We start from the raw sequence: 139681 nt of genomic DNA, 5'->3' as shown, positions 1-139681 counted from the left end.
ACAAACTCTATATGTTTTGACCAATGAAAAACCTTATATATATAAATGATAGAGTTATTGGGTACCGGTACTCATCTACAATGTTAGAGTATATTTTGATACAATACTATTGATAGTCTGCTGTTATTGATAGTCTAAAAATGTCATTCTACACTTTCTATTTTTTTTTATATATACAAATTTCTTCTAGAAATATCAACACTCTATCAGCTACTGTAAATTAGTAGCGCTAGCTGCGGTACTACTCATTACAAGCGTGGCGGAAAATTTGAGGCTGCATGCATATCTATATACATATAAAACTTACAGTGAGAATCCTCTTCGTTTCATCTTGATTCATCTGAAACCTCACCACCTGGGACGATCTAACTGATTTGTAGTCTTTGAATTTCAAACTTGACAGCCTGACGGTATTCAGAGAGTAACTAATCATGTCACCCCCACGACTCCAAAAGGGTTTCTTAGCAACCCTAGCAGGAACGAGATCCTCAATTCCAAAATTGGCCTCCCCTTTATTCCCAGTTTCCTTCACTATCCCTTTCCCCTCTCCACCATCATCACCATCATCAGCACTCGTCAAGAACCCTAGCAACTCTCTCAGCATAGTCTCAGCTGTAGTGTGGTCGCATGCTGCCACGTGGAACCTCATCACTGCCACCCACTTGGCGTCCGGTAGGGTGTAGATGGTTCCAAAGAACATGTCATGATCATTTGGCGGAGACGACGATGACGACGAAGTAGTTTTAGTCCAAGTGTTTTGGTTGAGCTCATACTCAAGGATCAGATGGAAGGGAGAGACTGAACTGTTGCTAGGGTTTGAGAGGGTTTCAAGGATTTCCAAAGTTGATGAGAGGTCCAATGTTTTGATTTGGACAAAAGGAGTAGGGGATGTGACAAAGGAGAATGTGTTTGCTTTGGTATTGGTATGGAGCCTAGAGTTGAGGATTGGGTGGGCATTCTGGAGTTTGTGAAGAGCAGTTTGGTATTTGACCATATCCGGGGCTTTGGATATGTCAAAACCTAGCACCGTTATGCCCGTGCCGCCGGGGACCGCCCGGCACCAGCTGTTCTCCATGGCACCAACTGCCCGGCCTTTTGGTTGCTCAGCCATTTTCAAAAGCCTAGTTGGTTGTCGTTGTGGCAGTGGTAGTAGTAGTCAAGGTGGTGGGATTTTATACAAGATAGTGCATAAATTATAAAGAGTTGGGATTGTAAGAACTATAACGCAAATTGGTGAATTTTGCATTAATTTTCTATCTGCCCTCTGTTTGGTAGGTGGTTGCTTTGATGTTGCATTAAAGAAATCTTGAAGGCCCAATTAATTTCTTAGCTATCCCAAATTCCCAATTCCACGAGAATGGACTAAATTTGCTATGCATCTCAACCATTCTTATGTGTAGGTTTGGGATTTGAACTTTGGGAGTTTTAGTGTTTAAAATTAAAAATTTTAAGATAGAAATAGAGTGTGAAGTGCGCAAAAAAAATTTAGTTTATTCATTGAGACATTGCGTCGAATAATTGGTGGGCGTGTTGTCAACCAACCGATGTTGCGCACAAGTATACAGATATTAACACATGCCAAAGCAATCTGAGTAGTATCAAGAGAATTTGGCGTGTGTTGTCTACACAACTTGTCGAGATATGCCTAGCAGATATTACATCAAATACTTGCTTTGCACAAAAAGGACTTGTACCAAACATTCGAAGGGTCCTCAGAAGATCTTCACATGAATATTTTCCAAACCCTGGGTGGTCCTGGGACCTTCATCCCATTAATGTACATCCTCCTCTAGTAATGGGGCAGATCGGTCTCATCATCAACCACATTATAACATGTGTATATAATACTACTATGTAAGGGTATTTTAAGTGAACACAAAAATTTTACATTGAGAACGAGTTATATGAAATGAGGATGATAAGGTGACGATATCTCAAAATAATCATGTGAAAATGTTAAAGCACATGAGTGGCGTATGTATGATATATAATTTAAGATACAACTAGAGACATTCCGTTGCAAATTGAGACCTAATACGAAAATGAAATGAGGCCTTTCTAATTTAGTACCTTAATGTGATATTTTTCACAATAATATAAATTGGAGGTGCATCATACTAGATTTCTAAGAATAAGAGATGAATGATGAATTTTTTATATATATAATGAGAACATGAAGAAAGTACGGCCTAATTTAAAGCAAGGCCTAAAACGTATGCCTTATTCACATTGTATCCGGGCTGCCTCTAGACCTTACCATTTTGATGTCTCTTTTTCGTATAAAGCTTGTTTGGAATTACTTTTAAAATGATTGAAAACGTTTTATGTGAAAAATATTTTGGAAACAATTTTTAGTAAAAATACAAATGAATCTTGGAAAAATATTTGAAATGTTTCCTACAATAAGCATATAAATAGTGATTTTTACCAAAAAAAAAAAATAAACATTTTTAATACTTTTGAAACCCAAAAATGTTTTTTTTAAACCAATTTTAATCATTTTAAAAACATTGTCAAACAATTTCTAAGCCTCTCACCCAGTCCACATCAGCCGAAGTTGGAAAACCATCAGCCGAAGTTCTTTAGCATTAAAAACTCCTATCTTTATGCAACTTAAAGGAAAGTGCCAGCCTCCTGTCTCTCTTTTACTCACATTAACTACTTCTCCTGTTTTATTCTCCTACAAAAACAGAGATTTCCTCTCGTCAACAAATGATGTTGACAATTCGTCTCGTCCTCATGTCTCTTTTCCTTTATTACTACTTTTTTTTTAATAAACAATAATATCTACATTAAAGTTTGGATTTACCTTTACAATTGGTTAACAATAATATAGTTTAAATTTACCTTTGGTGAGAATCGAACTTAAAACTTCTCACTTACAAGTAAAGATAAATTTTACAAAACCATAGTATTAAGTAACCCTTTATTACTACTATTTTAATTTCACATAGGAAAATTGTTTGAGGTCTCCACCCTTGCTATTGAACGGACAGGCACTTCTGCTTCACACATGAGAGACTAGTTTGGTGTCAAGAATTGAGAAAAAAAAAATGGTGATAACTCTCGAAAAATCGATTAAAAACACGAAGAGGGATCTGCAGAGGAATTATTGATATGCAAAATGAAGAGAAACATGGCACTCATTTTCTTAGATTTGTAAATGGCTTCTTTATTGTTTTCCATTTTGGTGTGAAACAAGAACGAGCTTTCATAAGTTCATTTTCTTAGGTACAACAATAGCTTATCGGGCTTATCGGCCATCCACCAAAATAAATTTAGGTAAGGAGCTCCACCACTGGCATGTTAAATATCAATGAGTTCAGTTACGTTGTATTGAAAGCCCTAAATTTTTTAGGTGATTCGAAGTACTCGATAGTCTGGATGTTTTAGCTATTGCATTGCAGATTTACCTAAAATATTGGGTGCTCCGGAGCATCCCAAAAAAGAGCTAAATACGGCACCGGGCGTACTCAGTAAACTTTGATTTCTTTAGAGAGGAATTTATTATTGATTTCATGTTAAAAGGAGGGAGGGGAAATGTTAAGATCGATACTTTGACTCCGATCCTCAATGAACAGAGTTGCTAAAAAACTAGCGATTTAATGCACATGGAATCGCTATCTCACTAGCAATTTTATTGGACCAAAGTCGCTCTCATCTTACCGATCCCTCTCTGTTCAAAATTTTCCTTTTCATTTATTTTATTTCTCTTACCATAACTACAAACTGTCATATTCATGTTCTTCAAAATATATTTTCCATGCTAAATCTATTATAATTAATATTTAAACACATGAAATTAATGATTTAAAACCTAAATTTAAAGATACTCTCAAATTTTCAACTTAAAAAATCAATAAAAAAAATAGTTTCAGGAGCTAATAAACGGTATTACGTCCAAAGGTCTTCCAAAGGTCTAAATAAAGTAACGCACTAGCAAAAGAAATTCAATGGAAAAAGAAAAAGAAAAAGGAGGGGGAAAAATGTTACGATCGGTACTTGCCTCCGATCCTCCCTGAAGCGAGTTGGTAAAACAATAGCGATTACGTTCAGTAAGAATCGCTAGTTTCCTAGCAATTGTACACAACCAAAGTTGCTTTCTTCTTACCGATCCCCCTCTTTTTAAATTTTTTCTTTTTATTTATTTTATTTGTCTTACGATAACTACAAACTATCATATTCATGTTCTTCAAAATATATTTTTCATGCTAAATCTATTATAATTAATATTTAAACACTTGAAATTAATGATTTAAAACCTAAATTTAAAGATACTATCAAATTTTCAACTTAAAAAATCAATAAAAAAAATAGTTTCAGGAGCTAATAAACGGTATTACGTCCAAAGGTCTTCCAATATTTTCCTTAACTCCGACGCAAATATTTCCTAAAGCTAAAAATCTCAAATTTTCACAAAAATTGTGATTTATAACCCATACTTCTCTAATCGATGTTGTGAACTTTTACAATATTTGTTATAAACTTATAAGCCAAAGTTATAGTCATTTTAATCGCACAACATGTTTCCTAAAATTAAGTTAGCACATTTCCAAGATTTTGGACACCTACAAATCTCTTTTGGGAGACCCCACTGTTAGTTTTCATTTTTTTTCTTTCTATTTTTCAACTTCAAAAAATTAACGAGAAATAGTTTCGCGGCTTAATAAAGGATAAAATCACATCAAGTGAACATTTTCGTTAATTCCCGCGTAAAATGTTTTCTAGAGCTAAAGGTTATGGTTTAGTAATTAGTAATTATGATTCACTAATTAATTTTATGTAGTTAATAAGTGTCAGGTTTAGTGATTTTTCAATATTTATTGGAATCTAAATATTTTTAGATTAAAACAGCTATAAAATTAACACGCCCCTAAACACTTGAACTCAAGGTGTTACTATTCACGTGCCCATAAACACTAAACCTCATGGGCCTCCACTACTTCTACGGTGTCTTGAACTTTGTAGTGGGCATAAGTTTGGGCTTAGGCGTGAGTTTAGATTGCATCTAAACCATTAATTTTATTTATTCAAAGTTTTTTGTTTTTTTGTTAAATTTGCTTCTTGCCCATACCACAACACGAAACTATCATCTTGATGTTCTACAAAATGTATTTTTGGTGAAAATTTTCTTATAATCCATGTCAAAAAATTTGAACATAAGGATTTAAATATAAAAGGTATTTGAATCTGAATAAAGTAACGCACTAGCAAAAGAAATTCAATGGAAAAAGAAAAAGAAAAAGGAGGGGGAAAAATGTTACAATCAGTACTTTCCTCCGATCCTCCCTGAATAGAGTTGGTAAAACGATAGCGACTGCGTTCAACAAGAATCGCTAGTTACCTAGCAATTATTCACAATCAAAGTCGCTTTATTCTTACCGATCCCCCTCTTTTTAAATTTTTTCTTTTTATTTATTTTATTTGTCTTACAATAACTACAAACTATCATATTCATGTTCTTCAAAATATATTTTTCATGCTAAATCTATTATAATTAAAATTTAAACACTTGAAATTAATGATTTAAAACCTAAATTTAAAGATACTCTCAAATTTTCAACTTAAAAAATCAATAAAAAAAATAGTTTTGAGGAGCTAATAAACGGTATTACGTCCAAAGGTCTTCCAATATTTTCCTTAACTCCGACGCAAATATTTCCTAAAGCTAAAAATCTCAAATTTTCACAAAAATTGTGATTTATAACCCATACTTCTCTAATCGATGTTGTGAACTTTTACAATATTTGTTATAAACTTATAAGCCAAAGTTATAGTCATTTTAATCGCACAACATGTTTCCTAAAATTAAGTTAGCACATTTCCAAGATTTTGGACACCTACAAATCTCTTTTGCGAGCCCCCACTGTTAGTTTGCATTTTTTTTCTTTCTATTTTTCAACTTCAAAAAATTAACGAGAAATAGTTTCGCGGCTTAATAAAGGATAAAATCACATCAAGTGAACATTTTCGTTAATTCCCGCGTAAAATGTTTTCTAGAGCTAAAGGTTATGGTTTAGTAATTAGTAATTATGATTCACTAATTAATTTTATGTAGTTAATAAGTGTCAGGTTTAGTGATTTTTCAATATTTATTGGAATCTAAATATTTTTAGATTAAAACAGCTATAAAATTAACACGCCCCTAAACACTTGAACTCAAGGTGTTACTATTCACGTGCCCATAAACACTAAACCTCATGGGCCTCCACTGCTTCTACGGTGTCTTGAACTTTGTAGTGGGCATAAGTTTGGGCTTAGGCGTGAGTTTAGATTGCGTCTAAACCAATAATTTTATTTATTCAAAGTTTTTTGTTTTTTTGTTAAATTTGCTTCTTGCCCATACCACAACACGAAACTATCATCTTGATGTTCTACAAAATGTATTTTTGGTGAAAATTTTCTTATAATCCATGTCAAAAAATTTGAACATAAGGATATAAATATAAAAGGTATTTGAATCTGAATAAAGTAACGCACTAGCAAAAGAAATTCAATGGAAAAAGAAAAAGAAAAAGGAGGGGGGAAAAATGTTACGATCGGTACTTTCCTCCGATCCTCCCTGAAGAGAGTTGGGAAAATGATAGCGATTGTGTGCGAAAAGAATCGCTAGTTTCCTAGCAATTATACACAATCAAAGTCGCTTTCTTCTTACCGATCCCCCTCTTTTTAAATTTTTTCTTTTTATTTATTTTATTTGTCTTACGATAACTACAAACTATCATATTCATGTTCTTCAAAATATATTTTTCATGCTAAATCTATTATAATTAATATTTAAACACTTGAAATTAATGATTTAAAACCTAAATTTAAAGATACTCTAAAATTTTCAACTTAAAAAATCAATAAAAAAAATAGTTTCAGGAGCTAATAAACGGTATTACGTCCAAAGGTCTTCCAATATTTTCCTTAACTCCGACACAAATATTTCCTAAAGCTAAAAATCTCAAATTTTCACAAAAATTGTGATTTATAACCCATACTTCTCTAATCGATGTTGTGAACTTTTACAATATTTGTTATAAACTTATAAGCCAAAGTTATAGTCATTTTAATCGCACAACATGTTTCCTAAAATTAAGTTAGCACATTTCCAAGATTTTGGACACCTACAAATCTCTTTTGGGAGCCCCCACTGTTAGTTTTCATTTTTTTTCTTTCTATTTTTCAACTTCAAAAAATTAACGAGAAATAGTTTCGCGGCTTAATAAAGGATAAAATCACATCAAGTGAACATTTTCGTTAATTCCCGCGTAAAATGTTTTCTAGAGCTAAAGGTTATGGTTTAGTAATTAGTAATTATGATTCACTAATTAATTTTATGTAGTTAATAAGTGTCAGGTTTAGTGATTTTTCAATATTTATTGGAATCTAAATATTTTTAGATTAAAACAGCTATAAAATTAACACGCCCCTAAACACTTGAACTCAAGGTGTTACTATTCACGTGCCCATAAACACTAAACCTCATGGGCCTCCACTGCTTCTACGGTGTCTTGAACTTTGTAGTGGGCATAAGTTTGGGCTTAGGCGTGAGTTTAGATTGCGTCTAAACCAATAATTTTATTTATTTAAAGTTTTTTTTTTTTGTTAAATTTGCTTCTTGCCCATACCACAACACGAAACTATCATATCGATGTTCTACAAAATGTATTTTTGGTGAAAATTTTCTTATAATCCATGTCAAAAAATTTGAAAATAAGGATGTAAATATAAAAGGTATTTGAATCTGAATAAAGTAACGCACTAGCAAAAGAAATTCAATGGAAAAAGAAGAAGAAAAAGGAGGGGGAAAAATGTTACGATCGGTACTTTCCTCTGATCCCCCCTGAAGGGAGTTGCGAACAAGATAGTGATTGAGTTCAGGAATAATCGCTAGTCCGCTAGCAATTCTACCCACCAATGTTGCTTTCTTCTTACCGATCCCCCTCTTTTTAAATGTTTTGCTTTTTATTTATTTTATTTCTCTTACGATAACTACAAAGTATCATATTTATTTTCTTCAAAATATATTTTTCATGCTAAATCTATTATAATTAATATTTAAGCACTTGGAATTAATGATTTAAAACCTAAATTTAAAGATACTCTCAAATTTTCAACTTAAAAAATCAATAAAAAAAATAGTTTCAGGAGCTAATAAACGGTATTACGTCCAAAGTTCTTCCAATATTTTCCTTAACTCCGACTGTCACATCCCGGCCTGGGGCGGATCACTTCCCGGGCCCGCTCCACCACCGTAGCACGATATTGTCCGCTTTGTGCTTACCATTCCCTCACGGTTTTGTTTTTGGGAACTCACGAGCAACTTCCCGTGGGTCACCCATCATGGGATTGCTCTAGCCCTCTTCTCGCTTAACTTCGGAGTTCCTACGGAACCCGAAGCCAGTAAGCTCCCAAAAGGCCTTGTGCTAGGTAAGGATGAGAATATACATATAAAGATCACCCCCTGGGCGATGTGGGATGTCACACCGACGCAAATATTTCCTAAAGCTAAAAATCTCAAATTTTCACAAAAATTGTGATTTATAACCCATACTTCACTAATCGATGTTGTGAACTTTTACAATATTTGTTATAAACTTATAAGCCAAAGTTATAGTCATTTTAATCGCACCACATGTTTCCTAAAATTAAGTTAGCACATTTCCAAGATTTTGGACACCTACAAATCTCTTTTGGGAGACCCCACTGTTAGTTTTCATTTTTGTTCTTTCTATTTTTCAACTTCAAAAAATTAACGAGAAATAGTTTCGAGGCTTAATAAAGGATAAAATCACATCAAGTGAACATTTTCGTTAATTCCCGCGTAAAATGTTTTCTAGAGCTAAAGGTTATGGTTTAGTAATTAGTAATTATGATTCACTAATTAATTTTATGTAGTTAATAAGTGTCAAGTTTAGTGATTTTTCAATATTTATTGGAATCTAAATATTTTTAGATTAAAACAGCTATAAAATTAACACGCCCCTAAACACTTGAACTCAAGGTGTTACTATTCACGTGCCCCTAAACACTAAACCTCATGGGCCTCCACTACTTCTACGGTGTCTTGAACTTTGTAGTGGGCATAAGTTTGGGCTTAGGCGTGAGTTTAGATTGCGTCTAAACCATTAATTTTATTTATTTAAAGTTTTTTTTTTTGTTAAATTTGCTTCTTGCTCATACCACAACACGAAACTATCATCTTGATGTTCTACAAAATGTATTTTTGGTGAAAATTTTCTTATAATCGATGTCAAAAAATTTGAAAATAAGGATATAAATATAAAAGGTATTTGAATCTGAATAAAGTAATGCACTAGCAAAAGAAATTCAATGGAAAAAGAAAAAGAAAAAGGAGGGGGAAAAATGTTAAGATCGGTACTTTCCTCCGATTCTCCCTGAAGGGAGTTGCTAAAACGGTAGCGATGGATTTCAAGAAGAATCGCTAGTCCGTTAGCAATTGTACACCGTTAAAGTCACTTTCTTTTTACCGATCCCCCTCTTTTTAAATTTTTTCTTTTTATTTATTTTATTTCTCTTACCATAACTACAAACTATCATATTCATGTTCTTCAAAATATATTTTTCATGCTAAATCTATTATAATTAATATTTAAGCACTTGAAATTAATGATTTAAAACCTAAATTTAAAGATACTCTCAATTTTTCAACTTAAAAAATCAATAAAAAAAAATAGTTTCAGGAGCTAATAAACGGTATTACGTCCAAAGGTCTTCCAATATTTTCCTTAACTCCGACGCAAATATTTCCTAAAGCTAAAAATCTCAAATTTTCACAAAAATTGTGATTTATAACCCATACTTCACTAATCGATGTTGTGAACTTTTACAATATTTGTTATAAACTTATAAGCCAAAGTTATAGTCATTTTAATCGCACCACATGTTTCCTAAAATTAAGTTAGCACATTTCCAAGATTTTGGACACCTACAAATCTCTTTTGGGAGACCCCACTGTTAGTTTTCATTTTTTTCTTTCTATTTTTCAACTTCAAAAAATTAACGAGAAATAGTTTCGCGGCTTAATAAAGGATAAAATCACATCAAGTGAACATTTTCGTTAATTCCCGCGTAAAATGTTTTCTAGAGCTAAAGATTATGGTTTAGTAATTAGTAATTATGATTCACTAATTAATTTTATGTAGTTAATAAGTGTTAGGTTTAGTGATTTTTCAATATTTATTGGAATTTAAATATTTTTTGATTAAAACAGCTATAAAATTAACACGCCCCTAAACACTTGAACTCAAGGTGTTACTATTCATGCCCCTAAACACTAAACCTCATGGGCCTCCACTGATTTTACGGCGTCTTGAACTTTCTAGTGGCCATAAGTTTGGGCTTAGACGTAAGTTGGGACTGCGTCTAAACCATTAATTTTATTTATTTAAAGTTTTATTTATTTTTATTTTTGTTAAATTTTCGTCTTGCCGATACCACAACACGAAATTATCATCTTGATGTTCTACAAAATGTATTTTTGGTGAAAATTTTCTTATAATCCATGTCAAAAAATTCGAAAATAAGGATACAAATATAAAAGGTATTTGAACCTGAATAAAGTAACGCACTAGCAAAAGAAATTCAATGGAAAAAGAAAAAGAAAAAAGAGGGGGAAAAATGTTACGATCGGTACTTTCTTCCGATCCTCCCTGGGTAGAGTTGCTAGAGCGATTGAGTTCATGAAGAATCGCTGGTCCACTAGCAATTGTAACGTGTCAAGCTCGCTATTTGTCTACCGATCCCCCTCTTTTCAAAATTTTCCTTTTTATTTATTTTATTTCTCTTACCATAACTACAAACTATCATATTTATGTTCTTCAAAATATATTTTCCATGCTAAATCTATTATAATTAATATTTAAACACTTGAAATTAATGATTTAAAACCTAAATTTAAAGATACTCTCAAATTTTCAACTTAAAAAATCAATAAAAAAAAATAGTTTCAGGAGCTAATAAACGGTATTACGTCCAAAGGTCTTCCAATATTTTCCTTAACTCCGACGCAAATATTTCTTAAAGCTAAAAATTTCAAATTTTCACAAAATTTGTGATTTATAACCCATACTTCTCTAATCGATGTTGAGAACTTTTACAATATTCGTTATAAACTTATAAGCCAAAGTTATAGTCATTTTACTCGCAAAAGAAATTCAATTTCTCATACAATGCTCAAATGGGGTGCATGAATACACCAACGTGATCTACTCAACCTCAGGAACATCCCCATATTTTTAAAATAATTTTTCACCGTCGCACGTGCCCCCACGCGCCGGCCACGCGCAGGCACGTGCCTGGCACGCTGACAGCATCAACTAACGCCGTCAGGAATATTCCGTTATCTATAACGGTTTCCGTCAACGGCGTCAGGAATATTCCGTCGTCTTCTCCGGCGAGCCTCCGGCGCCGGAAAATCGGGAAAATTTCAAACCTTTGTAACTTCTTCGTTTTTCACCCAAATTTCACAAAATTGGTACCAAAATGAAGCTTACAACGAGAGGAACACAATCATACCACTTTCAAGTGCTAAAATCCACAAAATCTCACCTGAAAAATCACCCCAACTCCGGCCAACCTTGAAACTCGTGATCCCGACGTCCAAAACCTTCAAACGAACCACCCCGAGCCTCCTAGGGACCTCACCAAGCTCCCTACAAGCTTGAAATTCCCAAAAACATGAGAAATTATGTGTGCATGAACAGTACCAAAATCGGGCAACCCGAGTTCAACGTGAGAACGAAGGTATTTGATGCGAACTAAATAAGCACACAAATTAAAACCCTCTTGTGACAATTGTAGTATATGTATAAGTAGGGATCGTTCTTAACCGGGGATTAGGAGAGATTGCAAAATCACTTGGAAACTGACACAAAAACGTAAAATAAATTTTAAAACACTAAACTAGACTCAAAGAATGCAAAACTAAACACTTAAAACACTAAAACAAACCAAAAGACTCAAAACAGCACCAAAACACTCAAAACTGCCTTAAAAACACAATCTGGGCAGTTTTGAGCACTTTGACTACTTTGGACGAATTTGGGTAATAACTTGAATCAAAACACTTAGAAACACAAACTAAGACACTTTCTAACTAAATTGGACACTAAAGTAAAGGGGGGATTGAGGTTTTGACGAAATTAAACTAAATGCACAGATTGTAATTAAAGGCAGATTGTGAATACGAATTTGATGAAAATATGGATGAAATGCTAGCTAGAAGGTTCTTCTCCACACATGTCACACTTGCATACAAGATGATTTTCAGTTGGTCTTTTGATGAATTATGAAACTCAACACCCGGGTTAATTAGGTCCGCTTAAATTAACCTTCAAGTTTTCCTTAAGTTAATGAATTGGATGGGACAGCGCATACGCAATTCAAAACATTCTCCAAAAGTCCTTTACGTGAAAAGCACAATAAAGATACAATCAAAGATCATTAAGCATCATGAAAACTATAAGTGTTGACGAGGCATTCGTTACTATGATAAGCATGAAACTAGTGCCAAGAATTCATTTAACGCGATTGTTTATAAGCAATCTCCACTACTTGTGAATATAAGTTCATAACTATTAGGTGAAACTTACTTATATTCTAGCGTCATATTCATGCGTGAAAATTAAGCGTGCACTCTCAATAAACATCCACAAATAAGTTATCAATCAAGCAGTTAAACAAATTGAATCCACAATTCATGAAATTCCAACAAAAGGTAATCAAATCATATTGCAAGCATAAACTTGGTTTCGAATCACCCCCTAGCTAACTAGGGATTTAGCCTCTCATGTTCACAGAAAGAGAAATAAAATTGAATTTAAGCATAAAGAACAAAGGATTGATTACACCTAAAACGCCCAACGAATCCACTTGAATTTCTGCGCGTCTAAGCTCCTCTTTCTTCTTCTCCTTGCTGCGGTAGAGATGGTTTATGGATGATTTGGATGTTTTTCCGGTTTAGGGATGGGTTTAGGGAGGTTTGATGGTGCGGCAAGGTGGTGGGATGGTGTATGGAAGTGTGGATGGTGGCTAGAAGGGTGGAGATGGTTGCGGCAATGGTGTGAAGTTGCTGGAATGTGTGGTGAATGTTGCGGCAAAGGGAAGAAATAAATGGGATGGTGGCTGCGGATTGAAGCTTAGGGTTTATGAGTCAATGGCTGAATAGAATCTAGGGTGAAAGAAATAGGTGCGGCTGAGATGGGGTGATGAATGAATGGAAGGCTACGGATTCAAGGTGGAATATGGAAGGGTGCGGCTAAGTGTGTACACCTAGGGTTTGAAATATGTATGATTCCAGAAATTAACCCTAGCTTATTTTTATTAACTAAAATAAATTCAAAGGCTTCTAGAATTTAGGAAATAAAATCAGAAATTAAAGAGGGAATGATTAAAGGGTGTGGCTAGGGTTAGGTTAGGAGAAGGAAATAGGTTTTAAGTGCACAACATTGGACAAAAGTGCCCCCCCTTGCACGGCAAGGGAAGGGAACTAGGGTTAAGGCACGACAAGGGCTTTAAAATGGGCTAGGGCCTTTGTTTTGTGTCCTAAAGTGCATACAAGGCCTTCAAAGTGGCTAGAAAATACGGACGTTTAAGATTAGGAAAGGTTACCAAAACGGGAAACCTAGGGTTAACTTTCCTACTTCAAGTAGGAATCCTTGTTTGAGTAGGATTCCTCGTTTTGGTAGGAATTCATCGTTGGAGTAGGAATTCGTCGTTTCTTCAAGTCTTCAACTCATTCATTCCTCTTTTGCTCCAAAAGGCTCCAATTTGCATCTTCTTGCACACTTTGGCCTTATAATCTGAAAATACACAAAAGTGGCCTTAAACACTAAAATAACTAAGTAAACACAACATAAATGTACGAGAACAAGCTAATTAAGTCGCATGAATATGCTCCTATCAATATTCTTACCTGAAATGGGTATGGTTGGACTCCTACAAGCCTCATGAGCATGGATATGTACTTTATACCTTCGATCTGTGAAGGTTTGATAGGTTTGTGTGTGTGTCCGTACGATGGAGGAGGAAATGGGAAGGGAACTGGGTACGGGATAGGGTGCAGGGCAGGGGAGAAGGGTGTGGGTGTAGGTTAGTGTGTGTGTGGCCCAAAAACATGCCAACAAGGAACCCAAAACAACCAATAAACGTAAAGAAATCGCACTAGGGGTAAAATCGTTTTTTCACGCGTACGTTTTTAAAATTTCCGGGACGGGCTGTCACACTAAAAATTTCAAATTTTCACAAAAATTGTGATTTATAACCCATACTTCTCTAATCGATGTTGAGAACTTTTACAATATTCGTTATAAACTTATAAGCCAAAGTTATAGTCATTTTACTCGGACCACATGTTTCTAAAATTAAGTTAGCACGTTTCCAAGATTTTGGACACCTACAAATCTCTTTTCGGAGACTCCATTGTTAGTTTTCATTTTTTTCTTTCTATTTTTCAACTTCAAAAAATTAACGAGAAATAGTTTCGGGGCTTCATAAAGGATAAAATCACATCAAGTGAACATTTTTGTCACATCCCAGCCCTCCCTCGCAGTGATATTGTCCGCTTTAGCATTCCCCCTCTGGACTAGGTCACAACAGAGGGCTACCGCACGGTTTTGTCCTTGCAAGCCGCAGCTCCAAAAGGCCTCACTGAAAGGTACATGCTGGCAATGGATATATAAGGCCCAAAGACCACGCCCTCACGGGCGATGTGGGATACTACAATCCACCCCCCTTAGGGAGCCCGACGTCCTCGTCGGCACACCACGACCGTGAGTCTGGCTTTGATACCAAATTGTCACATCCCAACCCTCCCTCGCAGTGATATTGTCCGCTTTGGCATTCCCCCTCTGAACTAGGTCACAGCAGAGGGCTACCGCACGATTTTGTCCTTGCAAGCTGCAGCTCCAAAAGGCCTCACTGAAAGGTACATGCTGGCAATGGATATATAAGGCCCAAAGACCACGCCCTCACGGGCGATGTGGGATACTACAATTTTCGTTAATTCCCACTTAAAATGTTTTCTAGAGCTAAAGGTTATGGTTTAGTAATTAGTAATTATGATTCAATAATTAATTTTATGTAGTTAATAAGTGTCAGGTTTAGTGATTTTTCAATATTTATTGGAATCTAAATATTTTTAGATTAAAACGGCGATAAAATTAATACGCCCCTAAACACTTGAACTCAAGGTGTTACTATTCACGTGCCCTTAAACACTAAACCTCATGGGCCTCCACTGCTTCTACGGCGTCTTGAACTTTCTAGTGGGCATAAGTTTAGGCTTAGGCGTGAGTTTAGACTGCGTCTAAACCATTAATTTTATTTATTTAAAGTTTTTTTTTTTTGTTAAATTTTCTTCTTGCCCATACCACAACACGAAACTATCATCTTGATCTTCTACAAAATGTATTTTTGGTGAAAATTTTCTTATAATCCATGTCAAAAAATTCGAAAATAAGGATATAAATATAAAAGGTATTTGAATCTGAATAAAGTAACGCACTAGCAAAAGAAATTCAATGGAAAAAGAAAAAGGAAAAGGAGGGGGAAAAATGTTATGATCGGTACTTTCCTCTGATCGTCCCTGAAGTGAGTTGCTAGAAAAATAGCAATTGTATTCACTTGTAATCGCTAGTCCACTAGTGTCAAAGTCGCTAGTTTTCTACCGATCCCCCTCTTTTCAAAATTTTCCTTTTCATTTATTTTATTTCTCTTACCATAACTACAAACTATCATATTCATGTTCTTCAAAATATATTTTCCATGCTAAATCTATTATAATTAATATTTAAACACTTGAAATTAATGATTTAAAACCTAAATTTAAAGATACTCTCAAATTTTCAACTTAAAAAATCAATTAAAAAAAAAATAGTTTCAGGAGCTAATAAACGGTATGACGTCCAAAGGTCTTCCAATATTTTCCTTAACTCCGATGCAAATATTTCCTAAAGCTAAAAATTTCAAATTTTCACAAAAATTGTGATTTATAACCAATACTTCTCTAATCGATGTTGAGAACTTTTACAATATTCATTATAAACTTATAAGCCAAAGTTATAGTCATTTTACTCGCACCACATGTTTCCTAAAATTAAGTTAGCACATTTCAAAGATTTTGGACACCTACAAATCTCGTTTGGGAGACCCCACTGTTAGTTTTCATTTTTTCTTTCTATTTTTCAACTTCAAAAAATTAACGAGAAATAGTTTTGGGGCTTAATAAAGGATAAAATCACATCAAGTGAACATTTTCGTTAATTCCCGCGTAAAATGTTTTCTAGAGCTAAAGGTTATGGTTTAGTAATTAGTAATTATGACTCACTAATTAATTTTATGTAGTTAATAAGTGTCAGGTTTAGTGATTTTTCAATAGTTATTGGAATCTAAATATTTTTAGATTAAAACGGCTATAAAATTAACACGCCCCTAAACACTTGAACTCAAGGTGTTACTATTCACGTGCCCCTAAACACTAAACCTCATGGGCCTCCACTGCTTCTACGGTGTCTTGAACTTTGTAGTGGGCATAAGTTTGGGTTTAGGCGTGAGTTTGGACTACGTCTAAACCATTAATTTTATTTATTTAAAGTTATTTTTTATTTTTTATTTTTGTTAAATTTTTGTCTTGCCCATACCACAACACGAAACTATCATCTTGATCATTTCCAAGATTTTGGACACCTACAAATCTCTTTTGGAAGACCCCACTGTTAGTTTTCATTTTTTCTTTCTATTTTTCAACTTCAAAAAATTAACCAAAAATAGTTTGGGGGCTTAATAAAGGATAAAATCAGTGTAATTATACCTCCGCGGCGGCACCGTTCTCTTTTTTTTTTTAATGTCAACAACACTCTTTTTTTTTATTTTTATGGAAGCTCTTTTTTTACGTCTGACAAGTTTGCATCAAATGGGTTGCTTGACTCCAAGCCCAGCAGTGATGCCTGCTCCCTCGTCTGTAAGCGCTAGCTCGCCCTCGAGCGCCTCAGCAGCACCGCGCTCTGCATCGGCACCACCGGCAGCCCGGACCTCATCGTCGGCCTCCTCACCACCAATTCCGCAACGTCCGCACTGTTCACATTGACGAGCGCCTTAACCCTTCGTCGGTGAGGCTGCATTCTGCCAATGGCTCCGACGACAACGTGCTTGATTTGAACAGCTTATCGGACGCCGGTATGACTGCTATCAGCGACAGATTACCCAGGTTCGAAAAGCTGAGCTTAATCTGGTGCTCCAATGCCTTCAGTATCGGTCTAATTTTGCTGATAAGTGTAAATTGTTGAAATCATTGGATTTGCAGGCAAGTATTTGCTTAATTGGCTTCTAATCTCTTCTGTTATTGCTTTGTTAGAGTTGAATTTTTAATGCTTGAAGTCTGCAATTCTTCGTTTGAATACTTAACTGGAAATTATCGATACATTCCTAAATGGGTTTCTTTTGGGATAATGTGTTGCAGTCTTGCTTTCGAATAATGTTATTCCTACACTTTTAAGATTACGGAGACAGAGAGAAAATGGCTAACAGAGAATAAATGTGTGAGAGCCTGGAGAGTGAGCCGAGAGGAGGTACAATAACACAGACAGAAAGAGGGAAGAGAGAAGAAGGCTAAAAAGAAAGAGTGGTTGGACACTTTTATCCCTACATTTAACTGAGGTTCAACAGAAATCTCACATTTGGGTGAAATTTGCTAATAACCTTCACCACAAGGGTTTAAATCTTATTTTTTTTACCACAGGGCAATTTTCTGAATACTTTATCACCACGGGACCATAAATCCAATTTACAATACTACGACATCTTACTAGGAGAAATTGTAGACTTTTCTAGCATAATTAATCCTCCTTGTCTCTTGCTTTGCTTTTCTTGTTGCGGAAGAACCGGCAACCAGGCAAGATATTGCTACAGGATCTTATTTCGTTGATCAGACTAACTAAAACAAAGAATTTGGCATCAGCTTCTCCATAGTATCACTATCATTATTTCCTAATTTTTGTAGAATAACTACACTCTGAGTTGTGCGTACCTCATGCTTATTTATAATGTTTCAATCAAATAAAGTAAAAAAATCGAAAATCAACGGACAAAAACATAAAGGATGTGCAACTAGAGAAAATGATTGTGTAGAAAATTTCTTAGGATTTTATTTTAACGGGGATGATGAACCCCTGTTGTATTTATTATAATATAATTGTGATTTAATTCCCTCGGAATCAATCTTGTATTTCGTGTTTTTGATACACGTAAGATTGATTGAGTTCTTGACAATTATGTAATTATGATACCTAACTGATAGGCTAAGAAAGTGGGATTTGAGATTCTTTTATGGACGAAACCATAATGCCTTAGCCAGTATAAATTGCAAACCCTAGATACACAACAAACCGAACCTGACAGACACATTTTATCCTTTTGGGAGGTTTCCCATAAAGTAGTTGTATCCGGCTAGGTGCTTGTAGAATATCTCGATATTGCAAAAGCTTTTCTTCATGTTCAAACTGATTCCATGGATGCTGGAGCCACATCAGGTTAGTCATCTTTCTTTTATTATTGTGTTTTAATCGTATATTCACACAAAAATATGTGAAGATGGAAGTTCATAACGAATTAATTAGTACCTTGTTGTGCTGCCGTTGCTGCTAGTAGTACTTCCATTACTGCAACCTGTGCCACTTTTTTATTTAGGAAAAACGTACGCATCTTACACCAGTATCTTTGTGGTTCTTAGGTTCCCCAGCTGACGGCCTTGGTGAGACTTTCGAGCGATTCTCAGGTGCTTTTTCTTTCTTCTTTGAACCTAGAAAAGTTGGAAAGAACACCTTAATTCAGAAATTTCACTTCCATGCTTCAAATCCTTGATATCTGGCGTGTCGTATTATTGCTTTTCTTCTTTTTAATCTTTTGCTTCCTGATTTGGGGTTCAATGTGAAAATTAAAACTCGTCTCTTGGGCATCATTTTCTTCTTTAAACCCCTTCATACTTTGTTGTTCATCCATGAGGTTCATCCTACTTTGAAGAATCCCTTGTCTTCGCGATGTTGGAAAAGGAATGTTATAATGATGGTTGTGTGGGAGCAAAGGAGAAGACTCGCCTTTCAAGTTTGATCTCAACTTGTTTGTTTCCCATGGTACCGGTGAGTAACCACCAAAGTCGTCATCGGTATGTGCTTGTTTATGAGCACTCCCAAAATCAAAATCCTTTTCTTCTCTGCACTTTCATGATTGGCGATGCAATGGGCATGGCGGGTTGGATAGAGCCTAGGGGTGAATCTGATTTCTACGGACGTTTTGACACTGATCAAGATGAAACATATTGTGAAGAGGGAAAAGTAGTCGGTACTGAAAGGTGAAGCAAGTTGTGAGTCTAAGTGTGAGAGCTAGAACTAGAAGTGGGTGTAAAAGTATATCATGTCATGGGAAGATTTGGTCATTGTCATTTTATTCGCAGAGTTTAATAGGAAGCACTTAGTCGTTGCCATCTAAGATGGGGTAGTTAAGTAATTAAATAGCCCTTTTGTTTATTTTATTATAAGCTTTATTATCGTAAGCTACACTTAAAAAAAGGAGAGTTTAAACCTGAATCCAAAAGAAGAAGACATCGTATGTCCACCAGAGCAATTCACTGCTTGTTGCATTGAAGTGTTAGAAATATATATAGTGAATATTTAAGCTTATAAGGAAAAAAATGAATATTAGAAGTTGTTGCAGGCATACATCACGGTGATCGAGGGTGATCATTATAATGCCAAAAGAAGTTTCCTTGAAGGTAAAAATTGAGTATGGACTTCGACTTGTTAGTGGCCAAAGCCAAAGTTCCATGGTTTCAACATTTTGATAGGATTCAGTTAGGTTAGAAGGGACACCGTATGTCCTGTAGTCACGATTTCTATACGAAACTACACGGATTAACGAGTGACCATTTAGGTGTCGTCAACTTTCAGGAGGGCACCAAATCAATTTCACTAAAAGTCTAAAATAGTGGGGTACATAAAGAGAGCAACGTATATGCAACATGGTCATTGTAATCCTGGTGTCCCAATGTATTGTCATGTAGAAAAAGACATGTACATGATATTACCAAGTATTATTGAATCGATACGCTGTTTGGCTATAAACATGTTCCATGCAAGTTATTTATGTACATGAGGAAAGAAGTTGCTTAAGCAATAGTGAATGAAGAAATGAAGTTCCACAATTTCTGAGATACAATTTGAACTTGTATTGGTATATAATTAAGTTGTAGTTGTGTTGAAACCAATTGAGCTTCACTTGTGTAACTTAACTTTAAAGATGTGTGAGTTTAGTAAATTCACCTCATTATTGAAAATATAAATTCTGAAACCCCCTTAGACCATAAACCTAAACGCTTTCAATCACTTGAGCTCTGCAAACCTTAGCATGTAGCAAGCTCGTTATTGAAAATATAAATTCTAAACCCCCTTAGTGATCGTACATAAACAAGTAATTAAAATCTCACACGCTCTATACATTGCTATCACAATCCACAAGAATCTTCTTCATGTTATCAACAAGCTCTTGCATTTGCTCTCTTGAGTGCAATGGTGCTGGATACACACAAATACAATCCAACCGTCCTTCTCTTATTGTGTCGAAAATTGCAATGGAAGGGCCAACGCCATGAACTGAAGCACAACCCATGTAATCCTCCATTCCCGCCTCTCTTTGCACGTCGCTAGAATCATCAATCACGGGGTCCTCGAACATCGACATGAAGCTCGTCCTCAAGGAAGATGAAGAAGTCAATGTCGGGTTTTCGACGGCCTTGCACATCAGGAAGTTGAGGTCGGCCATGTCTGAGAAGTGCTTGTTGCTGTTCTTTGAGCTTGCAAAGGCCTTGTAGGTTTTGTTGGCCAGCTCCCACAGAGTTTCTCCTCCTTTGGTGGTGCGTGTGTTGAGGATGGCAGAGTGGTAAGATCCAGGAAATCAATGAGGGTGTTATAGTCATTTCAACTTGAAAAAGAAAATGGAAAATTAGTAGGGCTCACATGTAAGGATTTAATGAGCGTGATAGAAATGCATTATCTCACGTGTAACGATTAAGTAGGGCTCAATATTTGGAAGTGTGTAGTGCTACGGAGAATATTAAAATTGTAAACCGAATGATATAGTGGTTGATTCTAAAAAAAGCTGGGAGCTATTTTTGTATTTGGTAAACATTCAGCTTCAGTTTTTTTTCATAGTTTTGGATGAAAAAAAGCCAAAAACAAGAAGCTGCAAAACCCAGCTTTGAAAAACCGGCCTTTTTTCACATCTGTTTTACTTAAAAGTTTACCAAACACTATAATATTGCTTTTTTTTTTTTTTTTCAAAAGCACTTTTACAAAAATTTTTACCAAACACTCTGCTGCTTTATTTCACAACTGTTTATTCTCATAACATAGCAGAAACAACTTTTTTTCAAAGTACAGCAATACCAAACCAGCTCTATTACTCAACTGTTGATTAACTTGCTTAATTTATATTTTTTTTTGTCACACGATAGATTTTGTTAGATTAGCAACCAACAGAGTTCAAATTCACGTTGTCATGCAAGAGCTCAACTCTTTTCTAGCACTGTAGTAAAAGGCCACTTTGCTTAATTTATGTTCGTGATACATTATTTAATTTGCAAATTTAGTTTAAAATTTTAGTCTTCTTAACATTATTCTTCGAAAGTGCTCTCATAGTAGCAGAAGCGCTTGACACTGCTTCTCTAGCAAACAATTCTGCTTGATACATAGACTCATTAGGGGTTTTGAATTGAAGGAAAATTTGTGAAAAACATGTTCATTTAAGCAACATCAATAGCATGCAATTAACAATTAAAGGCGGAATCATGCTTGTATGCACTTAAAACAAAACATTTACCCATGAAATTCAAAGCCTAGTAGATAGGTGAATCAAGACTCAACTCAAAACAAAGTGAGTTGAGAAATCAATACCTTTGTAGATTCCTCTTTGCATAAGCAAAGGCTAATCACCCAAAGAGAGGGCCTTCATTCCTTGCATCTTGGATCCATGGATTTGGATGGATGAAAAGGTTTCTCCAAGTTCCCAAAATTGAGAACCTCTAAGTCTCCACACCAAGGTATATTGAAGAAGAAATGAGTGATCTAGAGGAAGTAAGATTGCTAGATTTTCCCCTCTAGATTAGCCGAATTCTTTGAGAGCAAAGGGAGGTTTGTGTTCTCATCTTTACTCCCTAGAAAACCCTTTTTTGATGAAATGGCTATAAAGATGTCTTTATACCACCTCACAATGGAGTGGCAAACTTGCAATTAAGCCAAGTTCACTACCCTCCTCTAAATGGCCGGCCTAAGGGGATTTATTGGGCTATTTGGGCCTTTGTGAATCATTATTCATTAAGTTGTCATACAACTTAAGTCAATGGGCTTGACGTTCGAAGCCCATTGGGCCTTAAGGTCCAAAACTATCCCGAGGTCTTCAACGAACTTATTCGTTTGATTAATAATCATATTAATTAATCCTTGCCATAAATAATTAAACCATTTAATTATTCTTACTCATCTCTGTTGAATCTTCAAACTCTACCTTACACGGTGTACGATCCATTAGGTTCCTTTTAGCGAGGCAGTGGGCGATTCAAACTCTTTCAAATCGATTGTGAATTGAAACTTACTTTCAATTCTCCCGTTAGTGATAATACACTTTTAGGGCTTCCACAAACCATGAGTGACACCTAGCAGCATATCATGGTTACCCAAGCTAATCAGAAGAGGTTGAGAACCTATTCAGTTTAGGATTACAAATGCAATACGGTCTTTCTCTAATACAATACTCTTGACCACATTGTTTGGATTGATAGTTTATTCATGTCTACTATCCAATGTGAATCTTGTGCTTATATGATTACCTTGAATGTGATCTGGAACGCATTCCAACATCTCATTCATACTCTGGCCAGAGATTCCAAATCATATCATAGAGTATTCTCCCTCAAACAGTTTGAAGGTTAGAGATCCCTTGTTGCACATTCACTTGCCTCCATGGCTAAGTGGCTTAACCCCGACGATGCCGTGGACACCCTGATAGAGTGACGTTGACATAATCAAAGATTAAGGACCTAACCACAAGACAACTGTGATGCCTCAGGTCAAAAGACTAATTTGCATTATCCCAACCATGAGTTCTCATGTGACATGAATATGAGAACTCTTCGTTGATCGTGTTCAGTGAACTCATTCTCTATTGAGCACCTACGTACTTGTCTTGATGTCACACACACCAATGACTCGAGACTAGTCACTCTCCCTGAGAGAAGACATAGCACGTACTGATCTTAACGGACTGTCAATGCCCAATTGACAATCCTATGATCAGGAACGTTTAGGATGTGTCAACGAAAGAATGGTCTCATGAATCTAACTTCTTTAGATCGCATTCTTCCAATCACATATTCCTTGGACTTATCGTTTAAGCATATAACATTTATATGAGACGGCTCAAACAATAATGTTTGCCCTTTAAACTACATTAGTTTGAAATGTCCGTAAAGTATCATCATATGATTGGTTTTAGGGCACATTTCCAACAATCTCCCACTTGCACTAGAGCCAATCAGCTTAGTCATCATTGATGATACCTCTTCTGTAATTCATTTCATAAATGGCTGAGTAGTAGGCCTAGACAATGGATATCTATATGTTATCCATAGAAGCAACCTTGAGAATAACGACGTCACCATTATTCATGATTCTCAATCATGTGGTTCAATCTCTCATTTGAGTTCGGACCTTGATGAGACCTTGATTCCCTGGCTTGAGCTATCGCCCCATTAGTGTCATACACTTTCTGGTTGGAACCGAATGAAGAGTTCATGAATGAACTTTCCCATCCAAACAACAATGTTGTAAGCTTCTATATGGCAATATATTTTGCATACATGATGGAACACTTTAAAGTCATTTACTTTTAACGTTTCCACCCAAATATCTCTTTAGTCATAATAAAGAGATATCTCTTTATCACTTCATTCATAATGAAGAGATATTCTATGATGGATTAGATTCATAATCTAACACATTTACGCTTCCATTACGTTACTCTAATTCTTCCTCATTCTTGAGGAATCCATCCTTAGTATTTCTTAAATACCTAAGGATTCACTTGACAGTTGCCATGGTTCTGATCCTGGGCTTGCACTGATATCATCTTGTACCGTTCTAGGTACAACTTATATCAATGTTTTCATACAATATGAAATACATAAATCACCTTTCTGCGTATGCATAAAGGATTCTATTTACGCATTATTTCTTTGGGAGTCAAAGGGTACATTCCCTTTGAGAAGAACAACTTCCTAGTCTTACTAGAATTGTCATTCTAATTGAAGTTTATCATCATATGAGAAACTTCCTAGCATCTCTTTGTCTATTTTAGAGATTGATATAATCCAATTATATCTTGAAATCTATCATTATAGATTTCCATCCCATGTATATAGATTATGTCTCCCATATACATTCTATCATTATAGAATGTTTAAAGTCATAACTTTAACGATGAAGAATTCCTTTCATTTTCAAAATTAATATATATCATGTATATATATTCAAATTTAAGAATATGATCAACTCCCACTAATCTTTTGTAAACCTAGTAAACAAAAGATTCATTTACATCTTTATGAGAAATCAAACAATTGATCTTTTCTCATAAGACGCTTATAGCTCCCACTAGCTTGCTAAGATCCATGATGGATGGATCTTCTTACAACTAACATGTCTTAGAAGTATATATCATATATATATGGGTAATTGATAATGTCCAACGAACTAAATCTTATTTATGTTCATTCTTCTCCTAATGGAGAAATTCATTATCTTACGATGCTACTTTCCTTGATATTTTTCAAGGAAATTAATCTAAAGTGTTACTTTTTCCTTGGATCAAATCTAAGGAGGTAAATACTTTAGACGTCTTACTCATCTACTTACATTTCTTGAATTCTTTGAAACCTTTTGCAAAGTATTCGGACTTGTGTTTATTCAAAATAAACTATAGTCCAACCGAGAGTGATCTTCGGTGAATGTCATACAACATGAGTAGTATTATGTTGTGGACAAGTGCCACTAACATCTAAGTGAATCAAACTCAACAACTTTGTGATTCTTTCTTCTTTCCAAAAGAATAAAGATTCGAACATTTCGCCTCTATACAATTTTAACAAGAAGGTATTGGATCCGGATCTAACGATCCAAAGCATCCATCTATGACCAACTTATAACTTATGTTTTTAGAGGTATCACAACTCAGTTGGGATTAGTCACTACCTTGCAACCTTTTGGGTTTTAAGCATCATCGTATTCTAAACAGTTAAACTACCACATCATCTCTACTATAGAGACAACCAATTAAATTACAATAATCTAATTATTGATTAATAAAGAACAATGTTTTGGTCAAACAAAACATTTATCCATCTCTACTATAGTGACGGATTTAAGTTCCTTAAAATTGGAATGTAAAGACAATCTTTAGTATTTTCCAATTTCTTTGGTAGTTCATATGAGGAAGTAAGTACAATCCGCTTTCGCAGAGATCTATATTCGATTCACGTTTGGAATGTGAAGTACTTTCTCTTCTCTCATTAATCTTCTACTTCTTATTAGCACACTTTTACATCAATTGTAAAACATAGTTACTAATACAGAATCATGCATTCAAGTAGAAGAACCAACTGTTGTGAACTTTTCAAGAACATTTTACAACACCTTCGAAAGGTGTGTTCTTGACACTTGCAAGACATTTCTTTGCAAATACCCCTTCCAATGTCCATCCTTTCATAAAGAAAGTTTGTTCCCTTGGAGTTATTTTGCCTTCTTCATTTGACTTCCCTTTTGACTACAATAGTCATGGTCCCTAAACTCCCACTATCTCTCTTGAAACTCATTTCAAATGTGTCATACACATCAAACGATTTGGAGAGCGTGCGGTTATTGTTCACTATATAGTTTACAATAAACTTAGTGAACCATTAGGATAGGGACACAAAGGTGAAGTCCTTGCCTAGTTTCCGTCTCGTTAAGTGGTTTAACACTTCAACACTCAATGATTCAAAATCATCATAAGTCCATATAAATGGACTATTTTTGTCAACCAACCATTATGTTCTAAACATAATAACAAACTTTCAAGAGTTGTTCAAGGCAACTCTCATTTCTTCATACAACAATTTGTAAGTGAAGAATCATGGCACATAAAGTGTCCATGCCCTTGTGCTTACTTCTCAAGTTCCTTGTTCGTGTAACAAAGAGACAAGCACTAAAGTTTGTGTTGATTAAGGGTTGTTCAAAGCAACTCTTATTTCTTCATACAACAATTTGTTTTTGAAGAATTATGACATTAAAAGTGTTGTCCTTCTCATGTTAGACTTATCTAACATACTCTTCCAATGATACATTATCAATAGGAAGATTGTGAGGATGAGACTACTTAGTTACATCTACAAGCCATTAAAGACAATCTATGGGATTGTAGAACTAAGTCCGGAAATTAAAGCGTTTGGTTTTTCTTTGTCAAGTTTTGGATAGCGTTTGCAAATATATTGGTAAACAAATACATAACGAATATAAATTGATTGATTTTAAGCCATTTGATTCGGGTCTTTAAATCAAAATAGCACCACCCACTATTTTTGGCAAATTCCATATCCCTCATCGGAATTCGAGAGTTTTGGAGGAAACTCTTAGTAGGGTATGGGAGGCTCACCATTACCAAGCCCACCTCACGATTATACGATGTTGGTTAGCAAAAATAATGATGAGAGAATAACGCTTTACTCATTTACAACTCTTGTAATTACCCATCTAGTTTGGCCTCTAGAGAATGAATGCCTCAGAATTTTATCATGTTGGCACCATTGCACTTAGTTAAGTTATTCCCACCATGCTTAGTTTATGTAGAGGTTCAAGCACAACCTCAGAATTATATCATGTTGGTCATACTCGTTGTCTACACTCACCTCATCATATGTGTATAGACTCCTCCTGAATGTAAGCATGCACTTTGTACTCCCCCATTATAGGGTGAAGCCGGTGTACAAGTCACAAACGATTGGAGCCTACCACGGTGGAAGGCCACGAAGAGATATTCAAAGCATCTCTCGCTTATCAACTTAATATTGGTTTGTTGAGGGTTTTAGGTCTCATCACATATAAACATACATTTTAATCCAATTAAAACATTTTGGTCCTATTACAACTATTGGTCCATTTGATTGATTTAGTTGTATATAATACTCCCACTAAGCTTTTAAAACGGTTTTTTAAAGCAAGAGTATATGATACTACTAACATAAGGTTTGCATTCATTGATGGACTATATAGTTGCCTTAGGGCCTTAGGATGACTATGAACCTTTGATTCGATTCAACACGAGCCTAGTGTTGAATCTCGGTCTAGGGATGGAGATTGATTTTAGTTACGCGTTTAATCACATTAAGGCGTGTTGTCTTATTGGGCGTTGGACCCAACTACTCCAATTTCATGCATATCGAATAAAACAAGAAAGGAGTACTTCAAAGTAAATAAGAGCTTATGCTCTTTTACAACAATTGATCAAATCAAATTACTTTAAAGTAAAGAAGAGCTTATGCTCTTTTACAACAATTGATCATATCAAATTACAACCAAAATTTAATCTACACATTCCCATGGTTCAAACAAATTTGAAACGGCCTTTCACATAGCTCAATTATCGTAGGCTTAGGTTCATAATCACCCTTTCATTAATTAATTAACGCTTTAACTAATTAAACTTGAATGCAACATTTTCATTTGGTTTTTGTATCCATAGAATTGATTTAAATGGAGCTAAATGAAATGAAAATCCAATTCTCATTTAAAGAGACAAAACAATTTTGTTCTCTACCTAATTTGGGCCAAAATGCTATGACCTCAACTTGTTTGGGCCATAGTGCAATTAACCACAACTTTTGGGCTATTTTGCAAAAACTTAAACTTTTGGGGTCACTTTGTAAAAAACACAAAAGTCCACTACTTCATGTAATTACAACTAGAACCCAAAATTTTCCACAAAAAATAAAACTTCATTAAAGGAGCAAAACAATTTGTCCTTTTAGTGATTTTGGACCTTTACGTAAAAACGTAAACTTTTGGGTCAAAATGCAAATACACAAAAGTATCAAAACTTTATATAATTGCATGAAAGCCCCACAAGGACCCTAATTGATTAGGGTGGTTTGCCATTTGAAACAAAATGTATAAAAATTTCAAAGTTTTTGTAAGTGGGGTGTGTGTAATGGAATAAATCATTACACACCAACCCACTAAAATTTCTTTAATTTTTCAAAATAAATATCTAATATATTTAAACATAAGAAATATTTCAAAACAAAAACTTTATGAAATAAATCAAAACTTTGAATCAAAACACCAAACCTTTTGTTCTTGGCAAGAACATGTCAAGAACAATGAAGAACATTCATGAAAACCCATAAGAGCTCCATGAACATTCTTCACCCAAAAACATACCAAAACCACTCAAACTTAAGGGAAATAACATACAACCATACTAGGGTACATAGGGGTTCCAAAAGTCACTTTAAAACAATTTTAACAAGTCAAACAAGAACCCAAAATTCCACCCTTTGGATTTGGCCGAATTTCCCCAAAAACATGGCACCAAATTTTAGCTCCAAAATTCATGCTCATATGAACTACATCTACAACATTTGAGATGGCAAATTTTCTAACAAAATTTACATTCAAAGAAGCAAGAATAAAGCTTGTAACAATTACAACATTCAAATCACAAACTATGAACTACAAAACCCAAAAGGATTCACCAACTACTAGACTTAGGCTCTTGATACCACTTGAAGGAAAATTTGTGAAAAACATGTTCATTTAAGCAACATCAATAGCATGCAATTAACAATTAAAGGCGGAATCATGCTTGTATGCACTTAAAACAAAACATTTACCCATGAAATTCAAAGCCTAGTAGATAGGTGAATCAAGACTCAACTCAAAACAAAGTGAGTTGAGAAATCAATACCTTTGTAGATTCCTCTTTGCATAAGCAAAGGCTAATCACCCAAAGAGAGGGCCTTCATTCCTTGCATCTTGGATCCATGGATTTGGATGGATGAAAAGGTTTCTCCAAGTTCCCAAAATTGAGAACCTCTAAGTCTCCACACCAAGGTATATTGAAGAAGAAATGAGTGATCTAGAGGAAGTAAGATTGCTAGATTTTCCCCTCTAGATTAGCCGAATTCTTTGAGAGCAAAGGGAGGTTTGTGTTCTCATCTTTACTCCCTAGAAAACCCTTTTTTGATGAAATGGCTATAAAGATGTCTTTATACCACCTCACAATGGAGTGGCAAACTTGCAATTAAGCCAAGTTCACTACCCTCCTCTAAATGGCCGGCCTAAGGGGATTTATTGGGCTATTTGGGCCTTTGTGAATCATTATTCATTAAGTTGTCATACAACTTAAGTCAATGGGCTTGACGTTCGAAGCCCATTGGGCCTTAAGGTCCAAAACTATCCCGAGGTCTTCAACGAACTTATTCGTTTGATTAATAATCATATTAATTAATCCTTGCCATAAATAATTAAACCATTTAATTATTCTTACTCATCTCTGTTGAATCTTCAAACTCTACCTTACACGGTGTACGATCCATTAGGTTCCTTTTAGCGAGGCAGTGGGCGATTCAAACTCTTTCAAATCGATTGTGAATTGAAACTTACTTTCAATTCTCCCGTTAGTGATAATACACTTTTAGGGCTTCCACAAACCATGAGTGACACCTAGCAGCATATCATGGTTACCCAAGCTAATCAGAAGAGGTTGAGAACCTATTCAGTTTAGGATTACAAATGCAATACGGTCTTTCTCTAATACAATACTCTTGACCACATTGTTTGGATTGATAGTTTATTCATGTCTACTATCCAATGTGAATCTTGTGCTTATATGATTACCTTGAATGTGATCTGGAACGCATTCCAACATCTCATTCATACTCTGGCCAGAGATTCCAAATCATATCATAGAGTATTCTCCCTCAAACAGTTTGAAGGTTAGAGATCCCTTGTTGCACATTCACTTGCCTCCATGGCTAAGTGGCTTAACCCCGACGATGCCGTGGACACCCTGATAGAGTGACGTTGACATAATCAAAGATTAAGGACCTAACCACAAGACAACTGTGATGCCTCAGGTCAAAAGACTAATTTGCATTATCCCAACCATGAGTTCTCATGTGACATGAATATGAGAACTCTTCGTTGATCGTGTTCAGTGAACTCATTCTCTATTGAGCACCTACGTACTTGTCTTGATGTCACACACACCAATGACTCGAGACTAGTCACTCTCCCTGAGAGAAGACATAGCACGTACTGATCTTAACGGACTGTCAATGCCCAATTGACAATCCTATGATCAGGAACGTTTAGGATGTGTCAACGAAAGAATGGTCTCATGAATCTAACTTCTTTAGATCGCATTCTTCCAATCACATATTCCTTGGACTTATCGTTTAAGCATATAACATTTATATGAGACGGCTCAAACAATAATGTTTGCCCTTTAAACTACATTAGTTTGAAATGTCCGTAAAGTATCATCATATGATTGGTTTTAGGGCACATTTCCAACATGAATTACCAAAATGGTGATCTGAAAGAGGTGGATCGAGACTGGACCGACAATCGGTGAGTGTCACTACACCGTACTTCATTTTATAATCCAGACGATGTTTTGAGCACTTATCCACTGCTATCAATCCAGCCGCCACAAAAAGTGCACATAATTTTATCCCTCTTGCCTTGCAACCCTAAAAATCAGTTCGATTAATTTCATTAACAAGAATTATAATTATTAATTAATCCATGCATGCATATATATATATATATATATATATATATATATATATATAGACGGTTGAATAACGTTGCGTCAGAAACTTTACGAAGTTAACTACTTCTATTAAATTGTTTCATTACTATTCATCGGTGTCGTTTATATAAAAGAAACTGTTATTAACGCTTCAAAAATCTCATTCTACACTCCTCACAAATGTATTTTTTTTTTCTAATTATAGAAAGTTTGGAGTACCAAATGAGAGTTTTAGAATGTTAATAACAATTCCCCATATAAAACTCAACACCTATTGGATTTAGATTGTACAAAGAATATAAGTTGAAGGCGTGTTAATTAGTAGCAATGACAAATTAATTAATAAAACTTACATTGAGAACCCTCTGAGTCTCGTCTCGATTCATCTGAAGCCTCACCACCTGAGAAAACCTTGCTGATTTGTTGTCTTTAAATTTCAAATTTGCTAGCCTCAGAGAATTGACAGAATAACTAAGCATGTCCATCCCACGTAACCACAAACCCTTATTTGCCTTCCCACTAGGAATAAGATCCTCAATTCCCAGATTAACCTCCCCTTTGTTCCCAATTTTCTTCTTTACCACCACCTCCCTCTCCTTTCCTTCATCTCGACCACTCATCAATCCCGCCAACTCTCTTAGCAAAGACACCGCTGTGGTGCGGTCGCATGCTGAGACGTGAAGCCTCAGCACGAGGACCCACGTGGTGCCTGGAAGAGCGTAGATACTCGCAAAGAACATGTCCTGATCAGGATCGGCAGTGTTGTGATGCTGCCACGTGTTTTCGTTTAGTTCATGTTCACAAATCAGGTGGAGGGGAGAGACTGATCGGTTGCTAGGGTTGGCTAGGGTTTCAAGGATGTTTAGAGTTGATGAGAGGTTGAAAGATTTGAGTTGGACGTAGGAAGTGGGAGATGTGACCAAGGAGAACGTGTTTGTTTTAGGGTTTGTATGGAGCCTTGAGCTGAGGATTGGGTGGGAGTTTTGGATTTTGTGGAGGGCAGTTTGGAGGTTGAGCATTTTTGGGGATTTGGAGAGAAGGAAGGCTAGCACCGTTATGCCCGTGCCGCCGGGGACGGCGCGGCACCAGCTAGTCTCGGTGCCACCAACTGGTCGGGCATTTAGCTCAGCTGCCATTTTCAAGTAGCTAGCTAGGTATAGTTGCTTGCTACTTTGCAGGTGCTGTTTTTGTTGTAGCAAGTTGTGATGGGTTTATATAAAAAGAGAGGTGGGTTTTAGTTTTTGTCAATTTCCTGTATAAATAAATTTAAAAAATAATTAGATAGGGCGGTATGATCTCATGGCCAAATCTCACGTGAAGTTCTATCAGCCTAGGTTGTGAAATAATAGATGCTTAGTAGAAGATTTTGAAAGCCTCAGGTGAAAAAAAAAACAAAATGAAACCCAAATTTGGTAACATTATCATGACTCATCTCTTGAAGCGTTACGCATGCAATTGCGATACTTGATGAGATTCGAGCATTCCTTGAAGGAGCTCAAACACAAAAAAGGGAGCACCAACTAAAAAGGGAGTTGGATGGTTTCCTTATATATAGAGGAAATTTGGAGCACTAGTTTCCGAATTTAACTCAATTGGAGCGATGCTCTTGAAATAAAAAAATTTGACTATTGGTTCATGAACTTGTCAAAACAATGATTTTTTTTCGTTAACTTCGTTAAAACTTTCGTTCAAGTGAAACATGTGTGTGTCACGTAAGGCGGACTTGAGGCCATGTCCATTCTCCATTTCCTCAAATTCCTTCCAATTGTCAAGAATTTTTAGTTCAAGAGTAATCACTCCAATTGAGTTAAAATTCAAGAACTATTACTCCAGTTTTCTCTATAATATATTATACTAATTAATAATTTTCACACATGCTATGCATGTGAAGAAGAAGATATTGTGTAATAAATTAAAAACAGGTTGTGTGAGGGAAAAAAAGTGTTAAATTACAATGGGGCATTATATTAAACACAGTTGATAAAGATAAATTTCTTAATAAAAAGTATAAATTAGGTGAAATGAGTTCTAAATTATAATTTTTAGGTTTGAGTTATTTTTTTAAATTTCCATTACTATCCTGTATTTATCATAAGTTTATCAAATTGCTTTAAAGTTACAGGGTAGTTGGAAATTTAATGTAAAACAGAGAAAGATTTATGGCAGTAAAAGTAAAGCAATATATTTTTTTTGGAGGAGTCATTTTTCACCTCACCGAATAATTGAGGGAATTTTTTTCTTACCATTCTCATGATGCTCGTCAATCTATTTATCCCCGTTATATGAGTTTAAATTCGAGATTTATATAATAGATAGACACAAATTTTAAAATTTAAACTCATCAAACGATGATAAATAAGGTGGTGATCATTACTATCATCTGAGGGTGCTAAACAAAAATGTATTATGAATTAAGGGTCTGTTTGAGAGTCTAGGACAATTTTTGCAGTAAGCGTAAATGTGTGTTTTTTGTTGGAAGTGCTTTCATTAAAAACATGTTAGAGCATCTCAAAAAAAAAAAAAAAAAAAAAAGAAGCTAAAATTGTTACATAGACATGCAACAGTAAAAAAATGACAACAAACTCATTGAGAGACATAACAATAATTGACACCAAATGTAGCCCCCATCTCATCACTACATTTTGCGCATGGCTCATTTGAATATGCCATTTATATCTTATTCGGAACAAATCTTGTTGAATGCTTCAAATTCTAGGGTTGATGTATAGTATTAATTAGATACTGTATACTTCAAAATGTAGGGTGTACATGCATTGAAATTAATAAAGGTTGAAACTTGAAGCGACACATCTTGAGTTTGAAATACTTTTAAAACTTGGCACCTCATATCCTCCACTCTTTAAGAATATTTCTTAGAGTACAGAGTTGTTTATAATTTTTTTTTAATTTATTATTATTAAGAGGATGACGAGAGTTCGAAACTATTACATTAATTTAAGTGATGAGGAGTTTCAAACATGGGATGCATGAGTAGAAATTCAACAACCTATATGTTAGAATAATAAATTACATGCAAAACAAACAAAGGGACTTAAGGCTCGAGAAATAAAAGTTACACTAGGATGTCATGAGGCCAAATGACTCTTGTTATATCAGCAACTAGAAGACATCGACAAGTTGAAGTAGCTTACTAAAAAAATATTGAACCAAATAACATGATAAAAACCCATACAATCCAATTCATCAGCAAAAATTTATCTTTTCATTTTGTATTTTACTCTTATTCCCTATTTAATTAGTGTGAATATGTACGAATTATTAAGGAGTTTAAAGCTCATTTAGTTATATTAACATTCACCCTTGTACTTGATCAAGTGCCGAGTACGACTCATTCTCCCTTAGTATCACCTATTTAAAAATAAGTATGCAAATTACTCAAATTTTATGATCCCAATTGGTCTAGAGTGCTTCCATAAAAAGTAATTGTACAACTCAAACTTTTAAATCTATAATTTGTATAAATAAAGTGAGAGGACAAAAAGGGTGAAACTTTGAAAATGCTAAATTTTGCCCTTCTCTTAACTAGAATTCTAAAATATTAAAATTAATTAGTTAGAGTTAAAATAGTAATTTTAAAATATAATCACTTATGGCTCGTTTACTAATCTCTCATCAGAAAGAGAAGAATTGAATCGAGTAGTAGGAATGGGAAGGAATCATAATTGAATTCCTATTGAAGTTGTTTACTAAAGTGTTTTGGAATCAAAGAATAAATGGTAATAATTTCATATAAGTTGTTTACTAATATGCATGAAGCAGAACGAAAGTTAATATGATTACTAAAATACCCTTGTCCTAAAAGAATTATTTTATATACTAATTAATAAAAAAATTAAATGCACATTTCTGTCAAGGTTAAACATACTACAATGTACGTTAAAATCCCTTTCTCAGAATTTTAATTATTCCAATATTAGTTAGACATTGGGGTATCCTGTTATCGAAATGCATTTTCGCATTTTTCATTAAAAAAATAGATCCACCAAAAAATAATTTAAAAATAGAAAAATTTGTCTTGAATTTAACATTGAAAAAAAACTAATTGTCACACACGTAGACGTGTGCCTCGAGGCTATTGTTTAGTGAAACCAAAGTATTTTTTTCGTTAGTAAACTAAACACAGGCCTTTTTTTTTTTTTTTTCAACCCAAAAGAAAATCATGGTTACTGTTCTTCCTGCAAAACTTGAAATTTTAAGCCATGTGAAAGGCCAGCCAAAAGGCCCAAAGTTAGCAGTCTCTCATACCCACACGGCCCAAACCACCTGAAAACTGCGCCGCAACCAGAGCCAGCAAAACATAAAGGACCAGATCAACCTGTTATTTGAGGCAAGAAACAAGGGCAATACAGTCCATTCACCCTGGCCGAAATTGAAAATTAAAATCGAACAATCATGACCGTCCGATGTAACATTCTTTGAACTTTGAAGAAGAGCCGTAGATATATTTATAGAGAGAGAGCGCCTCTCGAAATTTCAAATCTCACTCTCATCCCGCTCTCCTCCCATTTCAGACCAGTAGAGAGAGAGAGAGAGAGAGAGAGAGAGAGAGAGAGAGAGAGAGAGAAAGAGATAAAGAGAGAGAGATTTTGGGGAAGCGGATCTACTACAAGTGAGCCCATCATAGGTGCGTCGGATTCTCCGTCGCCTTCTCGCCACCGCATCAGAATGTCCGGCCGCCACGAGAAAGAGAAGGGCGTTAACGTCCAGGTCCTTCTCCGCTGCAGGTATTTACCCTTTCCCGCACTTCATGTCTCTCTTTAGGGTTAGATTTCTTGAAAATCGTTATAAGGCGACATTTTTGAATCATTGAAATCCCTAAGTACTTATCGATTTTGTTAATTGTTACTTATATTGTTGATTTAGGCCGTTTAGTGAGGATGAGTTGCGGAGCAATGCGCCGCAGGTTATTACTTGCAATGAGTACCAGAGGGAAGTGGCCGTGTCTCAGAACATTGCCGGAAAACACATCGATAGGGTTTTCACTTTCGATAAGGTCTTTTCCTGCAACCCAAGTATTGTTTTCTTTAATGTAGATTTTTCGGGTTTTCGAAATTTTGTAATTGGTATCGTTATGGTCAAAATTTTAATTTCTGTGGCTTCTACTTGTAGGTTTTTGGTCCTAATGCTCAGCAAAGAGATCTTTATGATCAAGCTGTGATTCCAATAGTGCACGAAGTTTTGGAAGGCTTCAACTGTACCATTTTTGCGTATGGGCAAACTGGTACCGGTAAGACATACACAATGGAGGGTGAATGCAAAAGGGCAAAGGTATGGTGTTTCAGTCTTGTATTGAGTTTTGTGGTGCTGTTGTCCAAGTTTTTGTCATTAAAATTTTTTGATGTCATGGCCTATTTAAACAGACTGGGCCTAATGGAGAATTGCCTCCCGAGGCTGGAGTTATTCCGAGGGCTGTCCAGCAGATTTTCGATACCCTTGAGGGTCAGAATGCAGAGTACAGTGTGAAAGTCACTTTCTTAGAGCTTTACAACGAAGAGATTACCGATCTTCTTGCTCCAGAGGAACTTAATAGAGTTTCTTTGGAAGATAAGCAGAAAAAGCAGCTGCCTCTGATGGAGGATGGGAAAGGTGGAGTCCTTGTAAGAGGTTTGGAGGAGGAAATTGTGACGAGTGCGAATGAGATTTTCACTCTACTCGAAAGAGGGTCTTCTAAACGTCGTACTGCTGAAACTTTATTGAACAAGCAGTCAAGGTAATGCAAATGCTTCTTTGACCGACTTCATGTATTCAGTGTCAACTTTTGTTCATGGTATTTTACTTTGTCAATTTCAGTCGGTCACATTCTCTCTTTTCCATCACCATACACATTAAAGAAGCAACCCCAGAAGGTGAAGAGTTGATAAAATGTGGAAAGTTGAATCTGGTTGATTTGGCCGGCTCAGAAAATATTTCTCGTTCGGGTGCTCGAGAGGTGCAATTCAGTTTGACTGTTCAAGTTTGTTTGTAGTGATAGGAATTGCTCTTTTAAGTTTATGCTTAAACTGTTCTTAATTTTGCGCTCTCGCAATTATTAGGGTCGCGCAAGGGAAGCCGGAGAAATCAACAAAAGCTTACTGACTTTAGGGCGAGTAATCAATGCCCTGGTGGAACATCTTGGGCATATCCCATACAGGTTTGCTAAGCACTTGTTTGCTGTTATCTCTATGCCTATACTCGTTGTTCTTCCCAATTCTAATAACAGAGTCGTATTTGAAATCAGGGATAGTAAGCTAACACGATTACTTCGGGATTCACTTGGAGGAAGAACAAAGACCTGCATCATAGCTACAGTATCGCCTGCTGTGCACTGTCTTGAGGAAACTTTGAGTACGCTGGATTATGCACACAGAGCAAAAAATATAAGAAATAAACCTGAGGTTTGTTATTTCATAATGGTACCCATAGTTTCTTTATCTGATATGATTCTCCACTGTGATCTTTTTGGTCAACTCTACAACAATTGTCTAAGAGAAGTTTGTTGTTGGTGCATAGAAAACTACAGGCTCTTTTGTTACTGGAATAAATACAATAATGAATTCGTCTTCTTGGCAAATTTGTACACCGTTATATGCCTATAGGAGTGATTACTGTCGTTTTGTGAATTTGTTGTTACAAACTTATAGGAGCGATTACTGTTGGTTCCACAAGTAATATGTCTTTTCTTCTGTGAAGACTATAGTTTGGATGAGTTTACAATCCTCACTTTTTATGTTTGTATTTCTTGTTATTTGGTGTTATTGCACAATGGTACTGTTGTATGTGATCTGTGTTAAGTGTTGAAACCTTTTGTATTCTAATGCTTCATAAAATGATGAAGAGCTGTATTTCAACCATTTGTAGGTGAACCAAAAAATGATGAAATCAACTCTTATCAAGGATCTTTATGGTGAAATTGAACGGCTTAAGGCAGGTCAGACACTTTGGCTGCCGGTTTAAGTAAAGTGTCTCTGTAATTTCATATGGTGATTGTTTCTAATATTGTGATTGTGTTCAGAGGTGTATGCTGCGCGTGAGAAGAATGGTGTTTATATCCCGAAGGAGCGATACTATCAGGAAGAAAGTGAAAGGAAGGTATAATATTTTCCTTTAGCTTGTTAAGGATATTATTTGTGTCTGGATCTGTCTGATAGCTTTTCTGAGGTACTTCTGTACAATGTTTGTTTGCTGCTTTCTAGAAGGCCGTGCTTACTTACTTTTTGTATTTGTGAAACTTAACTTCTCTTTTCTCCATTTTTTGTTTGTGGTGGGTGTGGGGGGTTGCTATGTTTGCTATTATGGCTTTGCATAAACAAGTCTTTCCATATATTTTGAAAGACATTGTACCTTTCATCGATTAGCTGATTCTGGGGTCTTGTTAATTTTGTTTTGCTGTACTTATTCCCTTTTTTCTTGTGTGTAGTCCATGGCTGATCAGATTGAGAACATGGGGGTTGTAATAGAAAACCATCAGAAGGTTTGTCCATACGATATTTTTTTAAAGATAAGTCATTGACTTATTTCTGGTTTTTTGGCGATATCTAACTTCATTTTTACATGTGGCATGTTATAAACAGCAATTTGAGGAGTTGCAGAATAAATATGATCTCCAGGTTCGACAGTGTTATGATTTGAGTAGCAAACTTGATTCAACTGAGGTGAGCTATCTTCATCTACTCATGTTCATGGTATTTTGGGAAAGGATTTTTTTGCTATAGATTCTGAAGACTCATTGTAAAACGATGTTGCAGAAAACTTTGAACCATACCACTAAGTTGCTTTCTATCACTGAGGAAGAATTGATGAAATGCCGATATGCTTTGAAGGAGAGGGATTTTATCATTTCCGAGCAGAAGAAAGCTGGTCTGTCTTTGAATCCTTAATTTCTTGAACTTGATTGTTTTCTGCATTTGTGTTTGTTTTGATATTATTGAATGCATGGCAGAAAATGCTTTGGCTCAGCAAGCATGCAATTTGCAATCTGACTTGGAGAAAGCACTTCACGATAATGCATCCTTGTTTCTAAAAATTGGTTTGTAGCCCTCAACAAGCAATTATATTTAAGTTATTTTAATTGTCAAACAAATTTACTAAGTCTTTGTATTTATGATGTGATACTGTGCAGGTAGAGAGGACAAGCTGAGCGCTGATAATAGGTTGGTAGTGAATAACTACCAGGAAGATCTTGCCAAACAAGTTGGTTCTCTTTGCAATATTGTAGCAACATCGATGTCTCATCAGAATGAACACCTTCAGTGTGTAGAAAATCTTTGTCATTCTTTTTTAAGTGCACATGTTAAGGTATTATTTGAAACTTTCCCTTGCTTTTCTCTCTTATGAGGTTCGTTTATGTTAGGATTGTTTTTTAATGATGTCTTCTTGCTTTTGGACTTCTTGATTTTAGGCAATTATGGACATGAAAAGTAAATTGTCATCTTCAAGGACTTTGTATCTTTCTCATATTGAGGCAGTGCAAAATGTTGTGCGTTTGCACAAGGCGAGCTCTAATGCTGGTCTAGAGGAAATTTCATGTTTGGCTTCTTCTAATGTGCAGTCTGTTGAAGAAGTGGGTAGCAATGATGGAGTTCCCCTGTTGCACATATCAGTTTTGTACCATGGATATTTTCTTGTTGCTGCTATCCATTTTTACCAACTTTATTTTTTTATTTTCTTGGAATCAGTTTCTAACTTCAGAGGCTGGTGAAGCAGCTACAATATTTGAGGATCTTCAGAGCGGTCTCTCAACACAGCAGGGTGAAATGACAGCTTTTGCTAAGGAATTGAAACAGGTCCTGCTCTGATATCTACCCTATTACATTTATAATTTAATCTACGAAAATTAAGTTTGTAGCACATCAGTTATTTGCATAGCATGGGGGAAAAATAACTTTGCTTTTTCAATATCTTCTTATTTGGTTTCTGCACAACAGAGATTCAATTCGAGTATTAAGCAAATAAAAGACATTTCTGAGTACTCTCAAGGATTCCTACACAAGCTTTTGGAAGAATCAAAGAGGCTTGAAGATCATGTGGGGCAGACCAATGATATTAAATTAAATAGCATTGCTGAATTTCAGAAGGCTTATGAGGTATAGACAATTACTGCACAGATATATCTGCATTGATATATTTTCTTCTGAAAAATTTCTGACATCCCAAGTGTATGTCACACAGGAGCAATCAAAATCTGATGCAGAGAAGCTTATTGCTGATATCTCTAGTTTAGTCTCCATTCACATGTGCCGTCAGAAAGAGATGGTTTGTTTCCATTGTTGGTTCATTATAATTTTCTCCAAATTAAGATTTTTATTCATTCTCATTCTGAAATGAATGACTGTTGAACTGACAGGTGGATGCCAAGCTTGTTGGTTTCAGAGAAAGTGCTATTGCAGACAAGTATTTCATGGACGGTCATGTTTCCTCCATGGAGGGTATTACCACAGACGCAAAAAGAAAATGGCTGGAATTTTCAATGCAAGCGGAAAATGATGCTAAGGATGGTGTTGACTATTCTGCTGCTAAGCATTGCCGCATGGAGGTCATTCTACAAAAAAGGTAAGTGTATCATTTTTCGTGCCGACTCTTGATCCATATTCTTTTTATTCTTGAATGCTGATGTTTGTTCTGTTCTTTTATTTGTTAGTGTAAGTACTGCTGATACAGCTTTGGAGCACTGGAAAAAGACACAGGAGTCTGTGAATGATATGGGAAATAAACATGTTTCAGCTATGCTGTCACTTATCAGGTAGGGAAACCTTTTTCACATCTTGTTCATCAGGGATTTGTTGCTTTTGCTTAAGTTTTGTATGGGCAACCCCATTAGTCTTCTTGAAAAGAAAATGTACTGGAGAGCGAACTGTGCTTCTTGAATTTAACAGATAAAGGGGCCTCTACTTTTAAACAATAAGGGGACATGTTTATCATTCTTATAACATCATAGATTTTGTTTGTTCCATTTCATGTCAATTACCCTTAATCCTTAAATATTTCTTATTGCAGAAATGCTTCGGACGGTAATGAGCAACATGATGTCGAGATCAATTCAGTGAGGGCTGCAGTTGAGCAAGATGTGGCAAAGAATAGTGATGATATCCTTCAGCATGTTGATAGTAAGTTTTTGTTGTCTTACTTTAATATATCCTGAATCTGTCGAGCAGTGATGAGTTGTGTTCAAATGTTTTGTGATCTTTCTTATAATTGTATTGTTCAAGCAAGTAAACGTTAGCATGATCTAACTGGTCAACAATTGCCTGCTAGTAGTACACATTCCAAAACCTTTCCAGGTTTTGAAACTGGTTGTTAGAGTGTAAAACCTACAACTGACTCATTGTTTCATGCATTTGAATTTGAAAATGAAGTTGGGCAACGATGATGAAATGTAGGCAAAATTTAATGCATTAGAGATCTGAATATGTGCGGTGTAGTGGTTTTGTATCCGTGTTTCTATTGGCTTTGGTTATTAAGAGTCGTACAGACTTCCTAAGCATAATATTTTATCGAATTCTCCTACAGGTGTGTCCGAGCAGGAGCAGGAATCTATATCTAAAATCTTGGAGACTATCAAGGCTCATTCAAACACCCTTGAGACTTTACAGGAGGGTCACTCGGGCCAAGCTGTGTCAATTGAGGAGAGGGCACAGGATACCTTCCAGAACCATTATTTGGTGAGCTTTCTTTCCACACAACTTGTTATTGTGATGTACAAATCAGTCAAGACCATATTCAGAAGGGGAAATAAATTGTGCTTGAACACTTTTCTCCTACTTGTCAACCGATGTGTAGTAAAGGGAAGAGTAACAAGATATCGAGCATTTTTATTCTTCTTAGTTTGTGAGCTCATTTACAATTCGGTTCATGATTTATGTTTTGATGAATGTGTAGGACTATGAACCTAGTGGATCTACGCCAGAAAAGTCTGAGCCGGAAGTTCCAAGCAAGGGCACCATTGAGTCACTTCGAGCCATGCCAATGGAAGCTCTTGTGGAGGAGTTCCGGGAAAACAATTCCTACGAGTCATTCGATGTGAAGGAGTTGAAACCGTCGCTTATACCTCGCACTCCGCTTACACAACTGAACTAAATGTGGCGCGATGATCATCGCTCGATTACCTGCATGAAATGGAATTTGTATTTGTATCATTATCTTACACTTTTTCTTGCTTCTGAGAAATATAATGTAGCAGAGAGTAGTGGAAGTTGGGGGTGCATGGTTTGCTCCTGGTGCAGTTGGTGTACCAATAAATCCAGTCTTTGGATTTAGCAGTGTAGCTCGATATACATAGGAATTTATATTGGAGGCAGAAAAAACCTACATGTGTTTAATTTTATTCAATCAATGGTGTTGTGTTCAACCACATTTGCCTCTCTTTGCAAGTTTTATCTTTCTTTTTGCGTTTACGTTGATTTCGTTATCTCCTTCCATGCCGGCCATGATTTCGCGGTTGCTGCTGGTGCCACCAATCTCTTCCTCTTCCTCTCCCTTCTCTTATTGCCTCTGTACTGGTGAATGCAAATGTTGAAATAAAATTTATAGCATTGTCCTTTGCTCTTCAACTTTCAAATGTTGTAAGAGCTCATGAGTAGAACTTGCCTCCAAAAACCGACTTGTAACTTGCAAGTTAAGTACGCTTAAATATAGTCTTAAATTATATCCTCCCAAACCTCTTGAATTTATGATAACCTGATTTCGAGAAAGAAAAAGGGAATATACCCTAATTCCATTTTACTTTTAAAATAAAAAAAGAGCAGCATCCGAAGTTTCAAGTTCGATTCTCGTAGAAACTTGAAACAAGATCTTCATATTATATTTACGTATGATGTAATGAAAAATTCTATGATGCTCCGGAGTATAATATAGTTCGAGCTTTTTAACCTTTAGATTTGGATTTTTTAATTTTAAATAAAGATCTAATGCTTCAAAAACCATGTTTCAGATCATCGTAGAAAATCCGTGACGTGCTGTCTCATTCTGAAACTACAAACTCCAAGACTGTTTGAAACATTGTCAACTCCCACAACCTTGTTATGCTCAAACCGAAAAACCAGACCTTCCTTGTCCCCAACCATGGCATCCTCAGACTCCCATTGTTCTCCACAGCTCCTGCTGTTATAGACACCACGGCTGTCCCTGCCCAACCTCCTTTTCCCCGAACTCTGGACGCCAAATTCTATGTCAACGTCCTGCTCAGCTCCAGAAACATCTTTCACATCCGACAAGTCCATGCCCAAGTGACTGCCAATGGAATGCTTCAAAACCTCACCGTTGCAAACAAGCTGCTTTATATGTACACCGAGCAGAGGGTGCTGGTTGAAGCTTATGCTCTGTTTGGTAGGATGGAGGAGAAAGATGCAGTTTCTTGGAGTGTAATGGTTGGTGGGTTTGTGAAGGCTGGTGATTTTACCAATGGTTTTGCAACATTTAGGGAGCTTATTCGAGGCGGTGTTTCGCCGGATAACTATACATTGCCTTTTGTGATTAGGGTTTGTAGGGATTTGATGGACCTGCAAATGGGCAGGTTGGTTCATGGCATTGTGTTGAAACATGGGTTGGTTTCGGATAATTTTGTTTGCGCTGCGCTCGTGGACATGTATGCAAAATGTACTGTTATCGATGATGCCCGCCAACTGTTTGATAATATGCAGAGCAGGGATCTTGTGAGTTGGACAGTGATGATTGGTGCATTTGCTGAGTGCAGGAATGCTAATGAGGCTTTGGTTTTGTTTGATCGGATGGTTGATGAAGGTCTTTTACCAGATAAGGTTGCTATGGCTACTGTTGTTAATGCTTGTGCAAAATTGGGGGCTATGCATAAAGCCAGGCTTGTTCATGATTATATATGTAGGAATAAGTTTTCGTTGGATGTGATCTTAGGAACGGCGATGATTGATATGTATGCTAAGTGCGGATGTGTTGATTCTGCTAGGGAAATTTTTGATAGGATGCACGTAAAGAATGTTATAACATGGAGTGCTATGATTGCAGCTTATGGTTATCATGGGCATGGCCGAAAAGCTATTGATATTTTTGAAATGATGTTAAGCAGTGGAGTGTCACCAAATGCAATAACTTTTATTTCACTATTATATGCTTGTAGTCATTCAGGCTTGATCGAAGAGGGTCTTTGGTTTTTCTCTTCGATGTGGGATGAATATGCTGTCAGAGCAGATGTCAAACATTATACTTGTATGGTTGATCTCTTGGGCCGTGCTGGGAGACTTGATGAGGCCTTAAAATTAGTCGAGAGCACGGCAGTTGAGAAAGATGAGGGGTTATGGGGAGCTTTTCTTGGCGCATGTAGAATCCATGGGAATGTAGACCTGGCAAAAAGGTAGTGAATTCTCTTCTTGAACTACAGCCAGAAAACGCGGGGCATTATGTATTGCTTTCAAATATATATGCACGAGAAGGTAGGTGGAAGGAAATGTCAAAAATGAGAGATCTGATGACCCAGAGGAAACTGAAGAAAATTCCGGGTTTGACTTGGATTGAAGTGGATAACAAAATTTACCAATTTAGCGTGGGCGATAGGTCTCATCCATGGTCAGAAAAGATTTATGTGATGATCAAGAGTTTGAATGAGAAGTTGGAGCTGGCTGGTTATGTCCCTGATACAAATTTTGTGTTACATGATGTTGACGAGGAAGTGAAGTTGGGTATGTTGTCTTCACATAGTGAGAAGTTGGCAATTGCATTTGGTCTTCTTGCCACTGCTGATGGAACTCCGATCAGAATTACAAAAAATCTTAGGGTTTGTGGTGACTGCCACTCGTTTATCAAGTTTGTATCGGCTATAACACAAAGGGTTATCATTGTTCGAGATGCAAATCGGTTTCACCACTTCAAAGAAGGGGCATGCTCATGTGGAGATTATTGGTAATCACATATTTGACGATAATTTAGGTTAGTTTTCCCAAAGTCAAATTAAAAAGTTGAGATTTCCTCTCTTGCTTTATTTTCCATCTTACGCAATATCAATTCACAAGACATTTAGGTTTTCAATTGTCTAGTGAGTTTATGTCTTTAATAGCACATCATATATTATACACGGATCAACTAAAAGTTTCTTGAACGACATAGATAAAATATGAAAATCTGGATTGTTCTTTACAGACGGATTTAGCCAATTTACATGATGACATCCGGTTTGTAGGCACATAATGCTTAAGTTGGAACGGGGCAATAATATTTTTCAGTCGTTTTTCTAGGGGAGCATCAGCATTAAAAAATTTAGTAGTACAATATTTTTCTTTCAATGTGAATGATAATTTTGAAAGTAAAAGAGATCGTAACAAGAAAATAATTCAAGTCTTGACATAGTTTGGTGGTTATGTTGTTCTTTTATATGTTCAGTTCTTAATTATGTTTTAAATTAGTAACAAGTTTGACATGATTATCATCTTTACTACAACTTGTGATTAAAATTTTAAGATAGTCTCCCTTCGGATATTTGGTCCCCTGATTAGAACGCGAGTGATAATATGATTGTTATTTAGTTTCGTATTGTTATTAGGATTGTTGTGTCTGTTTAACCCTTTAAGGGTTATGATTAGTATATTTTGAATCTACATTTTCTCAATAAGCATAAACTTGGAAAACATCAACTCCCATACATCGTTGTTTCCTTTGTTCTGCTTAGTCTTTTGGTTCTTGAAATGTTCCTTTTGTGTTACTCTACGTTTACCTTTCCCAACCCCATCTAGTTCCCTTGTTTCACAATGGTCCACTGAACGTCAAGACCGTGTCATCCCCTCTTCAGGAGGATGTGGACAACCTTAGAATTTACAAGTTTGCAAAACACCGTCAACCTAGCTGGGCAGGTAGGGATGTTGCCTATCCATAAGCGATCGTGTGACCATTTAGGGTACCCAACATTTAGAATGTCACAATCCATCTGTTGTGTTCCTTTGTAACTTTCGCTTTTGCACTTAAATTAATAGCAACGACAATGTGGGTGAACTTGTCATGGATGAAGGGAACCCTATAAATGTCGTCTATTAGTCGATCCTAGGCTTCTAGCTAAAGATCAAACTCGGAAACAGAACAACTCCCATCTATTTGTGTCTCACCAGCAACTGTTTTGTACTTTAACGAGACAAATACCTGCTGTAGTTAGTCAGAGAGGGACTTGAATTCAATTGAATTCTACCAAACCTAGAGGCAGTAATTACAAACCAAAGTTTTGACCCCTTCCTCAACCAGTTAGTGATAAAACAACCCAATCACTGATCCTATTTGTCGAAAACTTATATACCTAATTCTGAGGGATTGTGGAACTAATGATGCTTATCCCACCTTGTTAGCACTACTGTTATAGTCTTTTGGATCCTTAATTTTTATGATTATCCTAATTATTAGTTCAATTGATGTTCGACACAAGGAAGACAGGAATTTTCTAAGTTGCTTTCTAGCTATAAACTATGCCAATGCATGATTTAGAGAAAGAACACAAATTATGAAATATTGTATTCGAAGCTTTTGAAACCTCCATTGCTTTGAATTTGCTCTGGACAATAAAATAGCTTTTGGTACAAAAATAAAAACAAAAGTTCTGTGGTGAGACCTGCAAGCTGTTGATTCCATACATCATCTATATCAGGGTGTATTTGTGGCTGCTTTTGGAATGGCTAAAAGGTGGTTTCTGCCAACCATAAGCACTTCAGTCTATGTTTAGTAAGAAAACTTAAAATGTTTCCAAGTCACACAAACAATTTCTAGAGAAGCACTCCCAACTGCTTTTCCAGGAAGCATTTGAATGTTTAATAATAATTTCAACGTGCTTTTAAAGAAAATCACATCTAGCAGAAACCCTTATGATGAACAAAAGTGCTTATGTAAGCAGTTCCAAATGGCGACCCTAATATATAATGCCATTCCTAACTCTTCAAAATTGAATCATTTGGCCTATCTTTACACGTGTTTTATTTTTTTAATGGTAAATATATCTATTTGTAAGAATCATTGAAGGGCTGTGTTTGTCAGCTGGTATAAATGCCATACAGAAGAACAGTTTTATTTTTTTAATGGTAAATGTATCTATTTGTAAGAATTATTGAAGGGCTGTGTTTGTCAGCTGGTATAAATGCCATACAGAAGAACAGGTCTTCAATTTGGTTTGCTTTTTCTTCAACTTTTTGTTCTTGCTAGCAGTATTTTTTGTCTCCAACTTTTGGTAGTGGCTGTTTGGTGGGACTAACATGATGTGTGATGGATACTGTCTCTTATCTTTTCTTTCCAGTTGAAGGTTCTTGACAAATCTCATTTAATCTCCATCTGGCAAAGATGATGCCCTCAACTGCAATCTGCGTGTACTTTCATGAAGTTGTGTTCTGCACCTTAATGCTCTCATGACCTATCTCCCGCTCCAAAACCATGCTTGCAATGTCAACACTTTATGTCTGATAGCCAAAGGGACACAAGTGCTCAAATGCACCAAATCTGTATAGTCTCTTCCATCAATTCTATAGGCTCCCAAATATGGCCATGCATTTCACATTGAAGATCTCCATTCTTCAGAGATTGGCTCAAGTCCTATTTGCAAATTTGCTACCAAATGGTAAAGATTGTTGTACAACTTTATGTCCCATCACCAAATCTGAAAACCAAGATGGTAAAGAATACAAGTGCTCACCCAACACCACCCATTTGATAGTGGGTGGGATGGGTGCATGTCATTGTCTCTATGTGTTTGCAAATGTATATAGATATACATATAAATATGGATATATGTACAAACTAATTTTCTTTTACCTATAGAATCAAACTTGAAAGAGAAGGGTGCCCAAGAGCTTTAAAAAAATGTTATTTTTCTGCCATATCCAATATTCTTGTTTGTCTAACTCTTTTACTTCCTTTGAAACGGCTTCACTTATCTACCAATAGCATGTAAGTTGCCCCTTCCACATAATTTAGGTTTAGTTGTGCGGTGAAACCAAGCAGCCAGTTGTTAAGAGCTCATAGTTGAATTTCTTGAAAAACTGGCTTGTAAAGGAAGACCGCTCGATAACCATACTAAAATATCGCATGTGGAACAATTGAGTCGTAATAAAATTTGTATCATTATGATTAAAAATAAAACATTATTATTAAAAGGAGGAATTAGTGTTTAAAATTATTACAATAATTTAAGGAAGAAGAAATTTCAAACTCCGGGTATAAACCCAATTGTCACAAATAATTATCAAATGAAAAGACAAGCATTTCAGTTGGGTCCCTGGTGAGATGTTTGCAGGAGTTGAAGTGAGAGAATGGCTCAAGTGATGTGATTCGAATGTGCATTTGTCTTGATCGGCGAACCGGTGTGAAAGTAAGTGAACATTTTGGGTACAATTTCCTCCACAAGGGCATGTGTATGCATGTAGTTCCACTTATCTGCTCAACTTATTGCATACAAATTTTCACATGGGACAAATATTTATGTTTTTTAACGAATAAAGCATAAAACACGTATCATATATGAATTAAACTTTAGCTAAATACACAATTGGTATATTATTTCCATTGACGTGTTTAAAACCTAGCTAGCTTAAAAAAACTGTTAAAGGTTCGGAGGTCACGATGTTAATAATAGTAAAATCATTCAATATAAAAGAGATTTTAACCCGTCTTCAACTCAAGCAACTTCCTCTTACATGTTTGTTTTCATTAGATGGAGATTTGGATTTAATGTGAAAAATTAATTAAATCAGTTTGGATATTAACTGTGTGGACAAATGAAATCATTTTAATGGTAACCAAATTGCTAAACATATATATATATATATATATATATATATATTTTTTAATTTGACTTATTTTGTGAATTATGATCTACAAGAGAATATATGATAAATAGTTCCGATGATCAAAACAAATATATAAAATAAAACGTCAACATATAATCCATATACATCCTCGCTCGAAAACTCTCGTAAAGTTTAATTTATTTTTTGTTCCTTCCTTTTTATTAACTAGCAAAAAGAAATTGGAGGGTGGGGGGTGACTGCACCAGAGAAAATGGACGTCAAAAGTAAAGACTTGTATTTAATAACTAATTCTGCCCTTGTAATCCCTTCAAAATGGGTTGGAAAATCACGAAAATCACTCCTCTTCTGATCTCGATTTTGAAAGCAAATTACATTAACGTCCAGATAAGCGGACAAAATCCAACATATATCCACATAAGATAAGGACATGCATGTAGATATGATAGTGTTATCCACATATCCATTTTTCCTTTTACACTCCTCTTAGTTTTCGGCATCAAATAAATGGAAGAATATTAGTGACCAAAACTTAACAAGGGTGTGTGAGAGATAAAAATGAGTGTGGATAATATTATCCATGTGGATATTGCTGCATTTATCTCTTTATCTGACAGTCAGTTTGTTCATTGATTAGGATTTATGTTTAAACTAATACTAGAGAGACTAAATTTACAAACAAAAAAACTAAATGATGTGTCACTAATAGAAATGAGCATGTTTATCAACCCTTAATAAACCAATTATCAACTTCCATGTTATTTAGTTTCCAAAGTTATCTACAAATTTAGTCTCTTTAGCATTACCCTTTGGATTTAAAAGGTTTGAAGCAAAATATGAACCATGATTTCCAGCTGTTTTTTAGGATTTACTGAACCATTTTCATCAGAACAGCAAGCCATTACACTAACATAAAAAAATGGAAAAATTAAGTTTATTGTGATTTTCACACCGTCACATAATACAAATGAACGATAAAGTTTACATTTTTCTAGTCTAATTATACAAATAGTAGATATCATGAAAGAGTTTTGACATCCACTTCAAAAGATTTACTGCTAAAAGTGAATTAGAAACTTTAAAGCTTTAAAGCTTTAAAACGAGGATTATAATCAACTATGTTGGGATCACAATAAAAAACTTTATAAAAAAGAATATAAAGGTGGAGGCAGTGTGTGACCTTTGTGACATAAGATATTAACTTTTTACTTTTTATTATTTTTCTTTTAAATCCCCAAAACTAACCGCTCGATTAATAAGAAAGCTAATCCTTAATCCAATCCTCTCCAAACCTACCACCATCAGTTTCTCTCCCCTCCCTTTATATATCAGACTTCCTTTCATCTTTCAATGCACATTTCCTCTCTCTCTCTCTCTCTCTCTCTCTCTCTCTCTCTCTCCCCAACAAAAACCTTCTTTGTTATTAAGTATCACACTACATAAACATCCTAAGCCTGTTTCCTAATTCTCTCTGATCTGCAAAACTGCAAATTTTCTGTTCTAATGATGGATATTACAGCAATAAAGTTGCTTGTTGAAGTTATTTTTCTCGCTTGTTGTTATGTTTTTGCTATAAACAACATTACCGGAGTCGAAGCGTTGCACAATGTTTATCCCGAGTTTCAGTCTCTTGCCGCCGTTAAGGTGAAGCAAGTCCACAGAACTGCGTTTCACTTTCAACCTCCCAGAAACTGGATTAACGGTACTATATACTTACTTTGCTCTATTAATTTTTAGATTTTAGCATCATAAACCTTAATTACATTTTACAACTATATTATGATGACGAATTGACGACCATGATCATGAAATTTGGTTTTATTTTTTTCATCTGCATGCGGCTTTGATGAGCTACTCTCTCATTTCCGAGGGATCGAGTTATGAGTGTTCGTTTTGGTCATTTTCTTTTGTTGTTCAGATTTTGATTTACCCTAATTCCTTTTTGATTCAAAGCAAATGATTATCCCATGTTAAAATGCGTAAATAGTTGCTTACTTGCAATCATAGTCCGACATATATGATTGAAAGTAACTAATCACATTACGTGATTTATTTGTTCAAATTTTCTTTTGAAAACTTATTATCCTATGTATGCATGTATGATTATTTCCCTAACTGATATTTTTTTAGCATTGAGACACGCAATTAGCACATAGCACTTGCCAAAAAAGAAGAAACCAAGCATGCAATTGTGCGACCATGTAAATATGTTGGGGGATTTGAGAGTGACGTTTACACTTTACTGGCATTTGAGCTCTAGGTGTTTTTCCCTCCTCATTTTATGGCAATATAAAATTTTCCTTTTTAGTGAAAGAAAACTTGGATAGGTTCTCATCTCTTTTATGTAACAGTTTAAACCATCTTTGACCCAAAACAAAAAAATAGTTTAAACCATCTATTTGATAAACTTTTTAGGCATTCGGAACCAGATGAAGAGCTTGACCCACTAATTATTTTTTTCTGGCTTTATGAAAAAAAAAAAAAATGGTACAACAGATCCGCCATATATACATATATATAGGCCCTTTTATGCAAAAGGAATCTCCATTTTTTGAAAAAAAAATGGAGATTAGGTATGGTGGGTCACTCCATGCCGAACTTCAACAATCCAAATTATCTATTTGTAAGTCTCGATTCATAAATGATCCTTACAAAAATTTAATTTAATTGGAAACTATTTGCCTATCTAAGTATCAAAGTAAAACTTCATTGTTTCTTATATAACAAAGTATTCGTTAATTTCTTTGAATCCAATTAGATGTATTAAATATCTTCGATTTGGCTAATATTTTGTAAGAATGATCTATGAGGTGCAACTTAAAAAATAAACAGCTCGGATCATTAAAATTCGATGTGATGTGAACCCCACAACTAATCCTATTTTTATTAAAAAATGGGATCCCTTCTCCTAAAAGCTTTCTCTATGTATATATGGAAAGCTTTTAAAAGAAGGGATCCCATTTTTGATCCAAAAAGTATATTTTGATCAACATCGGACTCATATGATAAAAATATTTTGATCCAAAAAGAATACATATGACAAAATATTATCAATAAAGAGGTGGTTTGTGCTTTTTTCGGTCATTCATTTATGTGTCCTGATAAATAGCCGATCTGGTCGGTTCAGAGCACAGGCTTCATGTGTTATTTCTAAAGTTCTGGTCTTTGTTGTAATTATTCTGTAAATTTTGACCCTAAAAACAAAAAAATATTCTAAATTTCACTTGATGTTCTAGATCTGCTCAGTCAGACTCATTATGTTTATTCTTTGTAAAGATCTGAAAACCCAGTTAAACTGCGGCAGCGCAATAAATACATAATGTTAGATATGAAATACATGTTGATGTGTGGGGTTATTAGTTGATATTCCGTTTGTAGAGTATATTAATGTAAAAACAAAATGAATACAATTAAATGGAATAGTAAATCTACGTGACAGTATTTTGAATATGCTGAAAATCTAGTCGTTGATGTTTTATTACAGTCACTGACATTTTAATTGTTTTACCTTTTTTCTTAAATTCGACGGCTGCCCACAAACGAATTAACACCAAAAGACCCCAATGGTGAGTTCTTCATTCCTCCCAACATTGAAATGTTGCAACCCTTTCATTCAATTAACAGTTGTTGTTTTGATTAACTTCTTAATTATTTTCTTAATTTGTTCAGGACCTATGTATTTTGGTGGTCTCTACCACTTGTTCTATCAGTACAATCCTGAAGGGGCTGTGTGGGGAAACATTGTTTGGGCCCATTCAGTGTCCAAAGACCTCATCAATTGGGAAGCCCTGGAGCCAGCCATATACCCATCCAAGCCCTTTGACGTAAATGGGTGTTGGTCCGGATCCGCCACTGTTCTCCCGGGTAACAAGCCCATTATACTATACACCGGCATCGACTCCCAAAACCGGCAAGTTCAAAACTATGCTATCCCGGAAAATGCGTCGGACCCCTATCTCCGTAAATGGATTAAGCCCGATAACAACCCGCTCGTGATTCCGGACGCAGGTATCAACGCCACTGCGTTCCGAGACCCGACAACGGCTTGGTGGGGTAATGGACATTGGAAGATGTTGGTGGGAGGCAAAAGGAAGCATAGAGGAATGGCCTATTTGTATAGGAGCAAGGATTTTGTGCATTGGGTGAAGGCCCATCATCCTCTCCACTCTGCTCCCCAAACGGGTATGTGGGAGTGCCCCGATTTTTACCCGGTTCCATTGGTTGGAAAATTAGGGTTGGACACATCAAAAGTTGGTCGAGATGTGAAACATGTGTTGAAAGTGAGCCTTGATGAGACTAGGTATGAGTACTACACAGTTGGAACATATTTTCCTGAGAAAGATAGGTATGTTCCTGACAAAGAATTGGTGGATGGTTGGAGTGGATTGAGATATGACTATGGTAACTTTTATGCATCCAAAACTTTCTTTGATCCTGCAAAGAAGAGGAGAATTTTGTGGGCTTGGGCTAATGAATCTGATACAGCTAGCAATGATGCTGCTAAGGGATGGGCCGGAATTCAGGTAAAATAGTTGCATAAAAATATTTATATCGATTACGTTATTGATCGCATTTGTTGATCACATTGTTGATTTCTTTCCTTTATCAACTTGAAACGCATGCAAGTGATTTCACCTATGTAAGAGCTCTTGTCAACAGTGTGATTAGTAAATATGTCAGGCCTATTGTTGATTCTGATTTGTAAAGGATTTCTTTTTTTCAAGCAATATGTGCAAGTATTGAGATCTTTTGTTTGGGGTTTACTTGTACAGACAATTCCAAGGGATGTGTGGCTTAGTCCTGATGGTAAACAATTGCTACAATGGCCTGTTGTAGAATTAGAAACATTACGAGGGAAAAAGGTGGGCATCAACAAGCAAATTCTCAAGCAGGGAGATCATGTTGAAGTCGAAGGAATAACTGCTGCTCAGGTTTGATCCTCTTAAAACCTAGAATTCTTTTTTTTTTTTTTTTTTTTTTTTTAAATTTGTGCAACTCGTTTTTTTGAACATGTTGATGAACGCTCTTGCAGGCTGATGTTGAAGTGATTTTTTCACTTCCGAGTTTGGCCAAGGCTGAAGAATTTAACCCTAGCTGGAGTAACCTTGATGCCCAAACACTCTGTGGTAAAAAGGGTTCAAAAATCCAAGGTGGAATTGGTCCTTTTGGACTCTTGACATTAGCTTCAAAAAACCTAGAGGAATTCACTCCTGTCTTCTTTAGGGTTTTCAAAGCTAAAGGCAGACACGTGGTTCTCATGTGCTCTGATGCAACAAGGTATGTGTCATTTGATTTGCCCAAGTTCTTTCTCATTTTGGTTACAAAGGAGTGTTTTCGAACCATGTATCTCTAGCCTACTTCTGCTCATCACCCTAACCACTCTTATTAACTGGCTAACCCCACTAGCTTTTTGTTTAGGCACTATCTAACCACCATGCAATTCTTAACTTGGTCCTTTTTTGTTGGGAAACATTGTGATTAATTTTTGGTATTGTTTTTCCATTTTTGTTTGGGACAGTTCATCTTTGCAGGACAACCTGTACAGACCATCATTTGCTGGCTTTGTAGATGTAGATTTATCTCACTCTAAGAAGCTTTCCCTCAGGAGTTTGGTAAGTACCTAATTGGAATAAGGTCATTTACAATCTGTAACTCTTTTATTTATTTAATCAAATGGATATAATTAATCACTAATTATTGTTTTTCATTTTGGTCTTTAACTACAGATTGATCATTCTGTTGTTGAAAGTTACGGAGCTGGAGGGAAAACATGCATCACATCTAGGGTTTACCCGACTCTAGCGGTAAACAACGGTGCTCACTTGTATGTGTTCAACAATGGGACTCAGCCTGTTACTGCGGAGAGTCTCAATGCATGGAGTATGAATGCTCCCACGATGAACAAGCGGATTTAGGGTGTAGAGAGAAGAGAAAATGATTAGAATATTGTAATGAAGGATGTATCAGTCATGAAGTTGCTGTCGCTGATGCTTAAGGTTTTACTGGTACTTGTACACATTTTATCATAAAAAATAATTTTATATTTAATTAAGGTGCACACCTTCTATCAAATGTCCTCAAATTAAGAAATTAAGGATATAGAGAAGAGATTTAGCCTAAATGTCAGAGTGCCTAATTAAGGTGATAGTTTGGATTGAAAGCCAGACTGATTATTTTAAGACAGTATAGGAGGTTTTGTGAACTTGTAATCTAATGTGCGACGCAACTAATTAATCCACATGGATACCCCTGTTAATTTTCAAGACAGAAATTAATCTGTTATACTTTGCATTATTTTGCTTAAAATGTAGTGACACCATTGTTCATAAAGACATCTAAAAGACTACCACTCTCATCTAAAACATCCAAATTTAACAGAATATCCATTAGAAAGGGTAATCCAGGTCAACCGTTGCACATCCCTAGTTTTGATGGTTGTGATTCATGTTACAAGATCTTAGATTTCCATATATGTTAATTCTTACATTATCTTATACTAATTATTTCATAAGGCAACCAATAAAATTTTTATATAGGCATCCTACTTTTTGTGGCAACTATGAAAACAATTGACATAAATATAACTAGTTATATGCCCATACGTTGTACGTGTGTAATTAAATTTTCTATTATTTATTATAAAAATATTTACATCACTTTTTTTAAGAAAAAGAAAACTAAAAAAAATAGAAATAAAATTGGGCGTGGAACTTGGAAGAAGGGGTGAGAGAGTTGATGAAGTGGGAGACGTGGGTTTGGAAAACCTTCTTAATTTTTAAATAGGGTGTGCTGTGATTACTTGGCTGTGAGGTTTGTTTAAAAAATAACAAAATTTGTGTTGTATGTAATTACTAAATTGCCCATGTATTTTATTTTTGTTTAGTTTTGATGGGATGGTTAGAATAATACTTTTGTAGAGTTTTGATTGACAAATAAGATTCCTTAATAGGTAATTTAGATTTAGATATTAGCGTTTCGAAATAATAAAATAAAAATGAACAAAGAAAACGATTAAAAACATATAGCACCAAATTAACGAATGCTCCCCCCATTTCTATATTGTTAAAACAGTTGACACTAGCGTTTCAAATAGCACCAAATTAACGAATGCGCAACCGCTTTTATATATACAGTTTAGATGAAAAAAAGGGAAACGCAGAAATAAGTTGTTGGATCGGATAAAATGCACAACTCTATCAATTCTACTCACAAAATGGCAGCCAAAATTGATGCAACATCGGGATCATACGAACGCATGAAAGAAGTGAAAGAATTCGACGATTCGAATATGGGAGTCAAAGGCTCTCCGATTCAGGCATCACTGTCATCCCTCAGATTTTTGTCCACGACCCTCAAACCTTATCAGATCTCAAACCCTCATCCAAAAACACCACCACCACCATTCCCACCATCGACCTTTCTCACATCAACTCAGCCGCCCACCGCCCCAAAATCGTTGACCAAGTGAAATCCGCCGCCAATACCTTTGGCTTCTTCCAAGTCACCAACCATGGGGTGCCGGTCTCCGTTTTGGATGCAACGATCACCGCTGTCAAATCGTTCCACGAGCTGCCGCAGGAGGACAGAGCCAAGTACTACAAGCGAAATGAAGGAAAGGGAGTCATGTACGCTAGCAATGCCGACTTGTACCGCACATCAGCCGCCAGCTGGCGTGATTCTCTACAAGTGTGGATGAGCCCGGAGAGGGCCAAGGCCGAGGAGGTACCTGAGGCGTGTCGGGAAGAGTTGTTTGCTTGGGATCTGCATGCAACCAAGGTGGCGGATGACGTGTTTGAGTTGCTTTCGGAAGGGTTAGGGTTGGAGGGAAAGAGATTTAAGGAGTTAACATTTTCGGATAACAGGTTTCTGGTGGGGCATTGCTATCCTTCTTGTCCCCAGCCTGATCGGACCATGGGGATTACGGCGCATACTGATGTTACGGCTCTGACGGTTCTGTTGCGGAACCATGTACCTGGGTTGCAAGTTAGGCATGAGAATGAGTGGCTGGATGTGAAGACTGTGCCTGGAGGTTTGATTATTAACGTTGGAGACTTGCTTCAGGTAAATCCAATATGACAATAATATCATGTTCATATTTTCTCCTGCATGAACTGGTTCTTTAAGGGAGGAATCTCCATTTTTGTTTTTAAATGATAATTAGTTGTGAGATCTATTCCACATCGAATTTCAACCATCTAAAACCGTCTATTTTGCAAGTATCATCCTTACAAAAATTCAATTAAATCTGAACCTTTTGCCTATTTGATTGTTATAATGAAATTTCTATGTTTCTTAGAACTTAATGTTGTCAAATTTTTTTAGCTCAACTAGATGTCTGTATATTGCCGATTTGGCCAATATTTTGTAAGGATGATTTATAAGATGCAACTTGAAAATGGATTAGTTGTGGTACCCTTTAACATCTATGAGGTCCAACTTGAAAAATAAATCCAATTAGGATTGTTGAAGTTCGATTTGGTGTGGATCCCACAACTAAACCTTATTTTTTGAGAAAAATGGAGATTCCTTCTCTTAAAGACTCTGTATGTGTGTGATATATATATATATATATATATATATATATATATTCATAGTTTGTGATATCCTCTAAATTTACTTTCTATCATATGACTTATCAAATATCTGATAAGGTAGGTTCTAAGAGTAATATCCAAAATGGGTATTCTTTGCATGTACGCTATTGGAAATTGGAATAAAAATATGCATAGAGGATACAGTATAGATTTTTCTATTTTCACTTAGACAAAAATTAGTTAGTTTCATGGGGAAAATGAAAAACATTGTGGAGTTTCTATCTTCATTTTTCTGTTTTGTTTTATAGAAAGTAGTTAAGTTGATATGCTAAGTCAAGTGGAGATCCATATTAATGCAGTCAATATTAAATATATATATATATAATGGTTTCTTTTAAGAAAGCTTTAATGAAAAGGGCTTGAGCCAACAAATATTTAACCAAAAACCATCTCAAAATATTATTTAATCAAAATGGCTCAAAGTTTAATAAAAAAAACCATCCAAAACTATTGTCCACGCGCCAACAAATATTCTACCGAGTCCATGCACCACCATAAGGACCAAAACTATTGGCACTATCTTGGGAATGTCTCCGCCTCCTCATCTTCTTTTTCCCTTCGTCCTTCCTTGAGCCACTTTCCTCATGCCTGCTCTTCTTTTTCCTTGAGCCATTTTCTTTATATCTGATCTTCTTCCCCACCTCCCCATTTTCTTTTCCCTTCTTACTTGACTTCTCTTTAAATGAAGCTCTCTTCTTCTTTCTTGATGATTGCCCACTATCACCTGCAGCAGAATCATGTCCCCCACAGCAGGGGATCATCTTCATCATCTAATTGCCAATTGCCCGGTAATTCTCCATTTTCAAAAACAACCAAATCAAAGTTGAAAAATGAAGCATTCATCAGAACAAAGCAGCCAAAACAAGTTCAAAGAAGTTTAATGGCAAAAACCGATGAAAAAGTGTTTGAAAATAAAAAGAATCAAAACATAACACTGTTTCTGGAAAAAAAAAAAAAAAAAAAAAAAAACTCAGATACAGTGTTTGTTTTGTCTGTGCACAAACAAACACTGTATCAGGAAAGAAAAGAACCAAAATCCAGAAATAGTGACTTAAATTCCAGAAACAGTGACTTAAATTTCAGAAACTCCAGAAATAGTGACTTAAATTCTAGAAAATCCCGAAACAGTGACTTAAATTCCAGAAATAATGAATTAAATTCCAGAAACAGTGACTTAATTCCAGAAACAGTCTATGTTTTAACCTTTGACTGTTTCTTTTCTTTCATGCATCAATTGATTATATCTAAGAAATATGGTGCTTATTTTGCTTTGAATCCAAATACAATGAATTTCACTATTTCTTTTCTAGCTTACATTTAATTAAGAAACAATGACTTAGATTCCAGAAACAGTAACTTAGATTTCCAGAAACAATGACTTAGATTCCAGAAACAATGTTATTTAAAATCCATAAACAGTGACATATTGTTATTATTGAATAACATGCAGATTTCAAATCTATTTTCTGAAGAAACAAACGATGAAAACTTATAGTTGGGCCATTTATCCATTAACAACGAAAATCTGGAATCAACCTAAAAAAGTTAGGGGTAAAATTGACAAATCATAATTTATTATAGTTGGGCAATTTTTCGTTGGACTACTTTAATATGGGCCTTATACTAATCATTAAACAAAACTTATAACATGGTTTTTTTTATTAAAATTAAAAGTTTTCAAGCCATTTTCATTAGTTTTCCTTTCTTTTAATGAATATCGTACCGTTTCTCAAAACAAAAAATAAACGTTATTTAAAAATTTCTCTTGTTTTTTCATTTAATAAAGGTGCGTGATCAATGATGTATATCTTAAGAGTTGAGATTTATAATATAATGACCATAATTTTTTTTTAAAATTTTTAATAAAGGTGCGTGATCAATGATGAATGTCTAGTTAGTTGACTTGAAATTTTTAATGGCCATACTTTGTCTTTATATCGATTGTTTATTTCTTTTTTCTTTATTTCAACTATATATTTTTGAGTAATGTTATTCTTACCATAATTCTTTACCATCTTAGGTGACAGATGAGTTGAACAATCTACATCATTTAATTTCAATCTTTTTATTAGTTAAAACACTTAAATAATCTTAGGTGGAATGTGGAGACTTCTCGTATACCACAATCATCATTTAATCAACAATCTTTTTATTAATTATTGATTAACATTTTGATTAAATGTTAATTAATTTGGGAGTCTTAACGAAAAGTCCAAGGTACTGTTCACTTTAACGAAAAATTATATGTTTACACTAAAAAATCAATCCTAGTACTATTCACTTTACCTTTTATTTGTCCTTATCATTAAAACTCAAAGTTTTCAAGCCATTTTTATTAGTTTTCCTAATTAATTTAGATGATGTGGCTGTTTAACTCATCTGCCACCTAAGATAGTAAAGAAATGTGGTATAAAATTTTGATAAAAATAGCATTATTGTATATTTTTGCGTCCAATCAAGATTAATTAATACTTTAATTATTGTGTTTTGTGTGAGGGTTTAGATCATCTCCAATGGGGAGTATAAAAGTGTGCAGCACAGGGTGTTGACCAACTCATGGAAAGAAGCTCGAATCTCCGTTGTGATGTTTTTTTACCATACCAAATGGAGAGAAAATAATTACTATGGACCTCTTCCTGAGCTTTTGTCACCAGAGAAACCACCAATCTATCGAGACTTCACTAAACATGAAATAGTTGAAAATTACTATAGCAAAGGATTAGATAGCAAATCTTTCATTGACAAAGTCACAATAAAAAACTAAGAGATGGGTTAATCTCTTTCCACCATGTTTTTAGTTTATAGGAGTGATGCTAGGGATAAAAAATATGAATATCTCTGGGTATTTTCATATGTATTTGATTCGTTTGCAACATGCTTTTGAATTCGTCAGCTGGTTATAAGACTTGTGCGACAATCATGGGAATAGGACCTCATTGGAATAAGGGCACAACACTTTTTCACCATTGTGGTAAAGAATCACTTGTTGTTATTATGTTTTTTAGTTTCTCTGTTCATTGTATATTGTACTTTTAAATTAAATTCTTCTGATTCGTGCATTTGTCCGTTCTTTTCAAGTACATTCAATTTTTGTGAATGTATGGATGTCTAACGGAAATACTAAGAATTCGTATACTTTGAAAGATATGTTAAATTTATTTTAGAGAACTTTATTACAAATTTTTGTATTTTTTTATGTTTTAGTATACAAATTGTCGTATATTTTATATAGCTCTTTAGAAGTCTTAATTAATTTTTTCTTCAAAAGTTTGATTTTGTGAACCAAAGCAACTTGTAGAAAAAAACTATTACAGCCAAACTTTAGGCGACGACGCAGTTTTCATCGACTAAGTTCTCTGTGCATGACAAATTAAGGGATTCGTCGCGCTAAATCGTCATGGCAAAAAGATAATAATAAAACTTTAGGTGACGAAGAATTTTATCATGCAACAGACGTTTACACAACGAACTATATATATTTTGTTGCACAATTTCTGAAGAAAAGAAAACACGTTAAACAGAATTCTTCGTTGCACAAAGTCTCTAAAATGGAAGAATTGGCCCCGCCGGGGGGGGGGGGGGGTTGGTGTGGCCATGGGCAAGGTGAAATTTTCCGTAGCCTCTCTGGATCCCCTAATTGCGTTTTGCCACCAGTTGTTCCTCTTTTTTAAGAAAAAAAAAGTATGTGACAATTTTACTCTAAAAAATTGCTACTGGTACCATTCATTTACAACACATTTTTATCCTTTTGATTAAAATTCAAAGTTTTCAAGTTTTTTTCATTAGTTTTCTTTTAAAATAATGGCCTGCAAACAAAGGAAAAAAATTATGCGTAGGCAAGAAACAGAGAATATGATCAACTAATATTAATATAGACTATAGTTTCGAATCTTTGATGTAAAAAACTAAAGGCTTTGTATTTCTTGGATTAAAGTTAACTCGTAACCAATACAATTACAAATTCAAGTTGACAGTGGTATTATAAAATTGATGGTAAAGATTTACAGGAAGAAACAATTTCAGAATAGCCCCAAGCCTAGAGAAGTGTTTCGAACCGTGAATCTCTACCCTGCCTCTTGTCACCCTAACCACTCTCATTAGCTGGCTAACCCCAGTGGCTTTTTGCCTGAGCAGTATCTAATCACCATGGAATTGTTAATTTTGTTCCTCTTTTCTTGGGAAACCTTATAATTAATTTTTGGGATTGTTCTTCGATTTTTTTTTAGGCTTTTCAGCTAAAATAGTCTTTGATATTTGTATAACTCATCATTTTAGTTTCTGAGATTCGAAATCGATAGAATTGGTCATTAAGTTTGTCCACAATCAATCATTTTGGTCATTACATATAAAATCTCTATAAAATAAGGATAAAATGACAAAAATACCCTCAATTTTGTTAAATCATTTGAGCCTATTGTTTATTATATTGAGGGTAATTTTGTCATTTTGATCATTATTTAACATAATTTTTCACTAAATGACTAAAGTGATTGATGATAGACAATCTCAAGGACCTCTGTTATCGATTTCAAATCTCAATGATCAAAAAGAGAAGTTAGATAAATCTCATAGACCAGTTTAACTTAAAAAACCATTTTTTTAAGGTGGTAGTTGGGATTGGAAGTCAGATTGATTTTTTTAAGGGTTTCATCATTACGTCAACAATGTCAAAAGAGGACAGGCATGTGAAAAGGGAATATATCTTGGCTGGGTAAACCACTCGAAAGAGACGATGGCCTCGAAGCTTCTCAGTAAGATGGGCCACGAACTTGCAAGCTACAGCGTGCAATCCAATGTGCGACGTTCTCGACACTTCCAATCCAATCCACATCATTAACCTGTTAATTTTCAAGACAGAAATTGACATGGTGCTACCGCACTTGAAGTTAGGGCTGGGTTCGGTTCTTAACGGTTCGGTTTTTTCTTAAAACCGAAACCGAACCGAAATTTCGGTTTGGTTCGGTTCGGTTCAATTTTTTTTCGGTTTTTCTCGGTTCGGTTTTTTTTCGGTTTGGTTTTTCTCGGTTCGGTTTCGGTTTTTTTTCGGTTTTTTTTTTTTTTTTTTTCCCTCCAAAATTGAAAAAAAAATGGAAATATGAAAGTTCACATTCAAAGTCACTTCTTCATAGTCATCCACATGAAAACCTGCAAGTATGAAATCAATTTTACACATCTACATTTGAAGTGGTACTACTATCATAACCTTAGAGACCATATTCAACAACAAAACCACAATGAGAATCCAAAGTTTAAGTCTTCTAAGTTCCAACTAAATTTGTGGATCCACCATGAGTAAGAGGAGTTTGTTGAGTTGCCACCATGGGGGGTTGAGGTGGAGTTGATTCACCAACAATGTCCTTCAAAAATAAGAGTAAGAATCATTACAATTAATTATTAAATAAATTGAGACATAAGAACCATGGAGAAAGTATAGAGATGACAACTTACTTGCGATGGAGTAGAAGTAGATGAGTTTATTTTTTCACGGGAGCTATTTGATGATCTCATTGAGTTTGAGCTTGAGCTCGAGGCCTTTGATGCACTTGACTTCATCTAATTAAGATACAAAACATATAATAAGCAAAGGTACGATTCACATGCAAAAGCTATGAATGCACATAATAAAGAGTGTGACATTTGTGTTCCAATACCATTCTCTTAACCAAACCCTTAACCATGACATATAACAAATAGATTAACTCATGCACAAAAAATCAATAAATTCAGTAAAAACTGAAGGCAGGGAGTAAATTCAAACAATTGAGAAACATACATGAAGCAACACGTGGAGAAAAAGTAAAAAAATTGAGTAAAAACGAAAGGAAAAAATAAATGCAAACAATTGAATAATATACACACACACACACACACAACAGATAGAACATAGAAGCATGCAGAGAGAAGCGGTAAAAATCTCTTAACTTATTTGATTATCTTGAAAACCCATCAGGTAAAAATATGTTCGAAAATCTGGTCTTCATATATAAAAATATGTTCGAAAATCTGCCATCTTAGTCGAAAAATATTTTCTTTAGCTCTGTTGTTATGCTTTATGCTGCTAAAATAATAGCTAATATCATGAAAAAACGGGCATTAGCCTACGATCTTCTAGCATCCTACATACCATTATCTTATAAAATTAGAGGACAAGGAAAACAGACACTGGACAGAGAGTATACATAAAAATTAATCAGAACTAGATAAACCTCCATCGCATAGCAGACTAAAACACACGAATTTACTAAGCCGGAAGAAAAATGCATTCCTCTTTGTCCTTACCCCTAGACTTGCATCATTTTCTAGGATGAGCAAATACTTCACCCATCAAAAGCAAGTTACTGAGAAGAAGCACTTATGCTCTTAGAGAAAAGCTGCTCAACTTAATTTCACCCCCCACCAAACCAACCAAGAAGCACAACCCAGAAACCTATAAATAAATTACTGGTACAATTATAACAACACAAAGCCTACAGTCAAGTTGGCTTGCAACAACCAACCCAACCCGTAGGGAAAGGGTTCAAACCCCGACGGCAACATGTATTTTTTAGTATTTATATATGATTTTTTTTTTCGGTTCGGTTCAATTCGGTTCGTTTTCCAAACCTCAAAAACCGAAACCGAACCAACCAAATTCGGTTCGGTTCGGTTTGGTAGTTTCGGTTCGGTTTTTTTCGGCCTCGGTTCGGTTTGGTTTTCGGTTTTTTTCGGTTTTCGGTTTTTTGAACCCACCCCTACTTGAAGTTGAAAAAGTTGTCAAAACAGAAACTGCACAAAAACGACTAAATTGCAGGATTGCATTAATTATTTAATTGAAACTTAGTTCCTTTTGACTTGATGTATTTTTTATGTTTCGAAAAATTTTAATTTTTTAATCGAATTGAAATGCATGAGGTAGGTGAATGTTTAGAAGATTAAAACTCTTGAAATGTTGAACAATATTTCTATTCGTATGTTGAATAGGCTCAAACCGTTCGAACCAAACTGAATCAAACAAATTAACCATGGTTTAGGTTGGTTTGGTTTGGTTCAATGATGATATTGGTTAAAACTGAACTATACCGAACCCTTGAAAACTAGTTAGTTCATTTATGTTGTGATGTCAAACAGATCTGCGCCCACCCTTAAACTACACTAGCTCATATAAACCTCACCACTACACTCGCTTTTTAACTAGCAGCTAACAAACCATATTATTAACTAATGCTGAGATGGACAGCTGACATGGCATATTCCTATTTTACTCAACGGGCGCCAACTGGCACGACACGCTGCAAGTGTGGATGGAATGAGGATCCTACGATCACATTCGTTCATCGTATATCGTGTGATCAGTTTTTGTCAAATACTATTTATATTTAATTTTAAATAAATAAATTTATAATTATTTCTAACCGCACGATATATGATGAATTGATATGATTGGAAGATTCCTGTGATCCTCACAAAGAGGATCCAGAGAGGATCCTCATTCGTGTGGATGAGCTCGAAGAGGCCCAAGGCAGAACAAATACCTGAGGTGTGCAGGGAAGAGGTCATATTACATGGGATTTGCATGCAACCAACGGGGCGAGACGTGGTGGAGATGATTTCGGAAGGGTTAGGATTGTGGGGAAGGAGATTTAAGCAGTTAACTTTTTCGGATAAGAGGGCGCTTTTTGGGCATTTCTAAACCCTAAACCCTGAATCCTGAATATCAACGTTGGACATTTGCTTGAAGTAAATCAATCGTCACAATATATGTTCAATTTTTTTTTTCCTACTTTTGTTGCACAACTATATAAATCTAGTGATATTAATTACTTCTGATCCACTCTTTCGAAAGTGGGGCTCTCTATAAAATTTTTATCACCTCATCTTTTTGACACAATTCTCCAGCCAACATCATAAATATTGTGCCAAAAAAATCAGGTGGTGAAGAGTATAAGGAGAGTTGTACTTTGAGAAAGTCTCTTTAGCAAAATAATGTGATTTTTGTCCTACATCATGTTCTTTGACATAAATTTGTCGTTCAAACATATTGATTCCTTTCGATATTTAAACATCATGACTTCATATTGATTTTGTCCTAGATTTCTATAATTACAGTCCTAGTGCTACGTACATGGCTACAAATATTTTTGTGCCGCTCACGCATCATTGAGCTTAATTATCACTTTTTTTCATGAGAAGATGGCTCTTGAGAGTCACCGGGTTTGCTTGATCCCTCACAGGACCAGCCCGCAGAACTTCTTACCTACACAAGCCACACACCACTTGCTTAATATTATGTGTCAGTGGTCGCTAAAGTTTTGCAGATTACTGACCTATGCACATAGCAGAATTGGTTACGAGGTTGAAGAAATCACTCGGTGACCAATAATTTGGTCGCTAAAACCTGTTTAGGAGCCATAAGGTTTAGTAAGAATCTAACAGTAATTCCAGATTAAATACTTAAGAACAAGTCAACTAAATAATATCAGAATTATGGGCCTCAATAACACTCCTCGGACACTGGACGGCCCAGGACCTAGTAGTGATTATTCAAGTTAAGACTCATATTAAGTAGATTAAATCTGTAAACTAAATGGTGTATCAATAATAAGAAATAAGGACGTTAATCAATACTTAAGTAATACTACAATCATAAACTTCCATGTCCTTTAATTTGTAAAATTTATTCTATATATATATGGGTAATTTGGTAGTGATATTTTAGAACCAAATGACACTAATTAAGTGAAGGGTAATGCTAGGAAGATAAAATTTGCAAACTAAATGATGTGTCACCAATATAAATGAGCACATTATCAACACTTAAATAATAAACCAATCATTAACTTTCATGTCCTTTAGTTTTCAAAATTTTATCTTCAAATTTAATATTGTTAGCATTACTCTAAATAAAAAGGACATACACTAATGACTACGTAAAATGGAAATTTCATGAGCAGTACGTCATGACTTTGGCACCAAAAAAAGGATTAAAAATAAAAAGCACTATCTACATTATTTTTCTTTTTTTGTTAAAAAATAAAATAAAATAAAGAGCACTAAACGCATCCCCGCCTTTAAATATCGTTGGATGAAAGAAAGGGAGACGCACAAACATATTGTTTTATTGGATTGAAAGTTCTAATTCTCAGTTGTGCTAAGAAAATGGCAGCCAAAAATATTGATGCAACTCTGTACGACCGCATGAAGGAAGTGAAAGAATTCGACGAGTCAAAGATGGGAGTCAAGGGTCTCTCCGATTCTGGCATTACTTCCATCCCTCAATTTTTTATCCACGACCCTCAAACTTTGTCCGATCTCAAACCGCCGTACAAACACAGCACCACCACCATCCCCACGATCGACCTTTCCCACATCAACTCCGCTGCCCACCGCCCCAAAATTGTTGACCAAGTGAAATCCGCAGCCCAGAACTTCGGTTTCTTCCAAGTCATCAACCATGGAGTGCCTGTTTCTGTTTTGGGCAAAACGGTCAACGCTGTCAAAGCGTTCCACGAGCAGCCCCATGAGGTCAAATCCAAATACTACAAGCGAGAGGAGGGAAAGGGAGTCATGTATGCTAGCAATAACGACTTGTACCGCACGACGGCTGCCAGCTGGCACGACTCACTACAAGTGTGGATGAGTCCGGAGAGGCCAGAGGTGGAGGAGATACCTGAGGCTTGTAGGGAAGAGGTGGTTGCATGGGATTTGCATGCAACCAAGGTAGCGGAGGACGTGATGGAGTTGCTTTCAGAAGGGTTAGGGTTGGAGGGAAGGAGGTTTAAGGAGTTAACGTTTTCAGATAAGAGGGCGCTTTTGGGGCACTGCTATCCTTACTGTCCCCAGCCTGATCGGACTGTGGGGATTACGGCACATACTGATCCTGGGATTATAACAGTTTTGTTGCAGAACCATGTGCCTGGGTTGCAAGTTAGGCATGGAAATGAGTGGCTGGATGTGAAGCCTGTGCCTGGAGGTTTAATTATTAACGTTGGAGACTTACTTCAGGTAAATCCAACGAGGCAATATCATGTTTATATTGTCTCTTGCATGAACAATTTTTCGTCCAACTGTGATATATTGAGTAACAAGAGTATATCCCCTGATTTTACTTGACATTTGTGTTATAGTTAGTTGAATTCACCACTACATCGTCGGCACTGTACACAGCACTGTCATGGATACAGTAACTTTTCCAATTTCTACTTGGACAAAAGTAAAAGATTTCTTGGAGAAAGAGTAATGCTAGAGAGACTAAATTTATAGATTAAATTTTGTAAACTAAATGATATGGAAGTTGATGATTGGATTATTACTTAATCGTTGATAAACGTGCTCATTTTTTATTTATGACACCTCATTTAGTCTGCTAATTTAGTCTACAAATTTAGTCTCCCTAACATTACTCTACCAGAAAAACAAGGAAGGTTGTCGATTTTTTGTTGGGAGTTTTAACAAAACACTCCCGGTAATATTCACTTCTAACTAAAATGACATTTTTACTCTAAAAAGTCATTTCTAGTACTATTTACTTACAACATATTTTTATCATTTTGATTAAAACTCAAAGTTTTCAAATCATTTCCACTAATTTTCTTTTTTTTGTTTGGTCTATGATTCACCTCGTATTTTTTGTCGTTTTGTAAACTTTGTTTATTTCCGTCTCCTTAAATCTCTTTTAATATTTCAACGTAAAGATGGATATTGCCGTTTTTATTGAATACCATGCATGCGGCTTATTCTTACAATTAAACAAAGTTTTAGAACTTTTCAATGAAGCTTAAAGGTGGAGGATACATGCATATGTATCTTGACCAAATCTTACCTTTTTCTATGAAGAATAATAGAAAAATGGATCCATTTCCTCACCATGAATATGCATCAATCACGACCATAGTTAATTAAAACGTGAACTAATCTATAATGGCCATACTTTTTCAAAGTTTGGTTTGACTATTGCTTCTTTCTTTCTTTTTATTTAAATTGATTATTTATTTCTCTGTCCAATTAGGTTTATACCCTTTGTGTTTTTATCTGAGGCTGCAGATAATCTCCAACGGGGAGTACACAAGTGTACAACACAGAGTGTTGGCAAACTCTTGGAAAGAAGCTCGGATCTCCGTCGTGATATTTTTCAACCTATCCAAATGGAGAGAAGATGGTTACTGTGGACCTCTTCCGGAGCTTTTGTCACCTGAGAAACCACCAGTTTATCGAGACTTCACTGCCCAAGAATTCCTTGAAAACTTCTATGGCAAAGGAATAGATACCAAGTCTCTGATTGAGAAAATCACTCTAAAAAACTGATATATATCCATCTCTTTCCAGGATGTTTTTATGTGTTGAAAACATTGGTATTGTTATGAATGCCCACACGCAGGTTTTTCAATGCCCACAAATGTGATGTAGACTTTGGAAACAAACGGATTGCATTTTCAAAGTCATGTGATGTAAATTTCACCATGTAATAATGCGAGTTGCTCTATATATAGAGCACTGGACTGCAATCAAAATATAGAAAAGAGAAAGAAAGAAAAGATAATTAATATCAATATCTATTCCTCCCACTTTTATTAGTCATTCCCTTGTGTTACAATTATAGTGTGATATTTTACACCTGATCCGCTCCTGTCACTAGTAAAGGTTATCTCTTTAACTTTTACCTATTTATAACACGTTATCAGCACGACTCTCTAAATATAACTATTCCTCATTTCTCTTCGCCGAAAGAAAAAAAAAAGTTTCCTCTAAGGATTTTACTGTTCATCTTCTTCCTCTGCCTCAACTGCTAGATATACCCTTGCGAAGAACTGTTTGCACCATGCCTGCTTTTAGTTCTCAACCTAACAGTTACATATATCTTTGATTTCTTGTTTGGTGTACATCTTGATTACTAACCAAGTGTTTATTTATGTTAATTTTACTGCAATCTAAGATGGTGTGGTACAATCGCCCATCTTGAACTGCAAATGTAATCTTACTACGATCCATGATGGTGTGGTATCATCGCCTATCTTGGACTATAGATCTAATTTTACTACAAATTTTAGATGGAGCGGTAAAATCGCCCACCCTACCCTGCGTATTTAAATTTGTCTGCTGTTTAATTTCATTGCAATTTTAGCTGGTGCGGTATAATCGCCCACCTTACTTTGCATATTTAAATTTTCCTGTTACTTGAGTGGTGCGGAATAATTGCCCATCCTATGTTATGTTATTTCAATGAGAATGGTGCCGTACAATCGCCCTCCTCATTCATCATGTAAATCTCGAGCCAGAAGTTTCGAATGCTTATCATTTTGGCCTAAAAATCAAAATGAAAAATTTGTAAGAACCAAAAGTTCTAACACTACATACCTCTAGGAATACATATTATTGCAAGTTCTTACGCATCTCATTTTTCTTTCAGAAAGAAAAAAAATGGCGAACTTGGCAAAGCTTGATTTTGCTGCCCTGGACATTACTGGGAATAATTACCTTACCTGGGTACTGGATACTAAGATCCATCTAGAAGCAGGGAATCTTGGAGATACCAATAGAGAAGAAAACATCTCATCCTCTCAAGATCGGGCGAAGCCTATGATCCTTATTCGTAGCCATCTTGATGAGAGACGAAAGAGCGAATATTTAACGGTTGAAGATCTGTTAGCTCTCTGGAAGGCATTGAGAAACAGATATAATCACAAGCCAATTGTGATTCTTCCAAAGGCTCACTATAAATTGACTCACTTAAGGATCCAGGATTTTAAGTCAGTGGCTGAGTACAATTCAGTGTTGTTCAAAAGTACCTCTCAGATGAAGCTCTGTGGAGATACCACTACTGAGGAAGATATGCTGGAAAAGACTTTCAGCACATTTCATATCTCTAATGTGCTCCTCCAGCAACAGTATAGAGCACGAGGCTTTATTGAATACAACTAGCTCGTCTCTGTGCTCTTAGTTGCTGAACAAAACAATGAGTTCCTAATGAAAAATCATCAGTCCCGACCTACTGGATTTGCACCATTCCCATAAGTGAATGTTGCTTCCCCTCGAAGTGAACGCTACATCCTCTGGTGGTAATAATCATAAACGAGGACGTGGCCACAGGTTAGGACGGTGGAACAGGAAAGGCAAGAATCATGGTGTCTAGTTTCACAACCAAGTTCCGAGGCATATATAATTCAGGCTCAGCTTCAAAAATGGAAATCGCCACAAAGGCAAAGCTCGTATGAACAATGCTTCTAGAAACTCTGATAGAGCATGTCATAGGTGTGGTGGCGATGGGCACTAGGCACGTACCTGTCGTACTCCAAAATCTTTGGTGGATCTGTATCAAGCCTTCCTCAAGGAGAAGGGTGTCAAGACCAATTTTCTCAACCGGGCTAAACCAATGGATATACCTGATCCAGTGTGTGACTTATTAGGGCAGTTGAACACAACCCACCTAGAGGTTTCAGACTTCATGGTGGAAAGGGGAAATTAAGTATACCGGTCCGATTGAATCATTGATGTTTGACGTACTTTTATTATGCTGAACTTGTAGTTTAAAAACTAGCATTTCAGATTCAATAAAAGTGGCATTTAAATTTCCTATTATAAATTGCTTTTAACTGTGATTCCCTTACTCAGAGAGCATGGATAAAAACTATGGTCATTTACCATGCATACAATACTTCAAAATCGAAAATATTTCTCAAGATTGATGCTTACAAAAGTAAGGGTAACAACAATATCAGGGCAATCAGATGTGATTGAAGGCTTGGGGAAAGCCCAAATTATGTTACCAAATGGAACAATATTGTCTATACAGAATGCGTTGTACGCTACTCGATCTGCTTGAAATTTGTTGAGTTTTAAAGATATACGTTTAAATGGATACCACATTGAAACAAAAAGTGCAGAAAATGTGGAGTATTTATGCATTACCTCCAATTATACCCAGAAGCATATATTGGAGACGTTGCGTGGTTTGACGAATGGATTGTATTATACATACATAAAGATAGTTGAATCACATACTGTTATGAACCAAAAGTTCATTGATTCAAAAGTTTACATGCTTTGGCATGACCGTCTGGGTCACCCAGGATCTACCATGATGTGTAGAATCATTACCAACTCTAATGGACATCCATTATTGAGCAGACACATTGCTATCTGAAATGATAACCCTTGCAAGGCTTGTTCTCAAGGGAAGTTGGTAATTAGACCATCACAACTAAAGGTTGATGCTGAATCCCCATCATTTCTGCAAAGAATTCAAGGGGATATTTGTGGGCTTATTTAACCATCTTGTGCACCATTTTGATATTTTATGTTTTTGGTTGATGCATTTACCCGATGGTCACATGTTTGTCTCTTGTCTACTCAGAATGTAGCTTTTGCGAGACTTCTTGCTCAGATAATTAAGTTGCGAGCATAGTTCCCAGATTACCCCATTAAGTCAATTCGACTTGATAACGCTGGTGAATTTATGTCTCAAACTTTTGATGATTACTGCATGACATTGGGCATTGATGTTGAACACCACATTCCTCATGTCCATACTCAAAATGGTTTAGCAGAAGCATTGATCAAACGGGTTCAGTTAATAGCCCGCACTCTGCTTATAAAAATAAAATTGCCAGTTTCTGCATAGGGACATGCCATTTTATATGCTGCATCATTGGTTCAATTGAGACCTATAGCCAACCACCAATACTCATCAATACAACTCGTGTTTGGGTATCAGCCAAACATTTCACATTTACGAGTTTTTGGTTGTTTTGTTTATGTACCTATTGCACCACCACAACGAACTTAAATGGGACCCCAGCATCGACTGAGAATTTATGTGGGTTTTGATTCACTATCTATCATTAGATATTTAGAACCCTTGACAGGTGATATGTTTACAGCTTGTTTTGTTGATTGTCACTTTGATGAGACAGTCTTCCCGTCGTTAGGGGGAGAAAAGATCTTTCCAGAAGAACGGAAAGAGCTAACATGGGTTGTTCTCATCTTATCTCATTTTGATCCACGTAGCACTGAATGTGAAAATAAAGTGAAAAGGATTGTTCATCTTCAAAGTATTGCTAATCAAATGCCAGATGCATTTAATGATGTTATGAAAATGACAAAATCGCATATACCAGTTGCAAATGCACCTGCAAGAATTGATGTCCCTGTTGGACAAAATAAAGTGGCAACGAATGATTCATCTGGTGCACGCTTGAAGCATGGTAGACCTCTAAGTTCAAAAGATTCAGCCTCTCGAAAGAGAAAGTCGAGGGCACAACTGAATCCAAATGAAATTATTCAAGAAGAAAAAATGAATGACACATCTACAATTCATGATTCTGTACTTTCAGAAAAAGAAAATGTTCTTGATGAGACACATGTACCTGAAGAAACAGAGGTCAATGAAAACAAAGAAATGTCCATAAATTATGCTTGTACTAATGAATTGTGGGATCAGAATGAAATAATCATCGATGACACGTTTGCATTCGCAATAGCCACTGAAATCATATTAAGTGATGATCTTGAGCCCCGCTCTGTTGATGAATGCAAACAGATACAAGATTGGCCTAAGTGAAAGATGCAATCCAGGCAGAATTAAATTCCTTGGAAAGGCAAAATGTTTCTAGACTAGTAGTTCAAACCTCGCCTCGTGTAAACCCCGTGGGTTACAAATGGGTATTCACAAGGAAACACAATGAGAAAATTGAGATTACAAGATATAAAGCACGACTCGTTGCACAAGGCTTTTCGTAAAGACCTGTAATTGATTATAAGGATACATGCTCCCCTGTAATAGACGTAATTACGTTCTGTTACTTAATAGGTTTAGTGGTTGCAAAAAAACTTGACATACAACTTATGGATGTCATCACCGTGTATCTATATGGAGAATTAGATGCTGACATATATATGAAAGTCCCATAAGGACTCAAGTTGTCTGAAACAACTAACAAATCACGAGGTATGCTCTCAATCAAATTAAGGCGATCATTGTATGGGTTGAAACAATCTGGACGAATATGGTATAATCATCTCAGTGAGTATTTGATTACAGAAGGATATATCAACAATGGCATTTGCCCTTGTGTGCTCATTAAGAAATCCAACTCTGGATTTGCTATAGTGATAGTATATGTCGATGATATGAACCTAGTTGGAACCCCTGAAGAGCTCAATAAAACTGCTGAATATCTGAAAAGCAAATTAGAAATGAAAGACCTTAGAAAAACAAAAAATGTTCTTGGCCTGCAGATCAAGCATTATGCTAGTGGAATTTTGGTCCACCAAACAGCTTGCATTGAAAAAATCCTGAAGCGATTTAGCATGGACAAGGCTTATCCACTCAACACGCCAATGGTTGTTCATTTTTTGGACATTAAGAAAGATCCATTCCGTCCAAAACAAGATGATGAACTGGTTCTTGGTCCAAAAGTACCATATTTGAGTGCAATATGTGCTTTATTGTATTTAGCACGATGTACTAAACCAGATATAACTTTTTCAGTCAACTTGTTAGCAAGGTATAACTCTGCTCCAACAATTCATCATTGGAAATGAGTCAAAGATGTATTGCCATACCTTCGTGGGACAACAGACATGGGTTTCTTCTACTCAAACAAATCCACAAATAACCAGATCCTTGTTGGATATGCAGATGCTGGTTTTCTCTCTGATCCGCATAAAGCCCGCTCACAAACTGGATATGTGTTCAAGAATGGAGATACAACAATCTCATGGCACTCAACAAAGCAAACATTAGTTGCTACATCTTCAAATCATTTAGAAATACTTGCTTTACATGAAGCAAGTTGTGAATGTTTTTTGTTATGATCAATGATCCATCATATTCAGAATTCATGTGGTCTACCTTCAAAGACAGACACTCCAACTGTCATTCATGAAGATAATGCAGCCTGTGTTGCCCAAATGAATGAATGATTCATCAAGGGCGATAAGACTAAACACATATCTCCAAAGTTTTTCAGTGCACGTGAGCTTCAGAAGGCTAAAGTTATTGAAGTCAGACAAATCCATTCCAATGAAAATCTAGCAGATTTGTTCACCAAATCTCTACCAATGTGCACGTTTCAGAAGTTAGTGCAAAGTATCGGTTTACGTCGACTTACCAAACAACTAAATTTGGAGAATGCGGAATTAGGGGGAGCATCCATGGTACATGCATGTTGTACTCTTTTTCCTTCGATTAGGATTTTCCCCACTGGGTTTTTCCTATCAAGGTTTTAACGAGGCAACATAAGCATATTTAACGTAAATCAGCAATCCAAGTAAAGTTGTACTCTTTTTCATTCGCTATGGTTTTTTCCCACTGGATTTTTCCAAGCAAGGTTTTAACGAGACAATTGATGTTGATATGTGGGCATCCAAGGGAGAGTGTTGAAAACATTGGCATTGTTATGAATGCCCACACATAGGTTTTTCAATGCCCACAAATGTGATGTAGACTTTGGAAACAAACGGATTGCATTTTCAAAGTCATGTGATGTAAATTTCAACATGTAATAATGCGAGTTGCTCTATAAATAGAGCACTCGACTGCAATCAAAATATAGAAAAGAGAAAGAAAGGAATATAATTAACATCAGTATCTATTCCTCCCACTTTTATTAGACATTCCCTTGTAATACAATTATAGTGTGATATTTTACACCTGCTTCGCTTCTGTCACTAGTAAATGTTATCTCTCTAACTTTTACCTATTTATAACATTATGTACGTTTTTACGTATTGGGGTGATGCTAGTGGGAGAAGATATCAAATATATGGTTTCTCTAGCATTTTCATTTATATTATTCATTTGCAACATGCTTTCAATTTTAAGGGGGAAGAATGTAACACTTTTTCCTCTCTAAGCTTTGTAGTGTGATTAGTAAAAGGTTAGGAAGTTGTTCTCAATACTGTTGAGGCTCAATTTTCAAATCCAAGAAGGATCAAATTGAAAACAATCAGTTAAAGTAATATGACAGCTAAAGCTTAAGAACCTACCTTCTCCTTTGATGTCACGCCCTGATTCAGGAAAACAATTATTATTATTTTATTTTTTCCGAGCTGAGGCATGAATCACATTCTAATTATAGAATTAAGAACTTCTATAATCGAGATGCAATCAAATTAAATAAATAAAATGAAATCATAGCAATTCTTAAACATTAAAATCTAGAATGAAATTCTAGTGATAGTAGTAGTTTACATAAAGATTACATCGCACAAGCTATACAATAAGGGTTCTCATTCTTTTGTCTAGAACCTAATTATTACATATGAAAACTCTAACGATAACTTCTAGTTTCTAACTGTTGTACCACGACCATAGGTTTTCGGTTTAGTATGTGCAAAATCATGACATTGTCTCAATTTAACCACTTATTACTAAGTGTTAGGTTCTATCACAAAAGACCTTGGTGATATGAGAAGAGGAAGAAACTCTCATATATTAATTATATATTATTTTGTTATATGACTGATGTAGGATTTTATTTTCCAACACATTCCTCACGAGTGACCCCATAAAGGGTTACATGGGAAACCAATTCTTGCATCGAGAATTGATCAAGTCATTATACCATAACTAACACAACTTTTTGAGAGCCCGATGGTCGTTTGGTAACTAGAACCAACACAACTTCTAGGGGACCTAGTCATTCATTATTCATAAGCTAGAGTTAGCTCAACTTTTTGAAAGCAAACTTAATGATCCAAATTCGAGCCCAGTAATCGGGCTCAAGACATATCGAAAGAATAACCTTCTCTGAAACTCTATAGGCTAATGTTTGTCCAACACCAATATCACCAATATTGTCACCACTTAATCACTTATTACAAAAGATCTCACTAGTATTAAGGATGGAAACTCCTATATATTAATTGTATATTATTTTTCATATGAACGATTTGGAATTCTATTCACCAACATAGCGTAGTTTCACGGTACTTTTGTACTAGTCAAAATATCAATCCAACTCATACATACCTAATTTTCTGAAGGTATAGTGATCGGATTAACTTCAATTTTAGATATGTCATAAAGCATTCAAATAGACAAACAACTTTCATGAAGAACTCTTTTCGATTTGAGCTACAGAAGAGGGAGTGGTGAACTGAATAGGTCTGACAAGATTTTTGCTGTTTTATAGCATCTCCAATGGGAGTCCCTATTCACAAACTATCAGCACCAGTTTTAAGGACTCATTTAGGGACTTCAAAAAAATATTGGTCTCTAAAGAAATATTGTCTTCAATGGAAGATCCTTCTAGTATAATTCCTAAATGCAAGGATTGAAATATTAGCAAAACATTATTATTTTTTTTCGTTGGAGTATTATGATAGTTGATAAAAACCAATAAGCTATCTTTACCATTGGTTTGCCAATGGTTAAAAAAGGGGGAATTTGCAGGAATGACTACTAGCATTCATGTGGATGGGTTTAAAAAACAAGAAAAAACCAAAAAGAAAGGCTGACGCGCAACATTCACACTTGGGTGGGTTTGTTTCCCACTCAAAATTAACAAGAGAGTCCACCCTTTGAGTCCCTATAAAGTCCTCACATTTGAGGATTTCTTTAGGTATCGGGTGAGTCCCTTAATTTTAATTAAAGAGAGAAACCTCTAGTACAACAAACCCCATTACTAGGGGCACTTGGAATCAAAAACTGAAATCGAAACACAAACCAAATTGAAAAGCATTGAACGGTTCGATTTTTGCGATTTTGAAATAGTTTTGGTTTGAAACCAAACCTCAAGAACCTTTAAAAACCGCACGGAACCGAACTGCACCAGAAAAATTAAATGAATATTTAATCTAATATCAAAGGTAATTTATACTGTAAGCTTTCTTTACTTTATTGTTTCAATGTGTTTTGTTACTTTTGTAGTTTTTTAAAGTTTATAACAACTAATGTAATTTATATTGTTTGTGTATTTATATTGTGTAGAGTTGACCAATTTGAATTCAATTGCCTTTTATACTCTTAATCCACAACCACAACAACAAGCTCCTAGGCAATCTCAAGCTTCTAGTTCATAATATTTATTAACTTCTCATCCATCAGTTTCATTTTCACAGGTTCCAAGGTCTTCCCATGTATCGCCTGATCAACCTTCAAATAGTAAGTGTCCAAAGGAAGAGAGAGAGAGAGAGAGAGAGAGAGAGAGAGAGAGAGAGAGAGAGAGAAAGGGTTGATGGATGCAAAGTAGTGACTTAAAAGTTAAAGCACCAAAACCTCATTGTTGAATTGCGTGAATAATTTTATTTATTTATGGGTAGTACTGCTAATGTCATAAAACATGTTAATGTTGAAGTTGTTTTAGCTTTAGTTTTAGTATGGTAAACTTAACTTTTTCAATTGGGTTGTACTAAAGTAGTGCCATAAAGCATTTTGATGAATTTTATTTCAAGTTGAATTTTAGTGTGGTGGATCATAATTTTTCTTTCAATTGGCCTGTATTGATAGTATAAAACATTTAGTTTGCAAATGGTTTGAAACCGAATTGAACCGCAACCAAATGGTTCAAAAGTGCACTGCAAAAAAATTTGGTCTTAGTTTTGGTCTAACACAAAATTGCACCAAACTAAACCGTGCACACCTTAACCCATTACAATCAAATGGAAAAGAACTTCTAGAAATAGTGCATAAAAACCTATCCCCAATATGTGTCATGTATCTAGTAGACCAACACTAGTAATGGCATCGGGAATAAAATTTGCTTTGTGAAGGACACCAGACCAAGAAATAAAAGAAAAGGAACTAGCTAGAGATCTGATGTCGTCAAAGATTGTCCTTAGTCACCAAGGAGTACTACACTTGTTCAAAATAACATCAATGATAAGCTTGGAATCTCTTTCAACATACAGCTTCTTAAAACCCTTGACCTTTGCAGTTCTCAAAGCATCATGCAAAGCAAGAGCTTCAACAACAAAAATGATACATTCTTCGAGATTGTGGGTACCAGCCACAATAGGTGAACCATTAGAATCTCTTATGACAAACCAGCAATAGCCTGAAAACCCACCAAAGAGCCAACAAAATTAATTTCTATTTTAGGATCATGGAGGTGGCCTCCACTTGATACTTTGAGATAAACCATGAGTTTCATTATGGGTATGAATTAATCTTATGTTTTATTGGCATGTAATACTAACATTCCACATCGCCTAGGGGAGTGGATCATGTAAGCCCTTTACGTATATTCTCATCTCTACCTAGCACAAGGCCTTTTAGGAACTCATTGGCTTTGGGTTCCATCAAAACTCCGAAGTTAAGCGAGTAGTGCGCGAGAGAAATCTTATAATAGGTGACCCACTGGGAAGTTCTCATGTGAGTTCCCAGAAACAAAACCGTGAGGGTGTGGTTGGGGCCCAAAGCGAACAATAGAATGCTATGGTGGAGTGGAGCTCGGGATGTGGTGGGGGCCCGGGCTAGGATGTGACAATTTGGGGTTCCATCGGAACTCCAAAATTAAGCGAGTAGCGCGCGAGAGCAATCCTATGATGGATGACCTACTGGGAAGTTCTCGTGTGAGTTCCTAGAAAAGCCTCGTGCTAGGTAGAGATGAGAATATACATAAGGCTTATAGGATTCACTCCCTTAGGCGATGTGGAATGTCACAAATACTGTCTGCCAACTATAATAGCAACCATAAGGACCCTGGTAGGATGGACCTTGCAAATACAGAAAACAAGATTATTCATCATTTCACACTTACCAAAAAGTTAAAAGAGCCTTACTAAGATAGAAAGCTCAAACTCATCATTTGCATTTAGCTGGGATAGCCAAGAAATCAAATCTAAATTAGAATTCACATAAGTTCAACCATTTATGATCCTCCAGACATTATGAGAGATTGCAATCAACAAAGAGATGTTGTTGATCTTCTTCATCATTGTTAAAAACAGGGCAAACAAAGTTAGTATTAGGAAAAAACTATGCAATCTCTTTCTTGTTTATAATCTACGTCAAATTGTTGAGAATATATTAATCTCACATTGATGAAATAAGAGACCTTGCATGTGCTGATAAGTAGTTGGGTTATTCCCCATATTGTCAATTTGTTTTATGGTGGAGCCCCAACTTTCTTCATGGTAACAGAGCAGGTTGTCCCACGTGTAAAGCCTAAAGGCCTCAAGTGCTCCACATTACTTGAGTTGTGTTGTTCATGTGTTAGGCTTGAAAGTTCGACACACGTGGGTAGTGTTTTAAAAATCAGTCTAAGCGTTGGGCAATGGCCGGTCGTGGGGTTAACTCAAAATCGAGAGAAAATCAAGACAGGGATTAGGCGACCGCCGAGACGATTTGGATGACCCTTGGGTAGCCTAGGCGGGCGACTAAGTGCCATAGGCAGTTCAGAAATTTCAGTTTTGTTCTATTTTCAAGAATGCATATCAACTACATTATTGCCCTTCTGGGCTTCTAGTTTACGGTTTAGCAAAGACGAAAGATGAAGAAGATGAGAAATAACTTTCTCTCTCTTACTTTCACAATCAAGTTTTGACAGCAAGCATCAAGTTGCTTGCTTTTCTTATTTAATTTTTTTCTTAGTTTCCCTCCATCAAGTTTTGACAGCAAGCATCAAGTTGCTTGCTTTTTGTTAAAAACCATAGGCTGTCAGTCCCTAACATATTGATTTTTCTTGTAAAAAATGATGGGGTGTCAATCCCTACATCCACATATTTCACACCTTTATTTCTCTTTAAATTAAACATTAATAAATATGATCTCTAAAAAATATTTTATAAATTACTATGAACTACCCATATTCACATCAGAATTTTTTCTTTATTATGAACCACCCAACCCACTATGTGGGACTTTTACCTTTAAAAAAAAAAATAGATATAATTATTCAAAATGTCTTAAGTTATATGGCATATATGCTTAATGTGTTTTTAAATTTTGGACTTGTTGGATACTTTTTTCGCATTTTATCCATGGATTTTATATAAATATAATTGTTTGTAAGTGTCAATATGCACTTATTTACAAGATATACAAGAAATTTACCTAAATTCAGTCTAAACCCCACCTAGTCTCCTAGGCACTAGGTGCTAACCCGCCGCCCAACTAGCGCCTAGCGTTTTTTAGAACCTTGCAAGTGGGGGCGTATTGAGAATGAATCTCATATTGATGAGAGAAGAGACCTTGCAAGTGCTTATAAGTAGTTAGATACTCCCCAGATTGTCAATTAATTTATGGTGGAACCCAACTTTCTTGACAAATTAGGAACGAACTAAACATTTCTATATTTTGTGGGACAGAAAGTTTCTACATTCTATTTACTAACACTATAGATAGATGTGTCATTTGCTTGTCAGTTTGCAACCAGGTGACCGATTTAACACAGAACTCACCATTAACAATGGACGCCATATAAATTCATCATGTCTTTCCTGTAACGGTAGCACGATACTGCATATTCTGGCAAGTCCCCTGTATAATAAGACTTTGCTCCTACCAGTGTTCTCAATAACATCACTAACTCTTATGTTGGCGAGTTCCTATTTATTTAAATACTTTGATAACTTGTATTCCGATGCATTGAAAGCTCTTTGTGCCTATATACAGAGACTACGATTGTGAGAACTTCAAATGGAGTTCTTATTGGAGATACTCTTAGAATAAAGAAGATGAAACGAAGAACGAGATCAACATATGGCAGGAAACGAAAGGGTTGGCTAGTCGACATATAATAATTTAATGGAGAGGTCGGCAATACACAGCAGCAGAAGTCGACGTACTAAGAAACAATGATAAGAGCTGCTGTCTGGAGAAAACAAGAAATCTGTGTCGTTGGAATTGGAATTGGTCAAGAAATGGGCCAAAATAAGTTACCAGAGGAAAAAAAATATAAATATATATAGCTCAATGAAATGATCACAATATTAAAAGTACGATTAAATATATATGTATTTCTAAAATACAGGTGTTCACATTTGAATACGTTGACTCCTTCCTTCCAATTCTTGCATGTCCCGTGGCAAAACCTATAACAAGCCAAAGAAAGAGTCAAAATATCCACATCAATAATAACACTAAAAAAAACAAAATTAGTTTTTTCTTCTAATTAAAATTCCAATTCCTACGTTGAATGATATGAATTGGCATCAAAGGGATTACTGTCAAATTAAACCATAGTACTAAGTGACAAATCAAATATAAATTTTAGGATTAATCTCAATTTACTACCTTGAAGTTTTTTTGTTTTCAACGTTTGATACATTGATTTTTTTTTCGTCCTAATTTGTTACTTAAAATCATAATTTTAAGATACTTTCGTACATCCGTTAAGTTTTCAGTTAGAGCCACTGTTAACTGATTTAGAACACTAGCCCAGACTTACAAGGTGGCCCAGCCACAAAGTAAGGAACCCAGAAGAACTACAAACCCTAAATCATAAAAGGACAAAAACAAAACACGCCCATGATGAACGAATCGAGTTGCCACCACAATCGCAAATCCGCTAGGACATTAAACCATGTAGAGAAAAGCATATCCCCAAGTCACCACAACCAACCCCACACATTCCTCTCAGAATCTGATCCAAGATTCGGCACTCCAAGGAGGCGGTACAAAGACCCGAATCGAGACAACAGTCTCGGTTCTGCGCCCCTTGGAGTGAATAAGCGGAAACTTGCTTTTGAAATGGGTGGCACTTGCATGAACCAAAATGAAAGAGAGATTATTGAATCTTGTCGAATAGGCTGTGTGAAAAGAAAGAGAGGGAAGAATAGGAGAGGGCAGAGGAGATATTAGGAAAACTGTGACAGCTCAGGAAACCACCACCCAAGAAGGGTTGGGAACCGGCTGAAGACCCAGGGGGAGAGGGGGCGGTATCTTTTTCTGCAAATCGAATGAACAAAAAGATTGTCTATCAGCGAAAACAAGACGTAGAGTGTGAAGCGAGGGAAGGCAATAGAGGGGCAAATGAAGGCTTCCAACAAGTTCCTGAAAAAAAGCAAAGAAGACGAAACAGAAGCTAAAAAACCTTCGTCCAAATCCACATCCCACAAAACTTGATCAAAACGATAAAACAGATATAAAACAAGAGATCAAAATTATCCCAATATCCATCAAATGTTAATATAAACCGCAGTAATTCAACTCCGATACATGGCAAATGACGTTAACTGAATTACAAAAATTCAAACTCTAGTCTAGACAAAAGTAACAAAATATTCGCCCGACACTCTACTTGATCTTCTTCTTGGGCCTCAACTGCAAGAAACAAAGATTTAAGTTTCAGTCACTTAGAACGTAAAACTGATCCACAGCATATCAATCACGATCATATTCAATTCTATGATCGAATTTCAAATGCAGTACGCAAATAGCAACGCTGCATACTCCACAGAAAAATAAATCTACCTGGTTGCTGTGGCCACACTTCTTCTTCCTGCAGTTCACTGCCCTCGGATGCAGACGAGCATAGCACCTAACAAACAAGGGAGACAAAAAAAATTACATGTCAGCAGAACAATCTGTTTGGGATTCTCGCATGCAAAATCAAGTGTTGAAAAACTACAAGGGAAAAAACAATGGCAAGATACACAATAATTTACATGTCCAACACAGTATCAATCAACTTTACGTAGTGTAAAGGTATTTAAATCAACCAAAGGAAAAGCCTTGTTGACGAGGTCGAAACACTAGTTAAGATCTAAGATCAAAATTACACATTTCAATCAATCACATCATGCAAAATATATTAAGTAAACACAAAAAACAACAGGATGTTCCACCCATGAACACCAACTGAAAACAATTGATCTCAGCCAACACGATTAATGGATAGAAATAATTGTTGAGGCAGGATAAACTCAATACACCTGAAAAAAAGGAGGCTAAGTAATTCTCAACAATGAAGGACGAGAGACAAGAACATAACAACGCCAAACCAACAAATATACCGTAAAGTTAATAAAATGGAATTTCCTATTGGAAACAAGCATAGAATCTAACTTGCTCGGAAAAGTACACAAAAAAAGGCCTAGCCATTTGCCACTTAGGAAAAGCCTCATTCCTTCAGTCAAAATCTCAAAACCAAATTTGATATCTTCATGTCGAAAACATCATTAATTAAATCATGAGTCGATAGCTTAAAGTAGGATATAAGTACAACAGTCAGTAATTGTTTTTACATAACAATGCTATACAATATAAGAACAATTAATCAATGTTCCACTCAAGAAAATCAACTGAAAATAAATGAGTCCAGCTGACAAAGTTAAGAGAATGGAAAATTTATATCGGGACGAGTATAACCTCAATTGCACTCTATCTGAAAGGGAGGCTAAGTAATTGTCCCACAAAATTAATCACTAAATTCACAACAACAAAAAAATACATTAATTTGCCATAAATAAACAGATTAAGGTGAAAAAAAGATAATTACTTTCTGCAAATCATCTTCTCCTGATTGTACTTGCGAGCCAAAGCCATCAGAGAAGGCTCGATAATTCCTCCCCGGAGTCTCAGCACCAGATGAAGAGTCGACTCTGAATCACAACAGAGCAATCAATTCAAATCAGACTCCGTAAGCAAATCCAAACAATTGAAAAAAATATCCCCAAAATTAAAAACACTAGGAAAATGGGAGACCGACCTTTCTGGATGTTGTAGTCAGCTAGGGTTCGGCCGTCTTCGAGCTGCTTGCCAGCGAAGATCAGGCGCTGCTGGTCCGGGGGAATGCCCTCCTTGTCCTGGATCTTGGCCTTGACATTGTCGATAGTGTCGCTGCTCTCGACCTCGAGAGTGATGGTCTTCCCGGTTAGGGTTTTCACGAAAATCTGCATCTCGAGGTTCGTTGGGCTGTGACTCTGAGAGGCGGAAATGGCTTCGTTAGGGTTTTATAATCAGCTTCTAGGGTTTCATTTCTTCGGGGCATCTCGCTTTGGAGTCGAGGCTTGCCAGGAAGGACCCGGTATACTGGGCCACTTGCTAAAAAGTGTGGGTATTTGGGCCTGTTTTTAAAAACTATAACTACTATTTTTTATGTAATTATAGATAAAATAGAAAATAAATATTCTAATTATAATGTGTGTTGAATGAACTGATGTCACATTGTTATTGAAAAACGAATAACCATAGTCATCTACCAACCACCATATATGGGTTGGGTTGGGTTCTGAACATTAAAAATTTATTTTGAGGAAAAACCGGATCACTCATTCAATAAGTTGGTGGTTAGATTAGGATGGAATACTATTTACGCAATTAAAACCAATCCACCCAAATAAAAATAATTCTTAAACATACGTATATTAGATAGATATATAGATATATAACTAAATTTAGTAACTTTTAAATATTTTTTTTATTAAAACTTGTTTTGAATAGTGAAAGGTATGTATTAGTCATATGTAGGGATATAACAACATCAAGTTTATATTATTTAGGCCTAATTTAAAGTAGGTATTGATTATTTATTACTCATAATTGCATTAGAATAAACCAATTAACTCCAATCTGTAAAACCAACCCAACTCAACCCACTTAAGAATGGTTTGAGTGGTTGGTTTGCCCATTTTATTGGGTGAAAAAGAGTGAACGATTCCAACTTGAGCATGTTAGGTTGATCAACGAGTTCAAGTCCAACCAAACCAACCCACCCAATGTCCACCCCTAATCACAAGTGACAATATGTGTCAACTAAAACATAGGCATGTGTTACTTTCTTATCTGCATGTCATTGATTTATTGTCATAGAAACACGATTCAAGAGGAAAAATCGTGTGAATGCACTTGTAATTGACAATCAGTTCAAATAAACATTTTTTGACTTTTTTTTCTCCACGTTCAGCTTTCAACAATGATGCCGTATTGATCATATATGAAGGACATAAAATAAGGACATAATGACAAGACAACGATGATATAATAACAACTCAATTAACATATATCATTTCTGTAACAAAATAACAAAACAGATTTATTGCTGCTACTTGCGCTGTGTAATTTTGCAGTTAAAATTGATGTATAGATGTGAGGGAAGACTCAAAACACTTGCGTCTACTAAGTTGCTGCATATCATGATAAATGGCGACTGAAACTTTTCAGGTCCACCAGGAACAGAACGTAGAACCAACGTACTAGATTTTAAACCATATATAGATAACAGGAATACCATCATTAGTTGTGTGTAAAGCTCATCACCAACCAAACGAAATTATAATTCTCTTCTCCGCCAAAATAATCTGAGTTCAAAACTACATCTTCGTTGATCGAATGGCTGATGATAATAGTTTGATCCAAAATAAATGAATCTACTGAAACCGAGCAGCAGCAGAACACGACACAGTTGAAGGCGAGGTAAGAAATTACAACCTTCTTCCCCTTCTACCACCCTTTCTACGAGTACTATCGGTGGGAATTGGAGTCACATCCTCTGTCAAAACAGAAAAACAAAAATCAACGACTGCAAAGATAACTATTCTCATGATCGAACATTACAAGCAAGCACACAAATGTTCTTTTTTCTTTTTTTTAACAAGAAAAGCACCAAAAATATGTCATTTGAAGAAAACGAAGTTCCATAATCACTGATCATCGCTCCCAAAGTCTCGGCATCACAAGTGGAACAATACACATTTAATACGAGATTGGCAGACAATGAAAAAGGGATGTTGATGCATTATAAATTTATCAAGGCCACAGAGAGATGAAAGGGGAAAGGAAATTACCAATGCGGCCAATTCTCATGCCAGAACGAGCAAGGGCTCTGAGTGCTGATTGGGCACCTGGACCAGGAGCCTTGGTCTTGTTCCCTCCAGTAGCCCGGAGCTTTATATGTAGAGCAGTAATGCCAAGCTCCTGCAAAATCAGCCAGCAAAACAAATTAATTTTATTATTACTTATTAGAACTCAGAAAATAGATATCAAAGAGGGATGTAAATCATAAAACTCAGTCTGCAATAAAAGGCAGGTAAACCTTGCAACGTTGAGAAACATCCTGAGCGGCAAGCATAGCGGCATAAGGCGATGATTCATCCCTATCAGCTTTCACCTTCATACCACCTGAAATTAAGAAAAAAGGCAATCAAGTATTTTAGCAACAGCAGTGGAATAATCAACAGAAAATCATCTTCTAACAGAGTATGCCAGGACACTACAATTAACGGTCACTTCTATTCATCGCATTATGGAAAAGGAACGGTTTAAGAAGAACACCAACAAATGAAAAAACAGAGGCATTCATATTTGAAAATTGCCATCACTGAGCTTCGATAACATAGCTCGGCAATCAACTACGGGTATACAAATTTACCGGGGAGGACATCCAACCATGCAGTTGCAAATCAAACAACACAAACAACTATTTCAAGTAACAATTTTTTAGATAGATGTTTAAGAGTTTACCGGTGATGCGAACAAGAGTCTCCCTACCGGACAAGTCAGTCACATGCTGCGATTAGAAACACCGAAACCAACAATTTCACATATAAATTCAACTCCAAATGGAAGTGATAATCACATCCAAACCGAAAAATATGGGACTTACAATGAAGGTATCATTGAAGGAGGCAAAAATATGAGCAACACCGAAAGCATGCTCTCCGTCACGGAGAACAGGTCCAAGTGTAACATTATCCTCCTTCGGCTCCCTGGTCTTCTTCCTCGACCACAAAAACAATCGAAAAATACAAATAAAAATATATACCAAATAAAATAATTTATCACAGTACTTGCACAGTAAATCTATAAATCCAAACAGTATTAGTCTTCTCCAATCCAACAATTCGTTATGTGTTTGGTTGGCGAGAAAATAAGGGGGGAAAAAGAGTATTTTCTGATCATATTTTACTTTCAATTTCTCGGCAACCAGATTGGATAAATCACTAAAAATACAGAGAGGAGAGAAAGGGAGAGAGAGGGTTTACCATGGCTGTGAGCAAATGATTTGGTAAGAGGTCACAGACTATTCAGAAAGACGACGCTCCGGCAGAATCTCAGCGCTTCCAGAAACCCTGCCTGCGTATTTCGGTTGTTTTATAGTTAGGGTTTTGCATTCCGGGCAACTAAATGACCTCATTGCCCTTATTAAAGTAATCGCGTTTGGGAGCTTACCTTCGAGCAGCTCCGGCGGGAGGAGCCGCTGGAGGGACGGGCTGAGGAACAGTGGGCCATTGCCCGAGGGAGGAAGTCCAGCGGGAGCTGGCAATGGAGCCAGAGCAGGCCTGAGCAAGTGGGCCGTGGATTCGTTCTAGCTAGAGCGCCCGATGGCCATTTGACGTGGGCTGACGTCAGGGAGACGTCAGCCGCACTTTTTTTATTTTTTTTGTCAGGCGCGTGGACTTCAAGCCGGCGTGGACGCACGTAATCCGACATAAAATCAGACATTGGGCCCCTGGCGCACTCAAAAATCTTATCATTGGGGAGCCACGTGGCTTCCCCACAGCCGTTGGATTACAACAAATATAAATTTTGGACCGTTGGATTTCCAACGGTAAAAAAAAATAAAGAAAACTTCATTTATCAACAGCCGTTAGATTTGAGATCAACGGTCCATGTCTTTAGACTTTAAAAATAAAAAATAAAAAAAGAAGAAATAGTTAAAAAATCAGAAATGTTGCCGTTATGCCACGTGGCACAATCTGAAGTGTTAGAATTCAAATTGGTTTAAATCCAACGGTATAGATTAATTAGGTGAATAAAAATCTAAAAAAAATGTGAAAAATTATTAAAAACCCGAAAAAAAAACATTTGAAAAATTAAAAAAAAAATTGATTTTATTTTTTTATAAATACCTTCTTATTATCTTCCATCTTACACAACAATTTCATATCTTCTCAAAGTTTCAATCCAATTTCATATATTGTCAAGTTTGAATCCAATTTCATAGTTTTATATATTTACTTTTCTATAAATTCAACATATATTGTCAAGTTTGAATTCAATTTCATACTTTTATATATTTACTTTTCTATAAATCTAATTTCATATATTGTCAAGTTTCAATTCAATTTCATACTTTCTTAAATACCTACCGTTCTCTCAAAGTTTCAATCCAATTTTTTTTCCAAGAAAATGGCTAATGATGCAGGTACGAATTGGATGCTTATTGAAGATGTTACGTTGTGTACTAGCTGGGTTAAAGTTACTCATGATCCGATTTCGGGTAATGAGATGCAGTTGAGAGAAAGGTGGGGTCTTATTCATACCAATTATGTTGAGAAAATTGCTAGGAAAAGAACCAAAAAATCTTTGTCCAGTCGTTGGAGACTACTGAGCAAATCATTTAGTACGTGGAGAGACGTATTGGTACAAGCTAGTGCTAATCTTCCAAGTGGGGAAAGTTTAGCGGAAAGTTTAGCGGATCAAGTAACGATATAATTTTTATTTGTTTGTACTATACCCAAATTTACATTACCTACTTTGATTATAACTATTTATTCTCCCGCATTGTGTAGGAGCTTCAAGCACAAGCTTGGTATAATGCCAAAACCACAAGCAAAAACAAATCGTTCAACCGGTGGGAGTGTTGGAATATTGTCAAAGATTGTCCTAAATTCAAAGTTGTGCCTATCGGTCCAGAAGTGACCTTTAACAGCACCCCTCTACACTATATGCCCGATCATGCCTCGTATGATGATGATGAAGATGATGCAGAAGAAACGCCCCCCGTTGAACAAGCATCGGGGTCGACCTGTTTTCCAATTAGACCTCAACAAGGTAAGAAGGCTTCAAAGAGAAAAGGTAATGCTTCCAAGAATGATTATGCAAAGTATATGGAAGAACTTGCCCGCCAAGGTGAATTGAGTTTGGCTCGGGAAATGACTAAATTTGAGGCTGATAAGGCTAAAGAGGATGCAAAAGTTGCAGCTATTGAGAAAGAATTTCAAGCTAATGAGAGAGAAAGATAACTACTTCGGCAAGAAAGGGAACAGGTTAGAGAAGAAAGAATGGCTCAACGAGATCGTGACATTATGAAGGAGCCTTTAGAAGGGAAGTCTCCAAACTCTAAATATTTTTGGAAGTCGGAGAAAGCGGACGTGGTGTGAAGGAGGCGTGCAAGAGAAGCGAGAGCAAGAAGAGATGGTCCTAGCACGACAAGAGAAGATCATCCTAGCACCACAAATTGGTTAGGTGATAATTATCCATTCACGAACCCATAATTTTCCAATCACTTTGTTTGTAACTAGAGCCCATAATTTTCCAATTAATTTGGGTTGTAATTTCTTATTTATTGAATAGAGTACTTTATGTTGTTTCCAATTTATTGAATTTAGTACTTTATTTAAACTAAGAGTATATTTATTTAATTTGGTAATTTATTTATACTAAGAGAATCTTTATTCAAAACATATTTAAACACACCAAATAAAATTAATCAACACACACCAAATAAAATTACATCAACACACACCAAATCAAATTACATCAACATACCCAAAAAAAAAAAAAAACTCACTAAATGAACTAAAAAAAACACACCAAATAAAAACAAACACTAATGAACTTAATTATCATCAGCTTGTTTCAATTTCCACTGGTGTGAAATTTATGAGGATGGATGGTGGATTATATGAAGGATTCATAAAGGATTAGGTTGTAGATAATGTCACGTGGCATGCTGTCATTCATTAAAAATCTGGTGAAAATCTATCCTCAAAGATTGTAAACAGATTGTGACACATGGCGCGACGTGATTGGTTCAAAATCTTATCAGAAATCCATCACCAATAATTGTTTTTTCGGATAATGACACGTGGCGCAATGAGAACGATTAAAAATCTTATCGGAAATCCATCACCAATAATTATCTTTTCGGATAATGACACGTGGCGTAACGAGAACAATTAAAAACCTTATCCGAAATTACGAATAAAATTATTCTGAATTATTTTATAAATAAAAAAAATACTAATATTTTATTGCTATTGTCTTTTTGAATAATGACATGTAGCACAACGATAACGATTAAAAATCTTATCCGAAATTACAAATAAAATTATTTTGTATTATTTTATAAATAAAAAAATATATTAATATTTTATTACGAATTGTCAGGGCTATTGAGTGCAGGGGTGGAGATGCAAAAGACGATTACTGTTCATTAATGGCAATTACTGTTCACTGCATGCATAGCATAGTGGATTGCCCCTAGGGACAATGGACCACGCTGGAACTGCTCTTAGAGCAATTCCAGTACGTAAGGGCTTGCCATGACAATTGACAATTGAATCCCTTCCAATAAATAATAATTGTATTTAATGAACAGTAATTGTCTTTTGCATCTCCACATCTAAATTAAATAGTCATGGCAATAAATATTAAACAGTAATTTAAGATATGATTTTTAACCGGTCTCGTTACACCACTTGTCATTGTCCGAAAGTACAATTTTTTGTGATAGTTTTCGATAAGATTTTTATCAAATTCTGTTGCACTACGTGTCGTTACCTTTTTAGAATCGTTGATGATAGATTTCCGATAAGATTTTTAACCAATCTCGTTGCACCACGTGTCACAATTTGTTTAAAATCTTTCAGGATAAATTTCGATAAATTTTTTAACGAATCACAACATACCACGTGGCATTATTTACAACGTAATCCTTTATGATTTTCTCCATATAACCCACCATCTATCCTAAGAAATCACACACCAAAATCAAAATCTCTCAAAATCTCTATCCTTATTCATAATTTCTCCTTCCTTCTTACAATGTTTTCTTCAAGGATGTTATGGGAAATCGATGAGTAAGAGGAAGAATTGTTTAAGCAAAGGGAAAAAATGTTCAATCTCTAGGAGGGAGAAATGAAATGGAAGAGGAAGAAGATGAGGAGTGTAGAAGGAAAGATGACGAAGCAAATAGCCAAAGAGCCTCACATTTCCGTCGAGTCATCCAAGTTATGGCTAAGATCTCCAGGCCTAGGCATTCCACAAACATTGAGGCAACAATGAGGTACGGATCTTTTGGACGATTATTTTAACCGTAACAGTGTGTTCCTTGATGTGTACTTCAGATGTCGTTTTAGATGCAACAACATTTGTTCAACAAAATCATGATTGCTGTTTGCAACCATGATTCTTACTTTGTGCAAAAGAATGATGCTTTTGGTGTCATAGGCCCCCTTCTTGAGCGAAAAATTATTGTTGCCTTACGAATGCTTGCATATTGCATTCTTTGTAAATAAAAACTTTTAAATTTGATTCTGACCGAAACTAATTTGAAGCTCCGATTTAAAAAATATGAATAATATAGTTTGTTAGAAAATAAAATTACTCCACGAACCTAGACTACCTGGTTACCAATTTGCTCCTTGCTAGCCGCCCACTACGTGGCGATGTGCGGTTCCGAACTCGACCCCACAAACCTCAAACTTTTCAACATTCTCACTCTCTACGTTGAATATCTAAACTACTGAATGATTGAACGAACCGGATTCTCGTCGGGTACTTTTTATGCAGATTATGGGAATTCGTCAATCTTACGATCAGAAATTATTTTAAATATTTTTTATTTAAAATTAAACATAATCAGTACTTAACAAAAATTGACGGTATAATATACAATAAACAGATAATATTGACAGATTCCAAGATCCTCACCAAAAAGATCCGGAGAGGATCCTGTTGGTGATTGAACTAGTCTTTGACTATCCGAATCCGATACAGAGGATACAGATAATTTCGAAAATGGCGTGCTATGTGGTTTTGGTAGGTGCGCGCATTTGACAGTTTGGACCACCATTTACTATTGAGGACGACTCCTGCTGGTCGAAAGGCAGAGGAAAAAGGCGAGACGACGACGCTGGCTGAAAAAATCTGAGCATTTTACACTCTCACCATGTCATGTGAGTCACACTGACATTTTTTCTTCTTTTTTTATTTTTACTTACAAATCGAAAAAATAGCAAACAGAAAATTTGGTTTTGAATTCCATCATCCCCTGTTTCATTTGATCACCAACTCCAATGGGAAATTCTGGTAAGTCTTTATATATATATTATATGTATATATGCATGGAGTGAGAGTTGATCAGAATGTGTTTCTGTTTCTGTTTGTTGTAGATTGGATGATGTCGTTGCTTACCATTGCACTTGTGTTCCTTTCACTGTTGCTTCCTACTTGGAGTGCTACGAGTGGTTCCGCCAAAAGTAGGCCGGAGGTCATTTCAGTACGCCACGGTGCGGTTGCCACTGATGATCGCCGGTGTTCTAGAATCGGGAAGGATGTTCTTCTCGAAGGCGGTAATGCCGTTGATGTATCAGTAGCTGCTGCTCTGTGCTTAGGGGTTGTTAGCCCAGCATCGAGCGGCATTGGAGGCGGCGCCTTCATGCTTGTCCGGCTAGCCAGCGGGGAAGCACACGCCTTTGATATGAGAGAAACCGCCCCATTGCTTGCTTCCGAGGTTCGTTGTGCTGTACATGCTTTACCGAATTCGTTGCCTTAATTGGTTGTCACTCGAGTGTATTCGATAACTGTTTTTTCAGAATATGTATGCTGCCAATGTTACTCTGAAAGGTACAGGCGCTCTCTCGGTAGCAATTCCAGGGGAACTGGCGGGTCTTCATGAAGCTTGGAAACAACATGGAAGGCTTTCGTGGGATAGGCTTGTAAGACCTGCTGAGCGTCTTGCTCGTTTGGGATTTAAGATTTCACCTTACCTCCACAGACAAATGGTTACGGCGGAATCAGGAATCTTGGCAAACGAGGGACTTCGTCATATATTTACATCAAATGGGAGTCTCTTGCAGACAGGTGAGATATGTCGGAACATAAAACTGGCAGAGACACTCAATCAAATTTCGAAGTTTGGTCCCGTAGCCATGTACAACGGATCGATTGGGTCCAAATTGATTAGAGATGTTCAGAAGCTTGGAGGAATACTGACAATGAAGGACTTGCAAACTTATAGAGTAAGGCTGAGAAAGCCGGTATCTGCTGACACACTAGGGCTTAAAATACTGGCTATGCCTCCTCCTTCTGGTGGTCCTCCGTTGATACTCGTGAGTAAATCTTTGTTCTTGATTAGTGTCACCTTTTTTTTTTTGTTTTGTTTCAGTTTTCGTCTCTTTTGACAAATTAAAGAAGCAGTTCAAATAGGTTCGTTATGGACTACTCTTGTCAATTCCACTCTACAGATGCTAAACATACTTTCGCAATATGGAAATGCTTCTGGAGTTCCGGATCCTCTTTGGATTCATCGAGAAATTGAATCTTTGAAACATGTTTTCGCCGTGAGGATGAATCTCGGTGATCCTGACTTTGTAAATGTGACTAAAGTTCTAGCTGATATGCTTTCTCCTGAGTTTGCTGAGCAGATGAAGAAAACCATATATGACAACATGACTTTTGATCCCAGCCATTACGGTGGCAGGTAAATTCTTTGATTGGCAAGAAGTTGATTATCTAGTTGCTTGCACTTGATCATGTTTCATCGACGATAATGACTCCTTATTTCCTAACAGGTGGAGTCAGATCAATGATCATGGAACTAGTCACTTGTCTATCGTAGATCCTCAGGGAAATGCCGTCTCCATGACGACTACTGTAAACGGATACTTCGGTGCACATATACTGTCATCGAGTACAGGAATAGTCTTAAACAATGAAATGGATGACTTCTCCATACCTGGAAATGTTTCCGCAAGTCCACCACCAGCGCCACCCAATTTTATCCGGCCAGGAAAAAGGCCGTTATCGTCCATGACACCTGCTATAGTGTTAAAGGTAATGCAGAACCACCTAAATCTTACGTTTTGTATGCAGCGTATCCGTGCCCAATATGTTGACATGGCTTGTTTATATGCGTGACAGGATGACCAACTGAATGCTGTAGTTGGCGCGAGCGGGGGAGTCTTCATCATTCCGGCAACTGCGGAAGTTCTCTTGAATCATTTTGCAAGGGGAATGGATCCACTCTCTTCCGTCATGGCTCCAAGGGTCTATCATCAGGTAATTTAACGAATTATTGAGACGTGTACGCTAAACGGAATCTCAACTAAAACTACTAATCTGAAACATTTCTGTGCAAGCAGCTATTACCTAATGTGGTTCGTTATGAGAATTGGACGTCCGTGACTGGCGATCACTTTGAAGTTCCTACTCAAATCAGGAAATCCCTACAAAAGAAGGGCCATATCCTAGAGCCCCTTACTTCTGGGGCTATTTGCCAGTTTATAGTTCACAAGGCTTCGACGGAAAATGAAGGTACTCCGGAGATTTTGGCAGTGAGCGATCCAAGAAAAGGCGGGGTTCCGGCTGGTTTCTAAAACTGCAAACTGGTGCAATGGAAGCGATCGAAGCTAGTTATTGTTCTTGTTCCAACGCTAGTCTACTCCCCCCTTTAACATTGTGGTTGAAACCATTGGTTATTTCTTATAGCTAGCGACTCATTCACAAGTTTTCTACTCTACATAGTTCATGTTGGTTCTTCCTTTGCAATGGATATGCTAACAAAAAAATTTCCGTCACCTTCGAAAAGGCGACGAAGGAAGTTACATAAATTGAGCAATATTGTGCGAGATTATAGTTTTTTTTTTACACATATACACAATAAAATTGGAAAACTTATCTGAAAATTTATCACTTGACATGTTTTTTTGAAAGTCATTTTTTGTCTTCAAACTTAACAATATGTTCGTTCATTTTCACTAATGCCACCTATTGTTTCTTTGAATTTAGAAGTATATTAGAAACTTCATCACACATCAGTAACATCACTAAAAATGAATTAAAAAAAAAAAAAAGAAACGAGAGAGAAATAAAAACCCTAAAAAAATCTATTATTCTTGTGTAAGAAATTGAATACATTAGGAATTTTTTTTCGTAGTTTAGTTTGTGATTTGTTAGTTGTTTAAGTGCAGCCACAGTTCAATTTCCTACCAATTTGAAATCACATTGCCTAATATTTACGAGTTGCTAAAGTTCAACCATTTCATTTATTAATTTTATAGTTCAAATTTCATTTTGTTTTAAGTTTTTGATATTCATTTATAAATTTTTATTTGTTTTTTAGCTTCTTCTATTGTTTTTTTAAGTTTTATGTTTAATTTTTTAATATACCCTAAATTTAACGGGAAAAAAAAAGAGACTGTGTTAGTAAAAATGACCAATGTTGCAACACATTATTAAGTTCAAGGACTAAAGAAACTAATATAACAGTTTAGAGACTATAATTAAACTAAAGATAAAGTTCGGAACCATTGCTACAAGTAAGCTATTTTATAATGTAATCTAGATGAAATCCAAAAAACCAGAACAGATAAGCAGAAATAAGACACAAATGCTTTATTACAAGTGAATAACCGAAACACTTGGAATTACCATTGTTATCTACACAACATATCATCTGTGGCAGATAAATTAAACCCGATATGGTTAAGGCCGAAGGAATGAATTCTTAGGTGCCACAATCTCAAGGAAACCTTTTGGATTGTCGACGTGAATCCAATGGCCGGACTTGGGAAGAACATGAACTGAAACCTTCCCCTCCGATCCATCTGCTTCGCGAGTGGCAAGGTTTTCGAGTTCTTGTTCGTTGATATCAAACGATAGACATAAAGTATGATGAAACAGAATGGTAAACATTTAGCCCAGAAAAAAAAAACATAAAGTATGATTAACACAGCCTCACTCATTCCATGAAGGTGCTGATGACAGCCATAATAGTAGAACGATAATGACGAAATCTCTACTCCACGGTGCATCTTGTGGCGGATCAAAGGGATGAAATCCTAGGTGCCACAATCTCAAGAAGACCTTTCGGATTGTCCACGTGAACCCAGTGGCCAGACTGGGGAAGAACATGAACTGAAACCTTTCCCTCTGATCCATTGGCTTCCCTATTGGCAAGGCTTCCAAGCCGTTGAACCACATCGGGGTCCCAACGATCACTGTTCTCAGCACGCACAACATCTATCGCCATATCTTTTGGTGGATGCTCCAACAGAGGCCAATAGGACTTCTCCCTGATATTTGGATTCATAGAAAGTGTGAAAGGTAAGGGGGAGGGAGGGGAAAAAATTCATTCTTTCTACTTCCAAGAACTGATATCAAATCAATAAGATATTTACAGGTAAGACTTGAACATCTGGACAGCACCATTGAGATTGAACGTCCACGTCTCGTGATCTCCCTGTTTCTTGAGGTTGGTGCCTATCCATTCTGACAATGACTTTGAGAATCCAAGTTCAATCATATGATTCACAAGCCATCTGAAGCCAAGAACCAAATTCATCACATAAAAACTTGGAAACATGAACGTCATGTGACATTTTGATAATTTTGTAACACCAGTATGTAACAAAGTTTTGAAGAAAAAACAATGGTCTCCTAATGGATTTATCTAGACTCCTGTAATCAGAGTAAAGCTAGACAGAATCCAAGGCTCTCACTTGAGTGAAGCAATCTGAGAGTAGAGCAGGCGTTGTGTGTGCCAACATTACTAAACATAATGACTTTGATTAAAATACTCCTTTTAATGTACAGATTATTGTCGTCTCCAAATTGGTATCATACAGAAGAAGAAAAAAATATATATAAAGGACTCGACTTGACACCTACTTATGAACAGATAACCCCATAATACATGCAGTTAATAATATCAAAATAATCTATCATAAGGAGAAAGAGGTTTTACTTTCGCGATGGAACTGACGAAGGTAGACTCTGCAATGTCTGCAAAACTTTCTCAACTTCCCCATCACTTTTGTCACGGCTCACTTCTCCTGGAACAGAATCCAATACCCACAGCTGTTCTGGATCACAAAGAAAGTACAAAGCGCACAAAATATCTTTAAGTGCAAAGGGAACTGAACCTTCAATCACACATGATCTTAAACTTTGACCCTCGTATATAAGTTTACAAGTTAGAATTTACTAGGCCACTGGCTAAGCTGGCCCTATTTGACGGCCATAGTCATATTAAAATGGAAAACCAATCTGAAAGATAATCGGTAACTTTGGTTTCAATTCAGTTCATTAGGCAAACATAGCACTACGAAGCAATACTTTCTCATAAACCTAAACGGGGAAACTAAGCATGTTTCATCCACAAACCCAACTAATCATGATAATGAAATTACAAGCCTACAAGTATTTGGCTGGAAAGTTTCAACATTCAGGGTTCAGGAGCCACAGTGCTCAAAAGTCACATACACGGAGTCCCACCTGATGATCCCCAAGATGCAACACATGCAATCGAGTGAGAGCTCTCTCGGAACCAAAAATGCCTTGCGAACACCCCAACCCACGGAAAACATATCATCCTAATTCACACTATATACTCAACCTGCATCAAGCAAGCAAAAACAGCTTCCCAATTTTGTTCATTTCGCTAGAACGATGAGCTTATATTAAGGTACTGGTTAGTTAATGATAAAGCTCTTGAATTTACACAACTAACTCAAAAATATTCCCAAATAATTCTACTTTCGGCACAAAAGAGCAAGCACAAGTGATGAACTTATGAGGGGAAGCTCGAATACCTGCTTGGGTAGCTTAGCGGAATCGCCATAGTCACCAAGAGCACAGCTCTCTGCAAATTGCAGAGCAACCTTACCGCCCATGGAGTGGCCGAGAACAACATCGGGCCAGTCCCAACCCTGAGTCCCAACCAAATCAGCCAAATCTCGGGCCGCATTGACCAAATCATGAGGTGGGTTCAGACCTTCGATCTCGGCCGATTTCCCATGGTTCCTCAAATCCACAAGCACCAATCTCCAACCTGCAATTGGAAATTTGTGTCAATAAAAACGGAGAAATCAAGTAATCGAGAGGAGCAGAAGAGGGAGGGGGGGAGAGGGAGGGAAAGAGAGAGAGAGAGAGAGAGAGAGAGAGAGACCAGATGGATCGGAGAGATTGGAGAGGAGGGAGCGAGAGAAAGTTCGCCAGTTTCTGGCGGAGCCCAGGAGGCCGTGGAGGATGAAAGCGGTGGAGCGGTAGGGTTGTTGTGGGTCCGCGTCGGAGGGTCGGAGCTCTTCATAGGCCAGGGTTTGCAGCGGCCGTCGTGAGATTGTGAATCGGGTCAGGAGGTGGTGAAGACCCGGTTTGTTTCCGAGGATCCGAGCCATGACGACGGCTAAAACTGTCAACTATTCCAACTGTGATGGAAGAAACAAGGAGATTAAATTATGAGTTGCACGACGTCGTTTCTACCTTCCGCGGGAGTACCAACGGAAAGTGTTGGAAGAAAAAAAAAAAAAAAAATTGACAGCTGTGGGATTTGAACCCACGCCCTTTCGGACCAGAGCCTAAATCTGGCGCCTTAGACCACTCGGCCAAACTGTCCTATTCGTGCTAACCATGCAGATTTAACTATCATTTACTCTAATACTTCTCAGTTAATCTACAAAAGTGAGTCGTTCATAGGTACTATTAGCTTCCGGATACGACAGTCCTCCCACATGAAGAGGCTCATGTGTAGAGTCTCCTTGTTAGGAGAGAATCCGTATGCGATAGTTGTATGCAAGAATTTCTCCTAATTGAGATAACATCTGTTTGAAAAAAAAATTAATCGTGCAATAACCAATTGAACTTGTGCTCTTCACATTGCTAATCCATTCATAATTGTTGAAGCCTAAATGGATAACAGAATTCTGATTGCAGGGAAGTAATGGAATCTGATTTGCTTACTGGAAATGATCCTGCAACTAAATACAAATTGGTTGGTAAATATGAAGAGACTACTTGCGACTATTCATGCAGCAACTCTATCACTTCTGCCAAAATGTAGGCCCCAAGTGCCGGACCTACATCCATTCCCGACTCCTTGTGAGAGACTGCCCCATGGGTCAAGCTTACTGATGATTTCCTCCAATCATAGCTCTCAGACGTGAATAGCCACTAAGGCCATCTCTAATCGATATGGCTAGATATAGTTCCGTTCAAAATTATAGCCTTGTAAAAAAATGAAATAAAATAATAATAATAATAATAATAATAAATAGTATCAGGTCGTACTCATATAACATCTTCAACCGAAGGAAGCTAAACATAACCCCCCCTCAATAATTTAATTGTTTTAAGTTTATACTTTAAATTTATTGGTTAATTTAAATCAATTATTGTAATTGAAGAGTTGAGCACCGAAAAACGGCTAGAAGGGGGGCTACATTTGACCAACCTGATGGCCCTTCGACCAAATAATAGCCTGATGGGCTCCACAAAATTACAACCCAATCATCGGTTGGAGATGAATTTTTGGGCAAATTAGATCATTTTTTTTGCTTTTAGACCTTTAACCTTCTCCATTGGGGATGACCTAATAAGTTTTGCATCTAAATTGCTCATAGAAGATATCTCTACTTTTATGTCAACAAAAAGCAACAAATTCATCTAAATTGGCATTTCTTCACAGCCAAGTTCCCAAATCCATGTGTAAGTTGTAACCCATTTCATCAAACACATAAATTTGCGATGATTCCTAGTTTACATTAAGTGCTCTTGCAATCAACCCAACATTTGGCACAAGTTAAACACACAATGCTAATTTGAATGGCCAAATTTTGAAAACCATTCTATTCAACTTATTTTGCTTTTAAACAACCGTAACTTTATATACTATTTTGTGTCTTTGGGCAGTCGAAAATTAAGGGCTGGAATGGAAAATATTCCAGAGCTGCATCGACGAGGAGATAACACCGCTAAGTTATTCATCTGGTTTGCTTTAGTCAAATGGATCAATCCGCGGGTCATGCTCGCTTGCCATCATCATCCCAGTGCACAGGCACGTCGGGCACATGACCTAAGCGAACATGGAAGGTGATTAGTCCTAGTAGAGAGCGAAAGAGAGAGAGTTTGGCATTACAATAGATGATGCAAATCTCCTATCAAAAGAAACAAATGGAATTAAAGCCTTTCTGCACAAAATTCCTTTCGGAAGTTTGACAAATCATTGTAAATCCCATTATAATTCTTTCTTCCCTTCAAGCTCAGCAAGAGTAAGCAATCAGCAAACATGATACGATGAAATTGTGGAAAGATTTGAAGCAAGTGTAGCACGAAACAAATGATCAACAACACCAAGAGATAAGTGTGAAAAATTGCAGTGCCATCATTTCTCATGAATAAACCACCTAGCAACAAATTTTGTACCTTTCCAGCACCAGAGCAATTTGGGCACCTCTCAGTTGTGGGCACTCGCAAAGGGCGGTCCGATGCACTAGATGCTGATATAGGATTGATGTTCAAGCACGCTCCACTTGCAGAACATCTAGCACAGGCCAAGTACCCTGCCCATGTTTGCCCATACAAAATTACCAGATTAAAACCAAAAGTATGAGAACAATATAACATTAGAAATAACATTTATAACGAGAAATTAAAGAAAGGTAAAAAACATCAGAAAAGTAACAAAGTTGAAAAGATTTTCAGTGATGAGAAAGGCAAGGGAGAACTTCCGTAAAATTCGAAGAAACTAATAGCGTTGTAAGAGCCAGAACCTAAGCCAATTTTTACTTGTTATTTTCATAAAGTTATCAGCATATGCAAACTTCATAAAAACTAACCGCAAGAAGATATAAAAATAACCCCATTCAACAAATGATCCACTTATCCCTTAGAACTTTATCAGTCGGCACATTTCATTTATGGCAGTTTAAAACATACCAGTTCCATGGCAATATTTGCACCTTTTCTTCTCTTGCTGCTCAACATTGTTAGCTTCAATCAACATCAATGCTGAAATGACACCCACTGCCCCACCGGAGAAGGATGCCACAATAGGATCAACCTGACTGAAATCAAAATCAAACAGAAGGGATTTCAGAACTGTAAGCAAGAAAAACTGTACTGGTTGCTTGAATTTCTAATTGTAATCGGGAAAAAAAAAAAAAAAACATGTTCAGTATATACCTTAATTGTAAAGGCAGATGCATGCTACGAATGAAATCTTCATACGAGGTACCTCCTATACCTAATTTTAGTTCCAGCTGTCACAGAGAACAGGTTGAGACATTTAACACATATAACAGTGAAGAATTCTAAGTCTAACCAATAGGCACAAAACATGAACATCAAAACTAAGGTTCCTAATCCGTTATGACCTCAACCGAAGATATCCTCAATAAACAGAGGAACATGTAGCATCACGCTTTAAGGGCCAGTAAACATATAAGCAGGTAAAGGGTAAAAAAAATGGGAATCCACCTTTAAAAAAGTATACATGTATGGAGCCATCGGGAAATATTCACTATAAACAATCATCCATGCTTATAGACTTACCGATGGTGCAATGAGACCCCCAAATACAATTACACTAGATATCATGGATAAGCTTGTGAGGTAGAGCTGCTTCAATGTCTTTGGTGTCTACATTGTAACACATATCACACAATGTCAGCTGAAATAAAAGGTAAAGTGCTTGCACAACACAGAATTCAGAAGAAAAATATCATACAGACATGAAAATTTTGGCATACGAGCACTTGTTTTAGTTGGACATTTAATTGGAAAGGTATTAGTTGGTGACTGTTGGCACAAGAAACGGACTCAGCAAGAGCTAAACAAAGAAACATAACCATCTTATCAAACATGGACAATAATTCATTGTCAATTATCGTTTTCAACCCGCATGCCCCCTCTTGAAATATAAGGTTAGTATTTGTATCTAAACCCATATGTGCTTCTGACTTCTTAGCTAACTATCCAAATATCCCAACTTGTTTGAGGACGTCGATAAGGAGCAAACTTAAGGCGGTTAACTAAATTGTAGATGATACTCACCATATGAGGGAGAAAAGGGATAGTGGATGGAATGTCAGGCATCTCATTTGACTCTTCCTCACAAGCCTCATCCATATCTTTCACCATCCTCATCCGGTGCTGCACCCGCAATCTCCTTAGCTACACAAACCAAACATATATCAAACAAAGAAGTTAACAATCCCCTAATTACTGAAATGTAAATGATCAAATATATATCAAACACTTTTGAGTTTTCTGTTTTCACCTCTTCCATGAGAAGAAAAATCTTGTTGCGCCGGCTTCTTATGTTGTCCTGAATTTCCTGCAGTTGCATCTGCACAAAGTCCTGTACCGTCTCCGGCCCTTCTATGATACAAAAGGTGCTGAGGAAAGAAAACAGAACACAGAAAGCTTAACATTTTCCCGTTAACTAAACAGAAGGACCAAAATTGAATTTCAGTTTCGGATTGCTAAAAGCGCTTTCTGACAGCCAAAAGGGCTAAATGCTTTTGGCTCATAGAAGTTCTTTTCAGACAAGAAATGCTCCTGTGAGATGCTTCTTCATAAAGCACTTGAATTTTTAATACAACATTTCAAGGCACTTGGATTTTAATAAAATTTTAAACGTGTTTATAGTAAAAGTGCTTATGAGTAAAAGTGCTTTACAGAGAAAGCAATCCAGACGGGCTCTTGATTACCTTGGCGTGTTATCGCCGGGGGATGATTCCTTGGAAGCAGAACAGGAAATTTGGGGACGGGGGGAGGTGAATTTGGACAGAGAGAGACGTCTAGGGATTCCATGGGAGGAGATGGAGGAGGGAAGTAGGGTATTGGAGGAAGGGGGAGGATGAGAAGTGAGTGAGAAAGAAGCCATTTTTGTAAAGCTTCTATGCTCTGCTCATCTCATCAGCCAAAAAGCAGAGAGAGAGAGGAAGGAGGGTTTTGGTGAGGGAGAGCAGAGGAGGGAGAGAGAGAGAGGAATCTTTGGGAGGTTTGAGACTTTGAGTGGGCATCTTGGTGGAAGACGGAGACAGAAGAGACGATGAGGCTAATGGGTTATTGCCACGTCACCAAATGCTTCTCTTTCTCTCTCTTGACCGTTAATGGTTACTTGCGAATCCGGATCCTCGTCGTAAATAGGTGAATTGTATCGGTTCATCGTACATCGTACGGTTAGAAATTATTTTAAATATTTTTATTTAAAATTAAATACAAACAGTATATGATAAAAATTGACCGTACGATATACGATGAACCGACAAGATGAATCCCTAAGATCCTCACCAAAAGGATTCCGAGAGGATCCTGTTGGGTTACTTGTGTTCACAGCAATTACCACGCCACTTATACGTTTCAGAAACGAATATTTGTAGGTTGGGAGGACCAGGCAAACGAGAAAATTTTCATTGTAACTGGAATACAAGTGGTACACAACGTGTTTTTATACAGGTGGTGGGAAATTTCATTTTTTAAGTTATTACCTTTTTCTCACACATATCCCACCATTTGTATAGTAACACGTGCTGTATCATCCTATATTTCAGTCACATTGAAAAATCAACTGAGAGAGAGAACAACAAAAAAGCCAAAGTTAGCTAAAATGGTTCCTATAAAACAATACGGGTCAGTAATATTTTGGTAACGTATACAACATTTGAGTTATGGGTATGACTTCAATGCTACATATTTTGGGTCGCAAGAGAGGAGATTTAGTGTTCATATTCAAATCCATAACGTATCTTGGGCCGCAAGAGAGGAGATCTAGTATCCGTATTCATTTAGCCGCTCAATTTGATTTTCACAACTATTTAGATATTCTATTTTCAGTCGCATCCATTCATTCATTCTCATATCATTCAACAATACGTAGCATTTGAAGAAATTTCCCTGTGTTATTAGGTTTACAGCTCCTTAAAGAACCCTAATTGCATTTGCAACTCCTCACTATTTTCTCCCAAACATACTTAAAAACGAAGCTACATGACAATCATGGAATCATCTGCAGTTCGTTGTTTTATCCAACAACAAAAACATTGACTTGTTTTGTTTTGGTCTGAAGCTACAAAAACAAAGACACCAGCAGAAAAAACAACATAAACAACAGCACAACAACAACAGGAGGAGAAAACCATGTTCCAAATCCCCCAAATCCTTCATACAGATCATCAGCTTCCCAATCCAATATCTCTTTTCTGAACCTCTTTCCCTTCCCACTCCTTCCGCTTTCAGCTAATCGTATGTGAGATAAAATGTGAGGAAAAACTTTCTTGTGAGAATCTTCTCCAATCAACAAATCCGAATGCCCGAAACCCTCCACAACTACCCTTTCGTGATGGAATCCTGGCTGGTGCAACTTCATGTACTTATGAGCGAGGAAAGATGTGTGAGGAGTCACGAGGAGAGACCGCCCTCCGGATATATAAAGCGTTGGGAGTGCCATTCTTTCTGGATGGATCAAATATGAGTTGCTGCCGTTGCTGTCTACTATAAAACCGGAGTTGCATATCTTTCTCAGGTGGGGAAATGCTGCCATGGGAAGTTTTGTAGAGCTTTGCTTGTTCAACCACTGGTGCATGGTGGGGCTTACGTTTTTGTGCCAGAATGTGTTTCCGAAGATTCCTGAGAAAACTTCACATTCGTTGCAGGTGCATCTCTCGTAGCGGGGTATGAAGCGGGCTATAAGTTTTAGGAGGCTGTGGCGTAAGCTGACGGTTGATGTCTCCAACAGAGGAAGCGTCTTATCATTTCCAAGTATGAACATTGATATCTGCATATTAAAAGGAACTTTTGAGGCTCTCGCAGGTAAAATTAATGTGAGCTTGCTTTACGATTTAATAATTTTTGAATTACTACAAACTTTATTTAATTCCTTCCTCCCCTTGTTCATAATAATTAATAAGTTTCCTGCTTGGTTGTATTCCATCCTAAATCTATAGAGAGAGAGAGAGATGGGTGGAGGGCAGGGGGTGGGGGAGTGGGGTGGGGAGCGAGAGTGAGAACTCACCAGCATCAGAGGAAGCCACATTTTAACTCTGGACCAAGGACTAAGCTTGAAGAACATTGAAGAATTGGTGCATGAGAGAGAAGCAATACGGGTTGCAGAGACGTGACCTCCCATGACAGCTATGTGTATGGCTAAGCCTCCGACACAGTGTGCAACTACATGCACCTTCACGCGCGGCCCATGCAACTCAACAATCTTATTAATTGCTGCAGAAAAAGTGAAGCAGGAAAACGCTCATTGACATACAATAGGATTAGTAAGAGTTAAGTACAATTACAGTAGGTGTATTTGGTCTTTTACCAGCAGCGATGTCAAATCTTGCAATATCTTCAATCGTAAAACTGTTTGACGAATTCAGAGGGTGCAATCGTGATTGCAGTAGCCATGTTTCATGCCCTCCTTCAAGCAGAGTTCTGACTAAATCATTTGGCTCTGTTGGCAGCCAGTAACTCTCGGTGGAGTATCCATTAAGAAGAAGAACTGGATTTAGTTGCTCATTTCCTTTAAGTTGTGGCAAAATATGGTGGCACTTCCATTGCCTACAACTGATATTGAATCCATCTTCTGACAATATATGGACAAGAAATTAGGAACTCTATAGCAGCAAGAAATGGACCGGAAACAGAAAACAAAAACATTTGCTACCTGTTTTTAATTCATGGAGAATGCCGCTCGGATAAGATTTAATTTGAAAATAGGATGAATCTAAATCCTTGTGGTTCCCTCGAGGTATCTGCAATATATAGGTTCTCAAGAGGGCCCCTAATAGATGGCATAAGAACCTTCCCCTCTTGTTTCCTTCAAGGCTTATGAAACTCTTAAGAAGCTCCTTCATCGAAATGCTAAGCTCGCCTTTTAAAACAACCTTCTCATCCTCCGAGTTTTTCTCAGCAACTTTCACAAATGTCACATGCAGTGTTGTCATCTCCCTCCAAGCATGTAATGCAGAGATAAAAGGATTCATTATCTTTCTTCCCTCAAGAATATATCTGCATCAAAATCGTTGTGAGAAAAATGAAAGTAAGACAATTTATCGAACTTTCAAGTTTTATATACCTTGAACCAGTAGAAGCCCCGAGAAGAAGATGGTAATGCATGTACTGTGTGTAAGGAGTTCTGCAATCTACCTCGCAAAAATTTACGTCCCCGTCTAAGACGTGTAAATCATCCTTCTCAAAGGCTCTAAGTTTCACATGCCCTCCAACTTTCCCTCTTAAAAGGGAATGGGCTTCTTGAGTACCCAACTTCCGCTCATTCGGTCCTTTCTGGTCTTGAGGGTTCATCTTCATTCTGAGATAAGCTGTGCACGGCATACCCCCAACGTAACCTCTCATTGTTTCTTTGACCAAGACCTCTGATCTCTGACCATTAACTATAGTTTTATCAGTGAAGGAATCCTGACCTTGGTTAGCAATTTTAGGAACAGATGCAAGACCTTCTCTGTACTTTAGAGCATCCTGCACAAGGTTCTTGCTTATGTGCTCAGCTGCCGTCGCAATAGTAAGAGAAGGATTTATTCCAATAGAGCATGGGATCAAAGAAGCATCACATACATAGAGGCCGGGATGTACAGTGATAGGCGACACCAGATCAAAAACCTGCCCGTTGGAGTTGCAAACACCGTGTGAAGGATCTAAAGATGCATTGCACCCTCCTAAAAGATGAACTGATGTGCTTCGGTATTTTGACATAAAGAGAATTCCTCCTAATTTCTTAGTGAGCTTTTGGAAAGCTGTAATTTTTCGTGGGAGAAGGGAATCATGAGGCGGGGTAAAGCAGATTTTGTTCGTGCCCTTTTCCAACGTGATCTTACCATCGCTCTCATCATATCCCAATGCAATAAGAACCATTGCTTGGGTTGCTTTGCAACCTATGATATGCTTTATCTTGTCTATAATCCCATGAAGGAACCAGTATCCAGTAGGCCATCCGTAGGTTGTAATTCCTTTAAACAGCAGGTACGGATAAGATGTTGGAAGTACAGCACTCTGTAACAATGAAGACTACATAAGAGGTTGATGAATCCAAATCCATCAAACCAGGAAAAAACATTTTTAAACTTATATCTTCAGAGATTAACATTTATATACACGCATGCATACTTCATATATATATATATATATATATATATATATGTAACTCGTTTTCCACAAAAGCCAGACTACAGCTAGATTTTCCCACCAGATATCTATATGATACATCGTTGATTACGTAAAAAAGTAAAAGTCATTTGTGACCAAACCAATAGATTTTACATGAATGAAAAACTGAAGTGAATTAAGTTTATAGAAGTTTCTGAACCTGTATTGTAAAGCCGAGCGAAGAAGTGTAAGAGGAAGAGATGGATGGCCCTGGCCTTTCTTCAAATGGTGTCTTAAACATTTGCTTTCTGTCTAATCCATAACCATTCAGTGGTGCTGGGCTCCCAGCAAGATAAGCCACAGTATTTCCATTGCAGCTGAATCCAGATCCAAGTGCTTCAGAAAGTTTTAGTCCTCTCATTCTTGACTGGTAGAGTATTTTAGTGGTGCCAAAAACTCCCGCTGCGAAAAAACAAGTCTAGAAATTGTTAAGAGTCTTTGTGATTAAAATTTTCAGAATACCTAATTTGATTGTTTCTCACCTGATAGGATTACAAAATCAGAGGTTATGTAATCAATCTCATTCAAGTAAATAAGCCATCTTCTATTTTTTCTACTGCTTTCTCCTTTGTATTGGAAGTTTTCATGCATGTTTCGAACCACATACTGTACTTGACATTCTGTTTTAACTATGCAGCCTGCCTGCTTCACAAGAAACACTGGTTTTAGCGGAGAAGGTACGGTAAAAACTTAAACACGAACATCTATTACATCCTAATGGATATATATTTTTTTTTACGAACTTCATTGATCCATTAGATAACATAAGACATGCCTGGATTGCTGAACGCAGATAATTTTTGTCAGTAGAACTTTTGGCATTATAAGGACATCCAGAAAGACAGTTTCCACAGGCTAAGCAGGTACCCATTGCATCAGTTTGTAGTTCTTCAAGGTCAAAATTCACGCTTAGCTTCACCGAAGTCTCAAAAGCTTCTTCAGTCTCTCCAAAAGCAACCTCTTCCAAGACTTTTGCGGCAGGAAACTTGACAGGAATGCTTTGTGCTTTCAGCATGGCTGCCGCAGAAGCTTCACAGTTATCCCAATTCCTTCCCAATCCTTTGGCCATTTTGGATTTCGTCTAGCACGAGCTGGTGCTGGAACCAGAACTCCTGCATTCACTAATGAACCCCCACCAAGTCCACACGCCGTAGCTGCTAGAGAATCATTCTGCTCATATACCTAGACTTTCATCATAACAGATGCATATTACACCTTGCCCCGATTTGAATGGTTACGGAAAAACTGTATATGTCGCTAAATTATAGTAAAAAGTAAAAAAACTGGTATATACACAATAGTAAGCAAAAGTGACATCACAAAACAAAGTACATACAATATCCTGCGATTGACATGATTCAAAACAAACAACAAAATACAGAATCGCGGCAGATATTGCCCGAGAGAAAAAGAGGAAGACAGAATAACCTGGAACAAAGCATCTTTTGGTCCAAAGCTAATGCCCAGGTTCTGGTTCTCCATCCTCATAGCAGAAAATATCTTCGAGCTGTCAGTGGGAAAGTCCTTAGATTCCCATCTCCGGCCTTTCTCAACTAGACACACCCTTACCCCTGCCATAGACAACCGACAAGCAGCAACAGAACCGCCATAGCCAGACCCCACAACAACTGCATCATAACCATCTTCTTGTCCATAACCAAAACTAACTTCCGATTCTTGCTGCTCCATTTTCTTTCAAGTTCCGGATCTAGAATTCGGTACAATTTCTTACTTAAGGTCAAAACAAGGTGTGAGAATTTCAGTTCCAGATTCAAGATACCTTATATAGCAGAGGATACTGCCAACATGGAAAGTACTGGGTATCAAATTTGTTTCCTAGTGTGATTATTTAATAGGTAAATGATTGCAATCACGTTTTAGCATGAAGAAACCAATGAATCCAGTTAAGACAAAGTTGAGAACAATTACCTAGTAATAAGCTCCAAGACAATGCAACCTCGTTAGAACATTGAAAATCCAAGATTACAGCAAATATTATGTAGTCTAGCGGCACAAAGGACACAGATCGAAAGACTATAAAGTCAGAGGTTAAAAGTCGTTTAGTCATCTATCAGCTGGCTAAAAAAGCACATTCGGTCTATTTCTGGACAAATCCCAGATCATCGTAATCTGCATTGAACTTTGTTGAAGCAAACAAAGCTTGCATTCGACCACCAAGCATAAAAATTGAACAAGAAACTAGGACTTTCTTGTCTTGGACTTAAAGAAGTATGAAAATTTGCATTACATAACAAAGTGGAGATAATCTCAACTCAAATATACGTACAAAAATCTTGTTTACAGTCTAGCAATTTGGACCGACTTCTGAAGGGCCTGCATAAGATTTCTCATGATCCTTGGCTCACCAGGAGGTGTCTTGTCCTTCAAGGGTCCGTTTCTGACAGCTCGGAAAATAGGGCCAGAGCCGTCACTTGGTGGAAAAACCAAGCAGTCTATGTACACAGGGACCTCAACCTCCGCATTCCCGATTGTAACAAACCCCAATCTAGTCCCACCTGCAATTTTGTCTACCTGTTCCATTGCAATGTACAAGAAAACATTCAGTCCATTGCTAGGGTCTCAGTGCCATTTTCATAATGTATGCCGAAGTGTCCATGCAACCGGAACCTTAAATATGGAAGTCAACATGGCTAAGGGAATACAAGTCAAGCAAACTGATTTCCGCATACTCATTTTTCGTTTATTTCTGACATATTGGATTGGATAAATTTGTGAATCATCTTTATAAATTGAGTGTTATAAACATAATGGGATTTGATTTTTATTTAAGTTTATTGCATATAGCGATACCTCTAACGCAACGCCTAATACGACTTCAGACTTTGAATAAAATAAAGGAAAATGAAGAAACATAAATAAACAGGAAAAAAAAATATTAAAATGAAATGAACAATATATTATGTACCTTCAAAGGCATATCAAGAGGCAGGTTGGCTCCCTGGCAGAGACTATTAGCCCACTGTTGAACAAAACGCAGCGTTTAGCACATTGGACCAGAAAAATGGGAAAATACTGAAATTTAAAAAACGCTAGAAGGAGGGTTCGAACCTCCGACCTTGTGGTTAACAGCCACACGCTCTAACCAGCTGAGCTATTCCAGCTTTGTTGTTAGAGTATGCACTTTAATGTTTACATATACTTTATATTACCTGGAATAGTAGAATTTGGAATCTGGGAAGATCGGTATCCGAGGGCAATTTCATGGTCCCGAGCAAGACGCCGTCTTCGGCGTCGTCCGAAGGGATAAGGCTATCCTTTTCCTGAGACGACGCCTTGGCCACCGCCGTTTGATTTCGGTGGCGGTAGTGACGGCCGGAATGCAAATTAAGGTTGGGAAAGAAGCAGTAGCTGGTGGCGGTGGTGGATACTAGTGGATAGGAAGCAGCCAGCGACGGAGGAGGAGGGGAGAGTGGCGCGTGGGAGCTGACACGTGGGGAGTGGACGCGGAGGAGCGAGCTCATCACTCCTCCCGCCACAGCGACAGAACTGGGCATGGGTTGCTGAGCAAATGAAATCTGTGAGGGGGTTTTAGAACTGATGGGAAAGAGGGAAAGGGATTTGTTGGAGGAATCGCAAGTTCGGAGGATATGCTGATATGCTTCTTTCATCTTCTTTAACGAGGCGGGAATGGTTGGCGAGAATCGCCTCATCAAGCTTCCAATCATTTCATGCCATATCAGCAAATGTAGGCCACCGCTTGCCTCATAAACTTGGCATTTTTTAAAGAGAAAATTGTAACAACGGTCTCTCAAATTTATCCCAATTTGAGTAATAGTTTCTTAACTTAAAATTCATGACCCTTTTCCCCTAACTCATCAAAACGTGCAGCTATGATCCTTTTTGTAAACTCAGTCAGAATTCTGTCAAAGTGAGTCTTGTTGGAAGGACCGTTGCTACAATTTGGTTAAAGTTGAAAAACTATTGCTCAAATTGGGTTAAGGTTGAGAGATCATTACAACAATTTTTCTCATTTGATTTTTTATATTTGCCCCTTAATTCAACCTCACGTGTTTGCCGCGTGACTCATTTTGACAGAAGTTCTTAACAGAGTAGTTTGCATTTTCTAGTTTTTGAAAACTAAACATAGTTATCAAACGAGTTTTCATTCTTCAATTAAAAAAAAACAAATAAAAAAAACTAAAAATTAAAAAACAATTGTTATCAAACGGTTCTTAAATTGATTATTTTCGAATTTTAATGACAATTCTCCTTTACCATTTCTCAATGAAAAAGGATCACTAGCCCAAAAGAAGTTCATACGGCTTGGAGACAAATCGATGTGATTGCAAACTATTAAGGTGCAATGTGAGAAAATTAAAACGTAAGAAAGTTACTAATTAGTAAAACAAGATTCTAATTTCAACGGACAACTCGAAGAATTGGACATTCGAAAGCATACCAAAATGTGTGAATAAATCCTATGTGTGAGGTACACATATCTGTAGAGTGACTTGCCCTGCAAGTAACAGTGCAAGCAACAAATCTTTTCAATTAGTTCTCAATTTGTACACGTGATAAGTGAGAAAGGGAAAAAAAAAAAAAGGATAATAATCCACAAGAAGTACAACACCGGAATAACAGAACAAACTCCTGAAGGTCGAAAGTTTTTACAAAGAGAGCTGCTCTGCCGTCTATACGAACCACGTGAAGTATACTGCTCCGGTTTAATATCCACTCAACTAAGCCGGGGAGCAAGATTCGAGCTTAGGGAGGAGACTTCGCCAAGCCTCTGCAATACTATTCGCCAAGCGTGCCTGTCCCTTGGCAAATTCATGGAAAGCAACCCCCATGTCTGTTGTTTTTTGTTCCTGAAAGTGAACTATCTCTTCATTCATCCGTCGCACTATCGTTTCAAATCTTCTGGTTGCTTCCTCACCCTCAGCCTTCAACTGCATCACAAAACCAATCTTAGTCAAATAATGAAGATGCCACCTACCGTGTAAACCATATATGATTGCATCAGCTGACTTGCCTCCTTGTACTCGTGCTCAACTTCGCCCACCCTGTCCGATCTGGTCAACATGAGTTTGTCACTGGCAACCAATCAACACTTATTAGGCCAATCAACAATTACAGACAAAACGAGCGCCAGAGTATTTATATCAAATGGTGAGTGGAATCCAACATTAGTTGAATCAAATGGTTCCCATCATGCATTTTCACAAATCTTTTTTTTTTCCTTGAACCATTTTATTTTTATTAACTGGAAACCTAAATATGATCACAGGTGCTACTTGTCTGTGTTTTCAGAATACAAGAGGCTAGCGTAACAGAAAATCCAGACACGCAGAGAAACATAAAACAGTTGACCAGATGCATACAGATTTATCTCCTTCAACTTAATTGTTTCGGCAAGTTCACACTGTTGCCTGAAGGCATTTGCTCTCTCAGCTATTGTGGCCTGTTTCAACACACACAAGTAAAAGAAGTGTAAACAGTATAATCTAAAGACATGTATCAAGTCAAACACTTCTCACCTTAATAGACTGCACGGCACGGACATAATCTTTCAAGGGTTCTTCAAAATTCATTAACAGTTGTTGGGCCTACAACGAGACGGAAAGATATGGTAATACCATAACATATAATGATAAGCTCTTATACAAAATGGAAAACAAAAGGAATGCATGCAAAGAAGAATAAGCAAACACACCATAGACACTGGAACGCCAATGATATATATTGAATTCTCAATTCAAGCCTACCTCCTTTTGCAGCCTAATTGATAATGTCTCTGACTTCACCCCAAGCTCGGTAAAGGCCTTTCCAAGAGCATTACCTTCGGAAGCTCCTAGGAGCTTGGCTGCTTTCCCAAAATCTGCTAGAGACTGTCCCAGCTCTGCAGAAATATAGTTATAAAGAATCACATTCTAACCACATTCAGAATTCAGAATAAGTAAATGCAGCCATAAGGCCCCTAATAGAGAAATGTAAAAGAAAAAGGTAAAGAAAGAACATTGAGCCTTCAAATCGTCATTACCTCTGTGCCTCTTGACAAGACGGTATGCATGTTTCTGGGCTTCAGCCAAGTGGTTTTCCAGCTCAAAGATGTAGTGTTTCAACTTCTCATATTCAGGATTTGACTCGTCCACCGGCTTTTCCTTTCCGAGAACAACATCGCTCACTTTAGATTGTACATCCTGTTAAATACAGAACTACTGTTGTTCAACCAGATCACCTCTCAAAAAGGAAAGATATTTACTAGGTTAAGTGGCCTATTCAGTTCAACAAATACAATAAATGCGGAAGACATGAAGCAGTGGAAAGGATTGCCCATCATGAAAAATGCCTTTTTAGGGAAATGAAATATCCCATGGAAACAGTTAGTCTTACAAACACTATGCAGAATCAAAGTTACCTTGAAGATTTGCATCAAATCTGCTGGCTTCTTCTTAAAGATACCAGTCTCGTGAAACCTTAACCTCTCCATTGTCTGAAAAAAGCATATAAACACGTCAACAATTCTGAAGTCCGACAGAGGTGCCTGCTAAGTTATTGACTTTCATAGTAGTGACGTGAGAATAACTCTGTGACTCAAGGCATCACTTTAGAAGCACCACCTCTTCATCTGCTTGTAAGAAGGTTCTCAGATCCTCACTTTGCTGAAGTTCATGATGTGAAGCTATCCGATTAACAAATACATCCAATGCTTGACGCCTCATCTCAATAAATTCAGCACTGAAACGGAACTTTTCTGCATTAAGGACTGAAGTTAGTCACAGTGATAGGTGTTTATTTGGAGTGATTTCAAATTCCAATTCTTGGTGCAAGGCCAAGTGTGCTGGGCCCCTGGAGGAGTCTAGTTTATCTTTTATTTTCGTTTTGTTTTAAGTTCTGTGTTTTTGCTTCTGCTAACCACTCTAATTTCCGCTGCCCAATTCTATCCTACATCATAAACCAACAAAAAAAAAAGAGAGAGAGAGAGAATTTTGTTAGGGTTGGCTCCACCTTGTCACTATCACAATTCCTTCATTCGCAATTTGAATCAACAACTAAGATACCTATACTAGCTAGTTAAGGCCTACACATGAAGATACAAGTACATAAGTTTAGGCATGACAAAACAATGCACATGACGAGGTAAACATAGCATTTTCTACTTTACAAGTACAAAAGAGTTCTAAGAAAAAGGGTATAGCCATGTTGTTACCTACAGCACTCTTTTCTGGAAGAGGCGGAATAAAAATTCCTTTATACTTTTCAAAGAGACGATCCCGTAGCCAAACAAAATCACTGTAACGTCGAATAACAATCTTCTCCGGCCCTTGGTATTCAGGAAAATTTGTCTGAAAAAACAAACATAGATAGATGTGAATGCTCAAGTAGAATTTAACCATTATTATTGCATCAAAATAGACACAAAAACAAGACTTAAAAGAGCATATTTACAGATCACATGCTCATCCAACTCATTAAACATGCTCAAGCTCAAAAGATCCATTGAAAAACATCATTCGTTTGCACACATATTATAACGAGAATCACTGATTCTCACATTAACTGAATTTATCATTCAGTACATCAAATTCCCCTAACAAAACCCAACTTAAATAAACAAACTCCCCTAACAAAGTGAGAATTTATATCTTCCGTACAGTCTGAGCTAAAACCAACCATGCAGTTACTGTTAATTACGCAATCAACCCAATCACAGGGACCTTAACCCTAATCAAATCAAAGCCTACAATCAATAACAGAAATTGAGAGCGAAATGACGAAATTACCTTGGTGATCACTCGGTAGGAGATGTATGCCTGGACGCCATTGCCCAATTTCACAGGATCAGTCACTGAGACTGACAGGTACGGCTGCGACGACGGAGATCTAGGGCTCTGCGACGGCCCCGATATGCTTCTCTGCTGCTCCATGCAAACACAATCAAATTACGAGCAAATCATCAAAACAAAGACCCAACAGAAAAAGACGAAGAGGAAGAGATGAGTGGCAGGTTCGTAATTACCGTGGTAATCATGGCGGCGTTGTGATGAAGGTTGTGTGGGGTCAATGAAGAAAATGGGGCGAGACGGAGCTCTGCGAGATTTCAATCGGATAGTCAACCAGAGCGTAAAGCGGTGGAAGTGGGAGTGGAATTTTCTAAAGTGCGCCGTGTGTGCGCCGCGCCCTGTTCCGGTGGCCTGGTCCGTGCAGTCGACGCCAGCAAAATGATCAGTTGGATGTCTTGCGGGGTAAATGAGCGAGAAGAAGAAAGTATTGCTTGTTTATTGGCATTGCTGAATAAGAACAACAAAAAATCAATGTATTTTGTTTTGTTTTTTTTGGTCAAAAGGTAAAATTTATTACCAACAACCGTAATTACCAAAGAAGAGGTCTATTTACATGAAAAGCACAAAAGAAGATATGGATCCTCAAAACAAAGCCCAAAATAAAGTTTTGAGCCCAGAAACAGGAAAACCCAACAGTCTTGCTTACATTGCCGCCACCAAAGCATCGTCGAGAAACAGAGATCCAGCCATCGAAATTTGCAAAAATGATGGAAAAGACGACTCCAACAACTTCCTCAAAGCACCGCACAGATCAGAACATCAACCACAAACCAAAGAAAGCTACTGAGATATGACCCACTAGCAATAAAAGTCACCAAAGGAGAAAAAAAAGCCACTAGGGATAGAGTCATGGGAGGTGATGGTGTGAACACCTACGTCCAAGCTCTACACATTTTTCATGAGAATCACATCAAAGCGCATTGAAGAAGAGTGACTGTAGATTCATAAATATTTGGGGTGAAGGAAAACCGGAGTTAGGTGGAAAGGACAGGAATAAAACTATTACAATCATTTAGAAGGAATGAGAATTTCAAACATAAAACGTATGAGTAAAAGCTCAACTTCATATTAACTAAGAAATTGAACCACATGCGCTCATTAGCTAAATACATATTCTACAAACTTTCACTTGTAAGGTTGTAATGGAGCTTAGTCAAATCGAATCATTATGCTCAAATTTTTAATTATTCTAAGGAAGGAAATTATACCTATGCTAAAAGCCGGTGGGAAAACCACTGTTAACAGTGTGTTGACTGTCCTACCCCTCAATCTCTTCACGTTTTTGGGCCTTCATAGGGTTTCTTTGGTCACTTTCGCAGCACTTCAACGACTTTGTGGTCGGGATTTGAACGGTTCTGTTTTTTCTGGTGGTCGCAGTTTATCGAGTGATGCGGGTGTTGTATTTGGGTTTTTTGAGTTCTCTTTTGATTGTTTTGGGCAATTTGTTGCTTAATTATTTTGTTGTCAAGCGTTTCTACATCGTTCAGTTTCTCTGTAAACATTAAGATTGAAAGTTTACAGCTTTTGATGATTGAAATAAAACCAGGTTTTGATTGTTTTTGAGAATTTGGATAGTGTTCTTTATAAAACTGAAATGGCCATGTGATTTCTTCTTTCGATTATTTGGTTTTGCTGGGTTGTGTTTTGAGTATTTTAAGCGATTTGTTGCCTGATTATTTTGTCACTAAGCACTTCTGCGTGGTTGAGCTTCTCTGTAAAGATTTAAAATTAGTTTTTCTCTTCAAAGTTAACAACTTTTGTTGCCTGGCATAAAATCAAGTTTTGATTGTTTTGGAGCAGTTTAAGGCGTCTTTTGATGAGATGGACTATGAAACAATAGTGTCAAAAATTGAAGCAGGTGCTTGATACGAAATTATGAATTTTCGCAACAATAAAAAAGAAACAATTGAAGCAGGTGCTTGTTCACGCTTCAAAGTTTATGCCAAAAGAAACAATTTATTAAGACAAATAACGCAAATTTTAGCGAGGAACTAGAAGGATAGTGATGAAAGGCAAGTCAGACAAATCCAAATGCCTCAAATAATTGAGTTCATAAAAAATAGGATTTCTCCTCTTTTCACACATCTAATTGAATCATCACTCTTGCCAAATCCCACTTCAAACTCAACAAATTCATCAAAAAAATTGCAAAATAAACCCAAATAGGATTCAAATTAAAATGTTACCCACCCAGATCGAGACATTTACAAATTAAAAGTCTACCAAAAGGGCCAGAAGCACCCCAATTGACTGAAACACCCAGAATCAAATAGCATGGAAACTATCTGCCTTAGGGTTTCAAGAAAAATCGGGAAAAAGAGCTCCAAAACCCAAAAGGAAAACAGAGCAATGCCTCAGAAAAGCCAGGTGGGAGGAGAGGAGGGTTTCAGAAGGAAAACCCTAAAGAGACCCTCCCGATGGAGTTTTTCACTATTGCGCAGCTATGACTCAAAACGCTTCCATGGGTAAAAAGGGAAGGCGATCTTAAGGGCCACGCCTAACAAGAACAAAAAAAATATTGCAGAACAAGCATTTAGATTAAAAGTTGCTGAATTTGAATGGAAGAAAACCAGAAAACCCTAATGCCCGAAGAGGCAGAGGAGGCGTATGAAGTGCAGAAGGTGGGAATATATAGGGATGCGGCCTTTGCTCATTCGCTTGTGTGTTGGTTGGGCTTTTTGGTTGTGAATAGCAGAAGAATCAAAGACTTGGAATTCTCGTGAGGCCCAAAATGTTATAATTGCAACTTTTGTTGGGATGAGATGTTAGAGATTTTGGGCCAAACAAGTTTAGCATTTCATTTCAAGACGGTGGTGCCAGCCTAATTATCATCCATTGCTTAAAGAATAATATGAATGTTAGTACTTCAACGAGCAATTTTTTAACGTGTTTGAAACACCGCCTAGAACATTAAGTCTTAATACAAGTGGTTGAATGTTTGACAAAAAATTTCAATTACTTGTATTATGACACTGCTGTACAGTATTGTGTTTCCAACACATTGAAAAGTCTCTCCACTTCAACATGCTAAAGTATACAACTACGGTGATTGTCAATAACGGTTTTCTAATTTTATTTTAAGCAAAACTCTTAACAAAGTAAAGAATATGCCACTTAGTACTACGGTTTAATAGTATTCCTCTTTATTTGTAAGTGAGAGGTCATACGTTCGATTCTCGCCAAAGACAAATTTGAATCACATTATTGCTAGTCCATTGTAAGACTAAACTCACATCCTCTCCCTTAGTATAGATAATATCGTTTGTAAAAAAATAAAAATAAAAAATTAGTTGCTTGACTAACGTAGCATGTATTTTTATCTGATTAAATGCTAGCTAGTTTAAACTCGTAATTTTTTTTCCCTTAGCCGACAATAGCTTAGTTGTTTGACTTGAAATTATCCGACTGAGATGTTCAATTCCACACATGTTTTACTAATTATTATATATGACTAATTAACCTAATTAGAAATATTATTTTTGAGTTGATTAAGGATAAGGGTAAATGTCCTCGAAATTTCACAAGTAATTAACAAATTAAAATAGAACGAATTAAATTAAGGTCAACATTCAGTTAAGTAGAGGTCAATCGTGCAATTGATTATTCATTTCCCGTGTCGTATTCCTAATGATGATAGTCCTCACATCAATTTAGTCAGACAGTAAACAATGACCAATTTTTTTAGCTGCAACAACCGATCACCAAGTCTTTTTTTTTTTTTTTTGGGAACAAAAAGATATAACTGATGACCAAGTCTTGAAAATAAAGAAAAAGAAAAAAATTCGAAATAAAACAGAAGCATACGTAGTATTATTGATACATTTATTTTTATTTTTTGCACATATTTTTATTTTTTGATCATCAGATCGAATAAGTTGAAGAAGATTAATAATAAAAATTAATAAAAACGTGTAGAAAGTAAAAATCAGTGTGAATGTAACACTATTTAAACAGAAATGCATGCATGCATGCATGCATTATCCTATATGAATTTTCCAGGGTTGGGAATGTTGATATTTGGCGTCAGGGCATTCAACTTGAATTTCTGAACGTGTTCTTCACATGATTGGATGACTGGGTCGTTTGACACATAAAATAAGCTAGTTCCTCAAGGGAGAGTATGTAATAATTCAAAACTGATAAATAATAATAAGTGAGGCTTATAATATCATATATTATCTGATACAGTAAAAATGCCACCCTAAGTTATACAGTTGAAATCAAACCAATTTTTATACAGTTGAAATCAAACTAATTTTATAACTTTATAGTTCGTTCGAAAGTGCTTTTAAAACAACTGAAATCACTTTTGGAGAAAATATTTTTCAGTTGTAAAAGCACTTAAAATACTTATTTCATCACCAAAAACGCTTTGGTCATTTTAAAGGCATTTCCAAACGAGCCCTTAGGGATGCTATTACTTAATAAATGTGTAGTTAAAATATTATTCTTTGACCTATTTATCCGTAAGAATATTGTTCCTAAATATGATTTCTTGAGCGCCAATATTTTATTTCTTGCATATTTTTGTACTCATTGACAATAATAAATATGTGGAGGCATGTTTCCTTAAGATGAGATCAAGAAATATTATAACTTATTACAATATGGAGTTTATTTCAATACATAACTAGCCCCGAGTTGAGACCAAATTTTTTTATGACATGAAAATGATTCCATTATAGAGTATTACTGATGCAGGCCAATGACTAAAGGCGTTATTACAAAAAATTACTGGCAGTTGGGATTTAAGTTTTATAATATAATACATGCATTTTTAGAGTTATAATGCATGTATCTATCTTTAAATTTGTGGCTTATGGAATTCCTAGGTTAATGACATTTTATGAAATCATTTAGTTTTTTAGGAGTTGTATTGTAAGCCTTTATTTTTTTTTTTTTATGTCTTTTCATATTTTTCACTTTAAGTTGTAAGCCTATAAATACTTGTATTTGTAAAGAAGAAGGGAAGAAGCTGTTTGAATTATCATATTGATATTTGAGTTGTAAACTCATTTTTATGTGCCTTTCTCTTGTGTAAGAGTATGCTGCTTTGTTCTTTCTAGTGTCTACGTTGTAGGCTGGTACTAGAACCAAAGTTTATAGGGTTTTCAAGCATCTCCTCGCACTAGGAGATAGTGGACCCTACCTATCAATTTATTTTGCTTCTATCCGTTGCGCCCTGCATTAGTTGGTATCAGAATGTTAGCTTCATCCAAGGGTGACGCTATATTCAGCATGTCGCAGATGCCATTAGATGAAGATCTTAATTTGGACCTTCCTCAAATATTTGATTGTTGCTTGGATAGTTCATGTCCAATATGTTGTGAAAATTATTCAGGTGATTGTCTTGTAAATCTTGATCTTCCTCCCGAGTTTGATCGTTCTCCATTTATTACTTATCACATTTGCTGTCAAAGTTCTTGTGTGGTTCAACGAAATATTGATATGGAATCTTGTGTAATTATTAAAAATGCTGATTACAAAGATTTTTTGAAGTAGAGTTTCATGATTTAATGAGTTCATTGGAAGCTTCTAGATATGTTGATTTAATTGGGGTTGATGTCTTCTACTTCAGAATTTCCAAAGTTTTGGTTGACATTATAAATCAAATGAAAGAGAATGTCAAGGTTGCGAGGTATGCTATTAAGGGTGCTTTTCACACTTCAACAGTCAACATTAAATGCTCCAATTATCTATTTGTTTGGACCGGCAGAGTTCAATTTTATCGCTCCAAATCAGATGATCCAAATTCGAGGACGAATTATCTCCAACCCCACGAGAATGATGCAGGCCAAGGACTGAAGGCGTTATTACATAAAATTACTGGCACCTGGGATTTAAGTTTTATAATATAATACATGCATTTTTAGAGTTATAATGCATGTATCTATCTTTAAATTTGTGGCTTATGGAATTCCTAGGTTAATGACATTTTATGAAATCATTTAGTTTTTTAGGAGTTATATTGTAAGCCTTTATTTATTTATTTTTATGTCTTTTCATATTTTTCACTTTAAGTTGTAAGACTATAAATACTTGTATTTGTAAAGAAGAAAGGGAGAAGTTGTTTGAATTATTATATTGATATTTGAGTTGTAAACTCGTTTTTATGTGCCTTTCTCTTGTGTAAGAGTCTGCTGCTTTGTTCTTTCTAGTGTCTACGTTGTAGGCTGGTACTAGAACAAAAGTTTATAGGGTTTTCAGGCCTCTCCTCGCACTAGGAGATAGTGGACCCTACCTATCAATTTATTTCGCTTCTATCCGCTGCGCCCTGCATCAATTACTTTAGAGAGGTTTTACCATACAACTAATTAGTGAATTAATCATGCATGGCCTCATGCTAATAGTGTCACATCCTGGCCTGGGCCCCAACCACAACCCGGGCTCGACTCCACCGTAGCACGATATTGTCCACTTTGGGCCTTGACCACGCCCTCACGATTTTGTTTCTGGGAACTCACACGAGAACTTCCCAGTGGGTCACCCATTCTTGGATTGCTTTTGCGCAAATTCGCTTAACTTCGGAGATCCTACAGAATCTGAAGCCAGTGAGCTCCCAAAAGGCCTCGTACTAGGTAGAGATAGGAATATACATATAAGGTTTACATGATTCACTCCCCTGGGTGATGTGGATGTTACAATCCACCCCCATTAGGGGCCAGACGTCCTCGTTGGCATACTTCTGGCTAGGGATTGACTCTGATACCAAATTGTCACATCTCAACCCGGGCCGCCATCATAACCCGGGTTTGACTCCATTGTAGCATGATATTGTCTGCTTTGAGCCCCGACCACGCCCTCACAATTTTGTTTATGGGAACTTACACGAGAACTTCCCAGTGGGTTACCCATCTTGGGATTGCTCTTGCGCAAACTCGCTTAACTTCGGAGTTCCTACGGAATTCGAAGCCAGTGAGCTCCCAAAAGGCCTCGTGCTAGGTAGAGATGAGAATATACATATAAGGCTTACATGATCCATTCCCCTGGGCGATGTGGGATATTACAATTAGTAACGAAATTATTTATTTATAGGTAGTAATTTATTTTTGTCAAATTCATGTAAGCTTTTAACATTATTTAACAATTTACTAGTTCTTGCAATTCAAGGAAAATATGTAAATTTTGTCAAAATTTCAAGAAAACGAACACGTTTGTAACATGTTGGGAAAATTACAAGAAAATTGTAATATTCTTCTAAGAAGCATGTAGACAATTAGGCTGAGGTGCAGATATCTCGCTCTCTTTAAGGAGATTGAAGCCCACTGTGGTTTGACAAAAGTTCAAGAACTGGTGCATCAGTATATCTCTTGACTTGTCTCGTCCAGGATACAAATAAAGAAGAGTCCAAAGCTCCACCACAAGAATACCCTTCTTTGGCCAATAAGTAAAAGATAGAAAGTATGGAGGAATAAAGAATGTAGTTGTGAGGAAATTGGTAGTGGGATCATAAATAAAAAGATAATGGGAAAAATGCTAATAATTATATGTTTAATATTAAATTAACAAAGAAAAAAGGTTACAAGAGTTACAAAAGTTGAAATGCTAAAGATTCGGAAAGGGATCCTCTCTAGATCCCTTCCACCAAATCCACTCAATCATCTAATCCGAGCCCTTAAAATTTGATCCAACGGCTAAAGGTATATTAAATTTTAAATGGGCCTCCTGTTTTTAGCCATTGGATCAAATTTCAAGGACCCAGATTTGTTGATTTGGTGGATTTGGTGGATGAGATCCGGAAAGGATCCCTTTCCTAAAGATTCCATCTTAATTTCCCACTAACCACGAATAATGAAAAATAAACTTACTTTTCCACTAACAACCAAACAATGACAATTATAATTAATTTAATATTAAAAATGAACTAACATAATGTTTATAAAATATAAATCTAATTTATACACACACACATACACACATCATCCATGCGCTAATTTTCTCCACAAATTAATCAAATTAATTCATTGACCTTGAATTGCAGAAGTTCACAAAATAGCACATATCCAAAATTGAAAATTGAAACTTGAAACATATCGATATTAAACCATGTGAAAGCTAAACAAAATCAATTTGCAGATTTACAGCATAATTACATAACTATCTTTTTCAATACATTTGAGCGTGGTCTATGTCCAGTACAAATTGAATCTAATCTGAGCCTTTTGAATTTTTTGATTTCCTATTTTCAAACTTCACTCTTTTGTTGCTTTCGAGAGCCCATTTAAGTGATGTGCGTCGTACAAAGATCTATCAATCAGGTAAGCTAGGAACGATTCATTCCCTTCTTTGATTATGTCATTGCGCGTGAATTGATATCTGCATTTTGCAACCTTAAATTGCAGACGAGGAAAGAATATATGTTTGACATCATAAGTTTTTGTTGACTTCTTTTGTTGACTACTTTGTGACTCATGCATTGACTAATTGCAAATATAAAGTGTCTGTCGTTTCTCAGAAACCAAACTATTATCTATCGCCTAAACATGCAATCATATGGGGCCACGAGTGTTTAAAATTGGCATTTTCTTCAGATCACGCGTTTCTTCTCTTAGAGAGACTTTTCAGTGCGCCATCGGAACATGGATATGTAATTTATTTATCGTTATACAAGTGGATGAACACTTGAATAAAATAATTTTTCTCCACTTGTATAATGACGTATCGCACTGTATACCGGACATATTGAAAAATCTCTCTTTCTCTTGCTTATAAATATAAATGTCTCATTGAGAAGTCAGGTAAAAGAAAATGGAAAAGGATACGGCAAGGATCCTCGCCGAATCCTTTTCCTGGGATTTCGTGATCGTGATCGTTTATCGTACATCGTGCGGTCATAAATCATTTCAAAATTTAAAAGTTAAAATTAAATATAAATAGTACCTAACGATTTCTGACTGCACGATGTACGATGAACGGTTACGATCACAGTATCCCTAGGATCCCCAAGAAAAGTTTGTACACATGCATATGTCAAAAACTAATTTGTATTACATCTGTTTTATTGAGAGCAATAATAGGGTGATTGTATTGATAAAAATAGAACAATACAAGATGTGTCATTCTGAATACATATTCAGATATTCTCTAGTGATCAAATCTTTGATTTGGAGAAAAATTTGCACAACTAATTAGATAAACTCGCTCATGGCTACTACCACCAACTACCAGAAACACGAACAACAGACATTACAAATTTGACGCAAAAACGATAGAAACAACAATTTCAACATTGAGTGCCCACACAAAGCAAGGCTGAAACAAGCGAGGCCACATTAATTATTGCTAAAACAGCAAGTCAACAACAATTTGCCGTAACAATCGCAAGACAATAAAACTAACTAATCCGTGAATGAACCACCAATTAGCTTCTCTTCATAGTGAGGGCTACACCGCTTACAGCTGTTGGAGTTGTTTTTTTTTTCTTTTTCTTTTTTTCTTCTTTTGCACAGAATGAGGGAGCACTATGTACAATATTCTGCAATATATATTGCAATAGTTTTTAAGGAAAACTAATGAAAAGTCCAAAAAAAACTTTAGTTTTAATGAAAAATGACAAATAAAGGTGTAATGAATAGTATCAGGGAAAGTTAAAAATGTGGTTTTTTGTTAGAATTGAACAATACCGGGAGTGTTTCGTTAAGACTCCCTAGTTTTTATGTTTGATATCTTTTTGAAGAAAGAATATTGATGAAAGTACCCTGAACTTCTACGAAGAAGTTGGATTTGAGACCTTTAAGTCCCTACAATATTGCAGAAATTTTTGGATGTTTCCTTTGGATTAAAACGGTTGAAAGTTACGTTTCTCTCCGCTACCTACAATCTCATCAAAGAATTTGACAGGTGTTGGTGATGGTTGCATTCATGAGTAAGAAATGAATTGAGGGCTTGTTTGGAGCTGTTTTGTAAAAAGTACTTATACTCATTACATGGAATAGTGTGGTCCATGGATTTCATAGTTGAGTCAACCTACTCTAATACGATAAAAGAACTTGAGGTTCTACTTTAAAACCAATTGACAACACAATAATTGCTCAACTCCTTACAAACCTTTACAAGGTTCTTATTATTATTTTTTTTATATTGGACATTTCTTCGCATCGTCACACATCCATTCCCCTATGGTTGTTGGCTTACATAGTTAGGTTCTACCATAATGAAAGAATTAAGTTGAGAGTCCACCCAAAGCTATTAGCAATAAGAGGAGTGAGTAACCCAACCAACTCTTTATGTCCTTGTTTGTTTGTCTTCACGAAGCTTCACAGGACCAGACTACATTAAGAGATAGTGTAGTTCTGTATTTTTTATCTGCAGTGACTAGCTTAATGAGATTATGAGGGACTCGCCTCAACTAGCACTCGGGTTAAACAATTTTAGCGAGACCCCCCCAAAAAACAGAGGACTGCTAATACTTGCTTCGCTTTGCAAAGCGAGAGCTCAATTTCAACAATCGCTGAAAATTGGTATGATCCTCCCGGCAAGAGAAGCTTGATGACTCAAACCTTTGATCTTCGTCGTTGTTTGCGGCACATCCAAAGAAAGGCTTTGAATTCCACAATATCTGTTACTAACTCGCCCGTGCTGCAGATATCGCTCACTTTCACAGCTGCCAACAAGATGAAGAAGGCATTGGATCTTAAATCGTCGAGCTCCAGCTCAAGAAGAGTCTTGGGTCGGCCGGGCTCGGGTCTTTGGAAGCCCAAAAGGGCTATCATGGCGATGGGTGAGCTAATAAGGATCCAAATGGGATTTCACTGGTCAGCTCAATTTCTTCACTTTTTTTTTTTTCGTTTGTAATTTTTGTTTATCTAACTTAGAAGGGTTTAAATTTGTTTTGATTTATTTTTAGTAGGTAATGTTTGGTTTTTGATAATTCTAATGATAAGATGAGATTGTTTAGCTCAAATCTGAGAGTGGTCTGGTCATTTTGGATTGCAAAAATTGTTTCTTTGCTGAATATAGTTTGATATGATGAAACTTTTATGTGTTAATTAATCAAAATCTTTGTTTCAAGCTAGTATGTTGCACCGAATGCATAGTTTATAGTCAGTATTTTTAAGCTTTTTGTTTAAGGGTCGTTTGCATTAGAGCTATTTCAGTAGCTTAAGTCCTTTGATTTCACTGACCAACAAGAATATGATCTTGCCGTTGCACCCTCCCCTCCCCTTTTTCTCAATAAGAAAATATTATAGTTGATGGCTTTAGCAGTCCGGCACTGCACTAGCATTGCACCAAACACTTCACTATTCTTATCTTGCTTAGTCCAAGCCAAGTCAATCTAGCTTAGTCCCTGAAGCTAATCTAGTTCGAGATAATCTAGTGCAACAAATGTACCTATAAGTCCTTATAGGTAGACCTGGCATTTTCAACCCGACCTGTTAACCCAACCCGATCCGACCCATTAAAATTAGGTTTCGGGTAGGTGATAAACGGGTCAGATGGTTAACCGATCAACCCGTTAAATAACGGGTCATTTTGGGTGAACCCACGAAACCCGTTAATTACCCGTTTATTAAGGACTTTTGTGTAATTTCAATAGTCTTAATAGAAAACCCTCTGACCTCAGTCCATCTCCACTCTCACGCACACCGTGCTCCTTCGGTCCTTGCCTTCTAGCTCCGGACCTCCTGTTATCTCCCTCATCATCTTCTTGCAACTTCTCTTTTGTCCATCCTCAAGATTGCTCCTGGTAATCTTCTCTTTTGTTGTTTTGGATCCGATTTCTTATGTTTTTGTTTCTGGGTTCTTCTAAAAGTGTGGATTTTTATTGATTGGAATTTGGAATGAAATTAATGCTTACCTATGTCATCAATTTGGGGTTTTGTTTCATGCTGCTTTCGTTGTCTTTTTTTTTGTGGGTGTTCAAAATTAAAATTGCTTCATGGGTTTGATGCTTGGAATGAATTTAGGGTTGGAATTGTTTGCAAAATTATGGGGTTTCGATTGTTTTCTGAAATGGGATTGTGTGAAATTGGACTACTAGGATTTGGTAGATGGTTACAATGTAGTTTAGAAAGATTAGTTCTTTTGATTTTTGGGAATTCTGGGTACATTTCGATTTCTAATTTGGATTGCATTAAGTCATAGTAGTCATTGCTTTCGGTTGTCTCAACTTCCTTGGCATCTGATGCATCTTATGTTTATGGTTAGCGCAACTGGATATTGATGAAGAGAACACTGAGGCTATGGAAATATTAACAATCAATCTAAGTGAAACGCCAGGTACAACAAGTGCACCAAGTCCTTCAAAGAGAAAGGCTAAAGGTATATGAGTAGGTAAGATACATCAAAAGAGATCATGGGTTTGGACTTTGTTTGAAGAATTGCCTGTTGGTCTTGATAATAAACAACATGCGAAGTGTAAAAACTGTGGGATAGTTTACGTATGTAATAGTAATTGTGGGACGAAAAACCTATTGAATCATATGAATTCGTGTAGTAAAAAACATCCCATTGATATAAAGAAATCTCAAGTTGGACTGCATTCTCCTCAGTTTAACCATATTAGTTTTTGTGAGCTATTAATTGAGGCTATAGTTAAGCATGATTTTCATTTTAGGTTTGTTGAATATGAGGGCATTAGAACTTTGTTTAAATACATATCTCCTGATATCAAATTGCCTTGTAGATGTCACATCCCGGCTCGGGTTCCACCACATCCTGGGCCCGCTCCACTACCTTAGCACGATATTGTTCGCTTTAGGCCCCAACCACGCCCTTACGATTTTGTTTCTAGGAATTCACACAAGAACTTCCCAGTGGGTCACCCATTATGGGAATGCTCTCGCGCGCTACTCGTTTAACTTCGAAGTTCCCATGGAACCCGAAGCCATTGAGCTCCCAAAAAGCCTTATGCTAGGTAGGGATGAGAATATACATATAAGGATCACTCCCCTGGGTCATGTAGGATTTTACAGTAGAAATACCGTTAAGAAACATGTGTTGAGGATGTCTGAAGATGAAAAGATAAGACTTCGAGATTGGTTAAATGCAATTGAGGGAAGAATTTGTTTCACATCAAATCTATGGTCTTTTGCTGCAACTGATGGATATCTCACACTCACAGCTCACTTTGTTGACAAAGAATGGAAAATGCACAAAAGAATTTTAAATTTTTGTCATATGCCTCCTCCACATACTGGGGTTGCTTTGTCTGAAAAACTTAAGGCCTTATTAGTTGAGTGGGGGATTGAAAAGAAATTGTTTTCCATTACTTTGGATAATGCCTCTGCAAATGATTGTTCCGTTAAGCTATTGAACAAAACAATTAAATTTTAGAGGTTTTCTATTAATGGATGGAAAGTTTTTCCATGTTTGTTGCTGTGCTCATATCCTAAACTTGATAGTCCAAGATGGACTAAAGGAAATTGATGGATCAGTGACGAAAGTTCGTGAGTGCATCAAATATATAAAGTGTTTAGAAGCGAGAAAAAATAAGTTTTTTGCTTGCGTTGCACAAGTAGGATTGGCAAGTAGTAAAAGAGGGTTGAGACAAGACGTGCCTACTAGATGAAATTCAACATATACAAAACTGGATAGTGCTATTTTCTATCGTCGTGCTTTTCTCAATTTGGCACTTGTTGATTCTAATTTTAGTTCATGTCCTTCATTGGAAGAGTGGGATAAAATAGAGAAGATTTCCAATTTCTTGGGGTATTTTTATGAAGTTACTTGCTTATTTTCTGGAACAAATTACCCTACATCAAACTTGTTTTTCACAAAAGTGTTCAAAGTCCATTATTGTATTCAAGATGCTATGGAAGATTGTGATGATTTCATGAGACGGATGGGGAGTTATATGAATTTAAAGTTTGAAAAATATTGGTCAGAGTATAGTTTGATTCTTGCTGTTGTAGTGATTCTTGATCCTCGCTATAAATTGGAATTTGTAGAGTGGGGTTATGACAAACTTTATGGTAAGGATTCTAGAGAGTTGAAGGATGTTAGTGGTACATTGTTTGCACTATTTGGTCATTACATGGACAAGTTCTCTCATCTTCTTGTATCCAACCCACTCAATCAAACTCCTACTCAAATAAACGTTGGAGACAAACCTTTTGAGGTAGTATTCATATTTGTTATTCCTGTTTTTATATTTTTAATATGCATCTTTATATTGTTCGTTGACGTCATTGTTTCTATTTTGTTTTTATATGTAGGAATTTGATTATATTTACCAAGATGGGTCAACTTCAAATGAAAAAATTGAATTACATCTATATCTTGAAGAAAAGAGACTTGATAGAAAACAAGAGTTGGATATTCTTTCATGGTGGAAACTGGAGCAATTTCGTTATCCTATACTTTCTCGTATGGCTTCTGATGTGTTAACAATTCTCATCTCAACTATTGCCTCAGAATCAGCATTTAGTATTAGTGGTAGGGTTCTTGATCAATATTGAAGTTCTTTGTTGCCTAAAACCGTTCAAGCCTTGCTATATACTAGAGACTGGCTTTTTGGCAAAGGAGATCAATTTTATACTACTTTGTAATTTTTTTTTCTTACATAATAGATTATAATTGTTTTCCTTTGTTTCCTTTTATGTTTAGCTTTAGAGAAATAGGGTGCTGACTTGGAAGAACTCACTGAAGAAATTTTTTACATGAGTTTTAATGAAAACTCGGGACAATGCTCCAATAGTATTAATCTTGATTAAGCATGGTATGTATTTTCCACAATAAAGTGAAAACCTGTTTGTTTGCCTATGAATTCACTACTTCCAGCATCTTTGTTTATTTGAATTTGTTGTACTGGGTTGAGTTTAATTGTGTTTGGTGGGTATATTGCAGATTTTTGGGTGTTCGATTTGCAAATTCTTCCTTGAAGTAGCGATGTAATTGGGCAGTACATCTTGGTGATGTTGAATACGACATAAGATGTTAGACTGTTAGTTAATTAGTTGATTTGGAAAACCCTAATGGAGTTTTATTAATTAGTTGATTTGGAAGATTTTTGGGTGTTTGATTGCCCCATGGCGTATAGCTATGCTTCACATTTTGTAAAACCCTTATGGAGTTTTATTTATTAGTTGATTTGGAAGATTGTAGTTTGATACATATACATATACATATACATATATACACACACACACACATATATATATATATATATAAAAGATGTTAGGCTGTTTGTTAATGTTTGTAATTTTGGGTAAAAGATGTGTAATTTGTATTGGAATGCAAAATGTTAAAAAAAAAAAATTGTTAACAAGTGAAACGGTTGACTTATTAAGCTTAACGGGTTGGGTTCAGATGACCCGATCCGTTTGTAGGTCTACTTATAGGGTTTCTCACCTTTTTATTATAGGACCATATTTCTTCACATCCTCACAACACTCCTCCCTTAAGGTTTCTATCTTATGCACTCCCCCCTTTGTTTGTCTTCTCTATTAGTTTATTAAGTCTAAAGAAAACATGACAGAGGCTGCTTAGTACTACGGTCTAGGGGTATTCCTCTTCATTAGTAAGTAAGAGGTCTTGGGTTCGATTCTCACCAAAGGCAAATTTGAACCACATTATTACTAGCTCATTGTGAGGCTTAACTCACTCCCTCACCTTTTTAGTATAGATAATATCGTTTATTCAAAAAAAAAAAAAAGGCTGAGAGAGAAAAGGAGATTGTGAAAATGACTTCAATATTAATTAGGGTTAAATCAATCAATATTTTATGCTTTTAAGGAGATGTAAATAAAGACCCTAACAAAAAGAAGATGTTAATAAAGAGAAATATTAGAAAGGCATCCTGACTTTAGTTGGAGACAAAATCCGTTTTTATTACCTTAGTTGAAGAGAATAATTGTTTCAGTCGACTTACACTAGAAAGTGGAAGTCTATCAATTTATACTGAAATATGAGATTATTTATTGATCAAGCTAAACCAAATTCCTTCCCTTTTTTACTTCATAAAAAAAAAGTTAATTAGCATTGCCAATTTGTCATAGATATAACATGATTAAAGAACATCTTTAAAATACTTATAAATTATTTATTCGTAATTTCGTATGTATAATAAATATAAAATGCTAAAAAATCATCTTTTTAAATCATAATTATAAACCACTTTATGTGGCATGTCAAGTTATCATTGCTTCACTTATCAATTCATGTGAGGTCGTTATATATTAAACTTAATTTGCCTAGCTAGCCACATTTGTAATATTAGGCAGAAATATACATCTTCACGTATTTGCATGTCATGACTAAAACTTGTTGCCCAAAGTCGGCAGAGGAAGGAGTGGGGACCTGATGGCGCCACTTGCCACTGTAAGGAAAGCAGCCCTTCGTATCTTTTGTCAGTTCAAAGCTTCGTATCTTCCAAACATTTCTATATGCGCGTTTCTTTATTCTCTTCCGAGGTCAAATTTTGAAAAGCTTCTGCGTTATTGCGGTCTTAATTTTTCATTTTTATGAGATTTCGATTGTTTGAATGATTGAAAGTCTGAAAGACAATATTGGAGAAACAAACTAACAAAGGATTCATGGAAAATATTTTTCTTCCTTTTCCCTCTTTTGGTAAAGGAGGAAAAAGGGCTAGTTCGGTTGTTTAAACACAGAGGAATGAAAAATGTTGGGTTCCACATTGGGTATATAACAAAGTAACATACAATAAATACATGAAAGATTTTACTCATAATATTATCGAGATACTTTGTGATATAAATCTAACACTTGGTAATAGGTGGTTAAGTTGGAAAAATGCCGATGATATTAGTGGTGGATCATGCTGGACCTAAAATGTTTATCAAGAAATTGGAAGAAGTTAGTGTGTGTTTTCTTTCACATTAACTTAATTATATAGAATTAGAGTTACTTGGAGACTCGGAGACTAAGCTTCCTTATTTACTGAACTGAGTAAGATATTACCTAATAATCCTAAGAGGACAACCACATGATTAATAATAATATCTACAAATAAATGTAAAGGATCAAGGAAGAAGCTACAGTACTAGTTGGTATGTTTTGTTGGACTGTAAACAGAAGATGATTTGCTCCAAGTAACAAGTAAAACCATGCTATGCATGAACTATTGGACAGTTAAGTTTTGTCCAGGTTCTGAAGACATTTCAGCGTGGTCACCAAGAAACAGTAAAGTTTTATCCCATTGCGCGTGAAATCGCATGTGATTGTCATTAGTCTGCAACTTTAGACTGTTTATGACTAATTGACTTTAGTCTTTCTCAGAAACCGAACAGATTTTTATATAATCTCTCTAACCTTCTTTTACGATTGAAAATTCAAACTCAGACTCGATCTAATATTTGGGGGGCCACGACTCAATTGGTATCATCTTAAGCATGAGCCCGAATCTTTGCCACAGATTTGTAATGTCGGTGAGGTAGCTGAAAATCATTTATTCATTATGTTTGTTATTTGCCTTATACCGTTAATGTCACCGAATAAAATATACTCATGTTGCACTCATTGAAATGAGCGGTTTACTCATTATGTTTATTTAATTGCCTTCAAATCAGATACCATTTGTGCTTGAGTTTAGAGAATGTCTTATTCCTCGATCGTGTTGATTAATAAAGAAGTTTACACTTCGTGTTGATTGAGTGGTAATTAAAGGCTTCAAAGCTGGTACTGATCGATCGTAGATGTAGGATTAATTGTTTTCCTTCTTTTGTCCGGCACAAACCAAGAAACTGTCCAATGCAAAAATGGTCGCTAGGGGTTAGGCAAAAATGATAATAGATCTCATTGTTTTGTATAAGAATTAGAGAGTTAAACGAAAAATAACATACACGTATGGTAAGAGATAACTTGGTACGTAATTTCCATGACTTACCCAAGAGTTAGGCCATCCACTGCCACTAGACCACCACTGCCAGGTCGAATTGCTGCTTGTTGCACCACCAGGGGCCATTGCGCTAGGTTCTTTGTATCGATCACACAACAAAAGACCTCTTTAGCAAGGAACGTGTTAGCAGTAAAAGTAGGAAATTCGTCGGATTAGAATTTTGCCAATTCCTTTCTCGCTAGGTTGTCGATGAATCGATATAGGACCAATGTGAAGTCTAGGCCGATGTACTTTTTGATAAAAAAATTCTACGCCGAGGAAAATATTTTTATCAGAAACTAATCAATAGTGACGAGACTAATCTTTCTCGACGTAGAATTTTTTTGTCAAATCTTTGGAAATTATGTTGTGTTTTACATGACTATATCGTTATTAAACATGGAAAATGACACTTGGAAAACAAATTCAAATTTGTGCTTTAGAATTTAGAAGACTACAAAAAGTCGTATTCCTCTCATTTAATTACGTAAAATTTAAAGCACACAACGATAGTTTATTCAAAAAAAAAAGAAAAACTTATAATAAATAAGCTTCACACGATCAGCTTTACACACTGTGCCTTCACATTTCAACTTTCCATCTCTCTACTCTCTCCATTCTTTTTCAGGTGCTCTGGTGTGTATCGGTTGATGGGATAAATTGTTGCACTATCCTCTCTGCCATATATGTTCCGGTTTTATCCCATTTATTGCGAAAAAAATTAGGTGACAAAATGTTTGGCAAACTGTGTGTTGATCATATGTTGGGATATCTTGGTGGGATTCATGTCCCAATTGCAACTTTTGCTCATAATCTTTTAGAGCTCCCAAATTTTCATTTCTCTTAGAAGTTCTCTTAATTGATTTTTTTTTTTTGTAATAATTTTCTATTTCTTGTTAGGGTTTGGCTTCATATCCCTTCTAATTTATTGTATCTTTACTTTTTTTCTTCAATATATATATTCACAATAATATCTTTTTTCCTGATAGCAATGCTGAAATGAATGTGACATCATTGTTTTAATTATTCATGCATGTAAATAAAAATCATTCGGCCAAACTCTGTTACCCTAGACGAGTGATTGGTTGGAACATTGGAAATTTCATACCTAGCCGTATTTGTGTAGATTTTCCCTCCCTCTCCAACCAATTAAATCTCTCCCAGCTCAACTAATCAAGAGGGCTCTTGAAATGTTGCTCTAATTACTTTATATTAATATGCAGTAATTTTCTCCTACAATTATACAGAATCATTTAAAATGCAATGTTCAGTATTATGCAAATCCAAAAACAATATTGTATTGATCCAATATCTAAAAAGTTAGACTATAGTTTTGATGAGTAAAACAGAAAGCATGCTCATCTTATCCTACGTACAAGTAAATTTCTTTTATGTATGTATGAGTCACATATATGTTATTTAATTCGCATTAATGTGAGTTCATAATATATAAGTTAAAACAGCATAATGTACAAGTGATGAATTGCCTCGTGGTTAGGTTCTTTTTCGTCAACTCATTGCATCTTGGGTTCAAACTATCCATCTCCCTTGTATAGACGGAATTCATAGTGGTTCAAATCAACTAAATTATGATGGTACGAGAGCATCATGTTTTGACACCATCTAAGTTTTCTCCTCATCCTTTGTATTTGTATTGAAAACGGCTAGTTTGGACTATGGTGCCTTATCTCTGATGCTTTCTTCCATGCCTTATCTCAGTACACGATTTAAAAATGGTCTAAGGATTAATTTATGCTAATCGTCTTGAGAAGAATTAAAAAGGATAAACGCAAATAGTATAACAGCGGGTGCAGTGTAAAGACCCCAGAGACTGTCGCACAAGGACATGCCATATACATGCATATTGACTGATTCCAAGAAAGTCAAGATGAGGAGGGACAAGGGTTTTCTTCGTCCACAAGCGCGTGGAAATTTCCAAGCAATTAACTAAAAAATTTGTCTTTCCTTTCTCCTTTCACTCGGCATACTTTTTGCTCGATCATTTCGCTAACACAGGCCATTCCATAATCATCTGCTATATATATAATGTTTGAAACCTACGTAACTGAAAAACATCAAATTAGTACCACATAGAAACTTGAACTAGCTACTAGCTTTGTGCTATTCCTATTTGTTTGGGTAGCTGGTAGTAGCTAGTGTTATTAAGGTTAGGGTAGAGAGAGGGAGATCGAGAGACAGATGCAATGGAGGATTTACCACCTGGATTTAGATTCTCTCCAACAGAGGAAGAGCTGATTTCGTTTTACCTGCAGAACAAACTTGATGGGAGGAGTGAGGACTTGAACCGAGTTGTGGATCGAATCATACCCGTTGTCTACATTTACGAGTTTAATCCATGGGAACTCCCACGTAATTCAACCTCTCTCTCTCTCTCTCTCTCTCTCTCTCTCTCCCTCCCCTTCCCTCCCTAACTCCCTCCCTCCTTCCCTCCCTCCCTCCCTCTTCCTCCCTCCCTCTTTAATTGTTGGATTTATGCTAGCTTCTGGCTTGCTTAACTCTAGGAAAATGTTGGTTTTAGTGTACTGAATATACATTTGATAATTTTAATCCATATGATGCATACTTAACATTATGAGGCCAATATGCATGTCTCAATCAGATTTTCCCTCTTTTGGGACAATAGATAGACCAAGAAAAACGTGACATATGAAGCTAGCTACGCTTAAGATGCAATTTTATGAAAGCACTTATTTATACACGCATATGCAGTGCTTCAACTATTGTATTTTATAGTTGGGAATATACTTTACATGTACTTTAATTAATTATGGTTACTAATTAAACAGAGGCTGCCGGAGAGGCGATCCATGGAGATCCAGAGCAGTGGTTCTTTTTCATCCCAAGACAAGAATGTGAAGCTCGAGGAGGGAGACCGAGACGACTCACAACAACTGGGTATTGGAAAGCAACAGGATCTCCAAGCACATGTTTACTCTTCCAATTCCAGTAACTATCGTGCCATCGGCCTCAAAAGAACCATGGTTTTCTATACTGGCAGAGCTCCCCATGGAAAGAAAACGGAGTGGAAGATGAATGAATACAAAGCCATTGCAATTCCTGCAGATGATAATAATCAACCATCAATGACCGCCTCCTCATCAAACCCTAGTACTCCTCCTACTCCCACGGTACGTACGTACTAATTAATTTCTTAGCTCAAACTTAACATCGTTTTTTTTTTAATTCACAAATTCAATTATTTGCAACACAATGATCTAGGTTTTCTGACGACATAGTTTGACGAAAATCTACATTTATTGTCTGATGTTTATGTGTTTGTGTATATGTATAATACTTGAGAGATTACATCATGCGGGAGGTAGACTTTGAAGAAAACAATTTGAAGACCACTATAATGCATTGGAATAATAAGGCTGTGTATTTTAATGACATAGGAACTTGTTAAGTGTGGTTTAGTCCATCAGCTGCGTATTTTAATGACAAGAGGACATTTAAATGACATATGAACTTGAAGAAAACAATTTGAAGACCACTATAATGCATTGGAATAATAAGGACTGTGTATTTTAATGACATAGGAACTTGTTTTCTTCAAGGTCTGCCTCCCGCATCATTACAAGTGAATGACTTTGTCCATCAGCTGCAAGTTGCACCATATATATATATTCAAAAAGCATATAAATATATTGGGCACACAAGAGGACATTTAGTTAGTTTGTAGAACGACACCAACAAAGACGGAACATTTTACTGGCATCACAAGGCCACACAGTTTTTAAGCGACTTCTTTGATGGCTTACGGCATTGAGTTTTCAGTGCTGTTAATTAGCATCTAAACCAATTTAATTAACAATACTTCATAATTCATATTAATTATTATGTTGATATATGTTGGCATGTATGTATGCAGTTAAGGCAAGAATTCAGCTTATGCCGAGTATACAAGAAATCGAAATGCCTTAGGGCATTTGACAGGCGACCTTCAGGGATTGAGATCACAAGAAACCCTAACTTAAACATTCAAGCAGCTCCTGCTCAGGCTGCAGATCATCTGGATAAAGGTTTGACAACGTCGAATAGGAACCCTCAGAATATGGAAGGGAGAACAAACTCAAGCTCACCAAGTTCATCCTCAGGAGGCCATGGCTCTCAATCCTCTCAACCAGAACAAAGTGGGACTTTGCCTATGGCCGATAATAATGAAGCTATTTGGGATTTGGATCAATTGATACATTTGTTGCTTTAAGGGGTTAGGAAGGAATACTAAGTAGTACGGTATTACCACGTTATATAAAATCCTTAAATAGAATGTCTAGCTACTAAGAAAATAAACTAGTGCGCGTGGAATCATAATCACTCATATGTACTTATGTAAGGTTTAATCACTCTAAGGTAGAGTTAATTTGTACTGGAATTGGGGAAGAAAAACCAAATTCAAGGGCTATTGTACTAGACATGTCCTGATCACAAGCCTAACCTATCTTGATCCGTTTTGCTTCCCTTGTAACAAACAATTGGGTTCTTTATCTGTTGTGCTTTCATATGTATGTATGTTAATTTCTTGGACTACAATTCTGTATAGCCTTGAAAGTTTGCAGAAGTGATATTAGAATTTATCACTTGTATTGTTGTGTGTAGGTAATTAAATTTTTGAGAATTGTTGTCATTTGCAGGCCAATTGATACAAGTAATTCACTATTAACTTTATATATCAACTGCACAAAACTGATATTTTTCAATTAAAAGTTTGGTTCAAATTTTTTTTGGTTCGATCATTTTTGCATTTCTAGTTTTTTCCCATGCATTCCTCCATTTTTTTCTAACCTTTGAATGGATTAATTTAAAAGAGATTCAAAGGACAAAAACAAGAGGCGAAGTGCGAAGAAAGAGAAAACAAGAGTGTAAAAATCACTACTCTTTTGTCTACTGAGCAACGTGTCAAACTTTTTCAAAATGGTACCAAACGGAATATCATGCGATCATAAATTAATGTATGCTAGATTGACTAGTCAAACTCACCAGTCAACTATGTTAGTTAAGCAAACAAAATCCTAGCAACCAAGCTTGGTTTACTATAGGCAGATGAGATGGATGAATGTACTCACTCCCTTCTAATCCCGTTAACACATGCCTAAGGCACCCAAGTTTGCATGTCCCATACCATGCTTATACCACTTGGCTCCGGATACGTTAGAGTATGAGTTAACTCCCGTTCATCCCTTAAACCGAATTTTTGTAGTTAAACTCTCATTTTCCACTTTATTACACATGCACTTCCCCCGACACCCAATTGTATATTCAAGCCCTTCCCCCGACGCTTGACATATACAAGATTTCATTATTTTATAATCAACCAATTTGTATACTCAAGCTTGCACCCTACGCTTGACATATACATGGCTCATTATTATTCAAGGCAAACATCAGCCCTTTAATATCCTCACAACTTAAAACACTTTACACAAGTGAGTACTTGACACGACACAACTCTTTTTTCTTGCTTTGCATGAATGTTTATGTATATGTCATGTTCATATAGATATCAATACTCACATGTTATCTAACAAACCTGCAAGCTTCAACATAAATCAAATTTATTAGTAACAACAGTAATATAATCATAATATTAATAATAAAATAATAATATTTAATATAAATGATAAGCAATATGTTACCATTTCCTCATTTTTTTTTATTGTTTCAATTTCATTTCCTTCCTCTTGTTCTCTTTCTTCCTTCACCGCTTCCCCTTCTTCTTCTTTAATATAGCTGAAATTCTCAACCAAACATCAGTTGTTCAAACTGGGATACAAGTTAGCACATAAATTGGATTGTCGTGGTTTTTGGATATGTTATAGAGGAGATGATAAGGAACAACTTTTGTGAGGGAAATGTTTTGGTTGGAGCTACAAAAAATGGGGTTTTGGTGCTCATAACATGGCTGTCCAGTTTTCCGCGGGATTAGAGATTGAGGTGGTATTTCAAACATATTGGACGATCACACCGTTGGATTTTTCTAAAATTTGGATATATCATGGTAGAGAGACAGACGAACAACTCTCATGAAGAAAGTACTATGATAAAATATATGGGTAATGGTGTTTTGATCTGTTAAATGGGCTGGACGAATTTCTAGTTTTTAGATATCTTTCTTTTGATAGATGAAAATGACGGTGAGTTTGGTGGAGAGATTTGTTGGGTAAGGTCTCATATATTTTTCTGGGATTTGTCTCATACTTTTTTACATCATTCTCAAGGGATATAGATGGAGATTTTCAATGGTTTGGTGGAAGCTTCTCATGGAAATGATCTCAAAATGTAAATGCGTAAACAACACAAGATTTAAGTGGTTCAACAAATTGACTACATCCACTGAGGTTTGCTTTCATTGTATTTCACTATAGATGAGGGACTTACAAATACAAAGGAAGATGGCTTAAACCCTAAGAACATGTAAAAGAAATATAAGGAGGTAATATGAAGGGGAGAATGGCTTTCTTTTTGGAGTGGTTCTTTCTTCTTCTTTTTTTTCTTCTTCTTCTTCCTCTCTCTTTTTCTCCATGTCTTCCGTTGGTTCTTTGCTTCTTCCTTTATAAAGATTGAATAACCTCTTCCTTCCCATTTAGTTTGAGGAGAAAGCTTCCAAGTGTGCCAATAGAAAGAAAGCAAGTGTTGTGCCAATCATTAGACATAAAATGTGTTCCAATAGAAACAACCTAATCATTGATAATGGTATGTGTTCAAATGGCAAAGAGACATGTGTGAAGTTAATTAATATTATGGAAGGTGGATACAAGCATCCAAGGCCACATTCATCTCTAAGGGATATGAATCCCACCTCTTCAAATTTTGGAGGGATGACTCATCCCCAGACATTTAACTCTTAGATTCCTAATGAATACAAACTTGCCAACTCACCCTTAAGTTGACTTCCACCTTCACATTTAGAGTGGTGAATAATCACTAAATCATTAAATCCTAATGTTACAAACTCTCCACCTCATCTTTGAGACAAAATATCAAGACAAAATTACTCACTTGGTCCAACCTCGAACTCTTGGCCCTTCGTGAGGAAAATCAAACCAAACTCATTTAATCCCCCTTCTCCAATTCAAACTAAAAATATTTCTAATTACATATGAACATGA

The 139681-nt window shown here is 36.4% G+C and overlaps 17 protein-coding genes, 4 non-coding genes and 1 pseudogene across 27 annotated transcripts in view; 9 read left to right on the top strand and 13 right to left on the bottom strand.

Annotated features, from left to right (window-relative positions):
• Positions 1–1178, bottom strand: part of LOC103929486 — a 2633-nt gene extending 1455 nt beyond the window's left edge. The window contains exon 1 of the mRNA XM_009338696.3: positions 308–1178. Within this exon, the coding sequence (XP_009336971.2) occupies positions 308–1111 (804 nt within the window). The 5' untranslated portion in view covers positions 1112–1178. The remainder of the gene's footprint in view (positions 1–307) is intronic.
• Positions 1179–20374: 19196 nt separating this feature from the next.
• LOC103934971 lies at positions 20375–32072 on the bottom strand. The gene is made up of 3 exons (XM_048567918.1): positions 31254–32072; positions 30672–30838; positions 20375–20947 (listed from the first exon to the last, which is right to left on the bottom strand). The coding sequence occupies exons 1-3, from the start codon at positions 32034–32036 to the stop codon at positions 20491–20493; spliced, it is 1407 nt and encodes a 468-aa protein (XP_048423875.1). The 5' UTR covers positions 32037–32072; the 3' UTR covers positions 20375–20490.
• A 3339-nt stretch (positions 32073–35411) lies between these two features.
• Positions 35412–42249, top strand: LOC103934955 (kinesin-like protein KIN-5C). 2 transcript variants are annotated; one of them, XM_009344722.3, is made up of 23 exons: positions 35412–35645; positions 35785–35914; positions 36031–36189; positions 36282–36631; positions 36712–36850; positions 36954–37051; positions 37139–37295; positions 37759–37828; positions 37913–37989; positions 38318–38371; positions 38472–38552; positions 38646–38757; positions 38840–38926; positions 39020–39195; positions 39299–39460; positions 39576–39683; positions 39825–39983; positions 40069–40152; positions 40244–40449; positions 40538–40639; positions 40894–41003; positions 41407–41558; positions 41776–42249. In XM_009344722.3, the coding sequence occupies exons 1-23, from the start codon at positions 35587–35589 to the stop codon at positions 41971–41973; spliced, it is 3030 nt and encodes a 1009-aa protein (XP_009342997.1). In that variant the 5' UTR covers positions 35412–35586; the 3' UTR covers positions 41974–42249. The 2 variants fall into 2 exon arrangements, 1 of the variants encoding a protein (XP_009342997.1); XR_007252175.1 differs by lacking the exons at positions 41407–41558; positions 41776–42249 and having other exon boundaries at positions 40244–40448; positions 40536–40639.
• Positions 42250–43136: 887 nt separating this feature from the next.
• On the top strand, positions 43137–44225 carry LOC103934970 (pentatricopeptide repeat-containing protein At1g50270-like). The gene has a single exon (XM_009344737.2). It carries the CDS (start codon positions 43137–43139, stop codon positions 44223–44225), a length of 1089 nt encoding a protein of 362 aa, XP_009343012.2.
• A 98-nt stretch (positions 44226–44323) lies between these two features.
• LOC103961718 (putative pentatricopeptide repeat-containing protein At3g08820) lies at positions 44324–47707 on the top strand. Its single transcript, XM_048567930.1, has 2 exons — positions 44324–44766; positions 47129–47707. Exons 1-2 carry the CDS (start codon positions 44324–44326, stop codon positions 47130–47132), a joined length of 447 nt encoding a protein of 148 aa, XP_048423887.1. The 3' UTR covers positions 47133–47707.
• A 2275-nt stretch (positions 47708–49982) lies between these two features.
• Positions 49983–54690, top strand: LOC103961660 (beta-fructofuranosidase, insoluble isoenzyme 1). Its single transcript, XM_009374235.3, has 7 exons — positions 49983–50334; positions 52190–52198; positions 52302–53155; positions 53405–53563; positions 53665–53909; positions 54151–54244; positions 54359–54690. Exons 1-7 carry the CDS (start codon positions 50136–50138, stop codon positions 54545–54547), a joined length of 1749 nt encoding a protein of 582 aa, XP_009372510.2. The 5' UTR covers positions 49983–50135; the 3' UTR covers positions 54548–54690.
• Positions 54691–55737: 1047 nt separating this feature from the next.
• LOC103961662 lies at positions 55738–59990 on the top strand (annotated as a pseudogene).
• Positions 59991–66298: 6308 nt separating this feature from the next.
• LOC103961663 (1-aminocyclopropane-1-carboxylate oxidase homolog 4-like) lies at positions 66299–68779 on the top strand. The gene is made up of 2 exons (XM_009374237.3): positions 66299–67207; positions 68246–68779. The coding sequence occupies exons 1-2, from the start codon at positions 66362–66364 to the stop codon at positions 68504–68506; spliced, it is 1107 nt and encodes a 368-aa protein (XP_009372512.2). The 5' UTR covers positions 66299–66361; the 3' UTR covers positions 68507–68779.
• Positions 68780–69619: 840 nt separating this feature from the next.
• Positions 69620–70120, top strand: LOC125469876. The gene has a single exon (XM_048567929.1). It carries the CDS (start codon positions 69620–69622, stop codon positions 70118–70120), a length of 501 nt encoding a protein of 166 aa, XP_048423886.1.
• Positions 70121–82231: 12111 nt separating this feature from the next.
• On the bottom strand, positions 82232–84041 carry LOC103961664 (ubiquitin-60S ribosomal protein L40). Its single transcript, XM_009374238.3, has 4 exons — positions 83797–84041; positions 83587–83689; positions 82560–82626; positions 82232–82409 (listed from the first exon to the last, which is right to left on the bottom strand). The coding sequence occupies exons 1-4, from the start codon at positions 83984–83986 to the stop codon at positions 82383–82385; spliced, it is 387 nt and encodes a 128-aa protein (XP_009372513.1). The 5' UTR covers positions 83987–84041; the 3' UTR covers positions 82232–82382.
• LOC125469933 lies at positions 83366–83467 on the bottom strand. The gene has a single exon (XR_007252272.1). It is a non-coding gene; the product is annotated as a small nucleolar RNA snoR99 (small nucleolar RNA).
• A 1228-nt stretch (positions 84042–85269) lies between the features above and the next one.
• LOC103961665 (40S ribosomal protein S14) lies at positions 85270–87231 on the bottom strand. 3 transcript variants are annotated; one of them, XM_048567972.1, is made up of 6 exons: positions 87071–87231; positions 86692–86802; positions 86550–86595; positions 86122–86207; positions 85874–86003; positions 85270–85578 (listed from the first exon to the last, which is right to left on the bottom strand). In XM_048567972.1, exons 1-6 carry the CDS (start codon positions 87071–87073, stop codon positions 85511–85513), a joined length of 444 nt encoding a protein of 147 aa, XP_048423929.1. In that variant the 5' UTR covers positions 87074–87231; the 3' UTR covers positions 85270–85510. The 3 variants fall into 3 exon arrangements, with proteins under 3 accessions (XP_048423929.1, XP_048423930.1, XP_009372515.2); XM_048567973.1 differs by having other exon boundaries at positions 86692–86799; XM_009374240.3 differs by having other exon boundaries at positions 86692–86811; positions 87071–87223.
• Positions 87232–91803: 4572 nt separating this feature from the next.
• Positions 91804–94645, top strand: LOC103961666 (glutathione hydrolase 1). 2 transcript variants are annotated; one of them, XM_009374243.3, is made up of 7 exons: positions 91804–91990; positions 92207–92547; positions 92630–93145; positions 93281–93516; positions 93608–93869; positions 93957–94094; positions 94178–94645. In XM_009374243.3, exons 1-7 carry the CDS (start codon positions 91984–91986, stop codon positions 94409–94411), a joined length of 1734 nt encoding a protein of 577 aa, XP_009372518.2. In that variant the 5' UTR covers positions 91804–91983; the 3' UTR covers positions 94412–94645. The 2 variants fall into 2 exon arrangements, with proteins under 2 accessions (XP_009372518.2, XP_009372517.2); XM_009374242.3 differs by having other exon boundaries at positions 91980–92123.
• A 759-nt stretch (positions 94646–95404) lies between these two features.
• On the bottom strand, positions 95405–98263 carry LOC103961668 (protein ABHD11). Its single transcript, XM_009374245.3, has 5 exons — positions 97984–98263; positions 97628–97866; positions 96781–96893; positions 96215–96355; positions 95405–96109 (listed from the first exon to the last, which is right to left on the bottom strand). The coding sequence occupies exons 1-5, from the start codon at positions 98210–98212 to the stop codon at positions 95860–95862; spliced, it is 972 nt and encodes a 323-aa protein (XP_009372520.2). The 5' UTR covers positions 98213–98263; the 3' UTR covers positions 95405–95859.
• Positions 98264–98349: 86 nt separating this feature from the next.
• TRNAL-UAG lies at positions 98350–98429 on the bottom strand. The gene has a single exon. It is a non-coding gene; the product is annotated as a tRNA-Leu (tRNA).
• A 1042-nt stretch (positions 98430–99471) lies between these two features.
• Positions 99472–102840, bottom strand: LOC103961667 (protein ORANGE-LIKE, chloroplastic). The gene is made up of 8 exons (XM_009374244.3): positions 102524–102840; positions 102091–102208; positions 101865–101984; positions 101364–101450; positions 100995–101071; positions 100749–100876; positions 100236–100372; positions 99472–99885 (listed from the first exon to the last, which is right to left on the bottom strand). Exons 1-8 carry the CDS (start codon positions 102697–102699, stop codon positions 99808–99810), a joined length of 921 nt encoding a protein of 306 aa, XP_009372519.2. The 5' UTR covers positions 102700–102840; the 3' UTR covers positions 99472–99807.
• A 946-nt stretch (positions 102841–103786) lies between these two features.
• On the bottom strand, positions 103787–109040 carry LOC103961719. Of its 2 annotated transcripts, XM_018650997.2 has the most exons (10): positions 108900–109040; positions 108399–108768; positions 107746–108152; positions 107453–107612; positions 107131–107372; positions 105886–106817; positions 105475–105818; positions 105130–105393; positions 104830–105035; positions 103787–104592 (listed from the first exon to the last, which is right to left on the bottom strand). In XM_018650997.2, the coding sequence occupies exons 3-10, from the start codon at positions 108037–108039 to the stop codon at positions 103885–103887; spliced, it is 3150 nt and encodes a 1049-aa protein (XP_018506513.2). In that variant the 5' UTR covers positions 108040–108152; positions 108399–108768; positions 108900–109040; the 3' UTR covers positions 103787–103884. The 2 variants fall into 2 exon arrangements, with proteins under 2 accessions (XP_018506513.2, XP_048424089.1); XM_048568132.1 differs by lacking the exon at positions 108900–109040 and having other exon boundaries at positions 105130–105390; positions 108399–108856.
• LOC103961669 lies at positions 109013–110656 on the bottom strand. The gene is made up of 3 exons (XM_009374246.3): positions 110141–110656; positions 109897–109950; positions 109013–109502 (listed from the first exon to the last, which is right to left on the bottom strand). Exons 1-3 carry the CDS (start codon positions 110654–110656, stop codon positions 109269–109271), a joined length of 804 nt encoding a protein of 267 aa, XP_009372521.3. The 3' UTR covers positions 109013–109268.
• TRNAN-GUU lies at positions 110019–110092 on the bottom strand. Its single transcript has one exon. It is a non-coding gene; the product is annotated as a tRNA-Asn (tRNA).
• A 777-nt stretch (positions 110657–111433) lies between the features above and the next one.
• On the bottom strand, positions 111434–115196 carry LOC103961671 (sorting nexin 1). 2 transcript variants are annotated; one of them, XM_048568172.1, is made up of 11 exons: positions 114952–115196; positions 114716–114847; positions 114142–114277; positions 113552–113685; positions 113350–113424; positions 112972–113131; positions 112697–112830; positions 112469–112537; positions 112313–112392; positions 111964–112024; positions 111434–111880 (listed from the first exon to the last, which is right to left on the bottom strand). In XM_048568172.1, the coding sequence occupies exons 1-11, from the start codon at positions 114961–114963 to the stop codon at positions 111671–111673; spliced, it is 1203 nt and encodes a 400-aa protein (XP_048424129.1). In that variant the 5' UTR covers positions 114964–115196; the 3' UTR covers positions 111434–111670. The 2 variants fall into 2 exon arrangements, with proteins under 2 accessions (XP_048424129.1, XP_009372522.2); XM_009374247.3 differs by having other exon boundaries at positions 114716–114850; positions 114952–115195.
• A 1586-nt stretch (positions 115197–116782) lies between these two features.
• LOC125469934 lies at positions 116783–116887 on the bottom strand. The gene has a single exon (XR_007252273.1). It is a non-coding gene; the product is annotated as a small nucleolar RNA Z266 (small nucleolar RNA).
• Positions 116888–134520: 17633 nt separating this feature from the next.
• LOC103961672 (NAC domain-containing protein 90) lies at positions 134521–137152 on the top strand. Its single transcript, XM_009374248.2, is given in 5 exon segments — positions 134521–134669; positions 134725–134921; positions 135359–135498; positions 135500–135700; positions 136444–137152. Coding segments are annotated over 4 exon segments (843 nt in total). The 5' UTR covers positions 134521–134669; positions 134725–134755; the 3' UTR covers positions 136780–137152.
• The last annotated feature ends 2529 nt before the right edge of the window (positions 137153–139681 follow it).

This window comes from the organism of the source record quoted next, unplaced genomic scaffold (genome assembly GCF_019419815.1).
Source record: "Pyrus x bretschneideri cultivar Hongxiangsu unplaced genomic scaffold, Pyrus_bretschneideri_v1 Contig47, whole genome shotgun sequence".
Classification (NCBI taxonomy): Eukaryota; Viridiplantae; Streptophyta; class Magnoliopsida; order Rosales; family Rosaceae; genus Pyrus; species Pyrus x bretschneideri.
The sequence above is the reverse complement of the archived record's forward strand: the minus strand, read 5'-3'. Positions and strand labels throughout refer to the sequence as shown.

Excerpts from the sequence above, each read along its gene's own strand:
- LOC125469876 (XM_048567929.1), top strand. The coding sequence starts at position 69,620 with ATGGCGAACTTGGCAAAGCTTGATTTTGCTGCCCTGGACATTACTGGG.
- LOC103961660 (XM_009374235.3), top strand. The coding sequence starts at position 50,136 with ATGATGGATATTACAGCAATAAAGTTGCTTGTTGAAGTTATTTTTCTC. Across the intron at positions 53,564-53,664 it reads AAGGAATAACTGCTGCTCAG|GCTGATGTTGAAGTGATTTT; the intron begins GTTTGATCCTCT and ends ACGCTCTTGCAG. Across the intron at positions 53,910-54,150 it reads ATGTGCTCTGATGCAACAAG|TTCATCTTTGCAGGACAACC; the intron begins GTATGTGTCATT and ends TGTTTGGGACAG.
- LOC103934971 (XM_048567918.1), bottom strand. The coding sequence starts at position 32,036 with ATGGCAGCTGAGCTAAATGCCCGACCAGTTGGTGGCACCGAGACTAGC. Across the intron at positions 30,839-31,253 it reads AGACTCAGAGGGTTCTCAAT|GGTTGCAAGGCAAGAGGGAT; the intron begins GTAAGTTTTATT and ends ACTGATTTTTAG. Across the intron at positions 20,948-30,671 it reads CCTCTTTCAGATCACCATTT|TGGATCTTACCACTCTGCCA; the intron begins TGGTAATTCATG and ends TCATTGATTTCC.
- LOC103961718 (XM_048567930.1), top strand. The coding sequence starts at position 44,324 with ATGAGAGATCTGATGACCCAGAGGAAACTGAAGAAAATTCCGGGTTTG.
- LOC103934955 (XM_009344722.3), top strand. The coding sequence starts at position 35,587 with ATGTCCGGCCGCCACGAGAAAGAGAAGGGCGTTAACGTCCAGGTCCTT. Across the intron at positions 37,296-37,758 it reads ATATAAGAAATAAACCTGAG|GTGAACCAAAAAATGATGAA; the intron begins GTTTGTTATTTC and ends AACCATTTGTAG. Across the intron at positions 38,927-39,019 it reads ATCCTTGTTTCTAAAAATTG|GTAGAGAGGACAAGCTGAGC; the intron begins GTTTGTAGCCCT and ends GATACTGTGCAG.
- LOC103961668 (XM_009374245.3), bottom strand. The coding sequence starts at position 98,212 with ATGGCTCGGATCCTCGGAAACAAACCGGGTCTTCACCACCTCCTGACC. Across the intron at positions 97,867-97,983 it reads CAATCTCTCCGATCCATCTG|GTTGGAGATTGGTGCTTGTG; the intron begins GTCTCTCTCTCT and ends TTCCAATTGCAG. Across the intron at positions 96,894-97,627 it reads CCGCTAAGCTACCCAAGCAG|CTGTGGGTATTGGATTCTGT; the intron begins GTATTCGAGCTT and ends GATCCAGAACAG.
- LOC103961664 (XM_009374238.3), bottom strand. The coding sequence starts at position 83,986 with ATGCAGATTTTCGTGAAAACCCTAACCGGGAAGACCATCACTCTCGAG. Across the intron at positions 82,627-83,586 it reads GAGAAGATGATTTGCAGAAA|GTGCTATGCTCGTCTGCATC; the intron begins GTAATTATCTTT and ends CTTGTTTGTTAG. Across the intron at positions 82,410-82,559 it reads AGTGTGGCCACAGCAACCAG|TTGAGGCCCAAGAAGAAGAT; the intron begins GTAGATTTATTT and ends TGTTTCTTGCAG.
- LOC103961671 (XM_009374247.3), bottom strand. Across the intron at positions 113,132-113,349 it reads ATTTGATGCAAATCTTCAAG|GATGTACAATCTAAAGTGAG; the intron begins GTAACTTTGATT and ends TGTATTTAACAG. Across the intron at positions 112,025-112,312 it reads AAGTTGAAGGAGATAAATCT|TGACAAACTCATGTTGACCA; the intron begins GTATGCATCTGG and ends ATTGGTTGCCAG.
- LOC103961666 (XM_009374242.3), top strand. Across the intron at positions 93,517-93,607 it reads CCCAGCCATTACGGTGGCAG|GTGGAGTCAGATCAATGATC; the intron begins GTAAATTCTTTG and ends ATTTCCTAACAG. Across the intron at positions 93,870-93,956 it reads CACCTGCTATAGTGTTAAAG|GATGACCAACTGAATGCTGT; the intron begins GTAATGCAGAAC and ends TATGCGTGACAG.
- LOC103961719 (XM_018650997.2), bottom strand. The coding sequence starts at position 108,039 with ATGGCCAAAGGATTGGGAAGGAATTGGGATAACTGTGAAGCTTCTGCG. Across the intron at positions 105,819-105,885 it reads GGGGCTTCTACTGGTTCAAG|ATATATTCTTGAGGGAAGAA; the intron begins GTATATAAAACT and ends ATTTTGATGCAG. Across the intron at positions 105,394-105,474 it reads TCTCCATGAATTAAAAACAG|AAGATGGATTCAATATCAGT; the intron begins GTAGCAAATGTT and ends ATATATTGTCAG.
- LOC103961669 (XM_009374246.3), bottom strand. The coding sequence starts at position 110,656 with ATGATTGGAAGCTTGATGAGGCGATTCTCGCCAACCATTCCCGCCTCG. Across the intron at positions 109,951-110,140 it reads TCCAAATTCTACTATTCCAG|TGGGCTAATAGTCTCTGCCA; the intron begins GTAATATAAAGT and ends TTTGTTCAACAG. Across the intron at positions 109,503-109,896 it reads CTCTTGATATGCCTTTGAAG|GTAGACAAAATTGCAGGTGG; the intron begins GTACATAATATA and ends GCAATGGAACAG.
- LOC103961663 (XM_009374237.3), top strand. The coding sequence starts at position 66,362 with ATGGCAGCCAAAAATATTGATGCAACTCTGTACGACCGCATGAAGGAA. Across the intron at positions 67,208-68,245 it reads ACGTTGGAGACTTACTTCAG|ATAATCTCCAACGGGGAGTA; the intron begins GTAAATCCAACG and ends CTGAGGCTGCAG.
- LOC103961667 (XM_009374244.3), bottom strand. The coding sequence starts at position 102,699 with ATGGCTTCTTTCTCACTCACTTCTCATCCTCCCCCTTCCTCCAATACC. Across the intron at positions 100,877-100,994 it reads CATCTGCCTTTACAATTAAG|TCAGGTTGATCCTATTGTGG; the intron begins GTATATACTGAA and ends TTTTGATTTCAG. Across the intron at positions 100,373-100,748 it reads CAAATATTGCCATGGAACTG|GGTACTTGGCCTGTGCTAGA; the intron begins GTATGTTTTAAA and ends AAACATGGGCAG.
- LOC103961665 (XM_009374240.3), bottom strand. Across the intron at positions 86,596-86,691 it reads CCTTCAATGATACCTTCATT|CATGTGACTGACTTGTCCGG; the intron begins GTAAGTCCCATA and ends TTCTAATCGCAG. Across the intron at positions 85,579-85,873 it reads CATGAGAATTGGCCGCATTG|AGGATGTGACTCCAATTCCC; the intron begins GTAATTTCCTTT and ends CTGTTTTGACAG.
- LOC103934970 (XM_009344737.2), top strand. The coding sequence starts at position 43,137 with ATGCTTCAAAACCTCACCGTTGCAAACAAGCTGCTTTATATGTACACC.